This window comes from Centroberyx gerrardi, chromosome 6 (assembly GCF_048128805.1).
Source record: "Centroberyx gerrardi isolate f3 chromosome 6, fCenGer3.hap1.cur.20231027, whole genome shotgun sequence".
Classification (NCBI taxonomy): Eukaryota; Metazoa; Chordata; class Actinopteri; order Beryciformes; family Berycidae; genus Centroberyx; species Centroberyx gerrardi.
The window spans coordinates 11,271,590-11,415,768 of NC_136002.1; the positions used below are offsets into that span (position 1 = coordinate 11,271,590).

General features: G+C 42.5%; 1 protein-coding gene across 1 annotated transcript; it reads left to right on the forward strand.

The window, feature by feature from the left end:
* Positions 1-56,990: 56,990 nt before the first annotated feature.
* Positions 56,991-114,530, forward strand: kirrel3b (kirre like nephrin family adhesion molecule 3b). Its single transcript, XM_071917409.2, has 15 exons — positions 56,991-57,129; positions 62,435-62,584; positions 74,567-74,724; positions 81,364-81,514; positions 90,663-90,768; positions 96,854-97,002; positions 97,198-97,325; positions 97,957-98,083; positions 105,706-105,806; positions 107,716-107,914; positions 109,520-109,627; positions 110,189-110,272; positions 110,575-110,684; positions 111,442-111,528; positions 114,069-114,530. Exons 1-15 carry the CDS (start codon positions 56,991-56,993, stop codon positions 114,528-114,530), a joined length of 2,259 nt encoding a protein of 752 aa, XP_071773510.1.
* Positions 114,531-144,179: the final 29,649 nt, after the last annotated feature.

Consider the following 144,179-nt stretch of genomic DNA (forward strand, 5'->3'; position numbering starts at 1 on the left):
TTATCAACTCCTCCTGACAGTGTGACACAATTTATTTAAGACAATGAGGCTCTTGCAGTGGTAAGCATCTTGGCCTGTCTGGTGCGTTCGCCCGTTTCATGGGCTTTTTACACCGAGATGTTCACTTTAACGCCGTCGTGACTGCTCATAAATGACAAATTAAACTCACGACTTGAATATTCGTCATTCATCAGCCTCTGTGCTTAGTCTCATCTGCACTGCTTGCTATCAACCATACCCTGCACTATAACCTGAGACATTTGTAATATATGGAAGTCAATTTTGTTTTTGTTAATGTTATCCCCTTTTACATAAAGATGGGAGCTCCCGCTTTCTAGGCTCTCCTTGTAAATAAGAACCTGTTTCAACGTGACCTGCACAGGTAAAATAAAGATTAAATTAGCAAAATCATTTCTACTCCAACATTTAAGAACAGGAAGCCTTTTGTACTGGCTCCAAAGACACACTACGACTATACTGTACCTCAGCTCACTGTGCAGGCTAAGGTTCATGTAGCGGATATGTGGAGGAGGGGTAAATGTCATCAGAATGTGACAAGGTTAACAAATAGAGGTGTCATTATCTGACAGGTCTGGACCTCAAGGGAAGGCTAAGGAGGTGGATTCTTTTGAGAAGAGAGAGTTATTGATTTGAATAACTCTACCCTACACCTAATGGGGTGCGTCATTTGGCGCTACCCCTGCGGCACCCGCAATCCATCTCTAATCTGTCAAGTGTGGCACAGGGGCGCACACCATTGTTTGTGTGATTTATGAAGAATTTCATTGAAGGGGCAGTTTGTCATTCAGAAGCATCCAGGGTTTGGTATGTCGATAGCCCAATGGTATCTTAAAGAGGGGAGGAGGACTGATGGAGAAGGGGAGAACAGGAGCGAGGGGTGTTTGTCGAGAGAAAGTTCCAGGAAGCCAACAAGGAAGAGAAAATCAATACTTTTCAATGCCATCTGAGATGAAGGGCAAGTTAAAATGGCACTGTGTAATGATTTTAAGTTGGGCAGCCAATTGGGATCCAATCCACCTGACTTTTTTTTTTAATTACTCATAGCTCCCAGAAATCCACTTTTCTGCATTTGAATGACAAAAAGGCTTTATTTCCTTCTCTCTCTCCTATCACTCTCGTTCTCGGTTTCAGTGCGTGTCTAATAGACAATGTTGGCTGCAACCTAAGAAAAATAACCAACAAAAACACCCCACACATACTCTTCTCTCTCTCTCTCTCTCTCTCTCTCTCTCTCTCTCTCTCTCTCTCTCTCTCTCTCTCTCTCTCTCTCTCCCTCACAAACACACACACAGGCATAACAATAGAATTCTTTTAGATGAGTTTGACATGTGAAGGTCACTGCATGAATTGGAAATCACACACCGGTTTGCAGCTTTTGAGTGCTGCCAGTAACATGTTTGTTTGCTTTGCTTTATCCCCCGCAAAAACTTCCCGTGAATGCACGCACACACACACACACACACACACACTTTACATCTCAGATGTGGCAGGAGATTGTCAGGGTGTGTGGGCGTCACAAAGAAGCTGGTTGAACCAAGATGCTGTTCTCCCCAGCACCATTTACACCCATTCGTCTTGATTGAATCACAATCCACCACGATGGGGACGTCTCCCCTTGACACCAATAAGCCTGCTGGCATATGCTCAATCGGCACTAAAACACCTGTTGGCATACCTGGAGCAGACTTTGTTGACTTTAATATCTCTACTTCTCTAACTCACGTCCTCATTAAATGCAATGCTGTGACAGACCGTTTCCTCTCTGAGTGAATTCCACAGGATGCGGCATATAGTGGTAGATTAGCCAGTCAGTTTGCATTTGGCGTTTCAACACTATCCATCACTAAGCCCTCCTGTGGAGTTCATGTAACAATGTGTTTGGATACTGTAATAGTTATAACAATTAAGCATGCCAATTTGTATACTTTATATACTGTATCACCTGTATTACCTGTGTTAATCACACTTACAGTATATTTTTCTTAACAACCTGTTAGCGACTGGCAGACCTGGTAGTTTGAAACATCTCCAGCATGTTGATTTTCAAGTGACAGCTGACAGATGTAGTCCACTGGCCTATTTATCACTTCTTCTGAACAGCAGAGGCAGTCAAAGTGAGTGCTACATCATCGCTGGATTACTGTGAAGCTCCATGGTATAATGGCTCCCCAATTCAATAGGGGAGTGTAGGCAAGGCATTGTAGTGGATGGCTGTATTGTTGCCAACAACCTTGGGATTGATCAGTCACTGCTGCTGTGTGAGGATTTTCCTTTGAGGTTTCAATTCAGGCTAATGAGTCAAATGGGCTTACATGTTTACACTCAAACCGTCTCTGTGAATGCTCCCCTGTGTGTGCACTGCATCTGCAGACAATTGCATTCAAGAAACTGAAAGCCCCAAACAAACCTTATATAAGCACTTGATGTACTGAATAGGTCAGAAGTGTTTTAGCCATATCTGGGAATATAGTATTTACTGTATATGCACCTTCTACTACATGTTTTCATTAGGCTGTGGGGAGGCACGATTAAAATCTGTGTGTTGCAGTTGATCTGTTATCCACTAGATGGCCAGGTGAAATGGATGGACTAAAGTTATGCATTACACGCTCATTGTAAATTTCATGGGGATACTGCCAATACTGCTCATACAATATGCTCATGGATGATGCGCCATGCACCATCTATCCCATTGAACTATGTTTCAGATTAAAGTTGATTTCTGATTACAAAATGATAACACATTACAAATAATCATCAGATCATGGGCAACACCTGCTGATCAATGGGGAATTTTTTTTGGCATGTACATGTAAACATTTCAGACGCTTGAATAATTGCTGCGGGTCCTGCATGCTCTCAGGTGTCAAACAAAGTAATTGAATGTGATGTCATTTAATTCTAAATGAATGCCTCCTTCCTGGCGTTATTAATTTTCTCTGCCTTCAACCGCCTCTCCGTTTGCTCAAGGGCCCTACATTTGATTAACGCATGCCACCCAAATTATTTCTTAGCAAATAACTATTCTTTAGTGGCTGTGAACCAAGTCTTCTGAAGGGCCATTATCCCAGAAAAGCAGGATTTATTTCCCTGCCTTAAATGAACTGTCCACTGCCCGCCGATGTGAGACCGCTCCGTTCAATGACCAGCTGAAGAACTTTCAGGCTTGTCTTCAGTTCCATTTCACTCCCTTTTAATTCAAGGAGAGACATAGATTTCTGCATGTGACGCATGAGCTATAAATACTCTCACAGATTCACAGTGTGATCGTTTCTTAAGCATGGATCCTTTTGGGAATGTGCGTTGTATTTCGCTATTGTGAGGACAGCGATTTCTATTTTTACCTCATGTCAGCCATACAGTAGATCTTGCTGTTGTTCCTTTTTTGGGGTACAAGGTATGCAAGGCACAGCAGATGAGAGATCTGCAGCAGAATGAAGGATGAAAAATGGCAAACAAATCCCTCCGGAAGTCAGGAGGTTAATCTTTGTACACTCCTTGGGCTCTCTGCAGGCCAGTTCCCTGCAACCCTGGTGAAACTTCCATTAACATAGAGGCTGCTGATGACACTCTAGCCGGTGTACAGAGCAGAGGACCTGGTATTAATCTGAGGGGGATAAAAGATTGTCCCACGTATTATCGCTCTTTGCTTGTCCTTGACTAGACTTTCCTCTCTCTCTGGTTGCCTTGTGTTTTCATCAGGCCACATTTTTCATCACAGTAATTCAGCTGCATTTTCCCTCTGCGGTCAGCAACTAGCAGCACCTTGTTGGTGGAGCACGTACAACACATTACTTCCAGGGCTTCTAGAGTTTGGGCTTTGCTGTGTTTTGCTGCTATCTACAATATTTTTTTTTAACTCGGTCTAGGGAATTTGTGTGGAGTTGTAAGGTATAGGGCATTCAATTATGTTGCTTCTTAAACTCTAAAGCACTAGCGTCTGTATGGGCTAAACATATTTCTGCAGAACAGGATTTCAGAATTCTGTTGTGAGAATTCTGAGAATAAAGTTAGAATACTGATTTTAATTTAAATAATCTAAATAATTAGTCTAAGTAATTTTTTTCACGTGGCCCTTATCCTATTTCTTCCATATATACAGTATATATATATATGTCTTCCATATATATTGTAAATCTATAAAAAAAGTCACAATGAAAGTCACTAGAGAGCTTCAGTTTTAGCCCAAAGTTACAACATGGTTTGAGTGGTTGGATTTTTCTACAAAGGTTAGGCAAAGGTGACACGCTATTGATGCAGCGGTGGGATTAAATTGAATCCATTTGACCACAGTCAATACAAAATTGACTATAGTAAGTGAAAGAGTTACCAGGACTGTGTCACCATATCAACTTTGTTTGTCATGGCCAAGGACATAGCTGTGGGAAAACTGTGAGAATTGGAGACCAGAGCGATTTCCAGCATTTCTGTCCTTTTTCTCCTCCACACTCTTCTCCTGTGAACCTCTTCTCATCTCTCTCCATCTCTTGCTCACTTATTTGCCAGCCCTCGTTTATCTCGACAATCCAATAATTTATACTTAGAACCGGCTGGGCCAGGGGAAGCAGCGGAGGGCGAGCCAAAAGAGCTAGCGATAGCGGCTAATTAGCTACAGCTGCTGGTGGGACTGCTCCACGCCGGCTGCCAGAAGAGCCTTGACAAAATTGTTATCAAATGCAATCAAAAAAAGACGAGCCATTTTTCACCACATTAAGATCCTGGGCAAATTGGAGATAGGGGGTGGGGGGGTGGGAGAGGCATAGGATGACGGAAGGGTGTTATGTGAGACCAGATCTGCGCGCATGTGTGCATGTAGATGTGCATGTGCGTGCTGAGAAAGCAGGCTCATGATGCAAGCGTATAAATTAATGTTTTGAATCTACTTGACAATGAACAGAGAGAGAGAGAGAGAGAGAACATGGGACCTCTCTTTGTGTGTGCATGTGTATGTGAGCAGGTGAGCCATTTCTTACTAAATGAGGCTACCGTCTGGGGCGGCTACTAGCACCCAGGAGAACACTTTACAACTTTGCAGCCCTGCACTCTGGCTGCCTTTTTTACGTGTATCCTGCCATGCTCGCAACGTCTCCCAGAGTTACTACGGCAGATGGAGCATAATTCTATCTGTGTGTGTGTGTGGGTAGGGTCCTATGTGTCTCTGTATATATATATATATATATATATATATATATCCATAGGTTTTCTTGAAATATAAATTCCATGCTGCAGATATGCATTTCCATGCATGCCTGCCTTACCCAGTCTACTCATCCACACGTGGCTAGAGAGATATCGGGCTTGGCGAAGCCTTCCCACCATATTGCATCCACAGAACATCCAAATGGTCCAGTAGGTAGGGTAGCCTGGTGCTCAGCCAAGCACAGAACCATCACTGTCTCCAGCCAAAAAAAATAAATACATTTATATATAGAGAGAGTATAAGTCCACATAAGGGAGACATTGGGGGGCCAGTCCATTTTGTCCTGGGAGTTGGTTGTAATGAGGCCTTCTGTTGGCTCAGGCGGGAGAGGATGTGGCTACCTGCAGCAGGAGCAGGCTTTGTTGTGGCAGCTGATGATGGCTTATTGCTGAAACGCGTCCGTCGTTTGTGCTCTAGCTGCCCATTCAAATATATGATATAAGGACATTAAGAGTGCTGGCTTTTCTTTCTTCATGTATTAATCTTTGGCCGTGCACCTAAGGAGGATTTTCTTGACCGAGTTGTGCTCGCATTTGGCGGAGTTTGGACTTTGTTGTGGCAGCACACAACAATGCAAGAAGAGGACCGCTAACCTGTCTGCTTCAATGACAGCGGGGCTTCTTCCTCCTCAGACCCGGGTATAAATAAGCGCTCTGTCCCCTTGTTCAGCTTCAAAATGAACAGGGAAAATGGAAGTCATACACAGACAGTGAAGTAAAAATGTGCAGCACAGTGCTGTAGATAGTGGCACAAAGCAGCGTTTTACAGAACTGTTAGAAGAAGTTGCTACGCACATCAAAGCGTTACATGACAAAGTGCAAAATGCATTGAGTAATTTAGGCAACTGCAGACAGCAATAACACTAATTTGTGGCTTTTGTGGTCTCATTTTGTATCGACTGCGGTCAAATGGATTCAATTTGCTCCCACCTTTTGCATCAATGGCTTGTGACCTCTGTTATTTTGCAATCAAACTGAGGCTATTTGGTACAGCAAAGATCACACATAAAAGGTTATTTTCAGGAATGAGTGTCTGTGCCTGTGTGTGTGTGTGTGAGTGCGTGCGTGTGTGCGTGCGTGTGTGTCTGCTGTGCGTCTGTGTGGGTTTTGTGTGCGCGTGTGAGAGTGTGTATGGTGTCTTTCCCAGGTGTTTACCCTGGCTGTAGGTCTTGGTCTAGGGAGGCTTGCGAAGGCTGGGGTGCTGGCAGCGGCTGGAGAGTGGCAGCAGATGTGAATTGTCAAGCGTTCTGTTTGGTTCATTAGCTGCTCTTCCACTTGCACCAAACACAGCTGTTGCCTGGCCCACAGAGCAAAGGGGAATGTGTGTGTGTGTGTGTGTGTGTGTGTGTGTGTGAGGGAGAGCAGAGTGAGTATTTGTTTATATTCATGTATGTGCTTGTATGTGTACATGTGCTCATGCATCATGTGTGTGTACATCTGTGTGTGTGGTATTAGAGTGGTTATTATCATATTAGTCCATTCCCAGTCTGTCAAACATTGTTACCCAATATATTGATAAACAAATTCACAGTCCTGGTTCAACTTGTTCTCTTTCTCCCCTGTCAATCATCTCAATACTTAGCTACTGATGTATCTGTACTGACATCCACAATCAGGCTGTTCAGCCTGAATCAGAGATCTGATAAGCAGCTGTTCATACACCAAATACCCCTTTGCAATATGTATGTTGTTATGTCTAGTCTACCCTTCTGATACCACAGAGTTACCTTCTATCAAGATTGATTTGCAATAACTGCCTCTGGATGTTGCTCTCTTTGCCCATGCCCACTGTTTACCTATTGATAGTGTTCTCACTGCGGGTGCCTTTAGCAACCACCTAGGCTCCCCACACCGCCAAACCTAATACCTACCTCTGCCTTGCAGCAAAATGGCATGGGATCCCCGCTTTCCTCCTTGATACTGCTTTAATATTACCCCAGCAACTCTGCGGTGGGTCTGCCAGCTAAGCAGCAACAGTAACTACCTTGAAGTTTTCCATCACTCAGAGAAAACTTCTCCAATTCGACGGTGTGTGTGTTTGCAGTGTGATTCCTGTACAGTAGGTAGGTGGAGCGCACAGTCGACGTCACATTAATCCATATCATGAAGTTTTGTATCAAGTTTCCCTTTCTTCCTCCTGCTTGTCCTAGACGTTTTTAAGCCCTGTTTTATTCTATAGCCATCTGGTGCAGCGTAGAACCAACGCTGACCTTTGAATAAGAGACTTATTTGTGTTTTATTGAAGCTATTATTATTTGAGGGGTATTTTTACACAAAGCTGCAGCGGATTTAGTTTGGTGTGACACTGTCAACAACCCCGACGTTCTCAGCTATAGTGTTTCATCTCATACCAAAGCCTGTAAAGTCAGCAGGATTACTAAACCCTCCGACTAAGTCACTCATATGAAAATATTGACTCTGAAATAAACTGCGGCTGCTTTTGAATTTCGGTCCAAAATCCGCATTTGTCAAAAGCCCAGCTGTAATATTGCATTTTAGCTGCAGAAGGTTGAGCACCATATAGTCCATACATTTTTAGCATGGTTAACTTGGTGGGAATTAAAAGTAGTCGTACCATGCTGTGCCCACTGAGCTATGCAGGACAACTATTATTGTTATCATTATTTCTTATGTTATTCACTAGCTGCACATCAGACTTTTGCTTGGCTAGCCAGGGCTTGGTTATGTACACTGTGCATGCAGATTGCTGTACCCGCTGAATAAATATTTATTTAGAGTCAGGGTCTGTTGTAATTAACAGGAAAGAGGCTGGAGAAATTCTATTATCCTTCGTCCCGGAGGCACCAGCAGCCCTGCAGGACTCAGGTCAGCTGGTCGGTTATGGAGATGTCTCGTTCACACGTCTACACTTGTGCGTGCGTGTGTGTGCGTGTGTGTGTGTGTGTGTGTGTGTGTGTGAGTGAGTGAATGTGTACATGTGTGCATGTGCATATGTGTGTACTGTATATGCATGTGCGTAGGCGCGTGTGTGTATGGAAATGGTGGATGAAACTAGACTTGGAGCAAGCCAGTCAATGACTGTTATAATTCATTGAAGACTAGTATCTTTTCTGCCAGGAATCTAATTGGATGGTAATTTTTTTGCTGCTCATAATGCCGGAGACATGAATTCATTACAAACATAAAGTCTGGCAATGTAGGAATAGTTAATGTAGATGAATACAATGTGCCCAGTAAACATGGTATCTAAAGTAAATGTCACTGCTGCATCTAAGAAATTACCATATATTGCATTGATGAAAGCAAATAATAATAGGCTATACTGTAAATTCCCGAATCAGTGGCACATTCATAACTTGTTTTGAAAACTTTTCAGTACACTGGCCCCAATGGACCTCCAACCACAAACTCCTACTGCAACTTTGACATGTTACCAAGCAAGCAAGCAAGCACTTCTGACATAAGAAAATATAATAAATAAAGGAGGGAAGTGACACTCTTAAGTTCGAGAGCCGAGAAAGTGAGAGAGAGAGCGAGAGAGAAAGAGAGAAAGAGAGAGAGAGAGAGAGGGAGAGAGAAAGGAGTGGGGTTGTGGCTGGGAGGCAGTATAGCAGTAGGTTCTTCAGTATTGCCGATGCGAGTAGAAAGCCCCCCTTGTCTGTGTTTTAGTGAAATCCCTCCAGCCTAATTAGGTGAAAAAGCACAATATGTTTATGAAGCATTCTAGGCAGCCAATGACAGCCACTAAAGAGCCATCGACTGCAAAAACGGCGACAGGGTAGATCGACGTGCCCACAGAAGAATGTGCCACGGGGGTATTTACCCTGAACCTGCAGAGCTTGCACAGATGACATCTTAATAAGCTGAGCACTATGATACATTTTTAACAGAGCGAGTCGGTCTCTCTGGAGGACTCTGCACCAGTGCCCACATCTAATTGGTTTTTCCGTTCCTTCAGCATCATTGTAGCGTTACATTATTGCCGTATATAGTTGTATCCTTATTCCCAAGTAGTTTACTGAGGATTGTCCAGCCATGACACCTTTCTTTGTTTTTCTTTGTTTTTCTTTCTACGTGTCTTTTCATTGGTAATCTTTTCTCCCCAAGTTTAGATGACATCATTTACCAAGGGAGAAGTGAAAGCTCTCAGAATCTTCGCACTACTTCGCAATTATTTACTATCATGCACTATTTATGCATAGTAGTGAAACTATTATTCGCTATTTTCTTAACTGTCACTGAACGGTTCAGTGACCGTTTTGAACCGCTGAAGTGCGACCATCAGTTCACCTTTGCGTCTTCCACCTATATCATTTTGTGAAATGTTCAAAAAAAAAAGTGTTCAAAAAAAAAATAAAATGCAATGGAGACGGTTCTCAAATCTGAGGCACCCTCCATGTTTTATTAGTAACTCAAGTTGTTGAGAGCTATTTGTTTGCCCTTCAATGAAATGACAATGCATGTTCTGTTTCCTTGGTTGACACTGACATACACAAACAAGGAAACGTAGGAAATGAGATTTGCAACGATTTATCGGTTAGCACAGTCGACTGCCACACGTCTCCAGTGATGACCCTCGTCTTCACAATGTGTTAGGAAATATGTGAGTGGTGTATTGATCGCTGCACATTCAAACCCAGGCGGGAGCAGAGGCTGCCATGTTTTCCCTGCAAACAAAAATGTTGCAACCAGTAGTCAAGGGCCGCTACTTGAAAATATTTGTTCTTCACCAAGCAACAAGGCTGCCTCTTCATTCACGTACCCCTTGCGTAGGAGTCAGTGTGAGTTCATTAAAATGTCCTTATGCTAGCGTCTAATGAGGGGCTGGCCGGCGTCTGGGACTGTCAAAATAACTGCGTCCACCTGTAGAGACGGGCTCCATCGTTGTTAGAAGAAGGACAAAAAGTCACTTCAAACTGCCTCACCCGTCTCATTTCCTGAATACATGAGGTAAATTGAGGTTTTCAGCAAACGGAGGCATTATTGGTACTACTAGGCACCATGCGAGTGTTTCGGACATGTGCCAGGGCTGGTACTGCTGCCAATGCCTCTCACCCAGCGAGCCACAATGAGGAGGGACGCCGCTTTGACTGTGTTTACTCACACAGCTTTTGTTTACATGTTTACCGTTTCTGGCTGTGTACGTCACATCAAAAGACACTGCTGCGGCGCCGTGTTTCAAACACATCCTGGGTCACTTTTGAGACAGACCGCCGAGCCAAAGAAAAGTTGCAGTTTATTTTTTTTACTCCCAAGAGGCAAACCAGTGTAATTGTACCGCCCCCGCCCCCCCCACCACCACACACACAAATTACACACCTTACTAAGCAGTGGTGTGGGAGTTGGTTCTCTGGAGGCCTGGTGGTTTAGGCAGAGAGAGAGAGAGAGAGAACCCTGGCTCAGCCTGCATGTGCTGCCAGCGAATCTGTTAATTAAGCATGCTAATGGTTGTAATTGTAGCTGGTGGTGAACCCAGCTGCTGAGGTAAATGCTAGGTTTAGCCAACTGGTTGTCAGGGTTCAACTATCTCTGTGGAGTGTGTGTGTGTGAGTGAGTGTGTGTGTGTTGAGTGCATGCACATACATTTTTATGCATGTGGGAAAGAAAGAAATAGAGAGAAAGAGAGACTGGCCTGGCTGCTCTGTAGGTAAGAGGTGAGAGGCGAGGTGAGGTTAGGGGAGAAAAGAACATGGAGGAAGAAAGATGGATTTTTGGGGATTTTATTTTATTTTTTAACCTCACGACTTTGCTTCTGCCTCCCAGCATCGGGCATCGTTTCCGCAGCTGCTCCCAGCCACAAGCCCAACAGTTGTTTGCTCTGTGCCTCCTCTCCTTCCCGGGGATTAGGGGGTGAGGCCGGGGCTAATGTCAGGCTAATGCTGGTCTCACCCAAGGAGGCAGCAGGTGCACAGTGGCAGCTCCGCAGACCAGGTGCAGAGGTAGCCTGATATGTCAAACGTTCATTAAAAATGTCAAGCTGCTATGTGCTGAAGTTCGACAATTATTTCACTTTGTACCTTCCAGCGCATAGAGTATGGATAGTACCGTTGTAGAATTGCAGGATGTCGCTGAATGAAGGACACACAGTAGATCATTTATTTCCAAAATGAATGTCCTAAGTGCCTATACTAAGTTTAAAAGCACTTTGTGGCTACCGATTTTATAACACAGTGTTCAATATTCCATTTATCTTTGAAGTTTTGCAGAATGCCAGGAGACTTTGCACGCTTTTGGTGTCTGTTGGGGTGTATATTCACTAAAAGAGATATTTCAATAGCATCAGCAAGTGCAGACAGTTGTCTCTCGACAGAACAGTCCTCTTTCATAAAATATTCACAAAGGGTACTAAAGGACCATTTGACAGGGCAGAGAGTGCAACACTGTATGTATGAATCAGGTTTAGAAAAAAAAAAGAAAGAGGGAGAAAAAAAAAACAGTTTTGTATTTTATCTGTGCTTTCATGTAAGGAATGAATTGGATGAGAGCCTAGGCAATTCTGCATTCTATTTGAATGCATCAACAGCAGCCATTTTCATTCTCTAATGGGTTTAAATCCTTTGTAGAAGGGATAAGACTTGGCTTTTGTACACTGAAGCCAACTTTACACAAATCTCAGCCTTTTCTATCTCAACAATAACTTCTGTCACTCTTTAGGGACTTAGTTATTTAGTGATAAGGTATTTATTAAATTGTGTGCCCACAACATAGGACCAAAGGTGAGCCATTCCAAGATGGCATAAAGTAGCAAGCTCTGCTGTGCTTTTGCTGTTCTGTTCCCTGACTTTGAGTGATGACTTCGTAGATTTGTGATCATTTAAAATGGCCAGATCAAAGGTATGCTAAACAGCATTTAGTAGCATTTAGTAACATTTAATAGCTACTTTAATTAAAGCCACTTACAGTGACATATTTCAGAAAACCCTGTGCCACAAACATATCTAGTGTAGCGATCTTTGTTGTGAGTTCAGTGTAGATGATGGGGGGAATAAGCTTACCATTCAATTCTCCATATCTTCACCTCAGTGTCTCAGATTGAACCAATATAGCACATTTAACTGATAAACAAATCAAAATGAAATTATTTTCTTTAAACTCAAACCATTGAACATGACTTGACTTATACTTATCCAACATATATCAAATTAAATGACCTATTAAATGTATATTATTATATCAAAAGTAGTATCAAAATTGAAAATTACTTATGGAATTTTACATTTTCTTAAACAAATTTTTTTAACTCTTACACTAGCATCAGATTTGTCTGGGTGCTGCTGTGTTGCCCCTTGCACTCCTTAATATTGGCTGTTTGTAATTTTGATGATCTAGGTATAATCTAGACTTATTCCAATTCTACACTGTAAGATTGTAAGTTGCTTTGGATAACAGTGTCAGTTAAATGGCTAAAATCAAAATGTAAATGTACCCTGTGGTATTCACTGTCATAACAGTACTTGCCCTTATTGTTATTGCCATGCCATTGTGCGCAGTTATGTATATTGTGTATATGCAAAATAGCAAATAATGACATCAGGCAAGGGATAGTAAGCGCTGTCTTTCATTGCAATAACCTGCACATTGGCTGAAGCATAAACGTGTCAGACAGCTGTTGCATGGCGAGGCCTCAGGGGAATTAGACATTGATGTTATAAATAACCTTCTCTGTTCAAGTCAATAAGTAATTTTACGTTACTCCTCTATTGAGCGCAGTAATCACAGAGAAGAGTGATCGAGGCAGAAGAAGAGGAAAAGGCTGTGTGCTTGGTAATGAGATGGGGCTCCGTGCCTCGTGCATGTCTGTGTGTGCACATGTGTGCGAGAGAGAAAGACAGACAGACCATAATCTAGCAAGCATAGAGGGATAGAAAGAGAGAGAGACAGAGAGAGAGAGAAAGAGAGAGAGAGCGTGGTTCACACACACGCACACCCACAGACAGCTTGTCCTTCCTCTGTCCTGTCGTCTGCTGGCCTATAGGACCCTAATCCTTTTTATCTGTCTGCGGTGGGTTTTCAGGTCTTTGTGTTTGTTTGTGCATGCGTGTGTGTGTGTGTGTGTGTGTGTGTGTGTGTCTGTGTGCGCGTGACCGAGTGACCGCATGTGTGTGCGTGTGGCTGTTGGTGATGAAGATGTCAGAGGGAGCTGATTAGCCGCCTGTTACCTTCTCTCCCAGGAGATGGGGTCTTGCCAGGGGCAGAGAGTGACAGATGTGGACCCGTGTCATTACTGCAGAGCGGCGCACTGGGTGGAATTCCTTTTTCCGAGCCTTTCCGAGCTTTTTTGAAGATACATTTTCAAATTGCTGTTGGTTGTTTCTGTATGTGTGTGTGTGTGTTTATGTCTGTATTAATTATGTATGTGGTACAGTATGTGTGCGTGTGATCGGGGACATGCGCGCATATGTGTGTGAAGCTAGCAGGGGTCGATGCAGTATTCAGAAGTATTGTAATCCAAAATAAAAAAAATCCTGTTGGTCAAGTGTGTAGAACAAGACGTGCAAAATATCCACGTGAACTTGTGACCTTGAGAGCGCTATGAACTGAAGGTGGTTTATGCACTAGAGAGTCTCTGAGGTACTTAGGCTGCTGCAGAAAGCCGGAGGACACAGCAACAGTATGAGATCAGAATCTGCTTTCTTGGCTTCGGGATAGCTTCTGATATTGAGCTTGGAATTACTTTCATGTAATCCATTCATTCTCATAGCAGATTCCTGGAGGAACCTCATTCTGACGATTACTCTGGTAATCTCTTCCAAAGGCTTTGGTCAAGAGATCAGTCAGTGGTGTCCAGTCGTTTGCACATTTCTCAGTGAAAGTTAGCTGAAGGATCGAGGAACATAGATAACAACAGCACAGGCAGTAGGCCGATCCTTATTCAATCATTTATGTATAGCCAGTGGTTATTCGTTTAAGTTGCTATTCAATCAGCAGTGCAAATAGTATTCTTCAAGTCACCAGTCATTTAATCTTAAATCTTAAAATATGCCGATGAGGTGAGATTCCAATGCAACTAAAGCCGTTTTATGAATTAACTTGAATCGAGTGGCATCTTGAAACAAGTGCCGTGATCGTCCTTATTCCAAGATAATATCACTTTTGAAAAAATGAAACTGCATTGAAAAATAACTGAAATTATTTCACCCCACTCATAGATTTCTTTCAGTTGTGCTAAAATACGCTTTTAAGACTGGAGGGATCACATTTTTAAGATATTTTTGTAGTGTAGCAGTGCTCTAAATGAGACATTATCAATGAACCATTGATTGCTTGAAGAATGACTGCAAATTGTCAGAAATTAGCAGCAGCCAAACTAGCTTCTCCATTGCTTGTGCATTGTCCCTGCACATCCTTTGCCACCAATCTCTGATGCTATTACTCTTTTTGTCTCCTGGCTCCATGCGTTTGACACATAGACTGTAACAACAAGATGGCCTGCAGGCTGGACAAATAAGAGGAGGAAGAGGCGCAGCAGATACAAATGACCCCCCTCAGGCCATTCCCTTCATCCTGAAGAAGAGAGAAAAAAAAAAGAGAGAGAGAGAAAGGGGGTGGGAGAGAGAGGTTCAATAGGGCTATATCTTTGTATCTACACCATCTCTACCATGTGGAGACACTCTAGCGGAGGTGGCCATTGAGTCTTGATAAAGGAAATGGGATGTGCCTAACGCTCTAGCCTGATAATGACAGAGCTCGGGTGGAGAGAGAATGGTGTTTCACTGAGGGCTCCGCAAAGGGCTCCTACACAGGAATCTGATGATAATAGGGATATATCCGTGGGTAGCTGCTTTGTCAGTCCTTCTCAACGGCTTGTTCAGTTCTTTTAGTCTGGCACCTTGCTAATAGCGTTAGCACATAACCGCTCGCAGCACATTTCCCCTCTGAGGGAAAACATGAAAAGGCTGCTCTAGAAGTTGTGTCTCCATCCTTTTGACTCAGGCTACCATGTTTCAGAAAACAACAATGAGGCAACAGGATGTGTGAGAGCCCATTAGCGAGGAGGAAACAGTGCCTGGGAAAAGGAGGATTTACGTTGTTTTTTTTTAAGGTTGTTTACAGTGGCAGGCTGTAGCAGATTAAAGCACATTAATGACAAGGTTAACATACCTTGGGTCTTTTATGGGGAGCTGGATTTTCTCACCACAAGGCTGGTGATTGCCGTTAGCAGCCGCCGCCGAGTGAAACTAACCGGTGCTGAAAGCCTGATTGGAGAGGAACCTGAGCAGCAAGCCCAGGTGGCAGCAACAAGAGTGCCGGGCTTTCAAGTGGTGGGGCTATCATCATGGCACCTCCGTCCCTAAAAAAGGACTGAATGGCCAATCTGCTGCTTCTCTCCACCCACAAAAGGTCATTTGCAGAGAGGCAATGTTTGCAAATGAAATGTGGCAGGCTTTTCATTTTGATAGATGTGTGTGTGTGTGTGTGTGTGTGTGTGTGTGTGTGTGTGTGTGAAAGAGAGGTGAAGACGGGAAGCGTTTGTTAGCCTTAGTGGAAGTGCGGGGGCCTCTGCATAGGTAAGGTAGTTACCCTGCAATTCAGATTCCCCGGGTGTTTTGCATTTTCATATAGAGCCTGGTATGGAGGGGAGGCGTATAGCTTGCTACTAAAACACTCCCATGTCACTGCAGTCCAGCGGGAGAGGATGAGGAGACCGCGTGAGTGGGTGTGGAGAATTCATGTTTTGTTCTTCACAAATCATGGATGTGACGATGCCACAAGGGCACGCTGCAAATGGATAAACAAAAATGTTGACCTTACACAATGCAACTGGAGCTAGTTTCCCTCACAAAATGATGGATATTCAACCTCATATCTCATTTCTTCTTATTTCCGGTTTAGAAAATGGATCGTTAGGCACACCGGCAGTTGAATCAGAAACCACTGTGCAATTCACCTTGCTAGTCATAATTAACTTCCAAATGAAGTTATTGAAAAAGTTTCCATTACCCTCAGATCCGGCTGATAGCGTGTTATTGCCGAAGAAAGTTGGTATGATTATGGTGAGACAAAAGCATTCATTTGGAGTCGTTAGGCCACTCAGTAGGCTTTATGATGGCCATTAGTTGATATGTCAATTAAGCATTCATTAGCACACTCTGCTCCCTTTCGAGGGAAAGGCTACCCTCTATCTGCGTGTGAGAAACCTGGTAATTTTCTCTCACTGTTAGCCTATTAGATGGAGTATGTGACAGGTGTTCTAATTCTGATCTCTGCTATGCCTTTCATTAGAGTGGTTCATACAGACGCACTGTGGTGGGATGACTACATTAATCACCGGCCATCATGGTGACCTTTATGTGTGAGGAACATGACACGCACACACACACACACACACGCAGGCACACACACCACATTCCGCGGTGTGAGAACTAGGGGAGAAAGTGTATGAGGGTAGTGCTAGAAAATACATCTCTGGTGGTGAGCTATAGGCAGCTTTCCATGGGTGCAAATGCCTCAAAAATACATGAGGATGAGCAGGGCAGAGGATTTTTGTGGATAGCAAGGATGAGTGATTCAGAGAAAAACGGGGGCGTTTTTAATCCGGTATGTCGCCACTTAAATCCCAGTCACTTAATTTAACCTCCTTTTGTTTAATTAACCTCAGATTTCAGAGCTAATTAGGTTTAGGTATTAAAGACAGATTATTTTTTCTCACTCTACCTCCTGGCAGAAGTGTGGATGTGGTCTCGCGTCGCGTCGGATCAGATCTGATCCGGCGTCAGATTGAGACTCCAGGGAAGTTGGAATCCTCTGGCTAGTGTGTGTGTGCGTGTGTGTGTGTTGGCGCAAGGTGTGTGCGAGGGGGGTCAAGTGTTGTGACAGTTAAATCATGGTGAAATGCCAAGGTTTTTTTGTGTGTGCCTTAAACATAATTTACTACACCCCGAGATCCACTAGACAATGAACACTATCAAATTGCCGAACAATGATGAGCCAAACAGAACAAAAGCTTATTTTTCATGTGCAGAAAAACTAATTATAAGCACCAAGAAGGATCAAGGTTTTCTATTCTGTTTCTTTTCAATTCCTTTCTTTGTGACTTGCTGCCTGTAGATGCTTGAAAAGACGATTTCAAATTGAATTTGACAAGCTGTATTTCTCTTTGCACGACCACACCCACACACAAACACACCCGCACGCACACAATTCGTCTGCTTTCTCTCAAAACATATCTGCCTCTTGGTGTCGTGGGCCGGGCTCTAACTCGATACTCCCTTGTGTTCGGATGACACCGCGGCTTTTTACTTGAAGATAAACACTTAAATGCTTATCAGAACTTCAGGGAAATTTGACCCCTGTCCATAATAAGGCCCTAATGGAGGACTACAGCAGCGTGTATCGAGGGGAGATTGGCACCAGTGTGTGCTGTTCTCTGACAGAACATGCCAGGAGCAGGGTCCTCTGTTCACCCAATCACCGAGGCTGTCACGCTGTGCCTCATTAGCCTGATGGGAGATCCATGGCAAGCGGCTCCCGCACTAACCTCCCGCGGCCCACAAATCAATGCACTCACAGCGGGGGTGTGGGAGGGAGGGCCGACAACAGCGTCAGTCCTATCTGCCAGTCCGCCGCACTTGGGGTTAATAATCCTGGCGGTGATTGCAAATGGCCGAGCCACTTCTGTGAACAGAGCATAAACAACAGCAAACTGGAAACAGGTATTACACAACATTAGGCCTCCTGAAGGGCTTTGTCTGATTACAACAACCACCGCATGTGTCTCTGGGCAGGATAAGTGAGGTACATGAAGTGGTTTTAAAGCACAGGCCTGCACATGCATCCCTCCATCCATCCCTCCATCCATTGCTATTGCTTGATCCCCTACTGCCACTTATCCATATTTGAAATTACAAAAGCCTCTCTTATGGGTGGCTTATCACCAATGTAATGACAAAGTTCAAATGTGAATCCATCTGCACAGCTCAGAAAGCCATTGAAATCCTCTCTAAAGGGAGCTGGTGGCCACAACAACTCCTGTCCATTTACAAAGTGGCTGATGTTTGACAATGGATTCAACTTTTTGTGGTTGTAGATTGAAAAGTAAAGCAGTTCAGCACTCTTGCAGACAAGTGCCAAATCCATTTTATTCCATGTTTTTTATTTTTTTTTAGATGATGGACTAATTTTATTGTATTTTGTTTTATTTAACAGTTGCAGCACATTCAGTTAGCACAGCATTCTGTTCTGTAAAGGTGTCCTTGTTTTGCACCTTTCTTATATTGCCGGGTCATTCATCAAAGGTGGTTCGTATTGATTTCCACTTTCAGGCACACAACTAAGAGTTACAGGGGTGAACATGAAGAGCGCCATAATCAAGTCAAGTAACAGAAAATAGTTACAAAAGAGTCAGGCGGAGATAATTATGGGGTCATTGGACAAAACGCTCCTGGTAGTGCATAAACACACCTGAATAAGGAAGCGTGTAATGCCGGTATCCCACTCTTAAGCCTGCATTAATCTATATTCAGATGTGTAAACACTGAAAAGGAATTTAGGGCACTTCCACAGCTTGCCCAAATCTCATTTTATGCTTCTTTGATCCCTGCTCCAAATAAAGGGGGTATAATCATAAGTTTGTGTATATCAATATTCAGACAGAGGCGAGAGAAAACGCCAAAGCCTTTAAATCATTTAGTTTCTAGCTTGGTGCAGGTGACTATTACTTGAAAGGGCGTCTTTTGATTTCTCCGACTTTGCCTCCTCTCATCACAGCTTGTACCTAGCACTTCCCACATGCACACAAGGGCCTCAAACATTCCCTTACAGCCAAAGAAGAAAACAAATAGAAATCGGTGCATATTTTTGATCGGAGATGTTTATCTTTTCATGATGCAGTCTCCTTTCATGGCCCAAACCACAGACACACACACACACACACACACACACACACACACCACTGCATCTCCCTTACAGCCTGAACCCTCGAATAAATAAATCATTGGAATAGTCAAAAGCTTTGCATTTATCTTACCCACTGAAGAATATTTAACATTAGGTGATTCTCACTGTAGGACATTGCCATGGTATTGATGTTCCTTAGCTTGCCTGGCTGAGTAGAGAAAACACACATGCACACACACATGCACACACACACACACACACACACACACACATGCACCACAACACAACAACAAAAACACAATGAGGGGCCTCTCATCCAGGGCCTCGGTGTAATTAACTGGAGAGGCTGGTTTAGGGATTACTCCAGGAGGGGCGGCGAATTAAAGCTCAGCTAATGAGTTGAGGTTTCTTAATTTGTTCTCCCCCGTAATTCCAGAATGGATTAGCAGTAGCTTTAGTCGCCTCTTCCCGCCGATTAGCATGGTTCGCTCGGTTTAGCATTTAGGGGAGGAGAGAGGAGAGAGGAGAGGGGAGGCGTAGGGATGGCTACAGAGCTTATGAGTCAACTTGTTCAATGGTAAATACACAGCAGTGTTTAGCAGATAACGGCATTCACCTTTTCGGGAGTCACAGACAATGTAATGGGGTCCATTGTCCCAATTAATCAGCGTGATAAGGGGTAGGGGAATATTTGAAATAGTTAGCCTTGTCTGGCAGAGGTGTTACATTTTCCATGGAATAAAGCCCCGATAAAGCTGGGTAGTTATTCTCCCGATTTACATCAGAAATTATAATTTTAGTGTGTGTCATTGTGTCATCATTCATATTTAGCTTATTATAAAAGGCTAGTATAGTTTACACTGGCCAGAATTTCAGGCTACAGAGAATAAACATGCAAACAAAGCATATTACCTTAAAGTCACTCTCTTTCTCTCTGTTTCTCTCTCTCCCTGGCAGCTCCAGAATAGTGGACTTTAGACTGTCAATTAGGGTTAAAAGGCTGGAAGAGGGCGGCAGGGAGCAGCTGAGCATGACGGCTGGACCTGGCACGGCACCTGATGCCTAATAATGAAAATTGACAGGGCTTGTTTTTAATTCTCTTGCTACCTTGGGCCATACTGCTCTGGAGCACAACACAGCCAGAGGGCGGAAACCCACACCTTCAGGCAGGCTTCTCCATTAGCCTTACGCTGCCTCACATGCACATGGAGTGCAGTGTGTTAATAATATACAAGCCTTGAGTGCCAGCCAATGCCAACTTGTGGAAAACACCCTGCTTTGTTTTGTATGCAATCGGCAGCACAGCATTAGGCTATTTTTTCTTCTTTTCTCACTAATGAGGAATGGAGTCTGAGAATAGAATGAGATGTGATCTTGAATACTCCAAGTAAAAAAGCTATAAACAACATGCAATCACCTTGGAAGCACTGTTCCTCTTGAACTAATACAGGAACATCTGATCAAAGCTCTAGAGGATCTACGTTGCTATCCTTGAAAACCAGGGAATGTTGCCTGAACACTGCATTTGACAGGTGCAATACTTTCCATTGATGCCTGGATCCAGGAGACTAATAGCAAACAGTGTGAGAGACATGAGGTGTAGATGGCAGAGCGATTCTCGCTGTCTTGTTTGTTCAGACCTGCCAGGAGTACATATTCTCCTGCGCAGGCATGGCCTCCTCTCCGCTCTGCCTCTCAAACAAACACACACCACCAAAATGAACAAAAGTCCTATATATCATATGTCTAACACAGTTTGGAGATACCTTGTCATTACTGGAGAGATGCATGGGATGCTAACTGTCAAATTGTTAAAATCTCTCGCCACAATTAACAGTCGCTAAGTCACTTGTGGAATATTCAGGAGGTCTCAAGCTGTGACGAGGGTCTCTAAAAATTGTTGACATTTTGTGATGCCTGAACTTTCTCTGTGTATAAAAGACCACCTTTTTTTTCAATCATCGTGTTTCAGCATTAGAGAATGAAATGTGATTCAACAATAACATGAAAGACCTTGCGAGGCTGCTGGCGGTATCTGAGCTCTCACATTGTCAAAACACCTAATAAAGAAGGTGAGAAGGTCCTGTAGCCAATTAGGGAGCAGTAAAAGACTGAGGCTCAGGAGAGGTTTTATTGTGAAATTGCTTCTCTGCAACATCCTCAAATTATTTTTAGCCTCTGCCCCAGAGCAGAGGGTTGTGAAAGGTATGTGAATATGCCCTTGCCTGGGAAATGTCACACCCTCACCACTACATCCAGTGTTGAATGCCATCCTAGCTTGAGGTATAAAGTCAAAACCACTCTACAGTCTAGGGCTGAGCATGTGCGCTCTCATTAGGATCTCTTGTACGTGTACTGGGGAAAAAGTAAAGGAAAGGAGCAGATCCTAAAGCCCACGGCTGACAAATTAGTGGGCGGATGCTCCGCTGTAAGCATGAACAGGCTGTCTGACTGATTAGAGTGACGCGGGCATCTCATTGGTGGACAGCTTTTCATCAGGAAACACTATTGCCATAGCGACAGCCGCGTGACTCATGGTGGGAGCAGTGGGCGGGCTCTGTGACATACTGTGTCATACACAGAACTGGAAAGATTAGAATGGTCATTCCTAATCTAATCAGCACTCTTGAATGGTCATTTGACTGTTACACCCACAGATCTTGAATGGGTAGAAAGGACACGTCCTGGTGTATCATGGTAATTTCCTTTGGTACACCTAACATGGCTTCCACAGAATTTTGATTATGTTGCCATGCAAATAGGCATTGTTTCGTAATTGGACAGCACACCAGAAAGTTAGAATGTTTACCACAACTGCCACTGGAATGTTCATCCAAATGATGCCGTTGCCATGGTAACACATCACCTTTTAGTCTCATGCAGCAAATCAACAATGATTTCCATGACAACGTTATCAAACATTCTATGGCAGCCATTGTAAGTGTACCAGCCAAATGACCATTCAAGAGTGTAGATTTTAATGGGAATGACTGTTATATTAGTTCAAATTCTATGGGTACACCTCAAATGGTTGCCACAGAATGTTTGTTAATATTGTCATCAGTATTGGCTTGGTGCATGAGACTCAGCGAACATCATGTTACTACGGCCATGACATCGTTCGGATGGCATCCATGCTGAACATTCCAACTTGCTGTGCCTCATGCACTGTCCACAATGCTCATTTCCATGACTACAATATCAAAATTCTACGGCAGCCATCTTGACATGTACCATAGAACCCTGATCCATCAGGAAGTGGCTGTTCTATTGATTCTATTTCTTTGATGTCATATTTGCAGGCACTTGCGGCTTACGCAGGCACTTATATGCTGCTCCTGCTACTGTTTACGACAGCTCGTCACTGTTGCACCATGGATGGATTACTTCGTCTGAGTGAGTGGTAGTGAAGAGGAGAGCGGGTCATTTCAGTAGGGTGTGAGGGGCCTCAAGGCATTTGTGTTTCACTAATGAGCAGTTTGTTCGTTTATGAATTTTGTTTCGTGCAGAGCGTGTGAAAATACAAGAAATATTTCAGTCTAAACAACCAGTGTTTGTGTGTGTGTGTATTACAGATAGCGGGGTATTTAGAAACTTTGTATTTATGTGTGTGTAGGGGGTGTTATTGCACATGTGTGTATGTAAGCGAGAGCAAAAGAGAGCCCTCTGTTCCTGGCATTAAAAGAGGAGACTATGCTTTAGCCAGGGGGGTCCGAGTAACGCTGACCTCTGCCGTGACCACAGTCGTGTTGACAGCAGCCGCACTTCACAGCTGCTCCCCCAGGCCTGATATGTCCACTATCCTCAGAGATGAGGCCAGACTGTACAAAGGCCCGTACGGCGCTGCCTTGGCACTAAGACAACACCATGGAGTGCTGTATCACTCACTAACACAGACCCCGACTGGCAGAGTCTGACTTTCTCAAACACTTTTTCATCTCAGTTGGTTACCCCACCCCTGTCAGGAAAGATATGAAACCCGAGCAAACGCAGAAAAAAGCAAAACATCCGTGCATAGCATTGTAAGCCCATCCACTCCAATATTAACTTCAGGGGTTTTGCTCTGCCTTCATGTTTGTTCAGGATTTTGTCTCTGCTTTCCGTGGTTTTTTGGTGGGTAGGGAAGCAGCATGCGCTTGTTTCATATGCATTGCCAGTTTTGTTTTTTGTTTTTTTTCTGCCAAAGTGACATAATTAAATGGCCAATGTGTTGCTATAGTACTTCAGGCCTGGCTCGGGTGTGAAAATTGTCCCCATAGCCAGCCAGCCAGCCAGCCTGGCTCGAGCTATTTTTATTTATTTACAGATTTTTTTTTAGTATTATTTCAGCAGAACACTTTAACACTCACCCAGTTTATTTGGATATCATTTTAACTAATTGGAAAAGAAGAGCCAAATGTGCAAACATATAAACAAATACATTCAGAGTGCCATTTCTCTCAGATGCGTCAGCTAGATTTTTAGAATTCCACCTTTGCCCATGATTAATTCCTATATGGTAATTAAGCCTTGGGTAATCATACAGTATTCCTCATGGTACAGAGCAAAGGTTTCCCTCTGCTCACATTATGTCCATATTATGTAATAAATGTGGCAATTAATTTTATGGTAATCAAAGACCCATTTTCCCAAGGTTATTCACAAAGTCTCATCTTGGTACCTTTTTTGTCAGTGCCATTATGTTGAGTTGAAGTTGCTACCTGGGGTAATTGCCATTGTTCAATACAATAAAAACGACTGCAGGAATCCTCAGGTGAACTGATAATGGGGACAAAAGGGTATGTTCATTATGTGTCCAAGTCTGCTCTTTTATGGGGCGGGTGGGACATCGGATGACTCATTTGAACATGTGCGTGTGTGAGAAGAAAGGTCCTCCACAACTTTCATTATGCCATTCCATAATTCATCAAGCACACTGAATTTTTTAAGAGGGATCTGTCATCGGCTTAGAGATTTTTATCGACAATAGGCTGCCTTGTAGTTCACTGATTGGCTTCCAGACAGGCTGAGGGGGAGACAAGAACTGAACATGAAAAAGCGCTATTAGGATACCTGTCAAATCTGTCAATGCCCCAAACCTAGTGTGCATGGCCCTCCTTATGATTAATCAGGACGTTGAAAAAACCTCAGTGAACGATGGAAGAATAATGATATTGTCTTTAATCATTTTATGTAGGCTCGAGTCAGTAATTTGCGGTAAGTCATCCGAATTCAGCTGCAGAAACTCACTGTAAGCTGCAAGCCTATCAGGCCAAAGTTCTTCGAAATCCTCCACATCAACGAAACCACCAGTGAATTGCTGATATCCTGTGAGATTTGAGTTACAACTCTCCTGCTTTGTGCAGTCTCTCAGACCAGCTCAGACATCCGATCCTCACTGTGGACACACCATTATTATATCCATGATTGGACTCCCTGTGTGGGAACACTCGGCGCTCTCCCCTCTGACTGTGTGAGCTTAATGCTGTGTGGCAGGTCCGGCACTCCACTGTCCAAACACATCTGTCATGTTGTGTCATAGTGACACAGCAACCAGCCAACTCCCACCTCTGTGGCAGGGTATACTATGTCATATTGTAGATACATTGGTGTGCACGTACACACGCGTATGCAAGAGAGAGAGAAAGGGAGAGGGACAGAGAGAGAGATGAAGTGGAAGTAGTAATATTATTTTATTTATCATGCAGTGGTGAAATCTTCAAGCCAAGCAAAGTGATGCAATACATAGGACAAAGCACACACACACACGCACACACGCACACACTATCAAAAGCTCCTCACCTAGGAACGGACCATGTACCCACAGTTTTGAGAGCTCAAATCTGGCTTGTACCCTTTATCACATTCACTCCATCTTTCTCTCCCATTTCTCCTTTTATTCTCCACTGCACACTGTCTAATAAAGCAAAACTGCCTCAAGAATGAGATATAAGATATAAGAAAACAATACAAAACCTCATAGGTACTTTACAAGCCTCCATATAAAACTGTTCTTGTTTAATACTGTATGCAAACCTATTCTCCTTGATTTGTTTTCCCCTTAAGTCGCCCAGTCAGTATTGATGTCAGTGGGAATTGATTAGATCTGACCTAGAAAAACGAAAGAAGTCGGTAAAATATCTTCTGGCTAGCACAGCTTGGTATCCATTCACCTGGGCCTGTCTAAACCCTATAGCATCCAAAGTGCAAATTTGGCTTAGGCATTAACAGATAAACAAGTATCCAAGGAAAAGTTCATAGTTGTACAAGTGGAGTGCTGTTCTTCTCACAAGCCAAGCCTTTTGTTTTTGCTGTTGCCTTTGAATGCAATTCATTACATAAGACACATATCTGAACAATAACTCTGAGAGGGGAATGTGGAATCAATAACTTATGTAAACTAAATAACAAGAGCCCCAGGAAAATCAAGCTGCCCTTCTGAGTTTGAGAAAACAAAAGTTGACTCTATATTGTTATCTCTCTCTCTCTCTCTCTCTCTCTCTCTCTCTCTCTCTCTCTCTCTCTCTCTCTCTCTCTCTCTCTCTCTCTCTCTCTCTCTTGTACACACACACACACATCTTCTAGCTTTTTTTTCATACAGCACAAGTTCAAAGGCTTTGAAGATGCATGGAATAAAACAAGTGTGATTGGGTACAGACTTGGCATGGTAAAGCTCATTTCAGTGGAGCCTTTCTGGTATATTGTCGTGAGATACAAGACTCCTTTGTCTTCTGGGTTTCCTGCAGGGCGTGCAGTTGGTCTTTGATGGGCAGTACCCCCATGGATTATGTTGGCATGGTTAGAGTTAGTACCATATGAGGGCGGGACTCTCTCTGGAGGCAAAAAAAAGTTATTACTGGCTGTGGACATGAGCAACGTGCACACACACACGCACATGCACACACACAGTCCTAAGAGTTGCGTGGGGTGTGGGTGAGCAGCATGTCCAAATAAGCTGTGACTGAACTAGGCTAATTAACCCAGCATGGTGTGGCACATGCAGAAATGTGAATGGATCGAAATGTCTGAAGAAAAGACAGGATCATTGCGCTAAGTGCAAGGGTCATACTGGAAATGTCAGCAGTGAAATCTGAATGTGTTTCAGTGGCACCAGACAGCACATCATTATGTCACTGTGGGAATGTTATTTTCCCCTATGGAGAACAGAACAGGAGGACCGCATTTTCAGTCTGATTATATGGTTCTGATTACATTCATTAATTATTATTAGCCTAATGTATTCATTATTTGTGATCTCCAGTTTATTCTATTTCTGGTTTAGTGACCTTGTGATTTGAGCATCACAAGTAATTTTCAAACTAGTCCCTAAGTCAGGCAGTCTTAAGTATGAAATCAAAGAATACTCAAAATGTATCATTATTTGGGGAAAATATAAAGAACCAGGAATGTGTAACAAACAGGACTGCAGCACCCTTGCTGCTGCAAGCAAGAAACCTGTGGAATTGTTTGTAGAATATGCCAGTGGGCAAATGCATTGAAGTCCCATGGGTACTCTGGACTCCCCCTGCTTTTTTACAGTGGACTTAAAATAACCCATCTTGCAGAGAGGGAGAAGAGTAGTAATTTCAACGCCACTGTTCAAACCACATTAAACACTGTGCCTCGAAGCCAACCCAAGCCCGCAGGCAAATGCTCTTTTAATCATTGCATTATACATGAGGTTGTTTACTTACTGCACAGTAACTTGTGGGCAGCCCCCTTTAATGTTAGCCTTGCCATGGGGCTTCAGAGAAACACATTTGGGTAGATATAATTCTTCACTGTCAAAGCTAAGCACTTATAGAGACAACAAGCTAAGTTGAACCAGTGGTTCCCAGTGGCCAGGGAGAGTGAGTGACAGAGATGAAAGAATGAAAGCTACTGTCACTCAAGATTTTCTTGCCTGTCATCAGAAATGTGGTGCCTGTCACCACATCGTGCAGATGATGGGGCACAGGTGGAGCTAAAATTGGGAATGGCTATGGAGAGAGTTAACTGTGATTGACAGGAAGAACAGAGCAATTACAGTACCTGCCAAGGGTTTTGAGTTCACTAGAGGTGAGGACAATTGAGGGAGCAATACGTAACTCTCCTTTACATCTCTCTTTTTACATGTCTTTGTCCTCTCCTTCATTTTTTTCTTTGTGCCAGACATTCACTTGCCACTGATATTCTCACTGGCTCTACATCTTTAGTAAAAGGGGTCAATTATGCTCAGCAATTACAGAACAATGACTCTTAGTGTTCACTCAATTGCCTGTTACTAGGAGCATTGCCCATCTACATTGCCTGATATATCACCACCCTAAAATCATATCCCCTCACTGCCACAAATACCACCCCCAAACGGCATGGAATTAAACCAGATCAACAGAATTCTGCCCTAGGTTTTTCTCTGTGAAGGAAACCACCATTTGAAAAATTCCTCTTACTCTCTCGACTCAAAATCAAAAGAAATTCTGGAATTCCTTTAAGTATATTAAGTAATTAAAGCCCTCGGTTGCCAAAATGTTCACCCTTTTATAGACAATCTATATACCCTATCTATACATAAGATATTGAATGATGAGCTTTATGTACTTCAGGCACTGAACATCTGTAAGTTAAGAGAATCCAAGGGTCATGGTCAGAGCAAAGGGCCTCTCCTAGTATATGGGCCGTCTCTGTGGCCTGTCTAAACAGCAGGAGGCAAACATGGCCCCTCTCCAGGAACACAAGATGGCAGAGGCAGATGGCCAATTAGATCCCATAATGCCTAATTGTAAATGATGAGGCAGGTGTCAAATTAGACCCTACCTGCAAATGAATGGGAATTCATAACGCAGTACCCAGACAGAATATGTTCTATAATCTAGGAGAGAAATTGAAACAAAGGGAATTTAATTTATCAAAATAGCCAAAGGTAAGAAGAAATACCACAAATGTTACTTCGGTTTAATTGAACGACATGTGGCCAAATGAGATTAATGTCATATTTAAAAGGTCTGATGGGCATGATGGTATTGCACGTGTGGTGCTGAGTGACAGTTAGTGACAGTTTGTTATGTTTATTTCTGTACACATTACTATAAGAATGGGTTTTGTACCTGAGTCCATGTGCTTTTTAGCATATAAAGAGAGAAGACCAGGATGTTCGGGATAGAGTAGCAAAGACACCGTTCACCTTCATTTTGAACTTTTAAACTTTCAGTAATGCTATTCTTTCCAGTGGAAGTAGTCAGGAGTAAGACGGCGTTCACATGGGACATTTGGCATCCGTCACATTCAAGAATGCGTTGAAACCACCTATAGGTTGCGTTGTTGTGGACATGTCTTGAAACAGTCTTTTGTCTTTTGAAGCAGTCTGTACAAATTTCATTGGCTGATTTTCCATCAGTGGATGATGTTTACCTGCACTCAGTCAAACTAGTTCAACTTTTTTGACAGATCGCGTGATATTTTCATGCACTCTTTCAATCCATGTCATCCCTCAACGCATAGGTCTCATCGAAATACATGGGATATATGTTTTTTGATGTATCACACATGCTTATGTGAACACCGCCTAAAGATCCCAAATTTTAGTTTGTGTCCTCTGGTGTTCTTTTCCCGGGCTACAGACATATAATATACACTTACAAAGGTTAATCCATTATCCATTCTATTAAGTAGAATGTGTACAGTAGTCTGCACAAAACAACAGGTAGAAAGATAGTGGTTCTGCAGTGGAGATGTTTGCAAATCAATGAGTCACCCAAGGCCATTGCTCCAGGGTCTTATCATGAGGGCACTTTGATTGTCTCAGTCAGTTAGCCATGTCTGCATTTTCAAAGGAACACTTGCTTTCTCCTTGTCTCTGTTTCTTCATTTCTCTCCCCTCACGGGTCACGGCGTCCCCATTCCCCTTCTTGTCCTCTCAAACCTGATTATTGCCTCTCCATTCAGACACGGTCACTCCTGTTAATTAGAACAAACCTTTTAGTCATCGAGCATACGTCTCCTCTGCTCAGACCGGTCAAGACCGGACCAGACTCGCCACAGACGATCATTAAGTTAAAGTGTACACCCTTGCTGTCTTCCCTCAACCCTTGCCATCTCTCAGCTGTGGCAGCACAGCTCCTTTCCAAAAGCATAGAACTGCTAAATGGCCACAACCAACCGTCTGGAACGACCTGGCAGTGAATATTAAAAATCCATCAGGCAGCAAATCAACAAGCCAGTACATGGCAAACACTATTATTTTCATATGGCGTTATTGTCACCCTTGGCCCCCCATTAAAGCAGCGGTGTTATAAAGAAAGTGATTCAGCGCCATTATCGCGTCCGAGAACCAACAACCTATTAGGGGCTTTTGACCCGCTGGTTCAACAATCTGTCACAGCTGTGTGACGACAACCATGCTTAGAGAGACAGAGAGAGAGAGAGAGACACACAGAGAGAGAGAGAGAGAGAGAGTAATCAACTAACTTTGGAAGGACACCCACTGCTGAGGGGAAAAAACAGAGGCATGTTGAGAGCTTTGGAAAAAGGTAAGATGTTGATTGCATGTACTCATAGCCAAAGGTTGTCCCTATAAAAGCTTGCCCTTTCGTGAGCAGCCTGGCCCTTTTTTCTGTGGAGCACACTCATATGCTTTTAACGATGCTCTTTACCATCACTCTGCTCAGCCTTCACCCCAGGAAGACATTGTTCCATTATTTTCCCCTGAGTAACACACAAACACATTTGATGAAGCTGTATAGCGTGTAGAATGGCAGTTCTTCTGCTCCATTGCAAGGATTGGGGCATTCTCAGTCAGGCCTTAGGCTAACAGGTGCTGGGTGGGGTTACAGAGACGCAGCACTGGAAACTTAGGGGAAAGAGTGCAAAGCGACAAGAAGCTGCGAAAGACGCAAAGCCGTGGCTGTTTGAAGATCCCGGCTTCTGAATGCACTGCATGAGAATCGGGAGAGAAAAAGAGGGAAAGGGAGCGAGAGAGAGAGAGAGAGAGAGAGGCGGAGATTAAAGAAATATGTATTTACATATGCTCTAGAGCCATTGTCGGTTGTCGTGGTGATGGTGGTGGTAGTGGGGGGTGATTGGGAGCACATGGGCACATCAGTGGTTGTCATGTCTCCTCACTTGGGTCACAATGTAAGTGGCTTCCCTCCCCAGTGTTGTCTTGCAGCAGGGAGGGAGATGTAGAAGAGATAGGAAACAATCACAGTTTCAGGCAGGCTTTAGACAGAGAATTTAAAAAACATGGCAAAACTGTCCTTCAACATTGTGGAGTGATTAGCGGAGCCAGAGGCCAAATTACACAAGAAGGTCCAAATCAAAGGCTACAGCAACTGGATTGAAGGGAACAACCATGATGCGGAAGATAGGACCTGCCCACACCAGTGGTTCACTTATCCATATTATTTGTGAATGTTAGCAGTGAACTACTTCATATTGTTAATCCTCCAAACCAACCAGGTGTAATTCTTTTTAACTAATAGCATTTGCAGTCTTGAGCTTTATCTTTAGAAGTAGTAATATCCTAAAATTATGGGTATTCTTGCATTATCTGTGCTTCTTTGACAGTAAAAATGTTTATGCTATCTATGTCTGCTAGCTAGCACCAGGTAACTAATACTGCTAAAACTAGTTATAGGCTAGAACTTACACAATGAACGTTCAGGCTCAAACAGCTCCCTCAGTGATGGGTGCGTAGTGTAAAATATGGCGGAGGAGCAGCCAGTTGTAATACTGAAAAACCCTGGTATATGCCTCTTAAATTGCCTTTGATAGAGCAAGGTCAAAAACAGCAATAGGCCTAAACATTGGTATTGCTATTGAAAGATGGAGGAACCTGAGAGAGGATGAAACTTGTTTTTGTCCTAGACAGGTAAGCGCAATTTACGTTATCTAATGTTTGTTATCTAGACTATTGCAAACTATTGACAATAGCCTAGCCCTACTAACTAGATCTGATACCTCATTTTCATTACTGATAACCTCGTCTTTTGCTATGCTGCACCGCTAGCAGCAGGATGCTACTAATGTCATAAGCTGTTCTTCTGTTATCCTACTGGTGGCTACGTTTAGTCAACCGACTCGCTAAGAAATTATGAATCGTCAACTAAGATGTAGCGTAGTTTTATGTTGTCATCTGTATTCTGTTCTGTAAATAGAGCATGTACAGGTATACAGACCAGAGTAGTCAAATATGTATGAATTCAAATTACCTTTTGGTCGGGAACTCATCAAACAAATTGTGCCAAAAGACCATAAATAACACTAGTGTGGGTTTGGAATGGGCCACAGTTCCACTAACATCTTGTTCAACTCTGAGGTAGCTTGTTGAACTGGACTGAGACAGGCTGACCTCTTAGGCTGTTCGTCAGCTGTGGCTACTGCCACCTACTGACCCAGCCAAAAAACGGGATCACTTATTAACATTATCTATCTGTCTTTATATATTCTCTAAATGCTAGTGTTGTGTAGAAGGCATTACTTATGCTACCTAAAGCCAATTTATTAATATTTTCTCAAGTTTTTCCCTGTGATTATTATGATCATGATTTCTGTGGGTGTTTTGGCAAGGCCAAATGTGTGTCATTTTGTTGGTTTATTTGCAGTAAATGGACAAAAAATGATAGTCGAGGGTTTGCCTGCACTGATGTGAATTTCACTATTGCATGTATTTATAGACAACTACTTATTTTACACAAAAAAAAAAAAAAAAAAAAAAAGTTAAAACCTGTGATCCCTATTACAAAATGACTAATTTCTGAAGAGGCAGTTTTTAATACCTTTAAACACCAAGGACATTTTGTGTGTGATAAACTTGTATCAGTATGTGAGACAGCTTGAAAACTGGCTGTAAAACATTTGCATGAAAAAAAAAAGAACTAGGCTTGTGTTTTACACAATTTTACTCGACTTAATTAACACATGTTCACCTCTGTCAGGCATATTCAGATAATATTAAATAGTATTAAGTATAACATAAGTATAAAACAACTTTTACCACTGCTGCTGCCACCACAGTGCCTCATTACCTCTGAGACTTACTTCTGCGACCATGTTGTGGCTCTCTAATATTTCTCTCCACTGTTTGCTTGATGTGGACTTGAATACGCTGCCAGCATACTCTGAATGCCATACACAACAAAGAAGCTGAAAGTCCCCGGGCAGCTAGCCTTGGGCAGAGGACTCTATACCCCCTGACCCACTCCACAAGGCCAGCTGAGTGTCCCACATTGCCTGTCCACTCCACAGCATATGGAGGCAAAGTGCTGCCAACAGGGCAAATGGTGGTTGAGACCCATCTGAGCCCAACTGTCACATGGTGGCACCTGGGGCATGTGTCTCTTTAAACTAAACTCTACTACAATCAGGCCGTGGGTGAGCTGAAGAGAAACTGCTGCAATATAAGCTTTCTCCTCCTTCCAGCCAACTTGATAAGTATTTCATCTCTCCCAATCTCCAAACCCATTTGCACAGACATCTATAAAAAAGTGAAATAATAACACCAAATCGTGTGTAAGAGCCGGTGTTATTGTTGATATACACTCCCAAGTCTCATAACGGGACTAAATTGGATTTTGAAATTATTACCGTATATGTTTTTTGACATGGTGTGCTTTTTTTCTTTTTTCTTATGCTAATAAATGAACAGCGGTCCCTGTCTGTGATTCCCCTTCTCCCTCTGCCACAGGGCAGGCATTAGTGTCACACTCTCTTCAGTAGAGGCATGTCATAAAAGACACATCAATAACCGGAGACGTCTCGCTGTTCTCCATTATTATTATTCTTTAATGCTAGCAGTGCCATGATTTAATGCCTTACACATTTTTCTCCTGCCTGCCGTTGCTTATCTGTGGAGTTTCATTAGCATACAAAGCCATGTTTTAGTGGTGGGGGGTGTGCGGTAGATAGCAGCCAGCCAGTTAGCTCAGCTTACTAACCCCCCCTTTGTGTGCGTTTCTTGCCGCCAGGGCTAAAGATGATGACTTTGTGGCACGTTTGGGAGGCTCTGTCACATTAAGGCTACCCACACACCGCTCTAAACCCAGCGGCGCACAATCCCACTGTGAGTTGCTCAGATGGCCCCAGATACTGTCTTATTTTGGAAGGCAAGAGGGACGAAGACAAACAGCATCTGGCAAGGGAATAAGGAAGTTGGGCAAAGGTAAAAAGTCACTCAGGCATCTGTGCTTACTCAGCTGGGCGTGTGTGTGAGAGAGAGGGAAAGAGACAGAGAGAGAGAGGGAAGGAGAGAGAGATGCAGCAAGAATATAAACTCTGCTTAGATGGGCGGTTTTATTTTTGGGAAGTCATTCCACGCCTTTCGTAACAGGACTCATAAGGCATCTCCTCCTATTCCATCTGGGAGATCGTGTTGGCTTTTTTTGTATGCCACGCCTGTCATGCGTTTGGGGGCTGCAGTGTAAACGTGCTGCCAAGCTTGGCCTGAAAAACGCATCTCTATGCAGGGAGCTGCCGCCTTCAGCAACATGGCTGTTGTCTGCCCTCATCGTCCCAAGTATCTCCAGCATCTTCAAGCCCTTGCAGCTTTCTGTTACCTAAATAGGAAGCATCCGTAATGTCAGGGTGAGAGAGGAGCCGCAGACACCCAGTCAACAAACTATTCATTTTCCCTCAGCCTCGCCTCCCTAACCGTGACAAGTTCTTTCACACTAACAGAGGCAAGAGAGCACGCACACACACACACACACACACACACACACACACACACACAATTATGACGGGCCAAAAAAGATGGCAGAATTTCTGAGCTGCAGACTGGAGGCCCTCCAAAGTGTAGAAAGGGAAATTTAATTTATCATTCACAAGTCTGACTTCATTTATTTCTGCCTGACTCTGAGCCTTCCTGCTTAGTCCTCATGCCAAATGAACAAGTCTAGCCGATGAAGTGGAACTCGCAGGGATACTGTTTTGCTCTTATTCCTGCAGGTAACACTTTTCCACGCCAGACAGCTGCACCAGTAACCTGCCACCATGGGAGTGAATTGGCTTGACTCTAATTTGCCCAGATATTACCTGGTATGATACTGCCATGCACTTACAATGTCAGCTTGCACCAGGTGCTGTGATGGTAGGGGGTGGTGCGTCTGGGTGTGTGTGCGTCTGGGTGGGTGTGTGTGTGTGTGTGCGTCTGTGTGTGTGCGTGTGTGTGTGTGAAGGTAGCGATTGTATATGTTGAAGGGTGCAGTGGGAATAAAAAGGCATTCATTATAATGTGTTACCTAGCTCAGAGGAAGAAACTACATGAGGTGTATAATGACATTTAGCGCTAGCACAGAACACTGGGAATATATCTAATTACCAGGCAAATCATCGAGGAGCGTGCGGGCTGCTTTAAAAAGCATTGACAAACACAGCAAAAGACAGAGGTCACTGAAAATCCCCAGAATATTTCAGCTGCGTGCAACATCTGACTACGTCAACATCGGATGTTTATGTCACTGCTGTGCGTTCTCATTCCCCTCACATCCCCATGCAAACAAATGCATACATAGGTTCCCCGTGGCTAATGTGGCTGTTTGGTTAAATAACTTGCATTACAGTAAGCACATCCCTAGAGGGCATTGTTCCAGTGATGGGCTCTAGCGCTTCCATCTCCCCAGGTCACAGCACCCCATCGTTCACAGTGGCAAGCTGACACTTGGACGGAGAGTGAATCTAGGACACTGCGCGCTCATGTTCGATCTTATCGCACTTGTGTAAATTTCCTCCAACGCTGTAAAGTGAGGCTTCTGCCGGCTTAGGGCAGGGAGGTGGGTCTGCTGAAGTAGCGGCTGCGTGGAATGTGTGTACTTGTGTGTGTGTGTGTGTGTGTGTGTTCTGGAACTTTGCAGGGAATCTGACAGGCCAGTGTGCCTGCGGATTAGAGGGCCTCTGTTTGGGTGGCTGCATAATTAGGCCAACTCTGTTGACAGCGCTGCAAAGTGGCCTGCTTTTCCAACACCCCAGTTTCTCCCTCTCTCCTTCTCCTCCTCCGTCCAGTCCCTCTACTCTATTGGGTCCTCCCCATAGGACAGAGGCCAGGCTTTTAGCCCGAAACTACCTGAAGGGAGGTAGGGAGGCGAGGGCGGCTGGAAAGTGATATAAAGATTCTGCTCCGAGTGCGGGGAAGTGCAGGGAGGCAAGACTGAGGCAAATGAATTTAAATGAGCTCTAGCATTCCGATACTGAATGGCCAGAAAGTTAAAAAGATTCACTGCTGGATAGAGACTACGTGGCAAAATGATATATGCATGTGAACGAAGACAGGGGATGGTGATTTTTTGCCATTTTTTAACACAAGCTAAAATATTCCTGCCCTTCAGGGAGCCCAGCATTTCCATTTTCACCTCTCCGTGTCTGAGTCAGGCTTTTGCTTTCATCAAAGTTTCCAGAGAGGGGGATTCAGGCACAAAGCGAGCATCAAAAATATCTCTCCAATCCTAGTTTCTTTTCCCTTTTACATTCTCTCTTTGTGTTTTTTTTTCCCTCTACCCCCCTCGCGCACACACACACACTCTTCTCTTGCACTTTATTCCATCCGTGTGCTCTTTCTGAGGTCCGCAGCAGTGAGCTCCGTTTCCGCAGGGGACAGATGTCACACCTACTGTAAACTACAACAAATATCTCTAATTGAGCCGTGCAGCTCAGTGCAACCATATTGCCAAAATCAGTCAAGAACTGTTGACTTCAACTTGGAGGGGAATACTGTGTGGGTGTGTGCATGCATGGGTGTGTACGTGCATGTAGACCATGCTGTGAGTGTGTGTGTGTGTGTGTGTGTGTGTGTTTAAGGGAAGGGGAGGGGATCCTAGCTGTGCTGGAATGCTCTGTGGCGAGGCCTGTCGGCTTGTTGTGCTCCAGGTAATAGCTGACATTTCTTCATTTGTGCACCTAATTGCTGATTTACACTGCCTCTAATGGCATGTGAAGTCAGATCCAGACTCCGTAATGGGCAAGGGAATCTAGCCAGAGGTGTCCAAATGGTTCACTCTCTCTCCATCTCTCTCTCTCTCTCTCTCTTTCTGTCTCTTCCGCTCTTCTGTGGCTGGCTGACATCTTCTCTGCATCCTTTATTTATGCACTCTTTCATCAGTACTGCGTTCTCCTGGCAAAATGCCAAGTCAAATTGTCACTTAAGATCAGAGATGAGTTTATCTCTCTCTCACTCACTCACTTTCTCTTTTTCGCTGTCTTCCCATCCTTCCAATCCCCTGGTGGAGTGACTCTTGCAGTCCCTGAACGCAGAGGCTAACAAACGGTTTAGAGATCAGTTGGCTGGAAAGAATGGAAGGCAGGCTGGCGGAAAGAGAGTCAATGGCTCGGCTTAAACTGACACTAAGCAGAATCACATTGTACACCATTTTTCCCCATACATTTAGTATGGCTTATGAGTTCCTGAAATAGGCCACAATATGTAGTGTTTATCATTAGGAAAGCAATGCAATACAAAATGAATATGTTGTATATGAAATGTGTGGCAATCAGTAACATAATAAAGTTATGACATTACTGCACACCCCCCCATCTTCCTATATTCTATGTGGTTATGAAGCGGAGAGAAGGGAGAGATCAACCATTTATCATAGCATAAGGCCTAAGTCATTTCCTGGAAATGAACACACACTGGGGTGTGATATATGGGATCCCCTCTTCCATGTAACGGCAATCTAAGTGTCCTTTATGATTTCATTCAAAATCCCTCGTCCTTGTGTGGAGCAACTAAACACATTAAGGCAACATGACGGATGGCCCCTGCGAGTGTAAGGAAAGCGGGTGGGGGGTGCTATATGTGTGTGTATGTATGTAAAGGGGGTGGGCAGGGGGGTGGGGAATGGGGAGACAGCGCTCCGATTAATTATGGCGAAAGGAGTTCGCTCCGCTCCGTGTTGTTAAAGCCCACTGGATGAACACTGGAGGATGGGCATGGTTGTATGCGTGTGCGTGTGTGTGTGTCTGTGCGATGGCTCAACTGTTCTACTGTGGCATGCTAGTGTTAGACTAACCGGAGCTGACTTTAATAGTTGCCTTAATGAAATGCCCAGGCCCTAATTAAGCCCTCTACACATCGGTGGGGACAAGCTAGATTCCGTCTTTCTCTCCGAGTTCCCCGAGGGCCTGTTCCATCTCTTCCTTCAGGATGTGTTGCCTTGACGTCCAAAAGCTTCTTTCTAATGACTAAATTGTGTCTGGCATGTATGTTTGTCTGTGCAAACATATGCTCGTGCAGCAGAGCTTGATAACACAAAATCTACTGTCAGCTTCTTTCTTCTGGCATCACATTAGTGCTGGACCAGTACAAGTTTCAGCGTTTTTGTTCATTAGCAACCTGTCTGAATGGAGAATGCCACTGTTTGGGGTAACATTAGATTTTAGATTTTGTTATCTTTTTTTGCTGGACACGCTCAGCAGTAAGTCTTCTTTAAAATAACAGACCGATAGAACCTTTTTCCCTAATCCTGTTTGTGAGTTTATTTATTGACGTGGTGATGTGTCTGTCTTTGACTCATGAGATCAACCTTTTGATAAGGGAATAACTTTCCTAATATGGGACGCATGTAGAGTGAATTGACCTTCTGAATGTTCTCTAGCAATGTGACACAGTGTGGTGACATCCAGACAAAGTGACTTCTTGAGACATCAAGGTTTTGGACACACGGGCGTGTACCTAGCAGTGATTGATGGTGTGTTAAGCTGTGGACTTTTGTAGAATCGCCCTTGTTGAGCTAACGGTTGTTTTGTGCAAAGACACTCCACAAACACAGCTAAACCATCTCTTTGTCTACCTGAAAGGCATACAGGAACACTCTCAAACTCGCTCTCACACGTACAAACACCGCACTGATAGCATAATTAATAGCATAAATACTATAATGAAGGTTTGACTCGTGTCTGGGTAAATCTTCAGTAAAGTTTCTTTACGAAATCATGAAAAAAAGCAGGTTCTGTTTGCTTTTTTCTGTTTAATTGGCAGCGGTGACCTTCAGCTGTGTAGAACCGCACAGCAAACATTTGATCAAATCAGTCCACGTATCTAAACATCTCTGTATAGGCGGCACTTTTTCTTCTCTTCTCCCTTCTATTTCATTTGGCTTGCTTTAATCATGTTTCTCTGCTAGATGCCACAAGTAAATAATGAGTAAGCTCAAGATGTCTTTGATTTGCTAGGGCTTAGCCGGGTCACAGCTCAATTGGCAGAGACACGGAAAAAAAACTTCAGTCCGTTTGCTGAGATACAGAGGGCTCATTAGGAGCCATGCCGGGGTGACTGGATGTTATGGAGTCTTTTCATTGGAAACCCTTGATCCTGGAGATCATGAAAATATGCTCCGCCATGATGGCTAGAGAGATGGGAACAATTTCTCCAGATAACAAATTGTACTCTTCGGGCGTAGAGAAAGAGAGAGAAAGGGGGAGAAAACATAATCTATGCCTGTGTGATTCCAATGCCTGCAGATGAAAAGTCGCATCATGTCAGGCCCAGAGTTTGAAGCATGCTGCTCACAGATGAGGCAGCTGGAAGATATAGGTAATAGGAGAGATCTCTGGAGGGACACACCATCAATATGCATGTCCAATAGTATCCCCTATGGATAAGAATGCAAATAAATCATTTGTATGTCTCTGTTAGCCAACTGTGAGGATAAATACAAACAGTCATTAGCAAAGCAGAAGAGTCTGTCCTTGTCCCTGTTTCTTCAAGAGCCACAGCTAGGCACTGGCTAATGGTTGTAAACCTCACATCTGCTCTTCCTGTTCACCTGCCAACCATCATGCAAATGCTAGACGCTACATGCCCTGTGCTCTTTTATATTGTAGCTGGAATCCTACCGCTCATTAAGTTAGCATGGTTACTGTCAAACACAGGCTTCAAATGACCATGGCTGCACCGTGATTCTCAGTCTGGACTCCCTATGCTAATCTGATTCTCATGGGCCCTCAACTCATCTCCACTTCTCAAGGTTTCTCTGTCTGCCTTTGTACACAGCAGACAACCTCCGAATCTCCCTGTGCACACATACACATACACACACATTCACACGGTCTGTCAAAAGACTGAGCTGGAGATGCCAGAAAGTGTGTGTGTGTGTGTGTGTGTGTGTGTGCACGTGAAACATAGGCTTACAGGATTAATACTTATCAATGAATGCATCTGCAACAGGGCCTTAATACTGGAAACATGATGGTATTTGGTGCATCATTAGGCGCATCCTTCTCACAGTTGTAGAAGAAATCAAGCTGTGCCGGCTCGCCCAAAAGAAACACATTTTCATACAATAGGTCGCTGTGGTCACTTTACTGGGCTACTCGTATTGACTCATTCTGCCATGTGTTTGGATACTCAAGACGACGATGTATTCTCACGGGTGCAAATGCTCACTAGACTCAGAAATAAGGGATGTTTTCAATCAAATGAGCCGGAAATTATTGGAGGAATGAATGAAGGGCATGGATCATAATCAGATATCTCCACTTTCTCAAGTTATCACCCTCTCCACAGACCAGTTTATGCCCTGTGGCCTCAGCCCCCATTGTTGTGGCACATCATAACCCTCTCATGGCTATTCTCTGCACTTCATTACATTGGAGCAGCAGAGAAACTGGCAACAATAATTAATGAAATAAAAAAAAAAATGCACCTGTACATTGGTGGAGGAGGCATTATGCATACCGCTCCATCCCTGTAATGTACTGTATTTGACAGTATTTTTAACACAGGGTAATACCACCACACAGGTTAGGACCTGCAACCCATTATTCATATTCAGTGTTTTTTTCAACCAAGGTTAAAGAGGGATTTTAAGAGAACAAAGTGGTAATAAGGGTGCCACTACAAGGGATATATGTTAATGCACACTGCACTCATTTCTGTTAGAATCCCCATCCACGTACTTGAGAATTTTCCATCAGGCAAACACTCAGTGAGCCTTTTGTCTGGTTTATAATCCGTTTTTGTGTTATTTACTGGGGCTTTAGCATGCTCCCGAGATGCCTGACTTGTACTGTAAATCAGGACCTCACTATCTGCAATTCTATAACAAAATGTCCAATTTAGGCAGTGCTTAGACGCATCAATGCAGCATCAATGATTTTTCACACTTTTATCATATGTATGTAAACAATCCCTTCTAAGGATATGTTAATTTGTATTCTGCACACTACTAAATGTAGGATATTACATGCAGAGTGAAACGTGGTTTGATAGAATTCCAAAGGCAACTCCTCCCGTCTGCGTTACCTTTTGCAAAAAGCAGTCACCTCCTCTTCGTCTAAAGGAGCAGAAGAAGAAGTAAACCTCTCTCACTTGCTGCACCTCATTCACACTTGTAACACACGTGGATGGCCGCTGCGTTTTCCTGCACACCCTGCACTCTTGGCTCTGGTTGACCAAGGGTATGCTCTGTTAAATGAGAGCAGTTATGACACCTCCTGTCAACCGCCGCAGAATTGGCTGGGTTACTCAATCAGCTGTGGGGGGTGGTGCGTGTCTGTGTGTGGCTCTCTGTGTGTGTGTGTGTGTGTGTGATAGTGGTGGTGGGAGGGAGGGGTTGTGTGTGTGTGTGTGTGTGTGTGTGTGGGTGGGGGGGGGCGTGATAGTTAGTGGATAGGTAGTGTTACAGATGAGAAAGAGAAAAATGAGAGAGAGAGAGAGAGAAATTGAGATACAGAGAGCCCGACAGAGACAGAGGAAGCTCAGGACAGAGGGCTTAGGTTGTGACATTTTAATTGCTCCTCTGCAGCCAGGTGTGGGAGAGAGTTGTCATCCTGCGGGGTGCGAAACTGCCTGGGAGTCATAGCTCTACTCGCTCTCATTCTCACCTGCACCGGGGCACTGACACAAACAAACACGCATGCACGCGCGCGCATGTGCGCCGCCCGCGGTAGCATGACAGAGGTGAGTCTGATGCTAACACATCCCGAGGGGCATCACATCACCAGTCCAACTCACTCCAATTGGTTGCAACAAACTCGCTAACTGAGAAATACTTCTACTCGCAGCCTCGGCCCTGCGTGCCGCTGTCTGTTCAGGTTAGCTTTAAAAGGAGCGCATGCATACAAGCCTCTGAGCTGTGCAAGTAAAGCAAAGGCACAGAGATGTTTGCAAGGCAACAGGAGATATGTCACACTGAGAGTTTCCCGTGAGGATTAGCTTGCTAAAGGTCAGTTTGTCAGTGCAGGGCAGCCGCTCTAATCTCCCCCGACCTGACCTTCTATAAAGCAACATTATCTCCATTAGCGGCTACAACGGCTGCACTGCGCTCCTGTGTGCGCGCACGTACATTTGTATATATGTGTATGGTTGTGTGTGCACGGATACTGTATGTACATGCTTCTGTGTGTGTGTGTGTGTGTGTGTGTGTGTGTGTGTGCGTGCGTTTGTGTGCCATGCAGAGTTTGCCCACTTACAGCTGCGATAGCTGGCGTTATGCCCAGCAGTGGGACAATAGCTCCGACAACCTAGGCAATGGCAGCCAAGGGTAATAGCCTCCAACTCCATGAGTGTCGGACTCACGATATCAGTTCAGTGACCAGGCAAAAAGCAGCTGCAGGAGAGCCTGTAAGTGGCCAGTAAAAACAGCTCCGGACCACGTCTGCGTCTTGTTAAGAGGGCCTCTAATTGGTTTAGAACCCATGTCATCACCACTTAGAGTGTTTTAAGATATGCCTCCACACCCCAATAGACATGCACACTAAGTGGAGAGGTGGTGAGGACCTACCCCGGATCGTGAACAGGTTTAAATGGAAGCTCATTTTCATATAATGAGGTACTGTATAGCCGGTCTCTGGAGAAGACTGTACTGTAGATGGCACAGGTTTTATGACTGCTTTTCATGCTTGGCATTCTGGCTCTAACGGTCTATATTCCCAATGAGCTCTCATTAGGGCAAAGCCATTCCGGGATGTTTCCCCACTCTAAAACTCGTGCTGGTCGTTCACTCGCTGGCCTTCCCTCTCTCTCTCTTTCTTTCTCCCTCTCTCTCTCTCTCTCTCTCTCTCTCTCTCTCTCTCTCTCTCTCTCTCTCTCTCTCTCTCTGTCTTTCTCTCTCCCCTAATCAGCCCCTAGTAGAGCTAAATTGTGTGAGTAAGAGGCATTGGCAGGAACCTGACTTTTTCTCCAGTGTTAATGAGATAGGAAATGTGGAAGGAACTATTCCGTCACACAGACTTTAAGCCCATTGTTCAGCAGCACACGTGTCAGCATCACTTGTTGAGCCAGAGGGAGCCAGTTAGCGATTTTCCGTTGGTTTGAAAATAGCGTCCTAAAAAAGGTCTGACCTTCATCCTCTAACAGCCCAGCTATCTCTGCCAACACCTCATAGGAGGAGCAGCATTGGAGGAGGCAAAGTTGTGAGGAGTGAAGGCGCTCTGTTGATTTTTTTTTTTTTTTTTTTTTTTTTTGCACTTAGTTTTTGATACAAAAGACTCAAATGGGCTTCTCCAGGTGGTTTCAAAAAAAGAGAATTGGCAGGAGCAAAGCACACATTAAATTAGAAAAAAAACGGGGGAAAGCGTAAAAGGCAGAGGCGGGGCAGGGGAGGGGTTGGGGTAGCGCCGGGAGGGTGTGGGGGGTTCAAAGCTCTTCGACTATCGGGAGCCGAATTACGGCCCCGGGCATCGCCGTCGGCAACAGAAAGTTCAAGAGGTGTGGAAAAAAGGGAGAGGAACAACGTTGAAAAAGGCTTTCTCGGGGCTTCACACTCTGGTAACCAAGATGTTGAGTTGGATGTGGCGGAGCGCCCCGGGGGAGGCCAGGAGCACAGAGGGAGAGTAACCTGAGATGAGAGGTACCTGAGCCCCGGCATCAAACCCCTCCTGTGATCCACTAAAGACTGTGCGCGCTGCGTTCGCAACAATGGCCTGCCTACGAATGCTCCTTGGAGTCCGCTCAGGCCGGTCCCTCGGGCCGTGATAGACACCAGTCAAGCAGTGAGCTGTTCTGAAACAGCAAGGGGGATTTAGATTTAGGGTTACAAGTAGAGTTTCTCAGTTGAAGTGTTGTAAAAGTAACAGAAGCGCCTTTGGAATAAAAATGTTTTAAAAAAAGTCCTAGTTGTCTTTGAAAACTTCGAATTTTTCTGGTTTTAGGATTAAGGATGTTCTTTTTTTTATTTGCCAAGATGAAGATTTATCTGTTCAAGGCAAGCCTTTTCATGATAAATGTCTTTGACTAAGGTGAAGTGCCTTCATCTTGAAAAATTGTAACTTTCGCCTAGGAGTCTGCAGTTGAGGAAGGTGTATTTATTTCCATTTAAGCAAAGTAGTTTGATAAACAGCTCTTTAAAGATATGGATCTAGTTAGAATCTTATGTGTAGCCTATCTAAAGTAAAAAATGCTAAAAGTTAAGGTGGAGCATTTTCAATTAATTTTTAGGCTGTTTGCCCACAGAATTTCTGGCAAACCTTTTTCTATCATTACCCTCCCATTTATATTACTGCCTTAAGTCCCCTAAATCCTATGACTACAGAATCTAGCACAGCTGTGCACTTTTATGGCATTTGCTAATGTACTGTAAATGACATAAAATATGGCCGGCTTCGTTTTCTGCCAGCTCCCTCTTTTATGTAATCTTTTTACACCAATTTGAATTCCCATTTATTTATTTGAAGGCAGATGTGATTTTATGTCCTCACCATAGCTGTAAAGTGCTACTTTGAAATGCAAATGAAGTTTTGATTGAGAGATTTTCATGGAAATGGTGTTATGTACAAGGTGGCAGTGTGAAAACATGTCCAAAGGGAGATGTTTTGTGGTCCCATTTGGAGCTTGGTGATGTACTGCTGGAAAACTCCATAGACTGGCAGAGGACACTCTGGGACATGCATTAGAGCTCCCAGCTCTTTTGAAGTCCCCTCCATGACATGCAAACCTTGCTATTGACAATCACCTCATCTGGTTCTCTAACTTTTTGGAATCACACTCCTGGCACAAGCTGAATTCACATTCTGAACACACACTGCAGCTTTCTATCTTGTTTCATTGCCTACAACTTTCTGGAAAATAATGTTTTGTCCATATAAGGGAAGATTTCAAAGAAAGGCTTAGAGAGTCCAAATGAAATTACAGGATAGAGTGCCTGCTTATTGCCTTATATGCACTTAAAGGTAGAGTGTATACTTGAAAGGTAATGGCTTTCCCCAGTCAAGTATTATGGTGGCTCCCACACTGAAATGGATCTCTTTATTCCTGCCTTGACAGAGTCCTCTTAGTGAAGGTGTGGCATAATGTGGTTCCGACTCGGGCCTCTTATCTCATGTCAGTGGTCTCCTGCACACCTTGATAAAACCTCCTTTCCTCCCTTGTCTTGTAACAACATTCCACTCTGTCTGACAGGTAGCTAGCGGGAGCCTGCCTCTCATCTCTACACACACACACACACACACACACACACACACACGTACACACACTCCAAAAGGCTTTCTTCACTAATGTAAAAGATAGGGGTTGAAGAGATGGGCATGCAGTTGGTTAAATCCAAAGTGCATTACACTCATCCTCATCACCTGTGTTCTTATATAGAGCTGCTGACATCTTACAACCTGCTAACCAGATGGGGGTTAAGTTAAGCACTCTCTAATGGAACAACAGATCATGGTGAAGCTGTCATCAGGACCCTGTTATTGTCACTGCGACTGACCTAGCTCCATCGGTTAGATGTGTCTTAATCAGCGGGGCGGGGTCCGTTTCCATTAAGCAGCACACGACACAAATGCATCAGGACTAGATGTGAGCGTATCATTTGCATTAAGAGTCTGGATGCCTGTGGCAGCACAACCATGGCAACACACCATCTCCTAAGATGACACCATGTAATGCGGCCCATTTAGCGATTTGTAGTGAAAGCCAGGCAACTTGGAACTCTGTATAATGCCACAAAATACCACACTTACAAGACAAAAGAAATTAAAAGATGAGGCAGTCTGAGCACATAAGTGACACAACACATACAAGACGCACACAAATACACACGTACAAATACACAAACTCTCATAAAAACAGCGTAATTTCCTTTCCTAACACAACAAAAAATTCTAATTGCAGCATACATGACAATAAACAAGGCAGGGATCATTATTGCAGCATTTATGGCAATGGCAGAATGCCTGCGTCTCCTGTAATGGCCATGGCTGAGCCACTGACGTTGTGATTTAACCTGGCACTTTGGCAGTGGCGAGCCGCTCCTCCAAATCAAGGCTAAGTGGCGGATTCATCAGTGCCTTGTCGAGACGGAACGCTCGCCCGGCGGTGACACAGAGATGAGGCCCTGATTGGGACAAATACGTCTCCCTCTGGTGTCAGCTCTCATTCACCGGTCTGAGCGCAGGCTGAAAGAAAGACAAATGTTTTGATTAGGGGTCTCTCTCAATGTCACAGTGGCCAGCGGAGAAGAATGAGATGAGGCTGTCTCCAAGGGAAGCGCGAATAGCTGTAGACGATGAGAGGAAAATGGATGTCTCCGCCGTCTGGAGGGTGTCGAATGGGGATTTTATGAGTCAGAGAAAGCTCAGTGCTAGCATCTTTTTTTAATGAGTCCACATTCCTTTTTCTGGAAGACCATTTCAATTTCTGGCTGGTGATTTTTTTTTTACGTTTCAGGATGTAATGAAATGAATGTTGCATAATGGTCATGGTGACATAGGTTCTGTTAGTTATTCCTAAAGTGACAGAGGGTTCCTGCACCCCATTCCATCTTTTGTCACGGCTGGGTCGACGCTGCAATCAGAGGACGTTTTCAAAGACAGCACATCCGTGATTGTGATGAACTTCTCTGTGCAACCGTCAGTAGGCATTCTAAATTGCTCATTGTGTTTGTGATTGATGTCTTTCATAGCAGAGAACTTACCTTTATGGAGATGTGTGACTCCCCATGCATCGCTCATTCTTGGAATTCCATTCCATCTGAAGCAACCTGAGCATTAGCCGCCTTATCGTCTGATAGATGTTCGCAGCCGTGCTTCAGTCTAGTTTAATCCATTGGAGTCACCTGGAAACATAATTCCTAACGTGCTTTCATGGAAATGAACTTGAGGCTGTTGAATTATGCTGAGCAGATGTGTTATGTTGAGCCATCTCAGAGGGGGCTTTGCTCTCCTTAAAGAAAGATCTATCTATCCATCTATCTATCTATCTATCTATCTATCTATCTATCTATCTATCTATCTATCTATCTATCTATCTGTAACTGGCTGGAGGCCTTGGGCGGTGCATGTCTCATAGTCTTTTGTACTTGCAGCATGCGAATCAGTTGAAGAAATCAAAGTCGCTGAGCCTACATTTCTCTCCCCATCTCACACACTTATGCTGTACTCTTATTCAGTTTGCCAGAGACTATGCAGACTTAACCCACCGTCTGATATAGCAGAATATTGTCTCATAAAGAACAGAATGTTGAAGTCGATGTTCCGCGGCTTACAATGAATAGAGGAGGAGAAAACATACAAGATCGCTTTGCAAGAGAAACCTTGACAGATATGACACATACATTTCAGTGGGATGCTGTAAACAGTAAACAGCTCAAAGTGTCATAACACTGTTGAGAAACCCTCATCTTGGACAAACAAAAAAAGTGGCACATTTATAGTATTCCCTGCCTACCTTTTCATGTCTTGCCCACTATTTTAATGAAGCTGGCAAATAATTGCTCTTATGCATGTTAAATATCTGTGATAAAATTTACAAACATGTCTTTTTGTTTACAGTGATGCTGTGGAAATCAGGGCACAGAAAACATTGATCATCTTTTAAGAGGAAAATGGACATTAACAGAAAAAAGAACAAAAAGTGACATTATACTTCAGCAGTCAATATGGTTAACACATTATGCTGAGGTCGGGTTTTTTCCCTGATTCTGGAATGACACCTTTTGTGGGCTGAATAAATACCACCACAGATATTTCAGAGCATGACAATTTGTTAACAAGTCCTTTGACTTATTAAAACCTGAATATGAATTGAACACTTTCTCTAACCTTTCCTGACACAGATGCATGCCTTTGGGCTTTATTTTCCAAGGGCTTTGATCTATCTCTTGATTTAATCATAGTCAAAGAGCAAAAAAAAGGTCTTGAAAGTCAAGGTACACTTTTATCTTGTCAGCCCTACAAAATATGAGTTATAGCTGGACAAAAGGCAGCTTAATGTGGCTCTCTACGCCTGTGACATATCGTGTAATAGAAAAATGGGACTCTCCCTCAAAATATATGACATGCCTATTGGACTAAGGCCCTCTCCACATCGCATCCATCAAATCAGCCACCTGAGTCTGTTTCAAACGCTCATCATTCCTTAATGAACATGATCAATCCCAATGAAAGCTCACTTTGAACACCCTTCAAGGTCCCTCCCCTGCACACAGATCCCCTTTGCAAAGCATCAGGTGTCTTGACATCCATACACTGAGTAAACACTCAAGTGTTCATGTGTCAGCAATGAGACAATTGCACGGCCGGCCTTGAAGGCTGATCACTTCGATGTTCAAACAAACACTTTTGTGACAGAGAGCACTGAAGAGCCAGGAGGAGATGAAGTGGTGAAAGTTGACAAAGAAAGGATGTAACAACGGGAGTGGAGAGACAGAAGGGGCCCTTCCTATTCAATCAGGCCCCATCTGAACTCCCCAACTCCTTCTCCTTTCCATCTCCCTAGCTCATTTGCATCTCTTTTATGTCCTTACTTTCCATTATGCAAAAAAGTGTAAGCTAAAAAAGTAGTCCAGTTTGCAAAGTGAGTCTCTCCATCTCCCCGCAGTTTTTTAATCAATACCAGCCAGGAGAGGGAGGTTATGCGGTGTTCAGTCGCATTTATACTAACTAAAATATTAGAACTGTTCTCTTTGAACTGTAGTTACCTTGGAAACCAGCCCACAGTAGTTGCAGCTTCATAACAGTAATTATAATCACTGGTCAGACTGGGTCTCTTGTTTACAGAATAAAGTTCACATACTGTATGTACAATGAGTTGACCACTTTATGTGTAATTGTTACAATGTGTAATTGTCAACACTTAAAGACTGACAATGATCTCAGACTTGTATGTGCTCATTACAGCACACTCTCCCTCTATCCATCATAAAAGATGTAGAAACTGATTTTTTTTTTCTCTGTTTGGCATTTAGGAAGGAAGATAACTTAAGAATCTATTCCATGGCCCATGAAGCCTTAATGCACTTTGGACCTAATTGCATGAAAACTGCCAGAAAAGATGCAGGCTAGAGAGATCTAATAAAAGGCTTCTGGCCTTTGATACTCCAGCGTCCGATGTCCATGAAAACTCACTTCCTCTGGCCGTGTGGCTGATGATAAAGCGTGCGCCTGCAAGGCCTTCCTGCTGTTGCCATTTGTAATTTTTAGAAGTGATCATCGGAGGCGATCCGTCTTGATTGTGCCTTGGCAACTGTCGTGCTCCGCTAATGCGCAGCGCGAGAGAGGGCATAAATACAACGTCTTCCGGCAGCACTGATGTTTATCTTCCCTGCTGCACGTATTTGCATTCCCACAGACAAATTTTACTTATAATGGCAGCCATCTCAGCACAGATAGGCTTGGTGTATTATGTGTCAGCTTATTTGTTTTACCAGTGGACAGGCAGGCAAAATGTGTTTTGAACATTCTGATGAGGGTGATAAAATGAAAGCAACGCATGCCTCATCTAATGGATTTGATAGAGCTTCTATGAAATATTCATTATTGGTAACTATTGTTGTAACTTTGCCAGCTGTAGCTGAGGGATTAAATGTTTTATATTAACAAAATAGCCCATCTAGCAGAAGCCTAGGTACAATGGAAAATAAAATACAGCATTGTTCTATATCACAATTTGTCTTGCAGTTCTGAAGATGGTTTGAAGCTTTTGAATTCCTGTAGGGAAAAAATAAAAAAAAACTTACAAAATTATTATCTTTATTCACCATGGTTTCTGGAGAGAGAGAACGCCAACAGTAAATACCATAACAAATGTGTGAGGCCTCGACATCCTCTCTCTTAGCAATTTCCGTCTTGTTCCTTCCTTCTGTAAAGGTAAACGTTTGTTCTTTGTCACATGTAATTTCCACTTTTCAGTTCACATTGAAGGCAATTTTGGTCAGAATGACTTGAGTTTCTAAGAGATTGCTGTACCTAAACCATTTCCTGTGCATTGGCCGTAGGCGTATAACTCCTTTCTATGTTACTGCATGTTACACTTTCCATGGAGGTAAGTTATTTTCAGGAAGGTGAGCCAAGCTATTCATTTGTCCATTTTCAGTAGCTTTCATCTGGAGCCTTAGTGTCAGCCTGCCCCCGTACTTTTATAGCGAGCTTAGTGTGCTGTGACTTATTGTGTCTACTCTCATGTGTGCATGTGTGTGTGTCTGTGTATTTGTGTATGTGTTAAGTTGTGTGTGTATCATGCATCATTGTGTACATAAGCATGCATTATAAAAAAAATAAATAAAAAAAAGCCAGGTTATGGTTTTAACAAGTTTAGTTGACCAAACATCAGGAGAATGACCCTCTAATTGCCCTATTAAACTCTTATAAGCAGGAAATCAATCACAGCTAATCAGAGGTAGTGGGTGACTGATGTGGTGACCCATGACTTCTTGATTTAAAGTCATTACATTTATATTGTGAATAAATTAGGCTGTAATGCACAGTTGATCGAAGCATGACTTTCAATATATTATGGCTGGTAATTAGCTGCTATCACAGTCCTGTTGCAGTGTTGCTTTAACACCTGCACAATCGGAGAAATATCATTCAATCTGCTTCCTATAACAAAGTTGTCAAGATGCGTTTTCAGACATTTTAGAGGTTGGATGTATTATCAATCCCAATAAAGCAAGCTGGCTTGTGCAAAAATGGATGGGAGTCTTATTACCTCAGGCGAGGTGGAAGTCCTCCTTTTGTGGTTTACGTCCTCTAAATGAATTGATGTATCTCACAGCAGCATGCCTCACTGGCGATGTCAAATTAATGATTGCGCTGCAGATAATTAAGTGCGCCAATCATGGCCATCAGACTTATGGTGAGAATGAGAGATTGCATGCTGGAGTAGTGGGCGTATGACTAATCAGCGCCTGGTGATGAAGGGCAAGAACATGCGTCTCTGTCTCTGCCGAGGAGAAGGACGTCTGGTGAAGAGATGGAGAGGGTGTGCTTTGTATAAATGTCCCCTGTCAATCCCTAACCTGCCATTCTGTTTGAGAAGTCGGGCGACAAGGCAAAATTAGTTGAATTGATGGGAACAAAGCTATTGATATTACAAACAATTAAGAGCTTTTTTGTGCTTTTCAAGGCGTCTTCAGTGACATTTAGACAGTTAATGGATGCAATGATGTACTCTGAAATAAAAAAGAACGATGCAGAGTGCTCTACACACACACACACACACACACACACAGTAGTTATTTACGATTCCCTCATTTTTTAAGGATATTACATGCCTACACAATAATTCCATCTAGGTAAACCAACCAATCTTACAATGCCAGTGATGTCAGTGACATCATAACCCAGGTTATTGGCTATCATTATCATGGGTATGGGACTGCATTTTTCTGTTTTGCCTTGGGTGGCATACTAGAACGGACTTTTACTTTTAATAGATTGCATTTAGATTACGTGGTTGTACTAAGAGTCAATGATTTTTTCTTATCTCAATCATTTGCTGCTTCATACTTTTTTCTGTGCAGTGACGACTGAGAATCTCCATTCTGTTACATAGTGTTAGCCGTCCCTCTGTTTTCTCCATGCGTTTGCATTGGGCTCGGGTGAGTAGAACTGATGAGCTAAACTGATTTGGTAAATAAGATCTAAGGATGAGCTGCAGATAAACATTTGGATATGGAACTACAGGCAGAGAGATGTTAGGCTCAGATTGATCTGCCAATCAGGTGAGGCCCAATAGGCAAGTTTCAATTAGGAGAGAGATAGATTTAGATAGCATAATCCATATTGCAGGCAACTTGTGTTTACTTTGGTCCTCAGGCCTGGATTAAATGAACCACTGGAGTTTTTTAGCCATTGTTTTGTTCTCAAATAATTCAGAGCCTTGCCACAGGTAATATATAAAAAAAAAAAATCCTGTCACTGTGCTGTTTCCGGTGGGGTGCGTTTCATTTTTGGGGTGAAAATGAATTGACGAGTAGCGGCCCCTGCAGGGTGAGTGGATAATATTTTTCACTTGACTCCGGTTCCGATGGTCACTGCAACAGAATGTACAATACTGACAGGATTTAGTCACTACTTTCACACTTTTATCAAAGATGGCCGGTACCTGTCAGCTATGGCAACTGCAACGAGTGGATGAGAAGGTAAAAATAAACCTACCTCCTCCCCCTGTTTCTCTCCCCCATGCCTCAGCTCACACACCGCCGTAGACTATCTACTACAGCAGAAATGTCATATAAAAGAAACCATGCATGGTCACATGGTCACTAAAACGCAACACACACAACTGACTCACCCTATCCTGAAGGCCTCCCGCCCCTCCTCTAAGTGGCTGGTAGAAAATGCTCAGGCCAGAGGGGTAATAGTTTTTGATAATGATCCCGGGCTAAGCTTTGGTGCTGTGTGGCCACATGCTGCACAGACAGCATGCTGATTAGTTCTCTGAAGTGGCCTGGATGTGTGTCCGTAACGGTAATTTCCAGGCCTGATTGGCAAAGAGCGGTGAGACCGGGGGCAGTTAGCGGTGGGGGGAAAATAACGCTGGAGTGTGTGGAAATGCAGCAGCCGTCCAATGGTAAACAAATTATCTGAAGTGAAATGACAACATTAGGCCAGGCAAAGTGCTCGTCCACATTATGAAGGACGCTCTGTGCACAGCCTTTAGCTGCCTGTTTTTTGATTTCCCTTTGAAATACTAAGTCTCAGTAAAGCTCTCTGGCCTCCCCTTTCTGAATGACCCAGGGCATTCAATCAAAACCAGCATGAATGCTATGATTTGATGATAAAGAACGGATTCACCAGTGCGTAATGCTTAGAAATTTGTAGACCAAAGGGAGTCACCCTTGTAAATTACTAATCCGAATGATCTTGATACAACATATAAAAGAGATATAAAATATAGAACATACAAAGAGATATCAAACATAGAAAGGATGGGGGTCTTTTATGGTTTTTTTCTATGCTCAGAACTGGAGAAATTTATTGATGGCCTTAGAGAAAATCCTCTCTTTTCTGTTCAATAGCTGGAACTTTTTCGGTATTTTCATCAGCACTGCAGTATATTTTGTTGTTGGCTGTTCGTTTTATGATGACTGTCATGTTCTGTATCCATCGGGATTTCACTGTGCCTCCATTAGAGAGAGAGTAGAGTTTGCACACTGGTGAGCGATACATGCATTATAACCACATGCTGAGCAATGTAGATCTTCAGATGTGGTTGAAGAATCCCCTCTAATCCTTCAAGATACAATCTGCAATTGCAGGATGGCAATTACAACAGGGCACTCCCTGCTGAAACACTGTTGCTCCACATTATATTGTATTTATTGGATTGAAGTTAAGTTATAATGAGTTGAAAAGGTCACCAAAACTTTATTTTCCATGTAACAATCAAACCAGATATGTGAAAAGCACGACAATATGATCTATTTCAGTCATACCTATTTATTTAGCAAATGCAAAGTCAAGTATTCCCCTGTTACTGTCACTAATCTTCCCAGACAGTATATGACGACAAACTAAGTATACGCATCAGTTCTATTCAATGTTGTATTCATAGTTCCGATTTGGCTACTTCCTAACCTGTTTCTCCATTGCCGTGAGGAGCTGTTGCTAAGTGAGAAAGCCACCCGCAAGACTGTCTGTTGTCTCTAGCGACAGACACCAGGTATCTGTTTCTCACGTTGTTAATGCCCACACATTTACACAACCTGACCCCTCTAATCAGGACCCATTTGTCTCGCGGCACATTGGTGTTTCCAGGCTGTTTTTTTTTCCACTAGGCTCCCTCTCATCCGCCCCATTAGGATGCTTAATAAAGCGTTATTAACGTGGATCTCCAGTTCTGCCGCCACCTGAGCCTCTGCAGGATCATCCCCAGCTGTCACTGTCAGTGGTGAAAGCCTATGTGAGGGGATTGATTCTTAACTGGGACACCTAGCCTTTGAAAATGTTTAATAAGTGAGCGTGTTTTCTTTAGCGGTTTGCAATAACCTTTTAAAGACTAACTCGGTTTAGTTTGAGAAAAAAAAAATCATACACGCAAATATTTGTGACGCAAACACTAAAACAATTAAACTGTACGTTCGTTAAAAAAACTCCCTAAGCAGCTGTAACTGCTGCACACACACTTCCTTCATGTGAACAGAGACACTCTGCCTCTGCAGGTCTTCCCACAGGTTTGTGGTGCTGATTGGTCGGCAAAAACTTCTCTTCACGCCAAAGAAGACGCTTTGATGAACATGAAGCTGAGTGTTGAAGAAATATATCCAAAGTAATTAGTAAATAGCTATTTTATCTTCACAAAAGCAATACAAGCATTTCTTTCCCCCTTATTTCTTCATTGAACAATAACAGAGAAAATCAAATAGTACTTTGAAAATTTAGAAAAGGAGGAGCCACGTTTTGGAGGATGAATCTGGCAGATGTGACGGAGCTTCGTTTAGGGCAAAGGAGATGAATGAATAGATCCACCTTGATGTGAACCCCCCCCCCCCCCCCCCCCCCCCCCCCCCCCCGCCACTACCACCCCCCAAAACTCCTCAAACGCACCGCCCCGCTCCCCTATTGCGGTGCTCTTCTGTGGCGTGACTCAGCCTGGGCTTTCAAGTGAATGAAGGAGATCTCTGTTTGACTGGTCAAGTGGCATGTGAAAGGCGGTGCCTGCTCAGTCTTTGATTCTCTCCGCCACTCAGGTATTTTAATAGCCCTTCTAGGTCAGCCATCTGGGAAAGGCACAGTGCTTTACCCTCTACTATGATCATATTCAAGTCTGTATGAATACCTCACCTATTCAAGAGCGGTTTTGAAACATGTGGGTGATGAGGTTAGAATGGCTGAAGAAATGTATCATGTAGCCATTCACAGCTGAGATGAAATCAGCTGAAATGTGTGTGTGTGTGTGTGTGAGAGAGAGAGAGAAATCACAACAGAAAGCTCAGCAGCAACTTGAACAGAAAGAGCAAGTGCATATACATTTTTGTGTGCACTAGTAAGTGCCACTTATGATTCAAAGGAGTGCAGGATGAGCATGTAGTGCCACCGTACAGTGTGTGCCAAAATCTGCTTTTTTTGTAGTGTTAAAACAACACCGTCGGACGCATAAAACCGCTAAGAAAAATGTTTCCTTTGATTGAAGGCTACAATCAAGCTGATTATCGTGTATCCTGTGTGTAATATAGTTTTGTCTGGTGAGAAATAGATCTGTCACACAGGGTAGCAGCATGATGGGTATCTGCAAAAATCATCCAATCTGTCTACTTTTTATTTTTTATTTATTTATTTTTTTGTTCAGTAACAGATGAGGTGAGGAAACCAGAGGGGGGGACGGGAGGAGTGAGGAGGGAGGGAGAGAGGGATGGAGGGAGGGAGGGAGGGAGGGAGGGTCTGTTGTAAGGAAGTACGCGGGCATTAGCGCTGCCAACAGAGAGATCCCACCGACATTAAATCAATTACAGCACAGGTTGAACTGTTTGATAATAGCATTCCTGACTGGGCAGATATATAAGGAGCGGAAGAAAAGGCAGGATTCCCCGGCGTTTAGAGCTGGGGGTTTTTTTTCTGACACATGCCAACCGATCTGTCGAGTGTCTGCCTGCGCTCGCGAGCCTCGCCCGCGCGCCGACCGGTTAGAGATAAGCTCCTCACGTGGGAACACGCAGTCCTGATCAAGGCGGTCTGGAGGGCAACGCGTATGGTGAGACGCAGTTGACGTCTCACCTAGCAGCCAGCGTCTCCTATAGCTCTAAATATACACACACACTCACACACACACACCTACACACACGCCAAATCATTTACCAAGGGCTGACAAAACAGAAATGTTAGTCAGGGAAATTCGAGAAGCTGTCGAGTCTCCAGATGATGAAGAGCCCATTATATGCTTTGAGATACATTAACAGGGTGCATTTTTTTTCCTGATGATGGTTTACTAATGGAGGTGCATTCAAATGAGGCAGTGTACAGGATTGTGTATTTTTGAGTGTGTGTGTGTGTGTGTGTGTGTGTGTGTGTGTGTGTGTGTGTGTGTGTGTGTGTGTGTGTGTGGTGCGGTACGTGGGCATGTGTGCCTGTGAGAGTGCATGAATCAATATGAAAACTTCTGCTTACCTCCTTAACTAGCTATCCATCACACGGAGCTCAGTTCTAGACTGAAAAATGACATGTGGATTCTAATGGCATATTTCACCTAAATTAAAATCATTTTCTAGTATGACCACAATCTTTCCTCTTATGTGGCTTGAAGTCATACAACAAAGCTAATCAATTTCCTGGTCTGTAATAGGATGAGTAATTGCCCTCGAATATAGAACTAAACACAGAAAGAAACACAGTCGATGATGATCTTGATACACAGATGCTGGAAGACGAAGACATAATCTAATGTGTCGTTTTTGCTGTGGCTCTTAATTCTAGAAGTGTGTGTGTGTGTGTGTGTGTGTGTGTGTGTGTGTGTGTGTGCGTGCGCACGTGCACGTGCACATGCGGATGTATATTTAAGCATAACAGGAGTGTGTGTATGTCTGCCTGTGTCGGTGCCACCACACATAACCAGAACAGAGAGGGATACTGAGTTATAGAGCAAGGTGGGTCCATATTATCCTTGGCTTTCCGGGCAATTGGACTTGAAAGTATCGAAAATGAAGAGAAGAAATAAAGAATGAACTGAACTCAGCAAAGTGAGGGACAACAAGTGTCACTTGTTAACCTCAGAGTGCATGTGTGAGTATGGATTCGTGTGTGTGTGTCTGTTTGTGTTGGCTTTAGACGATAGACAGCTTCAGAGCCTGCCAGTGTTTCTCTCTACACATCAGTAGTGTGCCCCCTCAACTCTACCCCCCCCACCCCCCACCCCCACCCCCCCTCCGTCCGTCCAACCCTCTTCCCCTCTTCCTCTAATGGAGTTCATTGCACACCACTTTCCGCCTGAGCACACGGCAGCGGAGTGCGGCTAATAACAGTCACACAGTTGGAGTACATGGGTGTGAGCCTGAGTTAATGGCTGCCACTAACACGGTGTTGGCAGACAGGATAGTGTTACAGTAGCCAATGTGGTGTGTATGGGACCAGCCCATCCGTATGTTGAAATTCCTACATAAATGAACCCAGCTGAGCTGTGACGGCTGTCTCTTAGCCTGCGCTGCAGTCCTGGTGTTGCGCTAACGCCTCTGATGCGCACACAGCATCTCGGCTGAGTGTCATGAATACTAAAAAATGTGTATTCCGTCGTTTAGGCTTCTTTCAACATGAGTTTGACAAGGAGTTTGACTGAAATTGGTGGGAATGGGTATATGGTGTACTTTCCCTTATATTTGTGTGTCATTCTGCGCCCGACACATAGAAAGCGGATGTGTTTAAGATAGGGATGGGACGATATATTGAAATTCAATATATCGCTATACAAAAAAATGACAATACGCATCGTGGGGCAGAATAATGAATGACGATATTAGATATGTATAGTAATGACAAATGAGATGACTTTCCTGTCGCAATTGCACAAGCTCTCCATCCAAATTATATTATTTGGACTCTGTAATGACATTTTTAAATTGTTGTTTACATTCTAGCAAGCCAACGCCATTGCTAGAAAGATTTGTGCCTCAGAAATCAACATAATTCTGCACAGTCAGACTTTGCTGTCACTGAACTTTCATTTATTACATCGTGTCATGGTTGTATTGAATCTTGAATTGAACCCCATATCACGTATCACATCGTATCGTGAGATAAGCATATCGTCCCATCCCTAGTATAAGACGTCACCGGTTCCATTCTTTGACCTTGAGTTTTTGTTTTTTGCTTTGTCCACTCTTCCCGAATATATCATAAACATTTCCCCCCTTTTTCCTTTTTGTCCTCAAGGGGTGGAGGCCATGTTTTCCCAGCAGCCCCAGGACCTGGTGGTGGTGGCGGGCCAGCCGGTGACCTTACCCTGCTCCCTCCCCGGTTACCACGGCGTCGTCCTGTGGATCAAAGATGGCCTCGCGCTGGGGGTCGGCAGAGACCTTTCAGGTAAGGAACAGCATTCATCACCCGGGTCGTGTCACCCCTCCTCCATCATGCGCCTGTTTCCACCCTTCTCCATCTCCTTCAACCCCCTCTGCTACATGCACTCTGTCATCTAGCTGTCACATTCAAATTTCTCCCAGCGCTGCTTTTTGTCATTTGAAGACCCTCACTTGTCAACATCCTACCCTCTCCCAAATATATCACTCAGCTGATATATAGAGAAAAGAGATGCCATAATGGTCTTTGGGTTGCTCACTTCAAAACATTTAATGAGTTAAAAAGTGCACAACAAATCAAGTCAATGAACACAAATAAGTGTTCGAGAGAGAGAGACACTCAATAATTGTATTACTCAAAAAATCATTTCTCTCTCGGTGTTAAAGCTACACCTAATTCTGTGATACTTTGTGTTTGGCAGAGAAGCACAGAAACCCAAATGAAATGTGAAATCAATAATGCCACTGGTCCTTTTCTGGTACTTCAGGCCGGTAAATGGCTTTTTGAAGAGTAGCTCACGTCCTCTAATTACACTGCACCTCTTGTATAATTGCCTTAATTGTTTAATTTGGAGTAAAAGTGACTGGCTGCACCGTCATTTAGTGGCCTGTTGTTACACCACTTGAGGCTTTATGTATATTCATGACCTTGATGGATATCAGCGGAACACATAACGCCTCCGAATAAATATTTACAACCTTTTTAAGCATTTATATCGAATGAGCAAATCCATAAAAAGCGTGGGATACCGGCGTCGTTATTGAAATGATCATTCATTTCCCACCTGAAACGGAGATCCACGTGAATCCATGCGCGGCCCTCTGTGCCCTTACAGAGCAATGCAGAATATCAGTCTTTATTATAGAGCTATTGGATTTTCCTCACACACCGCCTCGCCACAACCACTGAAGAATCTATAGCTTGTGTCTAAGAGTAATTGCAATTCAAGGCACGGTGGTGCAATATCCAACCGGGGTCGTTTTTAAAACACAAAAGTCTCTTATGATGGGGAACGATTAAATATGTATTCCACTTGAGATCGGGGGTCCGCTACCCTCTGACCTTCAGCGAGTGCTCTAGTAAGCCTGTCCTGTCACCGATAGTGGTCCATAATTAAACCTCAGTGGCTGACGGAGCCCCAATAAAGCCATCCCATTCCCTGGCCAGGTCCTTATCAGGCCCAGGGGAGGCTGAGAGCTTGCAGTAAACAATGGTCCAGCAGTCATAGAGTCTCCTTTGGAGGAAGAGGAGGGAGGAAGGGGAAAGGCTTACAATGGCCAGATACAGTACAGTAGATTGGTAGAGAGAGAGAGAGAGAGAGAGAGAGAGTGGGTCACAGTCAGAGTGGAGCAGAGATTTAGAGTTTATTTTATCTTATTCTATTTTTATTTGTTTAACCAGACAGGTAGATCAAGAACTAATCTCATTTCTGCAGTGGCCGAGACAGAGAAATGAAGAGACCAGAGAGACAGGAGAGGAGGCAGAGGGGCGCGGGAGTCAGGGGAACAAGCTCGACCCTTAACGACACATCAGTGAATAGTTTAACAGTCATGGACAGGAGGCAGTGATCCTGACCTTAGCCCGCCCCCACTACCAGTCTTTTCTCTTTATATGGATCAGTGAGCAGACCTAAGATGTAGACGCTTGGAGTGAATCTAAATGCGTGTCTTCCTCTCTTAAGTCTATAAAGAAAAAAAGAAATCACAGTGTTTTGTATGAGGGGGAATGTAGTTGCCTGCCTGGAGAAGATAGGTCCCTAAAAAGCAACAGTATGATACGGACAGGGGCTGAGTGCCTTCTATTGAGACGGATGACACTTCTTTGAAATAAAGTGCTCCGCAGCTGTCCTTTTTATCACTCCTGCCTACATAAACAAGCAGTGCAGTCGGCAGTAAAAGACTGATGGTACATCCACTGCAAGATGCACACAATGAAAGGAAAAGTGGCAGCTGTATACATAAAAAGTGCGCAGCATCAAATGTTGCGTGGAGCATTTCAATAATATAGGTCTGCTCTGCTATTCATAGAAAGAAGCTGCGTCGGCAACAGCGTGCTCCGCCTGGGACCTGTTTCCATTCAGAGGAGCAGTGATTAAACTGAGAGAACTCTTTCACCATTCAGTGCAAGAAATCAGAGCACAAAAGCCAATGATTCCTATCTGTCCCTGAATTTCCTATTCGTTCCCTTTTGTGCCCCGCTTTTCTACTCTAATTAAAGAGAAGTACAGTAGCCCCCAAAGCGGCTCAGATACATACCAATCAATGGCATGAATATGCATGACAGACCGCGAATGTATCTGCCGCGCATGATGATGGCGATTATAGACAAAGCACCTACTAGAATTGATTCTAGTAGTAGTGGAATGAATTCTCCAGGAGTGCACACAGTGAATGATTAAAAAATCGAATTGTTAGCATATACTCCTGTACTATGTAGGCAGAATACAGGAGACTCACAGGAGGAACTCTTAGACGCTGGCAATTACAGTAGCTGGCAAGCACGTGTCGCTCTTGCCTTGTCTCCTGATAACAAATTGAATGCTGGTCACCTGTTCTCAGCTGTGGCTAACCTATTTCTATCCCCTAGTGGTTACACTGTGTGAAACATGTTCTATAGGTGAATGCTATAAATCACCAGGCCACACCTCTGCGTGTTGTATGCACACACACACACACACACACACACACATGCACGTACACACACACACGCCATTGATCCAGCCCAGAGACAAATCCATTCCTCCCCTGATGGATTCATTACTCCTTAATGGGCCTATTTTACATTGTTTGCTTTGGGTAACACGTTGTGTCTTTGAAATTCACTGAGATCAATGGTCGTTCACAGACACGCATCACATGCACAGAGGTGATCAGTCTTCACCTGTTCCGGCACAAATTTTGTCATATTGAAAAAATAAGGTGGTTATAAGGCAAAAAACACATTAGTGTTCTTTGACATTAAGTAAATCATATAATAATACACTACCGTTCAGAAGCCACCGCAGCTGCAATTTACTTTTCGGGTGGCTCCCGCTATGAAGCAAGAGAAGCACAGAGATGAAACTTCACTGTAACGGAGCCAAATCCCAACACAGCAAAATTATTCTTAGTTGGCCAGAGGCAAAGATGAGGTAATTGACCAGATCAGCTATTTATGTAACAGAAATGTACATGGCTTGTACCTTTCTACGATGAAGAAACAACAACACAAAAGTGCAGTCGTAGTAAATGGTGCTCCTGCGGTACATAAGCACTCACTGGAAATTAGCTAGACAAAGGTCAGCTCAAGGTCACACCATGCAAAATGCGCAATGATCATTATCCTAGTGATCCTCAATGGCATCATTGCTTCGAATCTCAATCTCAGTGAATATAAAATTGAAGTGAAATGGCTCTCTGGGTGACCTTGTGCACATAATGGCAGGTCCTCTATTTTAGGGCATTATTCTGAGCACGAAAAAGGAGAAAGCTCCTTTTCGTTCAATGGTTATTAATATTATTAATGGGAGCTTTTAGTTGTAATCAGGTCTCTATTAACCTTGTTACATTTACAACCTGCTTTTACAGTAGCTCAGCTACCACTCAGTGAATGACATATTGTAGCAAGTAATGAAAAATGCAAATTTTTTACCTGTTTTTAGCCCTAACCCTTTCCATAAAACATCCGCTGGTGCATTCTACATCTCTTCCCATTGTTTTTTTTTTGTTTGTTTGTTTGCTTGTTTGTTTGCTCGCCACATATTTTATGCTTCTCTGTTTATATTCTCCCTAGCTTTTATGTTTATGTTTAGACGTTCTTTTGTCCTTCGCCCTCCCACTGTATAGACCCTTAAGATTAAAGGCTACACGTAGGAGGATGAAATGCAGAGAGTGGCTTAATCGGCTGTAACTCACCCCACCAGCATAAAATGAGGCCCACTTCATGCTCTATTAAAGGCAATGGGATTCAATGAAGCAGCCGTCAGTAATTGGACTTTCGGCACACGATGGGTTTTGCAAGTAGACGAACTCAAGGACTTACAAGCCGTTAGAGGGCTGCCCAGTCTGTTATGTTCCTTTTGGGTGCTAAAACATATAACCTGCCTGTAAAACCTCTATAGTGAAATACTGAAGTGTTTGGGAATCTCTGAAGTGAACATGAGTCATAGCCTGGCCGTTGCTGGGAAATCGATATTTTACCCCCACCCCGACATTCTCTGGCAATGATCCAACAGTCGGGTTGGCGCTGATAGACTTTTTGGGTGCTAAGTGAAGAGTGTGGGAGTCAGATGTGTGAAGTTCCTTTTTACAAACCTCAAAGTTGGAGAGAAGCTTTTTTAAGAGTCCAGTCTTGTTCTGCTGTAAAATCCTCCCAATCCTATCAACTACTTTCATCGTCGATCAATTACTAAAGGACCTCGGGAGGAAAAAGCAATCTTTAGCCGGAAATTCTCAACATTTTGTTGAGTGGAATTTTTATGAACAGACTTTCTCATTTCATCTCACATATCCACAATAATTAGAACGAGTGAGGGAGAGTAAAAGAGAGAGGCATCTTCAGAGACGAGCAATTCCAAAAGCATGAGAAATATCCCATAAAGCTTCCCAGTCAAACACATTCTTCTCCGTGATTATTTGCCCCAGCGGAGGAATGCACTCCACAACACACTCTCAATGCATATTTGGATAACAGTTGTGGGGATATCTTTAAAACCACCTGACTTGACTTGTGTAAAATGGCCAGGTCTCTTGGATATTGCTCTGCTTTCTTGCATTATTAAACTATAAATCATTCCGCAGAGCAGTGCTGAAACATCTCAATCTCTAGCTGTTCCTGTTTACAGATGCAGTAAAATATCATTTCTCCACAAGGCGGGAACCTCCACAGCCACTCATTAACATTGCCAGGAGTGTTGTAAAAATATGTATTTTAAATTTACTGTGCTTGCCTTGTATTAAAGTGCTACGTGGTTAAAATCGCACATGTGTTTTCACGGGCCAAATTACTCACCCGCCAACTAATCTATTCTGATGATGCAGCTTAAGTAAATTTAACACACTGAAGCTAATGTTATTTTTTCAACAAAGACACATTTGTTTTTGCGTTCACCAATTACAATTAGTAATTTGACACTAAATTGTATTACGTTATTAGTAAGAAACATGTGAACATGTAGCCCACGGATGTTTTTCTTTCCTGTTTGTCTTTTTGTTGTCATTATGAAAAGCTTACACCAAAATCTCAATGCTGAATTTCATTTCTCGCATTTGGCAAGCAAACAGGATACTGATTCTGAAGGTGTTTACAATGAACGAATGTGTTTGTGCTGCAGGCTATCCTCGTTACACAGTGATTGGGGACCACAGTTCAGGAGAGCATCACTTGCGAATCCAGCGTGTCGAGCTGACGGATGACGCCGTGTTTGAGTGCCAGGCTATCCAGGCTGCCTTGAGGTCCCGCCCTGCCCGCCTGACTGTGCTGGGTGAGTGTAGATTAAACACACACACACACACACACACACACACACACACACACACATTTTGCATACCTCCCTATTGTACTAGTGCCATCCGCTTCCACTCACTGACTTTTCACTCTCTAATCACACAGCATTAGCAGCAAATGCACACAAACCAAACACACAAAGACACAAACAGATGCAACACACACACACACACACACACACACATTCACACACATGCAAGAATGCATACAATATGACAAAATATTCACAGCCTTGTTCAATCTTTCAAAGAGAAAAGCGAGAACCAACAACATATTTTGCGAGAAAAGCATCAAAAAGCAATTGTCTCAACAATTAGCGTTTCCCATCTGGCAGACAGTGCAGAGCATCACTAAACTTTTTCAGACCCTTACGTTCCCACTTTAATTTCCTTCCTCCGCACGTAGCCTCCATTTTCATTATTAAGCCTGAGAGGTTACTGGTTCTTAATTAAACTTTATTGGGTTATCATTCAGTGTTGCCAGTTCTGCCTTATTGGGCAGCATTAGTACAATCACTGGCTCACTTCTCTTTTGTGGGCCCTTCCAGCTTCCTGCTGCTTCTCTTTTCCCCTTCCTCTCACCACCTCCCACACTGGTGGATGGGCAATCGCAGGAAAGACAGCAGGAGTCAATGACAGAGCCAGAGAGAACAAGGGAAAAGGAAAGAGGAGAGAGGGAGGGAGGGAGAGAAGGGTGTCTGCCACGCAGTATCCTCGCCACGAGCGACTGATCCGCCTTATTGATCCAGCCTAATGAAAAGTGAAACTAACGATTTGTAGGGGAGAAGGCAGCAGGAGAAAAGGAGAGAGGGGAAGACAAATTGCGGCCTAACGTCTCTCCGGCTGCCAAGCCCCCTGCAAATGGATATGAATGAATAATTATGAATACTTCTACAGAGGGCTAAAAATGGGGTCTGTGGCGGCTGCACTTTCCACCTTCCCCTGCCATCTCCCTCTCTCTCCACCCGTTCCGCCCCTTCAAAGTTTACCTACTCTGAATCATCGGTGTTGTACGCAGTAACTTGGTCGTTTGATCACAGCATCAAGGACAGGGGGAGGAGAAGAGTCACCGATAATTCAGGATGCACATCCATACACTGTGCTTACCAAGGTCACTGTCGATTGGATTTGATCAATTCAGGCATTAAACTACTTTTACTCTCGGGCTTTTTAGGTATCAAAATGAATGTCAACCAAATGTCATGATTAACGGTGTAATCTTTAGCCTGCTTAGTATACTTGGGAGATTTCAGAAGTCCGAAAAGAGTGAGGACAGCTGCCATACCTGGGTCAAAAAGAGTAAATACCGCACAGAATTCGTATTGTCCCGAAGCTGCAAACCCCCACCCACCTGCTACTCAAAGTAATTAAAAAAAACACAAATAATTTGCAAATGCCTGAGTCTGGACTGCGAGCTGCGTAGCGGGAAGTACAGTAGTTTCCTATTCAAGGTCCTAACAAAATGAGTCATCGACAATGAGAAAGCGGAACCATTTATTCCAGCTCCTATTTGGCTGATTGAGGGTGAGAGAGTTTATCATTCCTCCCCATAAGCCTCCGATAGAAGACGTTTGTTTAATCCCCCGCCGAGCCGGCTGACTCCTGAATGCGCTGCCAGGGAGAACCCTAGGCTGACACACACGCAAGGTAATGGGAGAAATATATGCAAGGCCTGTGTCACTGCAAACTCCAAGCTGTCAATTACCTGCCAGTGGTGACAGAGTGTGTCTATCGACTTGGAAGACAGCTACGGCCCCACACACCTACGCACGCACGCACACACACGCATAGACACACGCGCCATATGCTTACGTACACACCAACACCCCCCCCACACACACACACACACATACACACGCAGTCTTCCTTCTCCTACTTGACAGCAGAATAAATCTAAAACTCTCCCCTTCATCTTTCATAACTCAATATCGGCCCAAGCTCCTCTCTGCGCCATATCAGAGGAACTTTTCTCCTCTTGACTTTGATAAGCACAGAAAACCCACAACACAGACACTGAGTAACACTTAGGGAAAGACCTTCTCCACTAGCAAAAAAAAAATAAAAAAATAAAAAAATGAACCTTTTCCATGCACATCTTTCTTCTTTTCTCCTTGATCTGCTAAGTTTGTCCTTGAAACGCTCATAGTTCACCGGAGCCAAATATGTAAAGTCTCTCCGCTGACCTTAATTAGCCTGCGCATTTGCGAGAATAAAATGTCCAATCAGGAGGAAAGTCCCTTATTGAAGACAGAATCATGCTCAGCAAGTACATCAAGTAACGAGGGAAATGAAAGTGGAAAACAATGAACACATCAACATTCATCCTCAGAAAAAGAAGTTCCTGGATCAAAAGGCTCCGGCTGGTGAGCGTCCCCCATCTGAGAGCATGCATGGCTTGCAGGCTTACCCCCAGATGCCTAAGGAGAATCAAGGTCTTGTGAATTAGTCATGAAGGTGGAGAATGGAGGGTTTCTGGTCCAAAAAAGACCCCCGAGGCTAATTATATCCCCCGCAGCAAGTTGGCACTGCTCCAAACCTTTGCTCTAATGTGTTCACCTTGGTCTGGGACCACTAGAACGAAGGGAAGGGAGATCACCACTGTTTGATTAAGGTCTTTAGCTCGGAATCGGTCCAAGGAGCTTGTTCATTTTTTTCACGAAGGAAAATGTGTTGCGTTCATTGTCATGATGGAATGTGGCGCCATTTATTGACTCACTGCTGACATTTTAATATCATCTTTCTGTCTTAAACACTTTTTGTTTCTCTGTCTCCATCTCTCTGTCTCTCTCACTCTCTCTCTCTCGGTCTATCTCACCCTCTGAATCATTACTAGTTAATGCAGAGCCATGGATTTCTCTGATTACTGAATTTGCTCTCCAATATGAAAAACTACATTAAAGGGATGCACAGTAATGTGCAAAGTAATGCCGACAGGCTTTGTACATCCATAAGTAATCTCTGTTAATTGAAGTTCTGAAATTGCCCATCAGGAGATATTTACTTTGCCAAAGATTAACTCCAAAGAAAACAGAGTTGCCTAGACGAGTCCTCAATATTACATTCGTTCTCAAGCAAATCATTAATTAGAGTTGAACTGCTACGGGTGTAGTCTGTTTCTTTAGTAATAATTACAGGTTTTCTCGCATCACAAGCTCCTTGACAGTCCTCTAACCTTTGTTTGTCACTTTATCTTGAGGCTCACAGCTCTCAGATTATTAATTTATAATTACAAGAGAGCAAGGGATGTGAAAAAACATTGCCTTCCAAAAGTATACTAAGGGCAAGCAAGGGTGATCGGCTTGGTTTATTTTCAGACAGGCGTTTGACAAACTTTTTATAATGATTTACTTTACTTCTGGCTCTGCCCAGTGAAGGGTCATGAAATATATCAGAGCATGCTATTGAGATCAAATAGAGGCTTTTAATGCTTTTAATAGATCACTTAACTGAAAACAGACAAAATGTAGTTTACAAAGCTTTATAATACATTAAGAGCAAACATCTCTCTTTACTTAAGGCAAACAAAAACACATAATAGGCAGTCATAAAGCTCTATCATTGTGCCTAGGTGTGTATTCATAAAAGCACTTATGAACCATTGTTGGTGCATATACAGTAGATATTGTCAAGAGACATTATAAAGGTTTCAATAGGTTTAAAATGATCATCAAATTATGTTATGTTAACAGTTAATTATAACTACAATCATAATGTAGTTAATGCATGTACTTCATCGAAAGCATTACCTAATTTCCAAATGTTTGTTAAGAGCGATTGCCAATCACGAGCAAGCATGCTGTATTGATTTTAAAATAGTCTAAACGTTCTGGCACTCATTATGTTTGCCAATGTGACAAACCGCATCCATCTGGTACCCGGGTTAAAAAAAATACTGAGAATTATTTGCAGATATTAATTTACCCAGCCTGAGAGTGAGTGCGTAGAAATAGCTTGTCTCCCTGTGTCCTGTATATGTTTTATAATGCCGACCTCATGTCTGCACCTACTCTCACTCTGCTGGGAGATGACTGACTGTCTCATCAGCATGGCGTTTTGTAGCTTTTTACATTTGGACCTAGCCCATGGATCCGGTTCGTCCTCTTGTAAAATTGAGTTGTACAGCTGAGGCGGGCGGTGGGTGAAACCTCAAAGATCATGAATGCAAGTCATTCTTCAAAATTACTTGCATTCATGAGCACAGCATGGCGCCGGTCTTCTTACAAAAAGAATTTAGAGCATGCCATTTCAATGAGCCATTGTGTTGATATTTGAATTTCTTTTCCTGCATTGTCAATGTTTTGGACACAGCATTTTCGCAACAATATTCATGTAGACAAAAGCCCAAGGGTATCTTTTTTGTTGTCGTTTCAAATTGCAAAAGCTGAATCAGCCTTTTTGTGTGGATAAATCTGAATTCATTATTTCTCAAGGATCACAATGTCATCCCCTCAGTAATAGAGGTGAACTTTCAGGAAAAAAATGAAACACCAAGCAACTAAAAGATTTTATGCTGCAAACAAGGCACAACAACTGTTCCACACAGTTCAATTGTTCATTGTTTGTTTATTTCTTTCATGGTATTGGGAAGTGTATGTTTGTGTGTGTGCATATGTGTGTATGTGTCTGAGTGCATGTGTGTGTGTGTGTGTGTGATGTCTGTCTGTGAACATTTATTCTCTTTATTTCATCATTTAAACTAATTGATGAGAATCACTCTCTCTCTCTCTCTCTCTCTCTCTCCCCCCCCCCTCTCTCTCTCTCTTTCTTTTTCTCTCTCTCTCTCTCTCTCTCTCTCTCTGACTGATGCTCTAGGACTGGCGTGTGTGCCAAAATCTGAGATACTCAAATGAAAACTTTGCAACACTCCATTTAGCAGTTCACAAAGAAAAAAAAAAGAAACTATCTTTTGTGCCTCCTGTGTATGTAACCAATTTGTCTCTTACAAAAGTCAATTTAGGTCTAGCCAAGCATCTCTGCTGAAGTGAAAAGAGATAAGGTGTCCTAATCGGCAGTCATTTTGGGGAGGAAATGTGGCTGTAACATTTATATTACTCTGCCTTTTCCGCCATTTCGTCTGAAATACGAGATGGGATGATAACTACATCTATGATATCAGAGAGGCTGTGAACAGGTGCATGATTATGGTAGACAGACTGTATGTAGGATGGGTTTTTTTTTTCCCAAGTGTTTTAACAGAAGGAGGAGAAGTGACACGAATACATCTGTGCTTTGCAGAACAACAGCACCAACTGTGTGCAGTTGTTGGGCTGATTTTGATTCACACTATAAAGCACATAAGTTTGCCGCTGCTAATTGTAATTGTCCTTCCCCAACTAATGATTGACGTGAAGAAAAATGTAAAACCGTCGGCAATGATTGGCAGATCCTTGAAGGAGAAGCATTTTTTTGTACTTGCCAGAAAGAGATATTTAAGTAACTGTGCTTTTGGAATTCAAAGACCACCAGCACTAAACACACACACACACACACACACACATATACCGCAATATAGCACTACACAGCCGGGTGGTGAGCAGCAATGTCAGTACCCTCCCAATCTGTGGAGAGCAGCTTTTGGGGCTGCACATGGCTGCGCTGTGACGGAGCAGGCTCTGCATGCCTCTGACAGCTCTGGCATCTCCCCACCCCTCATCTTCCTTATCCGCATCATCCTCATCCTCATCCTCCCTTCCCCCCGCTCCTCTATACGGCCCTGCTCAATTGGTAGATCATGGCTCTAGCACTACCACGGTTAAAGGATTGAATCTCACTGAGGTCATTCATGATAAAAAAAAATAATAATTTGCGCTCATGGTACTGTAAGAAAAAAAGTGCATAAACAATAAATAATAGCATATACTGTACTTCCCACTCCATCCCCTCCTCCTTTTCCCTTTCATTCCCATTCCATCTTCCTCTCCCTCCACCTCAACAGTATATCTTTTCCTTCATCTATCCCACATATGCACCTTTTCCCACTATCTGCCTCTTTACCCCTCAGTAAGTGGCCAACATACACTTCCTGATCCCCGCACTCAACAGTCCTCTGCTGCTTGTTCATGTCTTGTACACATGTAGCAGTGTCTGCCATGCTGATTCTGATAGCCATCACTACTTGCTGGTGGTTGAAAATTGAGAATCCATGGAAGAGAGCTGGGTGAAATGTGCTCATCTCTGTCTATCTCTCTCACTCTTTGTTTCCCATTCATTCACTGTTCCTTTTCTCTCCGTGTCTGGTGTGTGTGTGTGTGTGTGTGTGTGTGTGTGTGTGTGCGCGCACATACACACATGGCTCAGGATCTTGTGGCTTTCAAACAGGTGTACAATGACAGCACTTGAAGAAGGCCGGTGATTTGGGCCAGTGAGCCACGTATGTCTCCTGTATCCACCTGCGCTGGGTATTCCTCTCCTCTCCCTTTTGTCTTCTTTTTTCCTGATCTATCTATCACAAACTCCGCAAGCTGTCGCGACGGGGTGACAGGCGGCCCGCGCGAGCATTCTTCCGAAATAGACGGGCAAGTCGGGATCCTCATTGTTGTTCAGGACACGTCTGCCGAAGCACAGCACTACAGCAAGCTACATTGCCAGCCTCCCCTCCCCTACATCATCCCGCTCCTTGTGAGGAGAGCGCTCTCATTCATTCGCCGCCAAATTGCTTTTTCTCCCTTGCTCACGCTCCTGGAAAGCCGGGGTGCACGTAGGATTTCATTGGCTGGTTTGGGGAATGTTCCCCAGCATCGGTTTGGCCACTAATCACCCAGCAGGTTCACCATCGGCAAAGCCAGTTGTTACCAGACCAAAAGTGGACTTCTCGGCCAATTACAATGCGTGCCATCAGCTTCCCCTCAGACCAATTTAAGGTTTTACGGAGGTGTTTGGACAATTGATATGTATCGCGGGACAAAAGGCAGCTTTATGACCCCCAGTTTTATCCAGGCCCCCCCTTGGAGGCGACAGACTTACTGCCTTGCGCTGTTGGGTTAATTACACATCGATATACTTCAGTCTCATTTATGGATATCTTTGATTATGCACTAAAAGTAAATGATCTCACTGAAATCCAGTCTTTCTGACTTCACTTTTTCTTTCTCCGATTGAGGCATCCAAGGTAGGGTTTATGGTCAGACATGTCTTGGAGCAGTAGACTGGGAGGAATACATGAAATGAACCCCAAGTCTTATCTCAGACTGGATGAGATGATGCAATTCCATTAAATTCTAGCGGTGTTAAAATGAAACAGTGGCATCACCTATCTGACGGATAGGGATATATAGGCTAATGTGAGTTGTGACAGACAGGCCAATGGAGTTTCTCCTTCAACCTCTGGAAATGATTGCTTAGAGCATAAACATGTGAAATTACCTGGCATAACCACTAACAAGGAGCCTTGGGTCAAAGTAACCGCACAAAATCCTTTAAAATGATGAAAGTTATAAACTCGCTAAATTTGGCTGTATCTTAGACCTGTTTTAAATTCTTGCTCTTCTGCTGATACCAGATGTCTTGGCTGTTTGATCAGTGTGGACGAGCAAAAACCACAAAATCTTTTCTTAATTGATCTCCTATTAATTAATCTGTATCAAAAGCTGTAATCACTCGTGTTTGTGTGTGTGTGCTTGTCCATGTGTACAGAATGCATGCAAGAGCGAGTGTACGTTTTGTGAAAGTGTTGAATGGGATTACATTATCCCCATGTTAAAAGTGGTGAGTGGAGCAGGGTTTGCAGCAAGTCAGCCCTGTAATTAAAGGGGAGCGATCAATCCGAACCGCTGACCGTACTACTTATGCCAAATCCATCGAATGGCCGCAGTAAAGTGCTAATTTAGAACCATTAGGGACTGCCGAGTTTGCAAACAGCCCAGTAATGATGATGGCTGATTCAAGTTCAAGGCCTGGCCTTTGTATAACTGTCAGACCTGGCGGTCATAGGAAGCAGGCTCATTGGAAGATCTCAGCTGAAGAGAAAGAGCTTAATATCTACTCAAATCTATTTGTCCAGGTCATTCATTTATATTCAGGGGATGTTGGGCTGCTAGGAAAAAAAGCACAAAAGTTTGCTCCTTTACCTGACTATTGTGTAATCATGCATAACTTACCTATCTGCCTCTTTTGCTTTGGTGAGGAGGATTGGCCCTACTTTCTAGAGTGCAGAAACCCCAAACAGATGCCTAAGGAGAACAAATCAAAAGCCCCGCACCTGTGTCACAAACCAATTAACAATTTCAATCTGGGCCCGTCACGAATGTCTCCACATTGGCAGTAACCACTAAAGACCTCAGACTCACGGAGGACATGAAGAGACACAGGTATGGGTGCATGGCGGAGGCAGCAAAGCGTGTCCTTCTCCTCCTTGTCTGTTTGCCATTCACCCTCAGTGCCGGCAGGCAGCCCTCCAGAGGACACGACCCGAAAGTGTAGCAGCGCTCTGTTTGATCTGCCAATGACCTCCCCGCTTATGGAGCTCCACTGTGCATTAAATCACAACCTCTCTTGCACAATACACTAAAAATGTATCCATAAAAATAGGCAATTAAGAGTATTGCAGGTCAAGAGGAAGCCATATCGTGAATTGTTGAAACGGTCTTTGAAGGTATAACCCTGCTGAATATCTATTGGCTGTTTCTCATGATCATGTTGCATCCATTTAGAGACCTTGATAGTGTTTGTACATGTGAAAAGAAGGGAGGACCATTTACCTTGAGAGAGGGTTAAAAGCCTCTAATCTCTCTTTCTGTATGTTTGAGAAGACATTGTCACATGTTAGCAATAACAGGAAAACAAAATCCACTCACTCTGTTGTGTGGTGAGTATTCAAGTCTGTGCCATGTCAATCATATACTGTTGAGTTCTCTTTTCCAATTTGTCCCATCAAAAAATTGCCAATTTTGCATGTGCCTTATATGCTTGACATTCAATTAATGTTTCAGCAGTGTGTGTGTGAGTGAGCACTGACAGAATGCCAATAACACTGGATCTTTGCAATCAATTGTCACCATGCCATCACTGAGCATCACATTTTGTTCTTTTTTTTTTTACCAACAAATGGAAGAGCTCTCTCAAGAGGCCCAGCTCATAATGCTTTTCACATGCTCCCAGTCTCATTTGCATACCGTGCAGTAGTTCTATTCTTAGGATAAGGATAAACTAAAACGATCTTCTTGACCTTGTTTCCAATCGCTGCTAAAGGACCAGAAGGTGACCATATTCTCACAAAGATTCTTTCTTACTTGCCTAGATCAGCATACTCCGTTGTCTGATCTGCTAGTGCTGACCTGAGATTCCTCTGCCTCTTCCATCCCTTTGCATATTAATGAAGACCACATGAAAGGGTGTTGGAACAACCGACCAGAATAAACACTGCATTTCAAACTCAAACACTCTACTCTCTGAATAGGGAGCCATGAGTGGGTATTGTCTTTAAATCCTACCGACTGGGCTACCCGCAGACCCCAGAGGTATACTTTTTGTCATATCTCACAGGTGCTTTATTCTATCATTCCAATTTATCATGACTTTGTCAATCAATTTGTTCCTAATGACTTCATATCATTGTTTTCTGTTTCTGTTTTAATTAGTGCTTTTTAAAAATACCAATGTATTGGGGTCCTGGGGGACCCCATTCAAAAGCACCCAATTCCGCCTATGCAGTTGTAATAGATGGAACTATTTATTGAGTTCATGTTTGCCATGGGTCCTAATTTAAAGTATCACACACTATCGGGGGGTAGGGGCACTCTGTCAGTCATTTTGAAGGAGACAGACACAGATGCAGCAGACAGATTTCCTCATGTGCTCTGTCGACGACCCTAAATACTGCTCTTCCTAAGGTAAGATGATGTTCAAAGTCAGAAATACAATACATCATTTAATTAACTGTAACTTTCCTAAAATAATAATAATCTGTTGGGTTTTTTTTTTCAGATGACATTAATTACATAACTAATAATGTTTTGAGAAGAAATAAGTTAACATTTTGCTATGATGGTTGTTTCTTACAGTAGTTTATTCTTGAGGTCCCCAGGGACCCCAGTCGGTAGTCCTTGTATGTTAAATATGTTGGTAGGATGAGGGTTAAGATACATAGCTTACAGTTACTTGGGAGGTTAACTAAGATAGGGTAGTCAGATCAATCTAGTGTTTTCTTACTCAGACTCAACTGGTGAAAAGTTGAGACTTTACTGTTCCCACACTGCTCTTATTCATACTTAGTCATTCAAAGTGTGTGGTACTGATGTCTAGGACATCTAATAACTTGGGGAGGCACAGATTTTCCATGTTTGTTGGGCAATCATTTTATGTAATGGAAAGACATTAGTCATAAGAGCAAAAGATCAAAACACCTCCATGTGCTAATCAACTGAGGCACTTGAAGACTGAAGATGAGCTGGTTTTTGACAGGGAACCGGAGTCAGCGATTGCTGTGCAGGTCTAATTGCAATGTCCCTCTCCAAATGGTCCTTATATTAAAAATCATATCATATTAATTATCATATTATCAAGTGACAACAAACAAACTTGACAATTTGCTAAACAAACTAGCTCTACATTCCAAAGTAAATGTGATATGTTTACGCTTTAAAACTCATGGGATCTATTTATCACCAAAAATGCACTTACAACTTACAACTAAAACTGAGCTAAATAACAAAGTGTTGACAATGTATAATTAACTTCCAAGAAAAGTGTGAAAGTATATGCACACCTTTCTGACTCCATGCTCTCATTAATGTCTTTTCTATAACAGCCCTTTTATACTTACCGTCATTAAATGTACAATACAGTATGCCTAATTCCCTTTTCTCTTTTCACTCGTCTCAATGCTGTTTGACAGCATAGATCTAACCCTTACTAACCTTCCTTCCAATCATGACGCTCTTGCAAGGGAATATGGCAGCTGCCTGCAGCCTTTGATTTCATCTTGCCCCAGATCTGCATTGTAATGAGCACTCAGGTCAATCAATAATTCACTGCAGTTTGACTGAAAAAAAAAAAAAACGGTGATCAGTTCATGGGTAAAATAGGAAGAGGAGTTTGATCAGTGCCATTTAGAAGCAAGTGCGCCACTGTTATGTGATGCTGTCTTTCCTCTGTTTGTCTATTTGAATGTGTGTGTGTGTCTGCGTGTGTGGGGGTGGTGAATTCATAAGACTGAATTGCTTTAATTGCTATCATCTATACTGTAGAAGTCACATCTGCTTTGAATAAGATGGCAGAGTTGATAGTTATTTACAGTGTTACATTGTGTCTTGTGCAAGGCTTTGCCGTGCCTTGTGCGATCCACTGTTAGTTTTGCATTATGCACAAGGTAAATAGATGTCTCTCTGAGATATGATTGCCTTCACTGAATGAGTGACCATGAATCACTGAGACTTCAATTTTGCAATGCAAATTCCCCATGTTTGTTGGTCGATAGTTTTATGTAATGGAGAGGCATTAGAAACCCAAAAAGATAGTTTGTATACAATAAACTTAAGCATTTCCCTATTCAGCATTTTAAGTACTCTCATTTCATGGGAATTAACCGTCTGAGGTGGTTATGTTCCGTGCAGTTAAACCCTTGCAGGTGCCATTTGTAATTAGCTTTGTCTTATCAAGTTCATCATATCTTTTCAATGTCACAGTGCACTGCAGATGCAATATCCCAGACAAATAAGACAGATGAATATAAAAATAAAATTACAGAAGACATTACACGCCGTCGCATTTTTTATTCCATTATAACATTATTCTGCACCCACCAAAACCAAAACATATTACATAGCACATAATAACTCATCTTTATTAAATGTCTACATATATTGCCAACCGTTCACATTATCTCTTCCCCATGAATTACACAATGTTCTATTGATTTGTTAATAATTAATATGAATACATGGATTATTATATTATTTTAACACAAATATTTGTAGTTAACACATCCTCTCTCTCTCCCTCTCTCTCTCTCTCTGTCTTGCTAGTTCCCCCTGAGGACCCAGTGATCAGTGGGGGGCCGGTGGTGAGCCTAAGGGCCGGTGACCCGCTCAATCTGACCTGCCATGCCGACAACGCCAAACCAGCGGCCTCGATCATCTGGATCCGCAACGGAGAGGTCCTCAACGGGGCCATGTACTCCAAGGTAAGCATAGAGGTGTGTGTCATACAAGGTTTTCAGACAGGCTGGGGATGGGGTGGGGGTGGGGGTGGAATGACAGGTGGTATTGCGGCTGTGCATTTATTGGCTTCCACAGACAACCTAAGACGGATAATGAAAGGGAAAAAAAACTGTTAATTTATCATCTTGCATTTCTTGTTTTGCTGTGAAGAACCACTGCGAGAGCGCTAAGCGATGTGTCAGAGTGATTGCCTGAGCCACGCTTAGGCGTTTGCCTCGGCATCCAGACTGCGTTGTATTGAAATGAAATCTCTTGAAAATCCAGGTTGTGTTTGGGATTACAAAAGATGGTTGTCCTTTTTGCCCAGTAAACAAATCAACTCAGACAAGCAGATGGTGAGATCATTGAGAGTATCACTGACTTTGCATTTCGCAGACTGTCTCTGGTGTTTTTCCTCTCCTCCTTTCGTTCTATTTATCTCTCCGAGTCTTTCCAACCTGTTACGAAATCTGCTATGTCACTTCCTGTGCTGGGAATCTGTCTGAACCTTTTTTTTTTTTTTTGGCACAATTTGATAGTCAATGACAGATCATGTTCCCGCTTTTGTTGCCACGGTACACAATAGCCACTGTTCACACCAGTCTGGTGTCATGGTCATCTGACCCCACAGACTCTTGAGTGACATTAACCCTGCAGGCTAATCATGCAATCAACACCGCCATGTTCTATTTCCATTTAAACAAGGGACATAAAGAGACCAGGCACTTTAGAGTACTAACACCTCCCCCGCTTTCCCTCACTCCCTACGCTGTCTCATCCCATTATCGGCTTTTTTCAAAGAGCAGATAAATGCCATTGATTGGGCTGGGATACGGCACCAAGCCGATTTGAATAAAGTGATTGCCGGAGGTGCCGCGCGCTAATGGTGGGCGGAGAATGTGCTTCCTGCCTTCACTTCCTCTCTGGAGTGAAGGCAGATATAAGGATATTCTGTGCTGGAGCTGGCTGATGGATGGCACATGCCTGCGCTGAGCCCGACGACGTCCCTCTCCCCTCTTATCTCGATTGCCTACCATTAAAAAGCAATGGGTTCGATTAAAAGAAGATGACTCTTTTTGGGTCTGAAGAGGGGCGGAGGGACATTTTGTAAGCATAATCATCTGCTCTGATGGTCCTCTCACACCCCACAAACGAAGAGGACTAATGTGAGCAGATGTGGTGGGGGAGTCGGAGCAATGGGCTTCCTGATGGTGTCATATTTGATGATAGCTCTGACCCACATCTAATTCTCAGCAAAGGCCTCCACAATCTCATCTCTACCTGACCTATTATAAGCTATTTAACCAGTGGTTAAAGTGGATCTGTATGGTTAGATTCAGCAAAAAGACTTGTTTTAGTCTCTTGATTTAGAGTTGAAGTATGGTATATCATGGCAGTGGTAACCCAAAGAATTAACAAGGTGGATGGTTCAAATCCCAAGACTAGTGAGAATGTGAAAATGTGGGCAGGGGAAATGAATAAGTGATGCTTTTTTTCCCCTCAAACGCTCAACCCACAGCTGCTCCAGTGGAGCTGCTCAGTGCCACCAAGGACTGTGCAGCTTGCAGGTCTGAACTGTGGTTTGGAGTTGTGAACATTCACAGTAAGATACTTTTGCACAGGAATGGTAGAGCAAATCATTTCAAAAACATGATATTTTCCCATCCCTGAAAGGCTTTATCCTCAGTGTGCAACATATTTTTGGGGAAGATTGGGCAATGTTAGAAGGTTAAAAAAATAATAATCAAAAAATGTGAAAATTTTTATTAGCTGTTGTTACTGCAAGTAGATGCTCTTTATTGTATAGCCTCTTAGAAATCAGTTTTGCATTAAAAATAATGTGCATTTTAAGGCCGGGTATAAGGGCAATTTTGTGCCCATAAAGTTGAAATGAAGCCCATTCTGCTAACGGATATCATTTTCAGCAGAGCAACAGCATCGGGAAACATTCAAATGTATAACACACCTAAACTTCAGAAGATAAATTTCAGTTTATCTTCTTCCCATCCACAGATAAGGTTCATCCTCCTATTTTACACCCCACTTCCCCACAAATGTTCAAAGCTGTTGCTTTATCTGCCTCTCAATTTAATTATTTTTCTCCCAACCTTCATCGTGACAAAGTTTTCTGTGTAATTAGAGCAATTTCATTTTAATAGTAATGCTCACCAAGTGATGGGGGTGGGGAAAATACTTCTGAATAAAATAACTAATTACATTTTGAGTGCATATTAGGCATGTCAATTTTTTTTTTTGTTCCTGTGTGGGAGACAGGTGTAGTGTTCCCAGTAGTTGAGTAGCATATTAAATCAAAGCGCCCTTTATTTTCAACACTAATATTATTCATTGCGCCTGTTTCAATAGATCTAAAAAAGATTTTGTCAAGCTAATTAACCTCACAGTTATTCTGCATTAAAATTAAGGGTATGATCAGAATTGAAGATCACTTCAATTTATTGCTTTGGAGAACTTTAGAAATGATCTTAATTGGAGGTCTGTAGTTGAGCTAAGTTAATCAAAAGAAATCTATTTAACCTCAGTGACCAGAAAAAAGTGTATTTTCACTTTTGCAGCAGTAGATAGTACAATGTTGAAGCGATTTCTTGTTTTTTGAGTGAAATTAATATCTATTAACTATTTTAGTAAATGTGCCCTTGTGTGGTCCAGAATTAAAAATGGCTGACTGAATGTAACCCAGAGACACATTTGATATTTGGGCATATCAAAGGCTTGTTGGATGATCAGCAGAATATTAATGACATAAATGATTAGGTTTTGCTTTGTTGGTAAATTCAAAGTCACCCCTTGGAGGCTTCATTCCTCTACATTCCCTATCACTAACCCAAATCACGACTTTCCCTGCATGCCTGCCAGGTCTCAGCAGGTCATATTCATTTCAAACTTTATTTCCTATTTATTTTCTCTGTTTCCAGTGATTAGCAAGCCTAAATGAAGTAAAAGATGGTTAACAAGTGCCTCTTACATGTTTTCCATGGTCATTCAAACCATACCAAGACACTTCACGTATTAAAGGTAAATCAGAGACTCGTATATGGCATTACAATAAGGCCACAACAGAATTCATTTAAAAAAACAAGCCTTCAAGTGTCCAGTGATACCAAATATTACATCTCAAGCATAGATTTGAGTCATTAAGACATCGCCTCACCGCTGACTTTGTTTACAGAGTGATTTATTGGACTGAAGACATTTTTTTCAGTCTGAAATTAGACTGACAGTATGTGAGACATGTATTTAGCTGTAAAAGTTTGTTTGCATTTCTAATATTTGTCAAATTGGACTAAAACAGTTGTACATTTTGAATTATTATAAGTTAAGAATGTTACAAAAATTTAACTTTTCCATCTTCAAGAACATATGTGAATATACACAAAATTAAAAGGTGAAACAAATTCAAGATTGTATCTTACATTTGCATGAATACCACAAGAGGTTTGTCAGACAATAGGCCCTTAAAGCTGCACTTTGGTAAAGGCACCACTGATTTATCACAGTTGAAATAGAAAAATTACTTGCAACTCAAACATCAGTGTTAAACGCTGCCAACTAAGCATGCACTTTAGGTTAATCCAGGATCATTTAGGATCGACTCACAAATTGTGACTACTATCTGAATTTAATAAGAATGATTCTTCTTATTGTTTGCTCTCTTTAAAACTCTTAAGTAGCCCTCACTGTGTGGTCTGAAGGTCCACTCATGGTTTCTCAGCAGGGAGCCTCCCCTGATCTCATACCTGGAAAAGCAGCCCTCCCGTTTCAACCTTGTTACTCTTGCCATTCCTCTCTTAGCATAGGCAAAAGTATTCTCCTCACATGCTCCAGGCAGTGATATGAAAATTTATCAATTTGTAATGTGGCACGGTGTTGAATTCAATGCAGCAGCCAGCTAACCCCCTCTAAGATTAATGACTTCAGACAGGTCCAGAGCGATGAGGGAAACAATCCTGATTGTGTCAGAAAGGATATTACATTGACACATCCCACGTCTGACAGCTAATGCGTTCTGCTTTAGAGGTGAGCGCCAAGACTCACTATGAATCTCATCACATGGTTCTTCACATACAAATGGACTTCACAGAAACATGGAATATATCTACAATGTCCTTATACTGTAACATGTTTTATAATGTAGTATTATATAGCCTAATTAAATTAGTCTTATCACCATTCCAATATACAGATATATTTTTGAATGTGACATGCCACCTAAGAGGTACTTGAGCAGAAAAGCAGTAAGATAAGAAAGGCAAAGATTTCTGTTTAAATGTCTTGGCACTCCTATATAATGACAAGTTCTTTGACATTTTAATTATATTATTCAGAATGTGGCATGCGTAGGTGAGAAGGATGGCACATGGTTACATTACAATTTTATATTGAAATAAAAGAACCCTTGTATTAAAGTAGAGAAATGAGGAGATAATTACTGCTATTAGTCTGTACATTGTCAATAAGCTGCAGTTTCACACCACTAATGATTAATTATTAGTGATTATGGCAGCTAAAATATGCTGGTTAGCTTTCTTGAACTTTGTGAAGTTATTGTAATGCAAGGTAACTGGCTAGGTTTCATAAATAACCTTTCATAACCCCAAAAATCAAACATTTACAAATATCCCAAGAGTATCTGTGTTAGCAAATTTAAAGAGATGGCATGGAAATCTTCAGTATAGATTACAATTAACTATAGAATGCTTCTTTTATATTTGAATCTAGATGGAAATGCTGTAGTATTTTAGAAGATAAAAATGCATTGGTTTCAACACAAACTTTATATTTGTTAATATTTTTACTTCTTATACAGTGAGAATCCAAGCAAAGAAAATATTATCCATGAAGCAACCCATCTGTTTGTGAGGCTAATCCAAAGGTACCAGTGCAGTAAAGCAAAGCTCCTGTGAGCCGCCGCTGGTCAACTGAATATACACCTACACTCCTTCTGTTTCCATGTTGAGAAAATATTTGATGTGTTTTACTGTTGCTGTTCCTTTCTTCCTTAACATTACAGTCAAAAACACAGTGCAGCAGTGAGCCTCCTTTAAAGAGGTGGCAGGCAAATGCATCTTGACTTTGTGGTTGACCACACTGTGCCCTGTTGCCCAGCCAATTTGTTCTAGTCAGTGACTTTGCGCTGTCCCGCACTGGTTAGCATAGACTCCCAGAGCCCTCCCCTGAGCGTCTGAGGGAGAGTGAGAGCTACTGCTCTACCGAGCGATTCCAGATGGCTCCCACAATGTAGGGCTCAGAGGATGAGCACTGAAAAGAAGATTGATTTCCTTTGTGGGGTATGACAAGCCATGCACTGGAGCACAGCTCTCCAGACACACAAAAGAGGCTCAAAAAACATATTTCTACTTTTTTTTTTTTTTTTTTTTTCTCATATCAATCAGCCTTGGAGCAAAACTACAGGCAAGAGTGTTCCAGGGGTTTGTCTCTGGCTCCCCAAGGGACACGGTGTGTATATGCATGAATTTGCTGCTGTTTTCGCAATTTGACACCTTCACCACGAAAGTGTCTGGTGAAATCTTCATTCCACCTTCTGTCTCTGTTTGTATGGAAAAATTTTAAATGTTTAGAATTCTGATTTGAAGGTGCATTCCAGTATTTATTTGACCACATACATTTTGAGTGTACAGTATTCACATGTATTCACAAGAGTTTGACTCATAAATTCAAAACAAGTCAAACTGTGACATTCTGTTTATTGACTAGTAGGTTCAGAAATGTCAAGTGAAGAGGTAACATCCCATTGCAAACTGTTATAGCCTAAATGTTTAGAACATCTCACAGAGCAAGTTAAGTAAAAGATGGAATCAATAGCGATGCCATGCTATTGGCTAACCAAAGGTTTAGCAGCTCAAGCTGTAGCTAACCCTTTAGCCACTAGCAACAGGCTGTATATCTAGCTAGCATATTGCTAGATAGATATTTATTTATGCGCAGCAATCTGTGGCAAGCTAACATTTTCTATGTTGCATCAACAAGAAAGGTTAGCTAGCTAGCTTGTGTGGCTAATGTTAGCTACATCATAGGTGGCTTACTGCCCAACAAATGTTAGGCCAATGCTGCACTGGTGTTCACTCAGGTTTTACAGCGAGCTTTGTAATTGGCCTTTTTGGCTTTAGAAGGAAGCTTTTTAGGTGTCTTGCATATCCAATCGTTTGGTGGCTGTACGTTTTTCCATGGTTGTGCAAATTAAACTGAAAGAAGTTCTGAAAGCAAGGGGGGTATAAGGGGGTGGAGCTTGGGCGTATATTGAAGTGCCTGGGGGTGTGGAGCATTTCCACCAAAACAGAGAGGATGAACTGGACTGCTTGTTTAGAAAGTTTGAAATCTCACCAGCCATTGAGGTAACAGTGGAGTGATCAACAACACAAAACTCCCGCTGATATATTATGGTCATTTTGTGCAACAAAACTGATTGTTCCTTTAGAACTAACAATTGATGCACAGACAGAGAGTTGCAAGCACTATACAAAATGTGTAAAATGTTTTCTCTTTCCGTGTTTGCCCCCTGATCTGATATTAGATACTAGAGAGCCCGTAAATCAGTCACAACTGTTACTTTCGGCTTTACTCGTTCAATCTTTTATTCTTTGCAGACCTTGCTTCGGGATGGCAGGAGAGAAAGCACGGTGAGCACTCTCTACCTATCGCCTTCCAACATCGAGACAGGCCAGCAGATCATCTGTAAGGCCTCCAACAAGGCAGTCCCCAATGGCAAGGAGACCAGCGTCACAATCGACATCCAACGTAAGTATACCACTTCTTCATCTCTGCCTCTCCTCTCTTTATGGCTTTCTCCCTGTGTCTATCTCCCCCATCTCCGTCTCAGGTGAATTATTTTGTTTACCTGTTATAGTTTCCCACTGTTCCTCAGTTAGTGATCAGTGCAGATGAAGAATATTCCACTTCTCACCACTATCACTCACTCATTTGAGGTACTTTCCACATGTAGAGGCCTGAAACTGTCAGACAGGCATACGTGACTAACGCTCTGTAAACATCTAGGATTCATTTTAAGCTCTGATGGATATTTATAATTGGTTTCCATTTTGCTTTCATACCATGTGGGTGGATGGATGGATGGGTGATGCATCACTTTTTTTTGTTCCCTATGATAAAATATCAAAGGAGCCGTCCATCTAAAATGAATGGGATTTTCTTTTTGGTCCAACTACCTCTCTGCCGTGGCACTATGCACACTATCCCCACCTCTTTTATTTCCTCGCCTGCGCCATCAATCTTTTTGATGAGAGCATGCACAATTCCCCTCCAAAATAGGCAAAGTAAGCCCAGCGTGTAAAACACATTGAGCCTCAATTGTCAGGGAATCTTTTTTCGATCAAGAACCGTTCACAGTAAAAGAGGGGCTCTGAACAAAGGGATTTTGCATCACTCACAGCCCCCTTCAACACCATTAAGTATGACTAATAAAGCAGAAAATGCTATTTAGAGAGCCATTATGACTGACGGCTCCATTCTTTTCATTATGTACACCACACGAGGCAAGCACGGCAAGAGCGGGCCCGGCACGATCGGGCTAACTCAGGCACGGGTGTAAAAATGATTAACAGATGTTGGTGTTTGCAACCCTTGCAGTTTGTCCCCATCATTTTTTGTCAAGCAGTCAGAGAGGGAAGTCTGCCCACATGTAAAATGGTTTGCCACCGCGTATAATGATGCATCTGTGATGGATGCTCACTATCATAGCATCATCCTCACTTCGGAATGTACGATTTAACCCAGAAAAATGAGTGTAGTGGATCTCTAATTAGCATTCCGAAATGTGCTCTTTATACAATTAAAGCTCCCGAAAACATTTTTCACAGTGTGCGAGAGATCAGAATGAGTGACAGTAGAAACGAATTGTTGAGATTTCAAATTGTGCCCCACTCCATGTGCCAACTTTTTAGCCCCCCCCTCCCCCCTCCCAGTTGCTCTCCACCCCCGTCCTCAGCCTTGACAGGTAAAGTGCATCCGCTCAGCACAGACTTCGGTGCTAAGACCCACCTCCTAATTAAGCTGCTCCAGAAATGAAACGTACGGTAATTGAACTTTGATTTATTCGCGCTGGGTATCAATTTGATAACTTCCAATGCTGACTAATTTAATTACAAGGTTCTTGCCTCAGCAGTAGGATATGAAACACTCATATCCAGCAGCTATCTCGTTTTAAATAGAGAATACCAAAATATAAGCTTTAATGCAGATGCACACACACCATCTCTGCCCCTTGAGCACAGCGCTGAACACCAAACTGCTCCAGTGGCGCTGCGCTGCAGGTGACCCTGTGCTCTGAGCTCGCTGAACACACGCATATATGTTGGGGGCTGTGTGTGTGTAATTTCAATTGCCTTGTGTAAATTGACAATACAGTAATCTAAATTAAAGTGTGCAGTATTGAGTTGCCTGTGATTACTCACGCACAAATCTATTTGTACCCGATAGTTTGATGGAGTAATAAAATCACATTCATTGTGATAATACCACTGTGAGTATGGAGTGTTGAGTGGTTGGAAGTCTGGAAGCCACTTGAATGTGAATGCGCTGTGAATTGTAAAGGAGGTGAACGGAGAGTAGTACCCAGCCACGCTGCTCTCGGTCCCTATTGTTACAAGCAAAACAGGTGTTGAATAAATAAATGATGGAGCGCTGGCAAGGTGGACGGCAGCAGAGATAGGTTCCCCTCCCTCTCTGGCAGGACCAGCCACCACAGAGGTCTGGCCTGTGCGGTTACTCCTCCACAGGGGGCAGTGTGGAAGGACAACGCAGTGGTAAATATTGATGAGAAGCAGCTGTTGTCATACAGAAGAGGGGCACACATACTGTAATGAGCTGAGCGGTAGAGTGTCAGCCAGATCAGATCTCCCCACTGGACACACCACAGACAGACTCGGAGACGGCCACAAAGGACCGCATGCTTGCACAGGACAACACGCACCCCCCCCCACACACACACACACACACACACACACACACACACACACACAGATGACAGAGAGGAATTAATGGATGCATGCGCATGTAAAAGCACACAGAGAGATATGGTTGAGACAGAGGGAGGGAGAGAGAAAGAGAGTCAAATTGTCTCAAATAGCTTTTCCATCCTTGTCCCTCTTATCCCAACTTGCTAGCCAGTGCATGGCTAAGCATTTAAGCGGATATTGTGTACAACCATGCCTCCTTCAAAAGGGCACTTAAAGGAAAAATCCACCCTAAAACACTTTAACACTGTTAAAAAAACAGCTATAGGAAATGTACCCTGCATTCCTGGGTCCATTGCATTATTTGGTAGTGTGTTTTTGTTAGGTTGGGGGAAAGTGGAAAGCGGTTCATCACAAAACTCAGTGGAAGAGTGTCTGAAGATGGCACTTTCCTTTAAACCTTCCTCAACCCAATATCCCATTGTCCTCATAGCCCCACACAAGATCCAGGAATGACTGGCCAATATAATAGTAGAGTTGCTCTTACCCTGGTGTCATTTCTCCTGATTTTCTCCCATATTTTGATGAAATTTCAAATTACAACAAAATTACAATTACAAAACAAAAATGTAGTCTCTATGGTTACGTTATCTGTTCAGTGGTTGGAGCCAAAATTAAATTGCAAAAGTGTAAATAGTGAAATGTAATTTAAATTTAAATAAAATAACTTTTTACAAGAAGTTAAAAGATGCAGATGCAGGTTTTATACTATATTTTCATCGTTATTTTATTCAGAAAAAGTCACCAGAATGCAGGCAATAAGGTCTTTGAATCTTTTAATTTCTGGATTCACACGGTTGGCAAGTATGGAATTGCTGTGCAGCCCAGACAACATGAAAGCCCTTCAATAACATACATTGTAGTTTTTATACATATAGTACATGTCCATTCCCTTTGCCTTTGCATGCTTTGGTCTCAGGTGTTTTATAAAGTGGTGGCACAATGTGCCTTGGTCTAGTTACAAAGATGAAGGGATCAATGGCAGTCTCTAAGGCTCTGGTGAATGGCTGCTATTAGTCCAAGAAGGACCCAGTTGAGAGCTGGATACAGTATAAGCCATTGAGGCTGTGCTGAACTATAGAACCACTTCTGTCCTTCCAAGCTCTGTTTGAGATGCATTATTTCTTTGCTGACATGAAAGTGCCTCTGGATCTCTATTGGGCACTGCTGGGTCTGACCTGATAGATTTGAGTAGAAGACAGAAGATAATAGACCGGGGTGATTGGCCTTTGCAGACATTTGACTGAGAATCAGACACTCCATGTGTGTATGTGTGGCGATTTAATGAATACCTGCTTCAATTTATTCATTGTAATGTGCTGTTATCCACTGGATTGTTCAAATCTAGTAGTCTAGTAATGTGATTGCGTTATATTGCCTCAAAAATCCACAGATTATGAATTTAATCTGACATTTTTCCCCAAAGACTGAAATTTGAATTTTCATCAGCAGCTAGTTGTTGTCAAAATGTGAGATGATGTTCATTGGGCATCTAAATGTGCACACCTATGTATATATTGTCTATTGCACATCTCCTTTTGTGTATGTCCCAGTATCAACATTATTAATTCACATTTCTTTTTGATGAGTCTTTTTCTACTCAGAGTTATCAAATTGACCGTGGTCTAGTGGTTTAGTGAGATAATGTCAGTGGCAACAAAAGTAATTAAAATGTTCCCAGACTTAATGCCCTTTGTAACATTCCTTATTCCACTCACCTATGAGCTTAGCAGCTCAGCCTCATCCTCAGGGCAGTCCAAATGAGAGTAATCTAAATATTACCCGGCACATTGCTTTACAGCTTAAACCAGTCCAAAATCCAATGCATTTCACAACAGTATTTTCCTTTATCATCACTTTAATGCTCATGATTTACATCCACCTCAGCATTTTCATCCCCACAGAAGTTCATACAGAGTTATCTGACCTGGGGTTAGACAAATTAGCATCTAAATACAGCATGTACTGGTGGTGTTGCCAAAATGAGAGGGATTTAAAGCCAACAGAGGTGATTCAGAACCCTGGATAGACTGCTGACTTCAGTTGTCCAAACCAGTCCATTAGCTGACTGTAATTATTTGATAGCAGGGGGATGCCTACCTCCTGATGTTGTGTTCTCCAGCAGCATGACTTTGGACTTAACTTACATTATGCCCTTTGGACTTTTAAGCAGAGTAAACATCCCAACATGAAACCGCTGCAGAGAAATATGATTCTCATGCCATAGTTGCATGTCCCGCTGTTTCCCCACTCATCACACAACTTCACATATTCCCAGTCCAGCTGCACGTCTGCGTAGCTTTGCCCCACATTAGTAACATCCTTTCACACACGCATGGGGAAAATGAGAGCACAGGGGACGAGAGGAGCGAAGGTTCCTCATGTGTTTGCATTGCAAACAAGCTGAGCCATGTGGGGGGAAAATGAATGCCATTTGTTGAGACTAATTAATAAAGAACATGCAGATGTGCAATTGGGGAGGATTTGTTTTTGGTAGCTGGCTCAGCTACATGCTCTTCTTGCTTAATCAAGCAGATAATGGCAAATTCATCTGAGAGAGAACTGGGAAGTGAGAGAGAAAGGGAAAGGGGGGGAGTGGGAAAAGAAATAAAGGGCTTAACATTTTGTGTACCCCAGATAAAGGTTTAATGACGCTGTGATGAAGAATTATCTCATGTGATGTTCTATGTTTGGCTGTGTGAAGACAGGTGCTCTACAGATCACACACAAGATGCTCTAAACTAAGCTTTGACTACTATCCTGTGATTATCTTGCATAAAACTTTGATGCTCTTGAACACATTTAGACGATCACAGGTGTTCTGTGAGGAATAAAGCCCTCCATACCACAACCTGCAGTATGATCAGCAAAACATCTGCCTGCATTGAATTGACGGAGTACATTTTGTGCACTCCATGGTTGAATATCTCATAATCAAGATGTTGCACCTGAGGTTGTCTGTCCCTCTGTGCCTCCCTCAAGTAATCCACTCAGCCAACCAGACGACAGTGTGCCCATATTGCTAAGGCTACAAGCCGCATGCTGATGGCCCACAAACAGCTTCCCCATCTTTCAGAGGCAGCCGCCGCTCCTAGAGTTTGAGGCTGGTCCTACTGGAGAACAGCTGTCTACAATGACCCGGAGAGATTGGAAATTGAGCTTTAAGAAAGGGGGAAAAAAAGCAATTTATGTTGGCACTATCTCCAGGAAACAGAAAGAAGTTGGAGGATTGTTCCAAAAACACCATCTGGTCTACACTTTGAACTAACCGATCAAAAGCTGTCGGCCAGCTATAACACCCCCCCCTCCATTCATCCTGTTGTTTTCACCAGAGCCTCCATCAATCCCGCTATCCCCCCCTTCCCTCTATCCATCCATCCCTCCCCCTTCTGCCTCCCTTGCTACCACTCTCTTGACGAATCAGAGGAATTAATAGGCCTGCATATTGATGTGCTGTCGCACGTCGCCTCAAATGGGTTCGCTCAGCAACTCATGCATTTATACATCAAAGCGACAAACAGACTTCTTTATTAAGTAGATATCTGTCATCTCTGAAGGGTTGAAGGTTAGATAAGTGACAGTCCCTGATCCACTCCCAGAGCCCCTGTTGGCAGACTTTTGACAGCTGTTGCTCCCCTGACCCTCTTTGCTTGCGGTACTCCAGGGAGTTGGATCTATGCAGCAAATTGCTCATCTGACTTCGAAAAGGATGTTAAGTCATCATGCCACTACTGTCCTGCGGGGAGGGAGGCACTGAGGTCTCTTTTCGGGAGGGTCAGTTGTTACACCTCGATCATCCTAAAAGAACCCTAATTAGTAGTAGAATTGACAGTAATGAGCATTGGTGTCCTTAGAAGTCTCTTGGCAGCTCCACAAGAGGAAGAAGTTTGGCATGGCTGAAAAGTACAGTAGAGGAGCGCTTTTGGCAGAAGGGCCTGCGAATTAACTTCCACATTACTGCGTCTATTACCAGCGCCACCACCTCCAGATCTCTCTCTCTCTCTCTCTCTTTCTCTCTCTCTCTCTCTCTCTCTCTCTCTCTCTCTCTCTCTCTCTCTCTCTCTCCCCCTCTCTCTCTCTCTCTCATCTCTGTCTCTCTCCTCCCTCTCCAGCTTCTCGGTGGATTTTTATTACCACCTCCACCACTGGCACATCTGTCATTTTGCCCCTGAGGTCCCTTCTGCCCACCTTTTTGTCCACCAAATTAACCATGGCCAGGGCTAAAAACACCTACCTCACACTGCTGCTCACAGCTTGGAGCTTGGTCTTTGTTATGACACACACCCACGTGCACTTCCATAAGCACAAACGCTCCCTCCAACATGTGCCTATACACATGCAGGCACAGCCACGCAGACAAGCATGTGCACACACACACACACACACACGCACACACACACACACACACTCCTGGCTGCTCTCTAGCTGGAGAGACCCGCTGGTTCATTGTGGCCTTGAGTCTTCCAGCATCTACCACGTTGTTGTTTTCTTTACTGGCACAGGAAGACCTGGCACAGGTGGGGCTTGTGGATTTGAAGGTGGGAGAGTGGCTGGTGGGGATGGGGGGCTCTCTTCTGAAAGAAAGAAAAAAAAAAAAAAAAAAACTGTGCTGATGGGGAAGATGAGGTGTGTGTGTGTGTGTGTAGAGGAATATGGCACCTGGACCACCCCCTCTCTGGGGCTTTGTGGCAGCTGAGCCAGCCCAGAGCATCTGCACAGCCACAGGGTAAAAAGCAGTTTTCCTCCACTTCATGCCCACACACACACAGAACTACTCTCCATAACTATACACAATGTTGTTTGGCTGCATAACAGCAGTGTTGGTGCGCCTCTGTAGTTCTCTGTGGATCCGCGTGCCCACAACCACATCCAAACACAGTCCCTGATTACCACATTAGTATTATTGAACACAGAGCACATAGAGTGAGTACACCTTTCAAACAGATTGCTGGACCTACATCAAACCCAGATCCAGCTCCTTCTCCTCATGACAAATCTACTTCTATCCCTGCTACATTACCAGTGTGCCACTGGTGCCACAAATAGCATAGGCAATGGCAGAAATGTGATTATACTGTTTGAGTCTCCGAAGCAGTCTCAGAAAATTGTTACCTATTAAGGCGTCCCTAGGCTTTGTAATGTTAAATCTTTTTTTTTTTTTTTTTTTTCCCAGTAGAAGCATCTTTTGCTCTGTTTCTGTAGGCAGCAGGTCACAGATCAATGGAAACAACATCCTCTGCAACAATGTCAGTCAAAATGTATTTTTAATTAGCCAAGTTTTATTGATGCACTCAGAAATCACACATGGCCTGATCTAATGGATCCTCATTGACAGGTTTGGGCAAATTAAGACATAACTAAGAGGTGTTTCAGATGAAGAGCTCTGTTTGTTGCCACTGGGAGGGCTAAACTGAAGTTCATTTTGAATCATTTGAGAGGATAATTTGCTTTTATGACAGCACAGATTTGCAACTGTTAATTTTGAAAAGTGAGTATCTCACTTTGCAACAGTGGTGAGGATTTCCAACAAGAAATATATATATATTTTTCTATTCAAATTGGTAAAATAACTAGCATTCACACAATGGCAGACTTCAATGTGTGCTTCCACTTTCTTCTGACTAACTTTTGATCATTCGGGTTTGTTTTAGACTACTTAGATGATGGTTGGAACATTCAGCAGGAGAATGCAGTGAGTCCCAGATGTTTTCCTTGATCGATAACTCACCGGAGACTGTCTGAATTGTCCTGATGAGATATACTCCACCCATCTGCTGCTCCATACAGATTAGAAGATACACAAAAACAAACAAAAGATTATTTCCAACTAATATTGGACACAGGTCTGCTTTTGACTTGCCTTGCTGCATTTGAAGCCTCAACTAAATATATTTAGCATTCCTTTCAAAGCTAGCAGCCCTGACAAATAGCTTCACCTACTTGAAATTCATTCTTTGAGTCTGAGGGGTAAATAATACAGTAGGTAAAACTGTTTGTTTCTCAAGGGACAGGGTTGATATGGGAATTAAAATGTATCTTCAAAAAGCATTCCACCTTTGTCAATTAGGATAAATTAAGTTGTTTGTTAAATTTGCATAATCTGTGTGCTTGTTATTTTAGGAATTGGTTTAATTGTATCTATCACTGTGGTTGTTTATTATTTTAATTGTAATGGATTGCATTGTAGGCTATTCACTGTTTGCAAATTGCCAATTACTGAAAAACTCATTATCAAGTCAAGTTTCCCTTTGATTTGCCGTGTTCTTGCCTTTGAATGTTGCTAATGAATATATGAGGAAACAACAGTGAGGTAGCATCTTCTCTCCCACACCTGTGAAATATACACATACTCCGTTGTTATTCAGCAACTGGGTGTGGAGGAAGTGGCAGGAAGACTAAAATGGATCCTCAAATTATTCAGGAGTAATTGCCTATTATTCTGGAGGAAAAGCTAATGAGTATGTTGTTTAAACCTTTGTAAGTGCTGCCAATGCATTGTAAGATAAGCTGAATAAAAGACTTTGAGCTAGTGGTTTTAAATGGACTAGATTTACTCACGTATGGTAGATCTACATAGGAGGCTGCCAAATCAGTGCCAGTTTTGGGTCACAAGAAAAAACAAATTGCAAATGTAGGCCCCCTGAGAAAAAGTGGGACTATATTGTGTGTGTGTGTGTGTGTGTGTGTGTGTATATCTTTTTCATTTGAGGTCACATGATTTCTAAACTATTTATAAGGTTTCTTTTTTGTCTCCCCTGCAAAATGTGCAATGTTTTTTTTCTCTCTTGAGACTTATTCAGTCCAAGAAAATGTCAACAACAGAGTACTGGTCTCGGGTTTACAGCTCACTACGCGGCGTTTGAGGAGGCTGCCTGTACTGTAACTGGTTGTCTTTGTGTGTCTATGCGTTTCAGATCTTCCGCTTGTCAATCTGTCAGTGGAGCCTCAGCCTATTCTGGAGGGCAGCCTTGTGAAATTCCACTGCTCCGCAAAGGCCAACCCTCCGGTCACACTCTACAGGTGAGATCATGAGCAGAGATTTAGGGATATTTCAGGAATATTTATCTCTGGAATATGCTAAAAATGACCATATCCATCCATTTGCCTGACAGTTGGTCCATCTATCCATCCATCCATTTCCCCACTCTTTCCATTTCTTTATCTCTCTCTCTCTCTCTCTCTCTCTCTCTCTCTCTCTCTCTCTCTCTCTCTCTCTCTCTCTCCCCCACTCTGTCTCTGGAGAACCGTTTTGTGTTGTTTGATTGAGATGTTATAACAAATATTTGTGTGGGTTTTCTGGCATAATCCATCATGAGCTGCCCTGCAATGTAAAAGAAACAAAAAAGAAAAGAAAAAAGAAATGTTGGAATTAACTTCAAATGATATACAAAGGTCTTCTCTGATGGATGCTGCTTGTGGATAATACATTTTCACATTAAGTCAAATGTGGCACTTCATTATTGATAGCATTAATCATTGCCAGACACCTTTTATGATGCCATGACACCATTATATCTGCCCACACTTTGAAATGCAAAGAAGAAGGAAAAAAAAACAAAACAATGAAACACTGTCACTGAGAGCCACACTGAAAAATTTAATGAAAATACATCTCGCAAAATTAATTCGGGATGCCAATGTCATGTTCCAGTGGGCTGCAGCAAAGGAATACAATGATTTGTTGCCTAGCTGTTTGCTTTGTTGTCGTATTGTCTCCCTTGAACATTAGATGTCCATCATTGTGTAGGAGGAAAGCTGGAAATAGGATGTGCACAACATGCGATGAACCTCATCGCATGGCGTGCACATCATATTTCCAAGGTTACAGCTGTGCTGAAATCAGGTTGTTCCAAAGTGTAATAAGCCAGGTTTTCCCCCAGCGGCTTCACAGGGGGTTGAAGTGTGTGTTGTACTGCATTGTGCTAGAAATGTTGCTTGATTGCAAGTGCGTGAGTTTGAATTTAAAGGAATGGTTCACCTAAAAATGAAAATGTTGTCATACTTACCCGCATGTCAGCCGAAACACCGATGAAGTTTGTATGTTTTCTTGATTTCCATGTAAATTTCTCAGTAGCCAATATGTGGACAAGTGCTTGGCTACACTTGACATTTTAGACATTTAAAAATAATTAAATTAAATATTTTTTTCCCCTTTACTAGCTGAGGGCATTGTGATAAAACAGCAAAATGAGTATTAATTATTCTCATAAAATCTTTGCGTGGCCTCGGAGAAGTGCAATGCCGAAGTGATTTGTCAAGAGATGGTTTTCTGTGTGGGAGGTTTTAAAAACTGAGCGAAGTATAAGTGGAATGAAATCGATAACAAAGGGAATTGGCCAGCTCTGAATCTTGTAATGGTTCTGGGAAATGAAATGGATGTACAACACACTCACAGGTGGCAAAACAGAGATGTTGCTTTTTTGATGGATTCTGCCCTTTTGAAAAAGAAAAGGTGGGGGGGGGGGGGGGTTATGATATTGTGGAAAACAAGGTTTGTATTTGATTGTGTAGGTGCACACCAAAGGCAGGTCTTCTATTGCACTCGCAATGGGATTTCGCCGCTATTGTTATGAGACTGGATCAATGCTAGAATCAGACAACTCCCCTGGGTATCGAGAGCTAAGAAGCAATGGCAGCTGAGATGACTTTTCCCTTTGGTTTGACAAACTACAGAATAGAATAAGGTAGGAGGCGGAGGCTAAAAGTGGCTAAAAACAGCCACTTTCCTACTCTCCATATTTTTTTATTTCTTCCTCTTCTCTCTCCTTCTCTTCTGGCCTTCCGTCATTGACACAGCCCACTGTCGGATTCGATCATATCCAAATACTTAGAAGACAGAGTAATGGAGAAATGACTTTTGATACTACAAGACTATGCTCTTAACCAATTCCCCAGTTTCTTATTTTTTCCAATTTTGATTTATTTGATATTTATTCAAGCATTTATTTTGCTCGGGGCTCCCATGCATCACTGGAGCTCCGGGGCCTCATCATGGCTGCCTGGGAGGCTTCGGCTAGGGAGACCCCCCCACCCACCACCACCACCACCACCCTCTCCCCCTAACCTCCTCCCTCTGGAGACAAATATCGCAGAGGAGAGCAGGGAGCCGGTCGAGCAGTATGGGGCCGTTATTCAGCACTAATACACTCTGTCTAGCACAGATCAGATACGGCACAAGGACAGAGTAGTTCTTAGACGGATGGCCTCTTTGCCAACCCCCGGAGTGCCATCCATCCCCGGCGTGCACCGCGCCACTCTGCCATCCTCCAATTGGATGGACACTTGAGACACAGACCCAAGATAGCGGGGGCACCAGTCACAAGCATGGCGCTTTCTACCGCCCACAACCCCCTGTGATTGCCACTCCGGTGCAATAAATCCGACTTTAAAGGGGCAAATGGAAATAAGATATGTTTCTACAGATACCTGAACCTGAGCCAGCTCACTTAAAGCTCAAGGGGAGAGTAAAGAGAGAAGAAGTCAGGGAATCGGAGAGGACGTGGTGTGGAGGCGGAGGAGAGGAGGGGTGGGGGGGTTGGTGGAAGAGAGGAAGAAAGTGCTGAAAAGTTAATATGCTGTTGAAAGCGGGAATGAAGTGAGAGTAATGGGCATGCGTTTCAGTCAGCACTCAAGTGTGCTGCGTGAATCAACGCCTTCTGAGAGGGAAAGAGGAGGGCTTCTGAACGTCTTCATTACCTGTTGATAATGGTGGGAGGGGTGACCGGCGTACATCACAATCACGCACAAACACCCCGCTGATGAAGACGCAAAGGCTTCTCCCGGATCCAAACAAGAGCTCACCAGAGAGATGCGAGAGAAAGGGGAGAATAACAAACAAGGCAAATCAGGTCCCTTGTCTGCACGTTCAACCATGCACCAAGCGACAACAAAACCAGCTCTTTTACATGGCACCGCAGCAAACAACATCCCAATCCGCTCCGCACTTAAATATTTCCGATGTTGTTGTTGGTGCCGGATTGTTTGTTGTCTTTTTGTTTGTCTGACTCTACCATCTCAACCCTCTCCCTTCTTTTTACGCATCTCGGAGGTAAAGCTAATGAATTGTGCAGCCGTGCCACTCTCCGTCATTCCGTTTTTGGACACGAAAAGCGGAACTCTCTTTATGCCTCCCAGTGCATCCCGCCATGAGCCGCAGCCACAAATATTTAAAGTGCGAGAGAGAAAATCATGCGTTAACAATAAAGTGTTTTACTGCCCCTGTAAAAAATAATACAAATAAAGGGAAGTGTTTTAATACAGCAAATTAAATTCATGTCACTTGCTACACCGGCAGTTGGTGGTGAACTGGTGATTTGGTTTTGACTAGTGTGCTCTTTATGTTTAATGCCACAGGTGTAATGCTACACGAACACGGCACTCCCCTTTTCTTTGAACAAAAAGACACCGAAGTGACAGCCTCCGTTGCACATCTTCAGCCCCATGTCAAAAAAATGAATGCTTTTCACGATGTATCTGAAGAAAATACATATAACATTATGTTTTTCTCTTTCCAATATTAGGCCTCTTGTCACATTGTGTCAAAGCAGCAACCATCTCTGTTGTGTTTTCATTTGTTTCTTTCTGTAGCGACAGATCACAATTTGATGTCCATGTCAAAACGACAGCATGTTATTACAAGATCGTAGGGGTTTTTTTTTTTATATTCCACTGGTATTTTGACAGTCATCATTATGAATATGCATATAAGGGGAGAATAGAACTGCACTCTAGTGTGCTTAACCATGCTGACAATTGTGCGGCTTGATTTACTATGCTGATGGCATAGATACCTATTTAATTTAATTGAATTGTCACTGTTCAGCAAATAGTAAATTCTCTTTCCCTTCCATACCTCCATCATCCTCTGTTTTCATTAATGGCAGACTTGTTTATCTGTATTATAACAGCGTCAGCGTACACACATGCACATATTGTACACATAAAAACGCACGCAAACACTCAAGTGCACCTGATTCACACCCCTTTGTCTGAGCTAAATCCCTGAATAGGATAAACCAGTGTAAAGTGAGTCAGCTATTGAGTAAGCATGCACTGGCCCCTCTAACCTCCCAATGGGAATGCAGGTGTTTGTGTTACCCTGGGCCAGCTATGTTTAGACATGAGTCTTGGACAGCGGCCAGCACACCAACAGTGCTCCCATACTCCCTGCAGAAGACGGCATTCTGTCTCCGCTCCCTCTAACGCTGTCTAGGCCTCCCAATCCTGGCAGCCTCAACCTCCATTTGGGAGCAACCTGCTGCCCGAACATCTGTGCTTACCTCATTACGGCTCCTGCGGTATCAGCTAGTAAAACCTATGTGCAAACCACGCTGCATACAGACAGCGAAATACAGAGAATATGTGCAATTGTGGTCAGTTATCGTTGTTGTCATCGTCATCATTGTCATCATCATCGTTGTCATCATCGTGATCATCTCAATCGTCATCAGCATAATTTTCATCGTCATTATCATCGGCATCAACATCATTGTCGTCATTGGCATCATCATCATCGTTCCCATCATCATGATCATCTCAATTGTGATGAGCGTAATTATCATCATCATCATTTTTTATTATCGCCATCATCATCATTGTCATCAACATTGTCATTGCCATCATCATCATCATCATCATCATCGTCATCGTCATCATCGTCATCATCAGCATTGTCATCATCTTCAGAAACAGCAACAGAGACATCTTCAACCATTCTTCTTCATATTCGTAGACACACTGGTTGAGTGATGCGATGAACATCAACAATCATCATCATCATCATTACCATAGTGATTATCGCAATCTTTCATTCAAAACATAGCATACACACTTGCTTTTCTTTTCCCTGTGCCGATACTTAAGGGATACTTGAGTAGCTGCTCGAAGAATTAGGTTGTGGATGTATAAACTGCATATAGATTCTCTCCCTAGACTCCCCAACAGAGTATGCATCTGATATATAGTTACTTGCCCACACACACACACACACACACACACACACAAACACGAGTATGCCCTACGCTAGAATACTACTATTGGATCAGTTATATAAGAGGCTAAACGGGCCAAAAACACCCGTCTGCCCTAATTTCAATATTTTTGGCAACACAGGTGTCGCTGCGCTCTCAACTGCATCCTTGTCACACAGTAAGAAGAACACAACTTTGGAAAAGTCTGCTGCCGGGGGAAAAAAAAAAGAAAAACATGCAAAAAAGCCTGTGAAGCCCAATTAGAATTCTGCTTCACTTCACTTACTGATTGAATGAGGTAATCTGTTCTCATTTAAATGATAGCATTTCAGTCAAGCATGGGGCCAGCTTAGTCATGGGAAACAAATGAGTTCCCTATCCCGTGAAAACTGCTCTCAGTACTGGCAGGAATAGAAAATGGAGACAGGCACCGGTTCTGTTGTCATTGTTTTCATTCACCACATCAGCATGCAGCCACGTCTCTATTGTGGAAGGTGGCAGCGTTTAGATGCATGATGCATTGAAGGTCCCAAAACACCATGTAAATTTTCCAAAGAGACCCGAGACATCCGCAGATGCCTCGGCTCCGGTTTTATAAATGGGCCTTGTCTCTCGCAGCAGCGGAGAGCCGTCCACGCCACGCAGAGCGAGACGGCACTGCCCGTGACATCATAAAAGTGTTACCTAAACACGTAGGGAGTGTCTGTATCCCCATCACAGAAGCCATCGTTCACAAACACAAACAGATGTTCTTTATGTGATCCCGTGTCAATTTATTAACGTCAGCTGTTGTCTGCAATACAGTATGTGTCAACCGACGTCTTCAAAGGTGGGGGAGCTACCCATTTGTCATTTTGTGATTTGTTTTTCTTAGCTGGCACTCTGCGCTGTGCTCTCTGCTTGGCGTAATGAGGAACGTGCTGTCTGCTCTGAGTCGCCAGGGAGCTTGTCACAGCATGGAGGGCTGCCACAAAAATATGCTGAAGCCAGCACAGAAACCTGCCCCAGAATGATGATTTATTCACACAAAAGAACGCTATTGACACAAGGAGGGGTGAAAACCTGCCTTAATGCCTCTTCCCTTTCCCTTCATTTTTCCATCTGTCTGTCTCTCTCCCTTCTACTGTTCTCATCAGGTGGGCCAAAGGAGGAAGCATAATCAAGGAGGTCTCCGGAGACACCTATGAGGTGATTGTGGACCACTCCTTTTTTACAGAGCCCGTGTCCTGTGAGGTCACCAACCCCCTCGGCAGCACCAACATCAGCCGCAATGTCGACGTCTACTGTGAGTGGCTCCTTAGGCAATTCTGTATGCCTTTTCATAGTGCTGTTCAGTAATGCCAATGACGTGATGGTGCATCATTATAGATTTTTTGCTGTGTCTTAAATTTTGATACTGAGCTCCAAGTGTTGGTGCCACCACAGTTTATGCCTGATTATGGATGAATTGTGACCAGTTTGATTGTGTTTATTTCAACAGTTGGTCCTCGCATGGCTGCGGAGCCCCAGTCCTTACAGGTGGACCTGGGATCTGACGCTGTGTTCAACTGTGCCTGGACAGGAAACCCCTCCCTTACCATAGTCTGGATGAAGAGGGGCTCAGGAGTGGTGAGCTTTTACACTGATATCCATTGCTTTTGACCTTTGTTTCAGTGTCTGGTACATTCAATGGTTTACAATAAATTCAAAGCTGTATTTCTCTGATAAAGCCTATGATCTGGACTTTGATCCACTGTATAATATACAGGGAAGGATGGTATGGATAAAGATGGTGCCAGCTATATGCAACATTTACTATTCAATGGCATACTATGTTTTCTGGGCTTCCATGCCTTATAAGAAGTATTTAGAGTAGGTAGCTGACCTCATAGCTAAAACCAGATGTTTGGAAATGACCGTTAATCCTAAGATTTTGAGGCAGTTGGAGTCCCAGCCTGTTTACGTCTCTGCTCTCTGACACTTGGCTTGAGATGCGTTGGTTTGATCCAAGAAGCAGACTCATTCCACCTTTCCCTTTGTCAACGTCAAAGGGCAAAGCCAACCCCCTTACTCCACTGAGCTCAGCCCCTAAATTGGATTTTAATAATTGAGGAGAGGTGCCCTTTAAGGCATTAAACGGTCCATGTGCTGCCTTGCTTTTTTTTTTCCCGCAGAGCTGCCTTGTTGCTGTCTCAAATGTGAAGGTGCCTTTGCTGTCATTGCTCATTTGGTGATCTTTGACTTTACTTTTTTGCTGCAGGTTCTGAGCAATGAGAACATCCTGACGCTGAAAGCGGTGAGACAGGAGGATGCTGGGAAATATGTTTGCCGTGCTGTGGTCCCGCGAGTCGGGGCCGGGGAGAAGGAGGTTTCACTCACTGTCAATGGTAGGCTATAAGACATTATTGATATGTCTGCACACAAACTGCCACAGATGCACACACACACAGTTATCAAATACATACACACACATACGCGTACACACACAAGTGTGAATCTTGAGGTCTGGGGTCACTGCCGCCAAGAAGAAAACAATTTGTCACTGCAGTCTGTATTCTGCTTCCTCGGTGGTTTACAAAAGGAATGAAAAATATAAATCAACCTTCAATCTGTGGAACTTCCAACAGATTAAGCTCTACCGTTTAATTTCTGTTCACCAGTCTTTTCTTCAGTAAATCACTATTTTGGAGCCAAGGTTAATTTGCTTAGACAAGTATAGAAATAAAACAGCAGCCATCACACACACACAGCCCAAGGATGTGACACGTAGCATAACCATGCAAATGAATTTTCATGACAAAGGTAATGTGATAAAACAGAACTGTTTCATCAAGTGTCATCATTGTGGAGTCTTATATATAAAGCAATAAATATAGAGACCGACTGTGCTCTCTTTTCAAGATATGGTTGCGCATTTTATAAACAGAGGAAATGTACTTAAATGCTGATTATATTCTGCAGGAGTCGCGGGGAAGCTGCCTTTTCTGAGGCAGTGACTGACTAATGAATACGAGCCTTGGTGGGAGACCTGGCAACTCTCAAACAAATGACTTCATTATCAGTGCTTGATATTCACAGAGCGTGCTTCGGTGTGGCAGAGGCTCTTGGTTGTGGGATTTACATGTCTCTTAGAGAGTCTTTTCTCCCCATGTCCATCTGAAAGCAACCTGGGCCAAAACAAGAAATTGAGCGAGGGTTTTAAGATGTTGGCAAGATGTTGTTGACTGGATCGCTGGCAGTGTTTCAGAGAACATTTCAAAAACAAACAACACAGAGTTTGCCTGTAAGCAACGTTGGTGCTGATTTGGGGATGAAGATACATCATGTAGCAAACAGTACTGTATGTGTAAAGATTTTCTTTTCAAAACCCAGACAGTAGTTGAGCATATCAGAGTGAATGGGATACCAGCACCCCCTCCAGCACAAGATCAGAACCATGAGCTTCTATGAACTGCAATGAGCTCCCTCCTCAATCAGTAGTTCAGTCAAAGTCAAGGCAGAACAGGTGTAAAACAAAATCATGACTAATTCAGTCGTCTCCCATTCTGTTGTTAGCAACTCACACTGGCATCCCTTCTGCAGCCTGAATATGTAAACAAAATACATAATATCCAATTTGCCGGTTTGTTTTGATGCATCTCTTTCTTGCTCATGTAACTATGGTGATTGTGTTGTTTTTGAAAACAATGCCATAAGAGAAAGAAGATGGATTGTTTTAATAAAGATTATAACACAGCAGATCTCAGAGCACATTGGAAAACATACAACAAAGCTGAAATGGCATGTTTACTTGGTCTCCGCAGACTTCATTCAAGCATTATCCAAGTTCTTTGGATGTCTTCGAGTCTCTTTTATTTGTTTATACTCTTCCTCTCTTCTTCTTCTGCGTCTCGCGCCTCCCGGCCCGAATTTATATTTGACATTCAAAAGCTGCCTTCCTTTTTACCCTTCTGAATAATTGAAATTCATCTCTTTTCTCCAAACCACATGAGGAGTCCTGAGTCATATTTTTTTTTCTTCCCCAGTCCTTGAGGCAAATCAGATTGTCAAGCCTGTGAAAGTACAAACGGTGCGGTTGAAGTGGTTGCACGTGGGGAGCTCTCTCCTGTGGTCGGTTCATTGATTGTCCTATGCCACTGTCTCAACTGAGGATGAATGTGTGCACTCCTCACCTCTCATCAGCCCCAGCCCAACATCTTTGACAGTCGGCGGGACTCAATTGATTCTGACAGTGAATGAGTAGCATAACGAATGACCGCGCTTCTCTGGAGGACTGCTTTGATCACATCTCAGGCAATGAGCAGACAGGAATGCAGCGCATGTTTAGACTGTTCACGATGTGAGGGCGTCTTCTGCATGTGTGAATGTTTTTGATATTTGTTTTCCCCGCAGTTATCCCCCGCTTCTTTTATGCCATCAATTAAAATACATGTTTAGAATTTGTCATTTTCCTTTCCTTTCCTCTCTCTCTCTCTCTCTCTCTCTCTCTCTCTCTCTCTCTCTCTCTCTCTCTCTCTCTCTCTCTCCCTCCCTTCTGCCGTTGTGTGTCACTGGCTCCCACTGTGGCGTACCACACAGACATGAGGAACCCTGCTTTCCCCTGGGAAGAATGTAATTTAATTATAATCAAACAGCTAGCAGGGGAGGCAGTTTGTGTTTAAATCACTAATGGATACATATTGCTTACTCTAGTTGAACATTTTCACAACGGAAAGCACCTCAGCATTTGTTTGAAGCCATGTTTGAGTGTAATTATTCTATAGGGTGCATGTGTGAAATAGTTAAGTTGGCTACATGTATGAAGAAGGGGCGTACACATCCATGCGTGTGATTATTTATACAGTACACAATATGTATGCATGGGTTTTTCCACCACCCTGAATGAGTTGGAATTGATTGAATTCAACTGACATGCTTGAGAAGATTTAGCCTGCATACACTTAAGGTCCGTATGTTCATGGAATACAGACTAATTTATATGTATGCACAGGTGTGAGTCTGTACATCTGTCCAGCGGTGTGTTTGTGTGTGTGTAGGTGTGTGTGTGTGTGTGTGTGTGTGGGCAGGCCAGTATGTATAATCATACTCTGTTGGGCAGCCTAGGGAGAGAAAGCCTATTACCACATTAAGGGAGAAACAGGGCTGGAGGATCCCCCAATATCCCACAGAGCACTAGGTTGTTATAAATCTTTTTTTCTGTCTTTCCTCCTTCTAGACGCAGCCTTTATATGCCTTGTAAATTAACATTTCAGCCTTCCTCAAACTGGCAATGACACCGTCTGAGAACAGTGCAAATTAATGACAGAGAAAACTGCTTTTAAGATACAGTACAATTTATCTGACCAGTTCAATTTAAGTATAGTAAGAGATCCTTTGGAGGACTTTGTAGTTGTTAAATAAGATACTTGCAACTTACTTTTCCCATTATATGTACCTGTCACATGTACTTATAAAAAGCTCAGATACTAAATTTCAGCGTGAAAAAACATCTTCAATCCAATAACTCACCATATAAAAAAGCTAGTTGCGGGGCAAGTTGTTTCTGCAGGAGGTGCCATGCAGCAGTTCCGGCTTGTATCTACAGGCTTATAAGAAGTGCCTGAGATTGTTATGGAGCACAACAGCTCCCTGGTCAACAGCTCCAAGGTGCCTTCTGCGTGTCCAGGGATGGTATAATGGTCAAGAAATCTGCCTCTGGATGTACACCCAATGAACTGGAAAGGAAGCCTAGAAACGAACAGAAAACCCGGCACACTAGAACTCAGTTTCCACATGCCAAGCTGTAGATGGAATACTGAGATGGAACCGACCCAGGGCTGGAAACGGGCCGGAACACGCGTTCCAAATCAGATGGAATTTGTTTTTTCAACTAATGACTATGGATCTTTCTCAATATGTGTTCTTGTGTCCTCCATGATGTGTTTGACGTAATATTTACTGGCCAAATTATGGTTCCAAAACAAAAGAACGCAGAGAATGGAGCATGGATAAAGATCTCGGAAGTTTACTTGCCAACCGAGGATGCATCAGATTGTGACTTGGGTCGGTGAGAACGAATAGGAAACCCCAAGATGCATTGTGAGAATGACACATCACGTCCAAACAGCGCAGTCTATAGTACACAGCCGTATAAACTGTGGAAATGAACGCCTAACAACATCAAGCACGCAGCCCATCTCAAGCTGTAAAGACGTGATCTCTCCTCTTGTGCTCTTGAGACGTTCGTTCCCTCCAAGACAACTTGGGAAGAATGTTCTCCAAAGACACAAGTATCAACTTGCCATTCTTAGATTTAATAATCACCTTAAGATTAACATTTCTATTCAAAATGGATAGTTGTATGCATTGCACACCGAGCAGCACCCTCTTCAGTGTCAGCAGCCATGCGAGCGCATTGAACAAGGAACACTCTCCTATAAAGCTCATTTGGGCATAAAAATAGAAACACCCTCCTGTTCATTGTCTCTGAGGCAGTTCCAGACTTTTCATGTTTTCTGGCATTAGGAGATATAGGAGGATAACATGAGTTCATGAATTTAGTGCTATTATCACCAATTAAAAAATGTAAATATCGCCAAAGTGCTAATTGTTTGTGGAGGATAAATTGATTTGTGTCTGGCTTGTGCCATCTACTCTGACTTATCGCTGTAAATGTACTGTGTATATATATAGTCTCCTGTGGTATTTGAAGGGAAGACAATATGGATCACACAGCATGCAGGAAAACAGAGAGGGAGAAAAAGCAATCTGGTCCCGGTTGTAAAGATGTATTGAGACGAAATAGGGAAAGATGGTGAAGTTGACTGTGAGAGCACTCGAGGGGTTCTGGAGGTAAGTGTTCCAGTTCAGAACGGATGACTGCTATAAAGAACAAAGTTCATGTGGGCAAAAATCCTTAAACATTCTGGGGGTCTACAAGATCCCTGTCCCGTTTATCCAACTCCAAATGTGACATGTTGATGATTTCTGGCTTTAGGGGATAGATTACATTAAATAAAAAATGCGAATATAGCTATAGTGCCAATAGTGGGTGGAGGAGGATGACATTATTTGATTCTGGCTTGTGCAATCCACACTGATGTGGTGTGTTGTGCTGTCTACAGTATATTTGAAATAAATCATGCAAAAAAGCAGGATTAATATTAACAGTAATTAATCTTTCTCACCCTCTCTCACACACACACACACACACACACACATATACTGTATACACACACATATCAAATAACTAATTTAACAAAATTGTTAACTTATATTAAGGCATAAGTATGGACTGAAAGAAATCTTCTCTGATTAAATCAACTGAAAACTCTCAAGAATAAATACATATACACAGGACCTCCACATAAAAAGACAAATCTGGCAACCACTGACCCCACTAGACCTTTTTCTTCTGTATCCCCCTCTTCACCCTGTGCTCTCTCCGTCAAAAAAGAAAAGAGAGAAATCACAAGAGCCGCTGTGAAGTAGCATGGAAATGTCAAACTGTTGTTCAAAGCTGATGCCCCACAGTGTCTTCAATTTAGGAAGGAAATATAGAGTAGAGAGTAAACTTTATTGTCCCCGAGGGGAAATTTGTCTTGGGCACAGTGCTACGGTCCGTTGCTTCACATAAAAAACATCACAAAAACATCACAAAACATGAGAAGCATTTGACACGATAAGGCCCGGCCTTTGACTCTCGCTCCGATATCACGTAATCAGATGGCAGTGCCCACTCCAGAGTTGACACCTCCTCTCTTGGATGAATAAAACATGTCACGCAACATTTGGACTTCCTCCCCTGACACTAACCCTGGTGTAGCAGTGCCACCCACCTCCACCCACCAACTTGTTCATTCTCCGATCACACAGAGTGAGTAGCGAACACACACAAACACACACACATACAAAAACTCCTTAGGAACCATTCCAAACAACCACACACACACACACACACACACACACACACGTGCGCGCACACTTTCCACTCAGGCAGTCTGAGCCAGGGAGATAAAGCTATCTAATTATATTCCTCATTTACAGCTCTGATCCATAGAATAGATCCTCCCCAGCCACTACCGCACGCCTTGGGCAGCCTGCAAACAATTGATCTCGCTGTGTGTTTACCATAGGAGCCCATACGAACCACATACACACATTTCACACGTACATGCACACATCCACACATACAGATGTCCTTATATCAAAAGTAACACGTAGATACAGTACGGATACAGTGAACAGTCTAACAGTCATCCCGTGTCGGCAAACCAATGTAAGGAAGGGACCAGTTTTCAATACAGTGTGTGTGTGTTTGTGTGTTTGTGTGTTTGTGTGTTTGTGGGGGGTTGGAGGAGGGGGTTTGGGTTGTTTGCTACAATCATTCCACAGCAGTAGCAGCAGTAGCAGCCTTCCAGCATCCTCCAGTAGCATACCAAGACACCATCTGGCAGAGTCTCATTAAAATGCTAATTCATTTTAATAAGAGACAGGTAATAAACTGCAATTATGTATCGTCAGAGAGATGCCAGAGAGCGGGAGTTTGAGGGAAGTTGGCGGGGAAGCGAGTTGTCTTACTAATCAAGAAGCTGCCTCTCCAGCCACCCCCTCAAACACACACTCTTAACCCTAGCCATCACAAGAGATGTGTTTAACATTTGATTCTGCCAGCCATTTAAAGGCCTATTTACCAATTCACAGGATAAGATGTAACTTTCCCTTTGCGCTATTTTCGGGGGAGCGCCGACACAGAAACTGCATGTCAGAGGAAGTGGAGGTGGGTGAGAGCGAAAGAGCAGTGGAGTTTTCAAGTGGGCACCTCCCATCCGTTTATTTGAATTAGCGCTTCCACAAGACTCATCAGGAAGTTCTGGCGTCCCACAGCCCCAACCACTCTCAACACTGATCAGTATTTTATCTGATCTACATTACAGCGCACCTATACTTAGGCTTTCATCAAAACCACAGCATTACATCCAAGGATTTCTACCCTCATCATTGGTTTCAACTATAGGCTAATGGAGCGTCTTGAACGGCCTGCTCAGCAGTTCGGAAATGGAATGGCAACAACAATCATCACTAAAAGGACAGCTGACCCACTGTTGAAGCCTATACTTGCAGCCCCTGTTGAGAGACTGGCCCCACAACTGGCTTTGTTTACATAGTGATTAATTGCATTAAAAGGCTTTTTCATTCACTCTTTAGCTTACTGTTGAGCTTTTCTTAAAAGCATCAATGTTATGTGACAGCTAAACACAGGTTTTACATATTTTAGAGGCTCTTAAGGTTTGTGTACAGTTGTAATATTTATGAACAGTGGAGTAAAACAGACCTGTGTTTTGAGTTATAATGGGTTTTATTCCAGAAGGCATATGTAGGACATGTAGGAACACACCAAAATACATTTTGGGTTGGATGCTTGAGGAGAAAGAGGTTTCCATGTGAGTAGAGTGGCTACTAGCGGCTCAGTCACTTGCTAACCTAGTGTTGGGTGAAGGGTCGAATCTCCTGTGAGTAAATTGAATGAGGAGAAACACTGTGGCAAGTGTGTTATCTTTCCACCGCGGCATTTTTCTCTTTCCATCTCCGTAGTCCTGATTACGCTCCAAAGAAATGCCTCAGCACTCTCCACTGTGACCCTTATCTCAGTGGGGGAAATCAAGCTAGCCATAAATCAACTATTTCTCCATCCAGAATGAGGTCTGGGCCCACACTCATGCCCTTCATTCAGTCCTGGCCTGTCCTTGGTTAGATTGCGCCGAGGGTTGAGGCATGTTCATATCGAACCACAATACAATCTTCCCCAGGAGTCCCAAATTACTGTACACTTCAGGTATTCCTAGTTGGAATTGGAGAGCAAATTTTCTCCGGGGAGAAGAGGACAGCTAAAAATCAATTACAATACAACGTGTCACAAGAACTTGATTAAGCAGAATTGTCACATGACCTCAAACTGAAAATGAATTTGATGATTCATTTTTCACTGCCATCTGACTCACCTTCAAACTTTTATGATTATTCCAAACAGGGCCTCCTACCATCTCCAGTACCCAGACTCAGCAAGCGCTACATGGGGAAAAGGGACAGATCAAATGCTTCATTCGAAGTACGCCACCTCCAGACCGCATCGTAAGTATTTGGACTATTTTATCTTAAATGTCATTGCTTGATTTATGTTATTTTAGAACAAGCACACAGCTAACATAACCATAAAGAGGTATTTAATGGATCTGCGGCACCCGAACAATGCAAATCACATGTAAAGTATAATGACCCCTTTCTCATGACAATATTTGATTGATATATCCATTCATGGGAGAAATCAAACCATTGTATAAAGTATAATGCCCTGACAGCTCTATTGCTCTATTGATTAAACTATCTTAAAACATGGGCAGTGCAAGCAAGCAAATTAATGTTATAGTATTTCTCGATCATTTGTTTTTGTATGAATAGGGGGGCATGAAGCATAGCGAGCTTAGGCCCTTAATTTCTCATTTAATGCATACTTATACTCTGTTAGCACAGATCCCATTAAGATTTATGGACCTTAGATAAACAGCCTACTCTCTGAGCCCCCCTTTGTGCTATTATTAATTTCTGTGTGTGTGTGTGTGTGTGTGTGTGTGTGTGCGTGTGGGTGGGCGTGCGCGTGTTTAATTGCGATGCACTGTCATCTAATGTGTGTTTTGTATATTGATGCCCAGCATTAACCAGCCACATAATTAATATCCAGTTTATTTGATGGGTGAGCCTGTAGAGGCAGTGGCTACTAGGTCTTGAATAATAATCCTGGATTTCAAACTATTTATTCTTCACATTATGAAAGTGTCATTACAGAGGCCCTGTTTTTCTTGCCATATGTCAACAGAAAAACAAAAACAAATGAGACAACAATTGTGAAACTATACACCACCTACTGTCTTTTTTTCTGGTTAAAATTTGTGAGTCAGAAAAAAAACACTTTGCTTAGTTATTTCAGAAAAAGAACATGACGTAGTGTGCATTTCATTCTCTAACCTGGACGTCAATGAAAACAGTATTTTTACTTCAGAAATGCTTGAACCAAGGCTAAATTTGTAATACTTAATCTGCATCTCATCACTCTATTCAGCCACCAGACGATTTTTTCAAACTTGAATATGTTGTCTAGAATGAAGTCTTGAATGTGTTGTTTATCCTTGAATTTTGATTCAGCTCTACCCGTCTTTATCCAGTAAAATCTATGTCCCCATTCTGTAGTTGAACTGCCAGTTAAAAATACTTAACACTGCAAAAATTAAGCATGCGATTCACACTGTGGCCACCCAAAACGAATGTACTCGGTATTTTGAAGTGCCTTGAATAAAAACAGCCACTAAATGGCATATGTTAAATTACCACAACACTGCATAAATCCTTAATCCGGTGAGAAAATATTATTTTTTTCCCACAATGTCACCACAGCGCCATGAGCATCAAGAGGCAAATTCAGATCAGTCTGTCAGGCGTCAGGCACATCACTCTATACCTATGATAGATAGATCAACTTTATTGGGTTGGTCATGTGCGCATAGGAAAAACAGATCCCACCGCAGACATAGAAGACAGATCACACAGTCCATAAAACACATAGAAAAAACAATACATTACACAAGAAGACATAAATATTGCTCAGGAACCAGCCAGAGCCGATAAAAAAGAAACAATAGTAAAAATCCATTGTGATACCAATACAATGCAATTCCAATACATACGGCAAGATATAGGCTTTTACAGTACAGCCAGTACAGCAATACGAAGCCTAGTCCTACACATAAAAACAAGGCCAGTGAATACCCAATACATAGTCTACAATATAGATAATATACACTATAACATGGAGAAAATCATTTTCTACAAACAGTGTCTGCTGTTTTTTGTGTTTTGAAAACATTTTAGCTAGCTAGCTGTAGCTTGCAAAACCAGTGCGACTGCCATGGGACTGTACAAACTCTGTACTTGTTTTGGTGTATTAATTTGAACACATACCATCTCTTTTCCTTCCCTCTCATGTCAGGCCTGGTCCTGGAAGGAGACGGTGTTAGAGTCCGGGACGTCGGGCCGCTACACGGTGGAGACGGTCAGCACGGAGGAAGGAGTCATCTCCACACTGACCATGAGTAACATCGTCCCCGCTGACTTCCAGACCATCTACAACTGTACAGCGTGGAACAGCTTTGGCTCCGACACCGAGATCATACGCCTCAAGGAACAAGGTGGGAGCCAAGGTTCGACAGGTTCCACCTTCCTCTTCTTCAAATCACGTGGCCGTGGTTCCCTGGTGTAGAGTAGAGCTGAAGTCATACAGCTGTGGTGTTGTGTGTGCGTCTGTGTGGTTGTGGCAGTCTTGTTGTGAGTGTGTGTTTATGACTGCACATATTTGCATGTATGCCTGTGTGTATGTGTGTGTGTGTGTGTGTGAGATGGGATTTGATAGCTAATTGGTCATCTATGGCTTGGATTTGAATGGATGATGTTGACGCACAAGATGCTTCATAGATGTATATAATCAAATGACACATTCAGTATTACAGCACAAGTATACAACTATATGATTACATTGATATATGACTTACATATAGAAGAATTTGTTTTTTCCAAATCCTATCAGAAGTAAGTTGTTGACAGAAGAATGTCTAACACTAGCAGATGTCAAAATGTGGCATTCTACCAATTTAGACCTGCAAGATGGAATAAATAGTACATGGCAAGAATTCAGAAACTTTTGATGAAAATGTAATGACACTGATACATTTCTTGCAAATTAATTTTCCGTGTTAACGTGTTAAAGTGCAACTCACGAGTGTAGTCATATCAATCGGTGGCCCTGAACACATTCTGCATCCTGAATATACAATATACTGTGCAGCACACAACACAGCAGACACAGCTCTCTGCTTTCCGCTTTCTTTGAGCAAAAGCTTCATTAAAGCATCCTCTATTTGTTTTGCAGTGCTTCATAAATGAGTACTTTTCATTTGTTGACCTTCTTCCCTTTCCAATCGGGGAAGCTGTGTTTTCTATCCACTTATCCCAAATGATAAATTATAAGCTGCTTATGTGAAAGTGACATTGATCAATGAAGACATTAAATAGGCTTTAATGGCGTAGGAAGAGCACTCAGTTGTTTTGCATTTGTTTAAAGTGCGAGAAGGTCATTAATGTGGGTTGGTAACTCAGGTCCTCATTATAGTGCACTTTGTAGCAGGATCAGCATATATATATATATATATATATATATATATATATGATATATATGTATATACGTATATGCCTGCAGGTTTTATCTCTTGCCTAGTCGCAAACACACTTACACAGATACACACATGCCTGCACAGACCCACAAACACACTCACACTAATGCACACACTCTTACACTCTGTTTAGTACTCAATGAAAATAAAAGCCCTCAGCCAAATACCTTTATTAGCTTAAATGAGTGTAAATTAAAAGTTATTAGACAGTAGGATAATGAGATATCTGTTTACCCTTGCTGATACACAAAAGGTTTACTAATTAGTTTTCCTTTGAGTTTGCTGTTGGTTGAGTATACAGGCCAATAATTCATTTCATGCCATTGTGCCCATGGGATAATGTCAAAGTATCTTAAAGGGATAAAGTATAGCATATCTTCCCTTCGTTTGTGTGTGTTGAAGAGGCAAATGTGTGTGTGTGTGTGTGTGTGTGTATGTCTGAGAGAGATGGCCTCTATGTCTTTGTACTGTATTCTACTGTTCTATACCATACATATCGAATGAAATGTATGGGTTGGAAATCTTTACAATGTGTTATTGTAGAAGGACATGTTCTTTTGGTTTCAGAATCTCTTCCCGTGGCGGTGATCATCGGCGTGGCCGTGGGAGCCTTTGTCGCCTTTATCGTCCTCATGGGCACCATCGGCGCATTCTGTTGCACCCGCTCCCAGAGAAGTATGTCTCCTCTTCCCTGCTGCACCCACCGAAGCATGCATGCCACAGCCAAAGTAGAAGACATGGTCCTCAGGCGCCACCGCCAAATGTCCATCTATTCAAATATGTTGGCAAGAAAAGTCATTTCATCTCATGTTAAGTCTGCGAATCTTATTAGTGAAAAAATCTGCCAGTATTTGACTTGGCTCAACAATTTTGACATTTGTAAAGTGGAGTGGCATACCTGACTTCAAGATGATGCCGCTTTCTTCAAGAAATATTCTGACTCAAGATAAATTGCATTGGAACTTGGTGCCAGACTTAACACAAGATCAAATCACTTGTTAAGATGGACAATTTTGGTGCAGAGATAGCCAGAACGTGTTAAGGGCTCATGTCATGCAATCTCAGTCTGAATGCACTCCCATTTGAAGCTACTTCCATCCTGTGTTATGTTCACTGCCACCCATCCATGTACCAAGTGACTCAGGTTAGAGACAGTCAGCCACTGCCACTGCCGCTTTCCAAGAACCAAACTGTGCTACTGGTCCCCTCAGCATGTCTATTGTCTGTATACTACAGAGGACGCGCACCTGGTTATGCCCTCACTGCCCGTCTCCATCTGTGCTCACCAGAGAGAACTTGCAAGCAAAATTAAGACAGAAAGTAAGACTTTGTTATATGACAGTATCATCAGCATTGTCCCAAACAGAATGAGCCGCCGTGGAAGGCTGTGTGAGATTGCATATGTATGCAGAAAAAGATAATCTTGTGTTGGCAGGAAACAAATGATTCATAATGCTTTGTATTGTTTTTCGGGAAATGGGGGAGCTCTCGCAAACCAAACCCAGGGATCCTGCTAAATTCCATAGTATTGTAAAATGCACTGGGGGAAATTATAGTATCAACAAATACAGAAGGGTGTTTATCCAGCTTATTGAGATACATGTCTCATCTGTTTCTGCCAGATCTAAAAGGAGTCGTGTCGGCGAAAAATGACATCCGGGTGGAGATTGTACATAAAGACCACAATGCAGCACGAGAAAATGAAGAGCACGCCTCCATGAAACAACTCATGGTGAGTGTGAGTGTCGCGCCATACTACTTTTCACTTCTTGTTCCTGTTTTCTCACAAAGTAAACACTCGACAGAATGCATACTTTTATTCTGTACAGCCTGTTGATACTCACAGCAAGATAATGAATGCCTTTTATCTTCAGGATAGCTTTAATAGTAACAGCAGTTTCCTGCAGAATAAGCCGCTTTATGAATAATGGAAAACAGAAAGCTATGTAGATAGTATATGCTCTGTGGTAAGGACACAGTGCCTATATTTAGCAATATTACACCACCACTCCTGTAAGCAGAATAGGCCCCTGAACAGTGTAGCTATGGAAATGTTAACGCTCATATTGGGTAATCTTACAGTTGGTTTACTACTGTATCTGCATGCCCTCTAGACACACAGAAAACCCCTGCCTCTTTGGTACTGCACGAGTGTTGTGGTTTCTATGCAGTATGCCCCAGGGCTGCACTAGCTACAGTGAGAGGTCTTGGATTACATCTTCCTCTAAAATACTTAATAGGTACTTAGTGTTACTGTAGGGGAAACAGCTTGGATACCTTACACATCTGCATTTTGTAAGATAAAAAAAAGGTTCATGGATACATTATTTATGCTCCTTGCTAACCCTGAGTGAAGGTGAAACATGCCTGAATGATTTAAGAGTTGACAAAAAGTGAAATCCTTCCATCTCAGCATGTCTTGACTATGGATGGAAGTTGAGAAACTACATCCGACTCACGTGTCGCATTTCTCCTTGATTTCTTCGCAGGTCGAGCGAGGAGAGTTCCAGCAGGAATCTGTTCTGAAGCAGCTGGAGGTATTACAGGAGGAAGAGAAGGAATATCAGCACATTAAGGTACGAATGAGGATCAATGAGAGCGTGAAGGAGGGAGGGAGGGAGTAAGAGGAGGAGAGAGAGCGGGTACAGGGGGAGAGAGTGGTTATTGAAGGCATTATGCCCTCGGTCTTCAACTCGGGGACCAAGATGGCTGAAATGCATTAATCCCTCTCCTGCCACCCGTGCTTTAGCAATGATGAAGCCAGGGGCAAAATGAATCCAATTAGAGGTCTAATTTAATTAATTAGGCCATCATCAAAGGTGGTACAAGGAATCAAAGGCCATCTGGCCCTGAAGCTCCAGAAGGCAAGAGCCAGTGATGTCCAATATATATGTGTATACAGTATGTAATATCAAACATTTAGTTAGTCCGTCATGTTTACCACTAAAACGCAGCAGCAGCATCACACTCAGTCGTTGAGTTGTGTGGGTAGAATAGGCTAGAAACACAAAGCATAGTTCTACCATAAATCATCCCAAAGTGTTGCACAACTTTACCATAAATATTTACAGAATATTTTATGTGTGGACGTTGATGTTTTAGAAATGAAAAACTGAAAGACATTAAACCACAGAGTAGATGGAATCTGTTTTGATTGTGAAAGACAACAGGTAATGAAATGGTTGTTAAAAAGAGGTATCAAATGCATATTTTATATGCACTCTATATTATCACAATATAGAGTGCATCTCTTAATGTTTTTATATCTTAATCTTAATATCAGGAAAAATGTACAATGTACTGTATATTCTAACCATGTGTGTATGTACTGTGGCATGTGGTCAGCACTTTGGATGGATAGTTTAGAAAAGATAAATGACTAATATAATCTCTCAGCAGATACAGAATTAGATCATATATTTTGATTTCCATCAGTCATGCTCCAGCTATCCCAGTCATTGTTGCATTTTTATAATAAGAGCTTACCATTTTCAAAATCAAATTATGAGAGAAGTGAAAACGAAATAGCCTAAACAAATAATTTCCCATTCACTACAATAGTTTCCACATGCAGGATTTGGGCTGCATCAACAGAATACTTACCATGGCTCGCATTAAGCAAACGCTCAGGGGATAGAAACAGAAATAGTCTCCGCTCTGTCAACAATGTGAGAAAGGTCCCACTATATCTTGTGAAGTTGCATTGAAACAGTCACCCTGCAATTTTTTTTTCCATATTCTGTTCTTATATGATACAAATTCCCATTATTTAAATATAAACAAATTCAGAAGGCATTTGAAAAAGGTATTAAAATATGGTGGTGAAGGTGGTTACTATCCCTTATGAAGAACCCCGTTGGTTCTTTTTCATGCAAATACATAAATGCAAAGTCAAGTGCAGCGGTTTATCTTACCAGGTGGGCGCAGTTTATTCCACCTCCAACTTGGCATTCTTGTCAGTAAGATTGAAGATGAAATCTCACACCCCCCATTTATATTCAACAAATAGATGTTATCATCATTACGACCCTTTACGAGTAATTAGACGTAGATGATGTCTATTCACACTCTCCGTGGCATGCCAGAGTAAATCCGTGCCCCTGCAACAAATCTTGTCCCATTGATTTATCCCTTTGTCCAACCGAATGTTAGCGCTGGCACCCTGGAGTGTACTGCTGTTGTCTGTCTGCATACCTGCTCCCACTGGGGCCGGCTTTTTTTGATCCTAGTTAATGAGAGCGTGCATGGGACCGGAGCGCAGGGGGACTGAACAAGAGATAAAGGCCAGACGCAAACAGCCTCCCTGTCCGCCGTCTGATAATGACGAGCATAACGAGGATCCTCTCAGGTTGTCTCAGTCATTTCCCCGTGATTAGCATTTTTCTTTGGGGATTTGGCATTGTGCTCATCCTGGCTTGACATTCATTCACGTCCATTCACACGCAGACACGCAGACATGAAAACACACACACACGCGCGTGCGCGCACACACACGCGCGCCCTAACTGAACCCTTAGCAACAGCGTAGTGCCTGGAGCCCAGCAGACAGACAACAAGCAGGGCAGCTGTGGCCTCAGAACCCGTTTCTGTGCATACATGGAATTACAGACACTACAATCGGTTTAGGTCCAATTACAGCTGGTATACGGGTGAACTTTGCAGTGACATGTTGGATCCAAAATGTGATTCATCAAGGCCCGCTTAATTAGCGAGAAACATGATTTTAAGGTTAGCATGGGGGTTGACTAAATCATAACACTAAGCCTTGCCACAGTTTTTTGTTGCTTCTTTTCGGATGTGATGTACACAGCAGCCTGTTTCCTTATTTATTCGCCAATTTGAATGGTAATTAATGCCAGTTTGACCTTGACTCTTGTTAAGCTTTGAGAAGAATAAATGCATATAAACGAGGGGACGGTTTTATTTTTCATTCTGCCCTCCAGAGATGTGCAATTTTTTTTAGATTCGCTGTTACTAAGAGTAAAAAAAATTAATAATTATAATAAATGATTAAATAAATAAATAAATAAAGCCGTTGCATGCATTGTCATACTGCATATTCTGTGATAATTAGGAAAGTTAGAGCTCATTTCAAACTTTCCTGTGCTTTCAACAGGACCCGACAAATGGCTACTACAGTGTCAACACCTTTAAGGAGCACCACACCCCTACCATGGCAGGGAACCCGTCCACCGAGGTGAGGAACCCCACCAACACTGGGACTCTGGGCAAGCAGCGGGTACCAACAGGCATGTCCTTCACCAACATCTACTCCACCCTGGGCGCGGGTCCCAACCGCCTGTACGACTACAGCCAACGCTTTGTGCTGGGCATGGGCAGCAGCTCCATCGAGCTGTGCGAGCGGGAGTTCCAGCGGGGCTCGCTCAGCGACTCCAGCTCCTTCATCGACACGCAGTGCGACAGCAGCGTCAGCAGCTACAGCAAGCAGGACGGCTACGTGCAGTTCGACAAAGACAGCAAGGCGTCGGCCTCCTCCTCCTCCCACTATTCTCAGTCCTCCTCTCAGAACTCAGACCTCACCCGGCCCCTCCAGAAGCGCATGCAGACCCACGTCTGACCACCAGGGCGGGGCGGGGTGTTTGGTAAGGAACAGCCAGCCGCGATCGTTTCGAGAACTGTGAGAGAATCGGCTCCCGGGAGGCCAAACGTCGGACGCACTGCTTAACCGTTTTAATGTTTCTTCCGGAAGCCTGGAGATGCAGGAGAAGGAGCTGGTCGGCTTTAATTCAACATTTGACTTGTTCAGACTTCTCGATCAAGAAGCCTTATATTTCCCTCGTGATTAACTCATCAACCACCTCCTTTTTTTTTTTAACCCATAATCAGAATTGTGCCACAGAGAGGTTATTTGCCAACACAGAGACAACACAAGCTTGGAATTTGAACATTCCACTACTTAGTTGCTGCATTGGGGTTATTAGAGGATCAGAGGGCAGGAATATCACAAGACCATGTGTGACAATCAGCTCCTCTGGCAAAGACCTTTTTTGCCTTTTGTAGATTGTCATTCAAAAAAAACAAACAAACTGAGATTGTTGTTATGAGTGTTGAGCTACTCGTAACAGCACGAGTACGAGTGCGAGCCAATATCCTGCTGCTCTCTTGTAGTTTCAAGCACAAAAATGAATGTGCACGTGTGTTAGTTATCAAAGCTGTCCCTCTTCCCTCTCCCCCCTCCTCCCTTGTCCTCACACACACACACTGTGTGTTAAGCTTGGCTTATCGAACCTCGTCTCCTGTGTAGGTGGGATTAAACTTTCTACATGTGCCCACAGACTTCCGGAACAATTTTAAAGGACGCCTGTTTTCCTCTCCGCGGCAGCATCTGGGCCACAGAGCTGAGCAGATAAGACGGGCTGAGATCTCATCTTAAAGCCCTGAGTCAGTATTTGACAGTTTGTCAGTCTGAGATAAAAGAATATCAGTGTACATTATGCATATATAATTTCTTTTCTAGCATCCTAATTTTTGACTTTGATTTCACTCATTTTGAGGACTCCAAATGAGAAATGAGCGCCTCATCTTTTCCCACACCCCCATCTCCTTTGCCTTGAGGGTCTATTTGAACTGCGTCAATACTAACTTTGACTAAGAGAGATAGACATACAGTATGCGCTCTTCTTTTGACGGGGAGCTGCAGCCTCCATGGTGCTGCTGTATAAGAGGGCACTGGGTTAGGAAAGCCCACAAACTCCAACATGTGTTGTACTTGTGAGATTCTCCTGCTATAACGCCACATATCATCAGCCATATTCTTGGGGGTACTCACTGAATGAAATGTTATATTTTAGCCGAGCTTCTCATTGTGTGGCTCCCCCATCGCTGTCTTCAATATAACTGTTGACACTGGAGCTTAGTGCACACTGACTGTATACCTAACTGTGATCGTGCTGCTCATCAAGGGACGTGAGAAGCAAATATGAAAATGTATTTTGTTTTGGTTTGCCGTCTGCTGTTCATTTGGCTACTGTAGAGCTGATGGTGGCTCCACGCTGACTCCTCTCAGCGAGCGTCGTTTTTTTTAATTTTGTTTTGTTTTGTACTGTACGTGACATATATGAAATTTGATTTATTATTTAATCACTAACACTGTATTTGTTTGAGTTGAGAGTAGAGGCACAGAAACGAGTAATTGAATTCGAAGCTACACAAACGCTCATATGTTACATAAAGTTTCAAAGTGAGCCTGCTGTCAAGACTCTCTCAGTCATGCACAGTGCATGTTTTGTGGTTAAACACAAACACAAAGTAACGCTATGATAGTCCAAGTGCAGTTTTGTTGCGAATGGCCTAATTAAGTGCATAGTGCAGATAAAGCAAAAAAAAGTGGGAGAAATACCATTGGATCTATACTTTTGCCAGGATGCTACTACATGCTATTTCAAGGTAAATTTGGATATACCCCCAAATAAAATATAAGATGTAAGCTAAACTAAATTATAGTAGAACCTTTTAATCAGAGCCTGATGTTTCCTGAAGCTGTGAAGAAGCAGGCTGGGATTGATAAGGGCTAACCCTTTAAGCATCTATCATCTCTGTAATGTGTCCACAATCCAGTGACAACTACATCACATGTTACATCGCAGTGGTTTTAGCCATCAAGAGCCTATAAAAGCCATTCAGATGTCTGTGGGCTTTCAAGGGCAGCACCAATCATGCTTTATAGAATCAGCCTGATCTGTATTTGATCAACTCTTTAAAGGGTAAAGAGTAGTTCCCGGAAAAAATGCAACATGGCAGCATGTTACCGTAAAGCACTACTGACAAAGTGGCTCACAGTGATGATATCGCTTCTAATTTGTCAAATCAAAAACACAACAGAACTATCATCTGTTACTTGATAGCTCATCAGATTAGCTTGTTTTTCAATATCTTAGGTAGTACAGCAGTCAAACGGGATGACGTGAGCCTGAAACTTTCTGAAACAATATGCCTCTCAGCCCATGAAAAACCAAGCACGGCATTTTCAACAAAAGCAAGTTGTTGCTGTAAGCACTTTACATATGATTATATTCAAGGCATTTGAATGGGGTTTTCCACTTGAGTGGCAGTGGTTTGGACTCTAATTTTACAAATGGATTGGCGCCCATTGTACAGCTTAAGACAAAAAGCTCTGTTTCAACGCTGATAATCCAGCTTGGCACTTAGCACACTGTATATAAATCTCTAATGCTGTCTTTTTCTGTATATAATTTTTGCCGGCTTTTCTTTCTTTCTCAGTCAGTTTTCACTATATTAGAGCTAAACAAATCCCTGTGGCATCAATATTGTACAGACAGACAATCATTTTCTTTCTTTTTGTCTCTCCAAAATTTTCATCAACTTATCCCAACCAAGCTTGTCTTTTGCAAATGAGTGGTTTGTGTGAGCAGTTTTCTCTTCCTCTAGATCCCGCAGACAAAAGTGTCTCACTCTATAGACTGGGCACACAGCAGGCTGTAGGATGAGAAGTGGAGTGTAGGTGTGACAGCTCTGAAGTGAGATGCAGAAAGACCCTGCTCAGAGACACACAGCAAAATAGCTTATTTTTTTGATTGTTGTCAAACTATCATTTTGTGGCAGCTTACTGCCATTAGCATGTGGACACAGGTGCTCATATGACGCATAGTGACTGCAAGCTACTATGGAATTAAACATTTCAGTTTGCTAATGGCCATTCAAATTGTTAGCAATGCTAGCTACCTTAAAAGGCTATATTTCTGGTTAATTTGCAGTTGGTATTATGATGACAGCCAAGTATGTTTGTGCCACCATGGTAAAAGGATGACAAAAAAGATATTTAGCATTTTTATTTAATTTTCCTCAGCATCCACGAGTGGGGTATAGAAGTCTAACCAATTTCCACAATTTTCCTGCTTAGCACTGCCCCGCCACAGTATTCATACCAGTCAATTACAGTATGAACCAATTTGCATGGGACAAAATAGTTTTTCATATGCATAACAGTTATAGCATAACACAGTCCACAGTGTCATAACTCAAGTATGTCCACTATTCGAAAATGCCAAAATACACACTGTCACATATCTTTCCCTGAAAACAAATCAGACAAATTTGCTTTCCTTTCCAAAGACCCTTGGGTCCAATATAACTTATCTGATGCAACTCCTGCACTGATCCAAACATAATGCATTTCCCCAGTCTGGAGAATGTGCACACTGCACAGCAAACAGATAAATATTTGATGTGCTAGCCTTCTGCTCCAACCCCCCCACATGACAACTGCTACAGCGGGCATGTGTGTACGGCAGGGTGCTAGTGCCATGTCAGTCACATAGGGCTTACTTTAGGAATCAAAGCCCATGTGGGGACCAGTCTGCCCTGCTCACCTGTGGACGCCTCTCAGCTGGCACCAGCTGCTCCTGTTTGCCTGGCTACAAGCACAGCGCTGCTGCCAGGGCCAAACAGATGAATAAACACAAAGACCCTGAACAATTACAAGGGGGTTGCTGCCCTTCCCTGATAAAACAAAGCAACCTTTTCAGAGTGGTGGAGGCAGGATAGTCTATTATTCAGCAATGCTAAAGACTGGCCCTTAATACACTGGGTTAGGGCATTTCTGGAGTGAGAAAAATAGGTAAGACTGGTTGGTAGTTGTTTGTAGTAGTTTCTGTGCCCACTGGCTATATTACATTTGTTTGATACCCAAAACTTTGTTCTTGGTCTGAATAAATTGAAAAAAAAAAAAATGGATGAAGAAATAATCTAACATGCCAAACATTAGCACTGTCAATATCTTGCTCATGCCTGCAATGGGTGGTTTACATAAGGCTATCTGAAGTCTCCCTCACTGTATGATAGGTTTTACTGTCAATGATGGAATACATCGGAGAAGGTGCCATTTGAAACATTAATAGGAATCAATCACAATAACCCTTTGATTACTGTGTAAATGCTTTCAACCACTCTCTCTCTCTTTTCTACCAATCAATATCTCGTTAGTACTTTAATAACACGCTACTGTAGGAAAAAAAAAAAACAGACCTTGATTAAATAGTATTTGCAAATAATTCTTAGCATTTCTTTTAACCTGCTAGCAGTACCAGAAAGCAGTGGGGTGTGCTACATAAAACAACGCAATGAGTCATAGAAAATTAAAAGAATCACAGCAAAGCATTTGAAAGTCAATTTAGTATACGTTTCTGTGATTGTCAGTTTACCAGACTATCTGAATTGTTCTGATGCAGTAGGTTCAAATAAACAGAATCATTTGCAAGTACTACATGACCCAGGTCTGAAAAAAGTACATAACTTACATGGACATTTCAAAAGTTGGTATAAATAGTGAACCATAAGCATAACTGTAATGTAAAGACAAAATGTAAATTCTCCTGGGTAAACCACTATTTTCAGGCAGTGGCCCTCTGTATCTAAGAAAAAAAAAAGGAAAAAAAGTTGTATTTTACCTGTATTGGTCTGTGAATCTATGATGCTTTTGCTCTGTATATTTGGAGAATAAAAAATGATGTTTGAGTTTGTGTTTATTTTGCATTACTGTCTGCCTGTCAGTGAGAATGAATGGGTAAACTGGAGTGTGAGATTGCCATGGGTGAAGAACGGGTGCTTCTTCCACCACATGAATGGCATCATTTGCCCAGAAGTCGGATCTTTGTGAAGAATAAAAGGCTACGTTCACATCGCAGGCCTTCACGCTCAATTCTGAATTGTGGCTCATATCTTATTCTTTTGGATGACTGTTCATGTCTATTCTAAGATGTAACCCATATCTGATACCAATATGAACTGACAACGATGTCAAAAAGGCACGAGCGTGCAGAGTAAGAGCAACAAAAGACGTCACATCTGTTTAAGTACCTCCGCTTCTCCCGCCTGGTTGTAACACATTTTGATTACAATATGTGCCTTTGAGTTTTGACCGAATTGAGCTGTCTCCCCAAATACCAATCAAGTCAGCTATTTCGCTTTCTTTCTATTTTTGTGTCTCGTTCTCCATGCTAATTCAGGATAGAATAGAATGCATCAGTTCTGTGTCAGGGGGAAAAAATCTGAATTGGAACGCTTTCAGGTGCAGTGTGAACGTAGCCGACGGGAGAGGAAGAGGGAGAAACTGAGAGGGACCCAATAAAGAAGAGAGGGTGCCTTCCAAAGAATCTTCCCTTGTAACCGTTACTTAACCATGCAAAAAGACTAACAACACTATCTTGTTTACAGCAACAGCCTGGGGGAGCAGTTGCAGGGGGAGGGAGAGTTACACGCATTCACACAGTCTCATGCAAGATCTGCCCAGCGCTAACACAGTTGGCCACTGATCAGCTCCACCGGAGCAGTTGACAATTAAGTGCCTGGCTCAAGGGCACTTTGATGGCATTCGTGACGGGCGGGGAGGGGAGGGGAGGGGAGAGGAGGGGATGGAGTTATTCATTCACTCCCCCCTCACAGATTTCCCCAGCCAATCTCAGCCTAGATTCACACCATTACATTTACATGCAGCATTTTAATCCATTAATAGGACCAACGCGGTCTTATTCCAAATGAAATGACCTCACATAAACACCTTAGCCTGCTTCCAATCCAACTGAAATTTCAAAGTGATTTGGATTTTCTCATGCATAAAGTCAATACAAAGCAAAGGTCCTATTGCTCCTTAGCTGAATTAGGTAGATAATCCAGTTGCATGTGGCCTGCATGTTAACGTGGCATTCTTCAAGTCCTGCATCAGAAGCAATTCTCTTGAGTTGTTAGCGCCGCGTGGCTCAGAGAGAGAAAAAAGTAAGCTACTGCACATCAAACCAAGTACCCAGACAGACAAAGGACTTGCTGTGCCTACATAAAGCTACCTACAACCAGTACTCTAGTCCTCATATTTAGAATCCATCTGCCAACGACATGATTTCCCTGGAAAAGCTTCCTTGCTGAATACAAAATGCTTGTGTTTTGCAAACATTATACAAATAGAGCCATTTGTGATGGATTTGACTAATCATCGAGATCCAACTCATTACTAAACAGATCTAGGCCAGACATTTGCTTACTGTATTACTTTAAACACTCTCCTTGGAACCTGTTATTGGAAAGCACTAATCATTCATTTCTACCATTCCTGACAAAGTAGAAAGCTTGCCGAGCTCCCCATAGGCCTCACCTCTTCCAAGAGACGCAGTATTGTTCCAAAATGACTCATAAATGACTCTGCATCCTTTCAAATGAGCAGTTACAGCGGGCTATTCTGTCATGAATTACCTTGGCAGATAATTGCATTTGAAATCCAATTTAACAAAGGCACAAATTCAGAGCGGATGGCAGAGTAAGCGTTCGGTGCGCCGACGCACTCTATTACAAAATTATCTACAGGCAGCTATTTACATGGCATGAGAGAGGAAGCGAGAGAAGGGGTAGGAAGGATGTATAAAGTGAACAATGGACGCAAAATTACTGAAACCCGCTCTGTAAAATCGTCCTGCCTAACCCGTCCTTATTGATGCCATTATACAGCGTGCACGCATGTTGTGTGAGTGTGTTGCTTGTGTACTTTATGTGTACTCGCAGACTAAAATTGCCCAAAGCTCGCTAGTTTGAGAGTCACTCGTCAGTCGAACTTGTTTGGAGTCTCTGTACTGTAAACCATATGGTCTAATAGCAGGCTGGAAAAGAGTTGAGTGACACGCTGATACAAAACCCCACACTGCTGCTTCGTTAATGCGATTGCCTATGAAATGCCTCCTTTATAGTCATTTGTTTATTAAGGACAGCTGTTTCGGTGGAAAGCTCACTCAACCAGCATCTGTCTTGTAGCAAAACACGGAATCTTGAAAGGCGCTCTATTATAGGAATCTAAATTTCCATCCATATAGGTAGGCGATGCGGAATGTTTAATGAGGACACTGTCAAGATTTATGGTGAGCGGTTTGATTTAAAGTTAGCGCATTTTCAAACACCTAGCGATCTTAACAGGCGGGTTCTGATTTGCACCAGTTACCGCATCACACCTGGACTTGGTTTTGATTGGTAAACATCCCTAAACAACTGCTTAAATTCTTCAGAGCGGGCATGTTTACAGCATCTGAACTGACATACCCTCTGGAATGCCTCCACTCAGCAGGGTTGCATTATTTAAATCAGGGGAGGAGGTAGTGCTCCGCAAATCAGGCACCCAGCATTGTGCAGCACTGCTCTACCTGTTAACTAAATTAAATTTATTTGAAAACATTGCAAAGTATGTTCTTTTCCAGAGACATCTGATTAAAATAAATAAATACATAAGTCATGAAAATTGAAAGATATGGGTGTTATGTCTGAAAGCCGACCCTTCATCCAGCTCCAGACGGAAACCCCTTATTATATTTACAGCTCTAACAGAGTGAAATTGGGTTACATGTCTTCACAGAGACAACTTGCAGATGTGCAGTGCCAACTTAAAATGATTTTCTCACAGTATATACACTCCTTTCTATCTTTGGACTTCCTTCCTTATCCTTAGATTTTCTGTGCTCTTTCTTTTTTTTTTTTTCTTGCTACAATGTTTCATTAATGGATGTTCAGTCCACAGTTCAAGTAGTTTTATAGATCTGGTCCATGCCAGCTCCTGGGGGGGGGAGAAAAGAAAGAAAATCTTTTGGCCTTGTGAGGGCACTGAAAATCGACTGAGATGGCACAACAATGTTTTTTTTTACCTTAGGAATGTGGATTTAAAGTTGGTTAAGATAAATAAATCTCCTCTCCTGATTACAAGGCGACTGCAGAGCCAATCCCGGGGAGCATCTTAAATGAATTATTGATCCCATGACCTTTCCCTGTGTTAAGGTTTGCTCTTATTTGTTCCAGCTCTGTTGACTTGACTCACACTACGGACAATCTGGATTGATCAAACATTAGCTTTCCATATTAGACTGTTAATTATTCTGGCTATATTTGCACACTATTTAAACAGGTGACGCATGTGGCTGTGTTCTTGCACATGCCTATGCGTGTGTGTGTGTGTGTGTGTGTGTGTGTGGTTGTGTGTGTGTGTGTGAGGGAGGGAGACTGGGGGTGGTTGATGGAGGACTCCATGTGGCTTTCTCTGTTCTGTTAAGGTGGCACGATGAAATGAATGTTTCTGTAGGTTAGAGGAATGCGGCACTGTACTCATCTGATTCTCACTGCATGATTTATGGTCAAATTGATTGAAAGGACATTTTCAACAACATAATAGCACATTGACATCTTAGATTAGAAAACAAAATCAATACACTCTTTTGGAGGCTCGTTTGAAAAGAACAAACAAAAAAACCCCACACAATTTCAGATGCATGGCAGATATCCGACTTAATTACATTCTCCATCATGCGCTGTGTGTTTGACAGGGCTTGTTGACAAAGAATAGGCTGGATCAGGTCCTATTGTGTATTTAGTGGGAAGAAATGTCGACCAGTTAATCATTTGCCTGTATTGATGTGACAGATGCATCTTCTTGACAGAGACTTGCTTTAATTTAATCTCTGGACGTATTGACATTTTGCAAATGTAGACATGCTGAACTGAATACATTGCATGAGGGAGGTATCAAAAAAGAGCCTTGGCCAATTGTAAAGCAAACTGAGTGCGTGCACAGTGCAATCATCATTTTCCTAATTAAGTTTTGGTTTGCACTTCAGTGGCGAGGGCTCTTTCTAATGGTTGGAGCTCTTAAATTGCTTTTCATTTGGAGTGCATTCAAAACAAATGGAACAGCCTGCAGACGTGACATTTGGAGTGCAACCCTCTTCTATCGCAAGTCCATTTGTTAGACTTATCTAGTTGAGTTGGAGGCATTCAAGAAAATGTTAGTGTATATGAATATTAATGATGCATAGACAGTGGACACAGGGTTTCACAGAGAATGATATGAGGAATTTGAGCAGCTTGGGTTTCAATGTTTGAAACCCAACCTGATGAAACATCACCTATTGCAGTTTGGCCTTTTTTCCCTCCAGTGAATCAAGTCTGTATTTCTCAACCGAAGCTATAAGGCAGAAAAACCAAGACCTTAATCTTGATGTTGTCAAGGGGAAAAGCCTGGAGTTGTTCCAATGATAATGAATGGAGGAATGAGCTTTGGTTCTCCAGTTCATCAGCTTTGGAGAGAATTGTTTGCATTCACAAACACTGATTCAACTCAACTATAACATCCATAAAATATGGGATGGTTTAGGTTTGTTTTGTTTTTTCTTTTTGGAGCTAACAAATGTTGAACTCAGTGTAATCACATGAACTGCTCTCACAACTTTGACAGACGATGCAGACATCACATTTAAAACAATGCATTCAATGGGAGACGCACTGGCAGATGAAATCCTCACATGAAACACTCAATTAAAGTTTATACAAAGCCTATTTTCCTTTGGAGGCTGACAGAGACACCGCAAGGGTCTCTTTTGTGAGTGAAAAGAAAAACACTTGAGAGTGACAAGGCCAGAGCACAAACAACCAAACAACAACATCATATACAGCAACATGGGCTCATCTGCCTCTCACAAATGTCTATGGAAAGCACAGCAACCACAATACAGTTATGCAATGTATAACAATTGCATCCCAATGGCAGAGAAGAGAAAAAGATGTAAAAGTGGATTCATCCTGTATGTAGGGGAAAGAGACAGTAGATGGGAGATGGACGAAGGTAAATATCAGCAGACACACAGCTCACAAGCTGAAGTGTGCAGTGCAGCCTACCCTGATGTCACAGATTATCACAGTTGAGGTGACAGCCTAAGATGACTGGCAGTGGCCAGATGGCTTCCTTCATGCAGAGCTAAGGGTGGAGAAGGGTAAAAGAAAGGGACAGAGGAGAGGCGGTGGGGATGGCGGGAGTATTGGGGGCACATTGGGCCATGCACCCCCCTCCAAACACACACACACACACACACACCCCTACCACCCATAACCACGCGCAGCCCCCCCTTCCCCACACTGCTTGGCCGAATGAGCAGTGCCCCACATGGCGCCCATCGCACAGCTGTTGGCACTGACGTGACTCACGATGGCTGGATGGGGACGATGGAGAGGGTGTAAGTGTGCGCACAAACATGTATGTGTGCGTGTGCAAGAAAGAAAGAGAGTGTGTGTTTGTGTTTAAGGAGGACGCACTGGGAGGGGGTGGGGGGGTGGGGGTGGGGGGGTATAAAATGGGTCAGAGATGAGAGTAGCCAGAGCTTCACAGTGGGCTGGGATGGAAATGGGGGTCGAGCCAGGCCCCTTCTGCCCCCACACTTCAGCCTGGAGCATGAGGTCCAGCGGAGGGTGTAATAATGCCTTAATTGTGCCACGGATGGGAGTTATTGAGTTATTCACACAAGGGTGGAAGGAGGGGGTTAGACCCAGGGGTTGTGGCCAAGCCTGCAGTCAAGAAAGCAATGGAGTAAGGATGGAAAACAATGAGTCATCTCTCTAATGAGCATAACATCCCCTTTAAGTGTGCTCTTGGTCAGTCAGATGTGAACCATTCACATTACAGAACATCCACTTTGATGACATTATGTGAGCCGAAAGTGGCTACTAATTAGGAACATAACAGTATAAGCCGATCCTATAAAGATTTGTGATGCAAGATATTAGTGATTATTAACACAATATTTGGATTATCTCCCTTTTGAAGATGATCTTAGTGTTTCTAGCAAACACAGATTGTTCTAGATGTGTACATACAGCAGATCAAAATGACAGCAGGTGCCAAGAGACTATTGGCAGATTGAAAACCATGGCATAGATCAAACAACGAAGATCAAAGATCAAACATACAAGACTTCCAAGACATTCTGTTTAGAAAGACTAAATGCTGATCATTAACATGGGGGGTGTCACCCAGGGCATTGTGATTCCATACTGCCCCCCTGTGTTCAAAACATATGACAACATTTCTGTTAGTGCAAATAGCAACAATCTATCAGCGCATGGTGTGTTCTCTGAGCAGTTGTTTGAGCTGCAGATTGAAGGTAATGGCGGCACTATGAAAGCTCAAAACACATTGTTGTTCTTTGAAAATATATTTTACACAGGAATGCCCTTCATTTGCCAATGCTCAGCCATTGTTGGATGAAAGACATAGTTCTGAACAAAACTCCATTCTGTAAGCTTGTCATTGCCTGCCCTTTTGCTACCTTTCTAATCAGAAATCATGACTGAATCATAAATGTGTTGTCGTATACGATGAGTCATTTGTTGCAAATGTTTGTCCCGGAGTCTTCACTGCATGACATCTTATTTGCATAATGGAGAACATTTTAACTGATTTACACGTATAGAGAAAATTTATGTCAATCGTCAAATGTCAAGCCTAATCAGTGGGGAAAATTAACTGATTGAAGAACACCTCCAACTGTGATAATAATTAGACGTCTATGGATAGAAGGAGATGCTGAATGGATCTGGAAGTCAGTAGAATCTTTTCAGGTGTTTTCATTTACTTCATCCACGTGAGGCAATTTTCACCTAAGAAGCCATTTGTTTAATGATCTCTCATTTCATTAACCTTTCACTCTGCAAGTGTATCATTTATCATGCACATCACCCCATTTATCAAGTGAAAGAAATGTCTATGGTGAGGGAGGTGTATCACTGTCTCCCAAGAGTTAATTATTTGTGTGGAGCTGTAGTTCTCCTGCCTCTACAAGCCACGTAATTTGTGAGGACAACTTGTTAAAAGACATAGGAGGAAAGAAAACAGGTCACATAACATCTAGAATTGTATTAACATTAATTTCCCCTTATTGTTAAGATATGCCATTCTGTTATCTCAAAATTTAATGGAGAGTACAAATGGGGCGAAACAGAGAGAAATCTATTTGATAAACAGAGAGAGAGTAAGAGAGAGAGAGAGAGAGAGAGAGAGAGAGAGAGAGAAGATAAGTAGTCTATTAGCATATTCAGATGAGAGTGGATTTGAATGGTGTTGATGAGTGATCAGCAGACTCACGGTAAGCAAGGCTCCAGTCATCTGCCTTTGGTTTTACATTGTCATCTTCTGTGTTCAAAGTCAAAGGCAAAAACTGTGTCATGCTCATCCAGAAATATATTGCTACACAAATGGCATAATTGTAGGAACAAGTAGGAAGTATATGTTCAATATTAAATTAAAGTGATCTCATGGGGGCCGAGGCTTACAAGACAAGACAAGACAAGCCTACACTAGACTACACTAGACTACAGTAAATCGATCTGTGGGGAAATTTGGGCCATCGCAGCAGCAAAAGAATACAGCAAAGAAAAATCTGGTATAAATGGGTATTATTATTAGGATTATTATGGAAACATAGTCAACCGACAATTTCAATACTAGAACATATTAAGTACATATATATGGATGTTAGTGTGAAAATGTATAAAAAGTATTACATTAAGCTGTTGGGCAAAATAGTGGCCGTAGTACCAGTAGATGAGAGCAAATGAGAGGAATATGGAAATCGGAAGAAAATCAATCTATGAAAATCACAATATGCAAACATCATGTATATAGGCTGTATATACATTATATTGCGCATCATATTGTCTACAGAGGGCCATACATATGTGCATAAAGTGACGGAAAGCTATACAATTATATTCCCTTTACAGATATTGATAACATATACAGGATGTACAAAGTTTGATAATGACATTTCTGGCTGTCCAATGTATACAAAATACTGCAGAGAGGTGCCATGGGTGCAGAAAAAGTGTCCAGAGATATGTACCAACTTCTATGCAGAGTACCAACATATGCACACTGTAACATGTATATTGTTATATAATGTACATATATATTGAAAGACATTAAGGTGAAAGTAAATGCCGTGTAGGTCAGTCCAGGGTGAATCTGAAGTTAGTCCAAGACAGAAATAATTCTAAAAATGGGAGCGAGCATTACATCATAATTATTGGTTTCATTGATTAAGTAATTTAATTAAATGCTAAATTGATTGCTCCTATGAGGCCTCTTTGGACCTTCTTTTTCAAAACTCAGCATTATTCATCTCTGCAGCCTTTAAGTCCCAAGGCTTCCGTAAAGAAAAGAAAGATTATACAGGCCTGTAAATATATCCTGCTTTCATCATACTACCAATTCAGCCTGGTCTCTTGAAATTTTGTGAAATGAGTACAATGTCTTCAAATGCAAATACATGAAAAGTGAGAGAAATACGTTTTCACAAAATTGTATGAGATTGTTACCCCATTAGATCTGTATTTCTCCTCACCCAGGTCACACGAGTCAGTAAGAAAATGTGGGTAAACCTTCTCATAAATCTTCTAGGCAAGTAAGATTTTTTTGAGGGAGATCAATGCAGCCTGTAGAAGAGAAAGAAGAGAAGAAAAAGCTGCAGTGTACTTAAGCCGGCAAGCTCCGGGACTGTTGTATGGACGAACAAACTTTACCCGATTTTCAACTGGCATGGGAGTGAGTAGATAATGACTGAATTTTCATTTTTGGGTGAACTATTCCTTTAACCCTAACCTCAACCAAAACTGTTTGGCTTCAGAACACTTGCATTATGCTACACAAGCTGTTTAGAGTAATTTTATGGTCAATTTTGCCCTTTTTGGAACTCCAAAGAACGAATCATGAGCCACTTCAGTTGTTTTTGAGAGGGCTGACATGGAGCTGCGCTAGCTAACTTTGTGTGTTACGTGGACATACAAACTTTTGTTTCGGCTGACATATGGGTGAACTATTCCTTTAAGTCATTGAGAAGTCAATCCCGTCTTGCTTCTTTTCTGAACATTTCTTACCCTCCTGGCCTTTCAGCAATGAGTAGCCTATGTTTTGTAGTCTTGACAAGCAATTCTGTAGCCCTGCAAGATGTAGTGGGGGAGTTATGTCACTAGAAGCAAGGTTACACTCCTCATTTAAACCACACAAAGGGCACAAGAGGTGAAAACAGCCAGCGGACTCTATAGCTGTTGTATTTACTTGTTAACTGAAGAGAGCAGGCAAATTGGATGATGATCAAAAACAACATTATTGACTGGATTCCTGCATGGGGCAAGAGCCTCATTTTATAAGCACATAGTCATGTTGAGCAATATTATGGTGAACTTTACCATTACACACACACACACACACACACACACATACACACACTCGCTGCCCTAAGGCAATTCACCATTATATGTTAGATGTAAGATGTAGAGTTTGAAGGAGAAAATCCAATATCTAAGAGGGGACAGTATCAGACCTGAAAAACGTCAACTAATTCAAACTCAAGAACAGTGGGTGCTAGTTAAAGGCAAGCCACCTGAGAGTGATACCTGTCGAGCCCAAAGCCCAAAAACTCAATACTGCCAGAGGACTTCTTGTGATCCTATAAAAAAGAATTAAGGGCTGTAGGAGGGCTAGAAGAAGGAGGGATAAAATAGAACCAGGGTGTGAGTGACTAAAAAGTCTGCAGTACAGTACTTCAGATTAAATTGAAATTCATTTCAGAAAGAAAGGAGTGGAGAGAGAGAGAAACAGAAAGAAAGAGAGAAAGAGAGAGAGAGAGAGAGAGAAAGAGAGAGAGAGAGAGAGAGAGAGACTCGATATGTTTGTTTCTCTAGCAGATGCATTCTCTAATAAGATTTTCCCAAATCAAGTGAAAAATACCTAGCCCTGCAGAGAAAGTGGCATCTAACATATTGGATAAATAATACAGCCTTGGTATTTAGGAGTGGGCATATTTAATTCGAGGGCATCGTGTCTCCAAGACTGTCACATCTTGCCTCGGCTTGGGGAGCAGTAATTTGCGTTGACCTTCTTGCTTTGTATTAGCACCTGGCAAAGGCACTCTATTTCCTCTTTTCTCCTCAACCACCCACCATCTCACTTGCCAAATGAAGAAAAATAATACTGCTTCCTCCTTAAGAATCACCTTCACAAAGTCTTGAGCTTTTTCACACCAAAGCTAGCATCTAATCAGTACCTTTGTCTGGCTGACTGGGTGTGCATGTGTGTGTGTGTGTGTGGGTGTGTGTGTATGTTTATGTAATTATTATTTAATTGCAAGAGTTGATTATTTAAGATTATGAATGTGTCAGACATGGGCACATATTAGATAGACATGCATTTTTTCTCTGACATAGCTTCTCTACTAGCACCTAGACTATCTCTCGTTGCAAATCAAAATTGGCAAAATCAATGAGAAGTAAATCCATCCACTAACAATCAGGAGGTGACCTGAATTCAAAAGACATCAGTATAATGAGCCAGCTAATTCACCATCAAAATTGATTAACTTGGAATAAAGCCAAACATGTCAGATGGACCTTCTGGGGCTTCTTCCACAGTGTTTTTCATGCATTGGGGCTAAATTTGCTGTATTTTAATTCGCTACAAAGTTACATTTTTCTGTCCCAGAAAAATATATTTTCCTTTAGCATTTTTGGCAATGGTAGGCTACCTGCATGATGCTAATTGGTCAAACAGTGTTAGTGTGCTAGCTTGTTCAGTTAGCTGTAGTTGCTGTCACTGATGACAAGCTAATCTCGCTTCAAGTAGCCAGCTACCATGTATGATAACCTATTAGCTATCAGTTCACCAGTGAAACAGCTCAAAATCCATTTTCAAAAATAAACCCTAATCCTAACCCTAACCCAAAAATAAACTCAACACTTAGCTGTTCAAAAGGTACATTTAGACCACAATTGAGCCATAATTGAATTAATCTTCAGTGATGGCAGGAGTGTTTCTGTAGGGTGCTTGTGGTTCTTTGTGACACAAATGGTCACCTTGAGAAGAAAAGAGGAAATTTCATCTCTTTAGTGTGTCAAGATGCTCCGAGGGTGAACATTTTCATTACATCCTCTACTCATATTACTTCTACTCTCATTACTTTTTCAACTCTTAGTTACATTTAAAGTTGCACTAGACAATTTCACACATTGGTGGCCCCAAACGACAGGTAACTGAGGTAACCATTTGAATTTTGAGGGCATCAATAGCCTGAAATCAACTAATGTGACTTCATTTCTTCTTCTTAGTGGCTGGTGGAGACGGTGAAGACGATGTTTTTGCCGCAGGTTCAGCCATCATTGGAGAGTCCACCTTTCTCTCGATAGAGCGCTTGCTCGCTGCTTTTTAGGAGCAAGTTTTATATTTCGCTCGTAAATTTAGATATGTCACTGCCTATGCGCAGAGAAGATTGGCTTTATTGCAAAATCTGTGGCGTCTCATTTGGGGAGATGGGACGCTCTTCTTTGCTGCAGCCCCACTTTGTGATTTAGGCTGAGAAGCCAGCTGTATTTTTACATAAAAATGTTGCCTGATGCCGCTTTAAGTCTTTGTATAAAGGATATATGCCAGCTATTTGTATATTGACACTACAGCAAGCCTGTACAAGTTGTATACAGTATGTAAATGTATATGTAAAAGCCTGTATTTATAGGCACAGAGCTGACAAGACAGATAACAAACTAGGCACCAGAGCAATAAAACAAAAAGACAAAAAAACTAAAAGGGTAAAAGGCAAATACAGCCTAAAATCACTGAGCAAAAAATTACTATAATATTTCTATTGTATTACTATAGGGACTTGTGGTACTCTATATTGAGTGAGTGGGTGTCATCATGCCGGATCAAAAATAAGTCTGGTTGACACTGGCTGTAAACCTAGGATCTCTGGCATTGTAAACCTATGCTTTACCAACCGTGCTAAACTCAAACTGACACAGCAGAGTCTTTATAGCTGTGTTCTCAATGGCACATGTGCAGTAAAGTTTCTTAACATTTTTGGGACCAACCAACTGACCGAGTGACTACTACTGCCTGAAGGTCACGGCTAAAAATAGACATCTGTGCTTTTTTCTGTGTCACCATAAGATCGAAATCTTCAGTTTAGTGGCCTGTTAGTGTAACTATAAGTGTGAATGTTTGAAGGAGCATGTAGGCTTCTGTAACACAATGATCACATAGTTCAAGTTGACAACTGTCGCATTACCAATTAGACACATAATAATATTCCTGCACAAAAAAGAGATTTTTGAGATGCAAAAATCTGGTTAATTCTATGTAACAAAATCTTTTTTTTTTTTTCATTATGTAAATTAATCACCTACATGTTTTGAAACTGAAGAGCCTTTTGATAGTGTGCAGGCCCTTTCTCAATCTCTTTATTCTTTATTTTTGTTGAGTTTGGTAGGGTTCCTCATGGGACCTATAAGATATTTCTCAACTTCAATTTGAGGAGCCCTTACAGGTTCCTTAAAAGAGCTTTTCTTTTTTATTGTGCACATTATGTTTCCATACAAAACACTGGACTAGAAAACTCAAAATGTATAAGACATGTTTGCTTCTTTAATATCAAGAAATAACAACATTATATTAGTATAGAAATGGCATAAAATTACGGTAAGATCACACAAATGTAAAAGTTTTGTTTCCCACAGGCTGTTCTCCCTGCTACATTTTGAAAAGGAGCTGGAAACATGTGAGATGCAACATTCAATTCAATTCAATTCAATACTTTATTGCCATGTCAACACAGTTGATAGTAGTCTGTAGTTTGCGAGATAATTATGGGTATAATTGGATAAAAATGTCAATCAAAAGCTGAGGTGTGAAAAGTCAACCGTGTTGTTTGTGTAAAATTCAAAGTGAGTGACATTCACAAAGGCATTCATATATTGACTATGGACATATTGAAATATGCAGCACAGCCTTGGTCTCAGCAGCACTCCAGCATTGAGATACTAGCAAGCTGATCTACTTGGCTCCCTTCTCTGAGCTAGAAGAAGGCTATGGAAACAGAGAGAAAATAGAATTTATTTACACCAAACTGTGACTGCAAAGGTACAAATGCTGGCTCACTCTATGCTGCCACACATCTATTTTCCCTAGGTACTATGTGAAGATAACACAAACTACTTTTTGAGGGTGGACTGCCCTCATTTCAAGAAAAAAAAAAGGAAATAAGAGGGACAGTCTGCCACTTTGAGCCATGGCCTGCCTAACAGTGATGGTGTTAGTTGAGTGGACTGAAGGGCGCTGAGAGAGATGTGAAACTGATGTTGCCATAAGCAGACAGGGAGAAGAGGAGGGGAGGAGAAGGCAACGTGTGCGAGGGTGAAGACAAGTGAGCACGCTCCCTGGGTGCTTGTAATTAAAAGCCGGGGAGTCGTGTAGACTGGCAGATATATTGTCCACCTATCTGCAGCCGCCCAGCGTGGCACCGTCAATGTGTTTCAACAGCAGAGCTCCAAGGTTAATTAAAAGAGCCACCGTCTCCCGGCCGGCTCTGCCAGACTCCAATGAGGGGACCCATAATTAAAGTGACACCTGTTCATTCCCATTTGTGGGCCCTTCACCGTGAGAGTCCTGGGCCGGTGTACAGAGGTTCCGCGGTGGCAGGGAACATACAACTGTACTGCCAGGTAGAGCATGAGTGGGATCATTTTTAATGCTCGGCGGCATCTGCGAGCACACCACCACAGGATTAGGCCAAGTGGAGTGGAAGTACAAGTGCTGCAGGGAGTCGAATGGAGAGAGGGGCTACGAGTTGTATACTTGGATGGACACCAAGACACATCTGTCCTCATTTAGGCGCTGTTTGGCCTCTTTTTTTGTGAATTATGGAAATCAGAAATTGCTGCATAAACCAGATTTTATTACAAACACGCATTCTGTTTCTCAATAGATGTAGATGCTTCACGTCGATCCGCGGCTCTACTCCCAAAAGACTGTCAGCAATGATGTTCGTCTTATTATTGTCACGTAACCTCAAGAGCGTCAGTGATTGATAGAACATGGTGAGCACATAGTTCACATAGCAATGGGAAGTCTCAAGTGGGAACACACTGACGCAAGCGTCCACTGGTTTGTAAATCTGTCATATCTCTCCTGTATAGTTTTTCCATTTTTTTTCTCTCTTCCTCCTCTTCTTGGCTGATGATTCTGACACCTGACATCACAAAGTGTCAGCCATAATCTCTATGGTGTCAACCAACAGTCTCCACTCAGTGCTTATTGTCAAAGAGAAGAGCGGGATATTTTCCATTGTGTGGTCACACAACCTTCGAGAGATGTCTTTCTGCGTCCCTCTTGACCTTTTCTGCAATGCTTTAACCTTTTCTCGACAAAACAGATTGTGCTTTGGAAGACATCTCACTATTAAGCACAGATTGTCAAGATATTTCTGAAAATATATCTCCCACATGTTAGCTCCCACATCCTCTCCTCCACCCCATGAAATCATACCTATTACTGTCATGTCATTTTCTACATGATGGCGCTCCCACAGCACCAGAAATTGTCTGCCGCTGATAAAGAGAAGCTGGGATTCGTGCTGTGTTGTCACGTCTCACCAGTCCCCAGTGTGCGATACTCCACTGTACTGTGTACAAATTCAGTGACCCAGTCTGACAAAGAGAGGCACAGTGGGAGCCCATGCTCTACTCACTGTGTAACAGGTAATTATCACCACATCACCCAATGAGTGGTGTATTCAAATGAGGAAAATTGATATGTAGATTAGGTGCTGTGTCTGTCACTACCCCATGCATGCACCGATTTGCCACTTGCATAAAGATGTATAGGCAAGCACACACACACACACACACACACACACAACTCAACACATTCTTGTCGAGTAAATGCATCTGCCTAGAGAAACACACACACACAGAACTATGAACACACATAATAGCCTCTCTACTTTAAAGACCTTTCTCATCCAGTGTGACACCAGCGGATTAGGATGCGGAGGGTGTCTTGCAGCGCTTTTTGTTAACGTATGCCATCACGCCGGGGGGTCAGCGTTGCTTAGCAGAGCATCACCGGCACTGTAAAAATGATTTATCAAATCAACACTGCCTCCTTCAGCTCCCATTACTTCCAGCTCTGCCATTCTGCCGGTTCCCACTCGACACAACAGGGACAGCAGTTTAGCAGGAGACGTCTCACTCAGAGTAGCGTCTAACCGTTCTGTCAAACCTGACAGGGTGATGCAACTTTACCTTGCATACAGCATAGCTCAGTGATACAGCGCCGTTCTCACCGTCTGCTCAAGCTGTAAAGCCTGGAATTTGACATCATTTTCATCTGGAAGTTAATTACAAATGTAACCCTAACCTTAAATTAACAGATTGTGAAGCTATCCCTCATGTTAAACCTAATCTTGATCTTATGTCTAACCCTAAACCCTAGACTTCAATAAGTTTCAGAGATATACCAAATTTTTGAATTTGCAGCTTGGCTAGAAAGCGAAAACCGATACAGCAAAGCTCAGGTGGTGCTAATACCTCATATGAGATTATATAAAGTTTATATTGAACTTCTCAGAATCTTTCTGACAGTTTCACACAATATGCTGCGAGGTAGGGTTGGAGTTGTAGAGATAGCTTTTTTGTCCCGTGACTGTCTTCAAGACCAAAAATTCTCGATCTCAGACCTAATTTGTCTTGTCTTGCTCCTCTACATTGACCTCAAATTTACACCCAAGGATGTATTGACTTTGATTAATGAGCCAAATTATTTTTTTTGCTGCATTGAGGATATATAATGAATAGAAAATGAATGTAGGCCTGTTCTATCGCTGTATATTATTAATAGAGCAATTTTGAAAGATTTACACCCCATTCTATTCTCGGTCTGAGAAAAGACTCCACTTGCTATTGCTCTCAGGCCAGATTCATTCTTAACTTGATTTGTCTTAGTCTTGATTTCAGCTGAGGTGGGGATATATTCACATTTCAGTGATCTGATAGAAACATCTAGGTCAAAACTACTGCTCCTCTCCACCACAGCCATCGCCACCCTTACTAATATGTTACATGTGTTTCCCTTTGCTGCAGCTTGTATCCTGCTTATTAAGATTGCTCGTCTGTTTGATCCCCGCAGAAAAATCCCACCCGGTCACTTTAAGTGGTCGTCACAGTTACACGCGTCTGTGGCGGCTGACCACAAATCCCAGGACAGCAAGTGGTCCAGAACACATTCATGAACTAGTGAAGAAAACTTCTTTGATCATCTGTTTCATCCCCCATGTTTCCTCCAACCCACATATACATCCTTCTGTTTGGAGAATATAGGGAACATTTGGGGGTTGGTGAGCGTGTGTCTGGGTGTGCGTTTGTGTGTGTGTGTGTGTGTGTTGGGGCGGAGAGGGGTGGTGTCTTCAAACAGCTTGTCATCCCATACAACAAGCACTGAGGATGGAAGCTGGTGGATGCCGCTGCAGGCCTAAGTGTCTGGCCAACAACAAGCCTAATAAGGGCTACAGAGACTTGTTAGTGAGACACTAGTGACGGTCCAACTATGGACCTAATGGATGTCCTGTGGTCCATGCCAAAGCTTCCCAGGAAGAGGTACAGTATCCTGCGCCTCATATTTCCTGAATGAATTTGTTGTCAGAGCTCATGTTATGGTCATGGAGTTCCAAAAAATATCCTGTTGCTGCAAAGAGTTTTAAAAAGATGCTCAAATGCAGGCAGGATGTTGAGCGTTTAAAAAAAAGATTACATTGTATGGATCATCAGTCATTGACTATGACTGTGGACTATGTGTTGTGGACACAAATTATGTGAACATTACGTTCCTCCACCACGAACTGGATTATGTGACAATATCACAAATACACACAGCATTTCGTCCCTTGAAAAGGTTAGGTAACAGCAAAAGTAAAACAACTTAAGTTAAGGGGTATGCCAAGGGTTAAGGTTAAGGTTACGCAACTACAGCAATTCTTCTAAGGTTAGGTGAGGTTTTGTTCATAGCAAAATAGGAAACACTTTGGCTAAAAATGTAAACTTCACTCACAATAGAAAACTTTTCAGCAGAGTTGGAAATCAAACCAAGTCACCAGAGTTCAAGGTAAATGTACAGCCATCCACCTCCACAACCACTATTTTGATGTCAGACACATTTTTCACTTTTTGTGCATGAAGCACATATTCAAATTAATTGAAGAGTTGTTTTGACATACGGTATATATATATCCTCATGAGTCTGTCCATTGGAGTTTTAATAAGCTTTTCTCGCTCAACACACCTTCATTGTGCCCACTAGGGATGCTCCCGAAGCCAAATACCATATTCGTCAAAGCACAAGTATTGCGTTTGACACAAATATTTCTTTCTTCGCAAGTTTTTCAGTATTATTTGGTTTGTTTTAATTGTTTGCCTATAATCGCAGACAAATCACTTTTTGCTCTCAGCTTTTAATTTTTCTTTATTTTGGGCAGGTTGTGAGGTTCATAGCATCAGATAGTTCATAATGAAGACGCTTATAATTGACTGTTCAGTGTCTCATGGTGGGGTTCATCCAGTTTCATCGAGAAGTTCAGAGTGAGACTGAATTCTATTTTGATTCAGAAAGACATATTTTTTGACTGTTTAGTCTCCCCCAGTGTTCATGTAGTTCATACTAACATACAGTAAGTTCAAGGTGGAGATTTCTTTCCTGTTTACAATTGTTTATGGTTATAGTTATTTATGGCTGTGTTTATAAAAGCCTATGTTTATGGTAAGCAAATCTGTTTTCATACTACATCATTATTGATATGTCCTTGCAAAACCAAGAGTTTAATACTTAAGCATTTCAACAATAGCAATGGCAATGATTCCTAGGGAAAAAAAAAACATTATTTGAGTTTTTATTTTCAACATTTCAGTCTCAAGGGCAATTCTGGTTTAAACCACGCCCATCTCCGAATTGATCTGAATATGAATATAATAATTTGGCTGCATCTCCACACACCCTAATGTCATTTACTACATCTCAATTATGGTGAAAGAAATATATGTCAGTATGTGTCTTTGTTGGCATTATCATATGAGAATCATTAAAATATACTTTAAAATGTTGCCAAAAGTAAAGTTAGTATAGCCACCTACTGTAAAACAGCTGGATTGAAGACGTCTCCATGGAGACCCTATTGACCGCGTTCCCTCTCCTCTCCTTGTCACTGGCAGGCAGAAAAGTAATTAATGCAACTTCCCTCTGGAGCACGTTTTGGCTAATAAGTTGCCCATAGCCCTTTTGACATTTGAGCATGTGTGTGTGTGTGTGTGTGCGTGCGCGTGAGTGCGTGCGTGTGTGTCACGCATCGTCTCATAAATAGCCACAGTGTGAGGTTCGTCTGTCAAAGAGTCACAAAGATCAAAGGAACAGAGACAGAGAGAGCAGAAGTTTTATTACGAATGGAACCAAAGGACATCGTGGGTGAAGGAAGGGTGATGGAGTCTAAATAAACAAAGTGCTACTTGATAGCCATTCATTATACGATACTAATAGACCACACCGCAACAGATTAAACTGTTTCCAGAGACTCGGAATGAGCTATAGAATGAACAACAATGTTTTGATAATCGAAATAGGACCGGAGAAATAAATAAATATAAGTCTGAGAAGAGAATGATGGGGTTACTGTGTCACTGGCAAATCTCCTTAAGAGATTCCTGCAGGGAAATAAAGTGGTTAGAAAGACAGGTAGGGGAGGGGTATGTGGTGCATGAGGTGAAACAGACAGAAGACTGAGTGTAGTGAAATATTAACTTCAATTTGATTTCTGCTTTAGAAACTAATACATCAGACTAAACAGAAAGAAAACCTCCGGCATTAGGTCAGTTGATCAGAGAATCACTGCACTTTCAAACTATGAATATTTCACACATTGGAAAGAAAGATGGTTTTTAGAAGCTTTTATCATTATCCATACAGAACTGCTTTTCTATAAAAGGAGCAAAAAAAAAGAACTTAGATATGCGCAATTTTGTACACCCACAAGTTATTATTCTATTTCCATCCTTCCCTCTCCCCGACACACTAAAGCACAAACAGACAGACAAGAATGAATGCAGCAACACATAGGTTTCCAAACTGCAGTCACACGCATGCATCATTAGCAGTGAGGCAGATACTGGTGGGTGGTAGCAACTGTGGAGTGTAGCTTGTTGTCTTCACTTAGGTCCATCACCAAAGAGCGTGGAAAACATCCAGACACTGTCTGCAGAGTCCAGCTCTCAGATCACTTAGATTTCTCCCCTAGAGAATAAAAAAACAGTTTGAGTCAAACAGGACTAAATTGTTTTTGCCTTGTCAAGAACTCAAAGTTTTCACCTTTCTCTTTCACAAACAACTTGTCAAAATCAGAAAAAAAGAGCTGTTTTTACAGTTGTTGTTTTTTTCATAGATGTAAGAACTTTGAATGGCTTGAATTGATACATTTTATACAGATTGAAAGTGAAAGGATTTACACTATCGAGAAAAAATAAGAAAATCTCAAAGGAGAGTAAAAGCAAACCTAAAATAATGACTGGTATAAATCAAGGAAAAGTAAATATATGGGGAGAGAACAGAATGACTGCAAAAAATGCCCCACTACTCCACAGTATGTCAGTCTGTGACCACATTTATTAGTTAATGATGCTTCACCCAATTAACACACCAATCTTCATGCAACAAATAATTCATGCTGTAAACACTTCAATCTAATTATGTTATTATTTCAATTAATTAGGATATTTACTTTAATATACTATTTCTTTCCATGTTGTGAAATAGTTTGCAAGACTGATTATGTGTGTAATTAGTATTAGTATTTTGCAATATTGAATTTGTGTTTGGATGTGTATAAACAGAATCCAAGAAAGCCTGCCCATTGTTTTTTTACGACCTTTCCAGCCTTCCAACACTTGCCCAACATACCTTCAAAATAATGAGTTGTTCAAGTTTAGGCATACTGATATAATTTCTAATTCATTTAAAAATGATTGCTTGAGACTTATAGAAGAGAAGGCAATAATGGCAATATCCGAGATTGCATGAAAACAGGAATTTCAAGGTGACATTCCTCTTCCATTGCACTGGCAAAACACCTTAATTGAATTCTCTTCATAATCAGAATGAGGGCAAGAATTAGACAATTAGTGTACAAGTAAACACAGTCATCGTCTCGGTGCGAGCTGGCAGCCTCTCCCGACGCCCTCTCGGTTACACAGAGGTGGGCGTCGATCGCCCCGAGCTGTCAAAACATCAGGTGTAGCCGGCTCATCTGAAGGTGATGGCTCGTCCCTCTGCTCTGGCTCGCGCCCCTCCAGCGCCGTCCCCACAGGAGCTCCCGCAGACTTCACAGTTCAGCGGTCAGGGCTTGTACATCGACTCGTGTCCCCTGCCATGCTGACACAAACTGGAGGCACAGAGGCTGTCGTGAGATGTCACATGGTGCTGTGTTTCAGAGCTGGTGAGTCAGGCAGCAGGGGAGCAACGCACAGAGATCCTTACTGCAGCAACTGGAAGGGGAGGGGGGGGGGGGGGGGGGGGGTTGAGAATTAGAACCCAGCCCACCCCTCTCGAAAAAAAAGTGGGTGTACGAAGAGGATTTGCGTACCTGTTCTGAGTTCAAAATCTGAGAGATGGCTCCCTGACCTCTGTATCCCTTGGCAACTGCCATAAAGAGAGAGAGAGAGAGGGAGAGAGAGAGAGAGAGAAAGAGAGCGAGAACTAATCTGAGAGATTCACCGTGTCGCCAGAGAATAGCCAGGAAAGCCAAGCCACCAAACCTCAACTACCGCTTGATGGATGGTGCCCCGAGAGTCCAGTTTTTATATCCCCCCCCCCAGGGAACGCACTGACCCCTTGGTGGGTTTCTCTCTGTGACCTTTTCCAGATCCTTTGTGACATGATGTGCCTTCGAGTGGAGAGGCTACGTGATGTGAAGGCAGCGTTACTGGACTTACACTGGGACTAAAGGACAAGTTGTTCAACTGGACAGGTTGCCTATCCCACAGTATAGTGTGCACCCCTGTTTTCAGGAATGATAACACTATTAACATTTGCAAATATTACACTGTAGGGAAGATAATGACATCAAAACATGGTGCACACAATCCTATCACACACTATGATACACACTATCCTTTTATATGTCAATATATATGTATTGTCAAGATCCCTTACTAAGTAGTGCAAGTTTCCCATAGAGCCCCATCCACAGCAGAAGAGAAGGCATCAATACAGCCTTCCAAAAATCATATGACACATAAAGAGCAGCAACACATCCTGAAGAGAGAACATTGAACAAATCTCAGTGGCACATCGAATGTGTCTCCGGTTTAAGTGACACATCCACCGCCATGTCTTCTGAAACCCTCACCAGCACATACACACATGCAAACGCAGGCTCACACACAACTGCAAATACACACACCAACTTAGCTATGTAAAATGTTTTTTCTGTTTTTTTCTGTCCTTGAAAAATGTTGATGTCTGGTCATCCTAGTGTACAGAATATGAGGAAACAACATCTCTCCTGAAGCTAATAACATTCCATTTGCCCTATTGTCAAGTGAAAACCTTGCAATTGCAACCAGTGTTGGTGATTTTTGTGTTTTGTATGTGAATTGGTGGATAGGTTGAGAAAATGTCATGACCCTTGGGCTTATGAAGCCCTTTCAAAACATTTAAAGAATGTGCATTTGTGTGACTAAAATAAAATAAAACAATTTACTTCATTCCTCTGAAGTTGACATTTGCAGCAATTTGGCTTCAAAGCAAGTTTCAGTAATTATTATTATTATTATTGTTATTTATTTATTTAGTTATTTTTTGCACACTGAAACAGAAAAGAATACAACAAATGAAAGCCAGTTGTGCAGGTGAGATTAAAAATCCCAAGGGGTTTATGGTGTATCGCACCTAAATAAGCAATATATACAATGTTAGTAACAAAACAAAGAAATTCAAAAATAGATGCCAATAAATAAAATAAGGACATAATGGACATAAAATAAAAATACACATTAAACAGACCAAACTAAAGATTTTAGATGTGTCTAATCAGTATTAAATCAGTATTAAATGTGATGAGTGCATGAATATGTGTGAATGAGAGTGTGTGTGCACATTATGACTGGCGGATTAGAGTGGACCTTAGCTTATATTTGACGTTTGGAGTGATGATGCTGATTTTAAATTGGTCATGTACTTATTCCAAAACTGTGCTCCTCTGTACCGAATTGAAAACTGGCAGTGAGACTCACATAATATCGACGTGTCTAGTGCTGCATGTGTGAACGTGGGAATGAAGGCAGAATAGATCTTGGGAAGGTTTAGGAAGGAGTTCAGGGTGATGTATATATTTGTAGATGAATGAGCATGTTACATATATGTTGTATATAATTCATACTGTACATCAAGGCAGCGTCGGTAGGCAGCATCAGTAGATTATATGAGAGGATACAGCGCAAAGAAGACTTATGCGCTGCATATAGAATGTTAATGTTTATGTCTTGGATTTTGTAAGAGACTTGACCTACTCATCACCTAAAGTGAAGTTTTAGAACCTTATTAAACCAGGCAAGATGATGAAGAGCACATTCTTTTTACAGCCACAACCTGAGGGTGCAGTTTCAGTTTGAGGGAGGTTTATGTACACATACACATTCACACCAGGGAGCTGTCCAGTTCCACAGTTTTCTACTGCTGGCCACCAAAAAGCTCCACTTGAGCTGTTGGTGGTGAAGTTCTTTTCTATAGGGAGCAGTGCTGAGGTACAGTGTGTGTCTTTCACTTCCTTACCTATATTTTCCCAGACAGTCAGGGGATTTGAACTTGTGATGAACTTGCCTCTTTATTTATAAGGCTGCCACTGCCCTCTGTGAAAAAGCACAAACAAAAGAATAACTTTTAAAACTTTAAAAACGACTTTAAAAATAACTTAAAAAAAAAAAAAAGTATTATAATAGAATATACTTGTTTTGGCATCAGTTCTTACTTCTAACCAAGAAAATAAACAAAAACAAAAAATATATATATATATATACATATATATTTGGAATTATTGATAAAAACGAGTCCTGAAGAAGAAGGTTGAATTTTCATACTGAATACACATTCTAGGAGTAGCGTCAGAAGATATCATGTAATAGTCATGTTGCTGTGAGTGTGGTGGAATGTGAGAATTTTCTACCAAAACATATTCACTAATTTACAGTTGGGAGGTTTTTGTGTGGAAGAGTTAAAAGCAAACAAATACAGGGGGAAAAACCACAAACACCCCCACTCTCTCATCAAGACAAGACAGCGAATGGAAGATAGCCAGACAGAAATCCCACATGGCCTCAGAGAACTCATTAGGACCCACGGAATCAATAGCAGGATTGTAAGATGGAAGCAAGAATGAACGCTGGACAAGGCCAGTCTGCCGTCTTACTTTGGATCAGCGCTGCGAGCCAGTTTTGACTTCCAGCACCTTTCACCAGCATCACACCTTCTAGTCCATCCCCCGCTTTCTTCCACCTCTGCCCATCCATCCGCGTGACTGGCCAGCTCCGTGGTTTGGACTGCGTCTCTTGTTACACTACCTGAGCACAGGAGAGGAAAGCATCCATGTGCAGAGGACGTTTTTATCCACATTCGCCCCTGCCAATTCCCGTTGCCCTGAGACATCTTTAATATGAACCCATTGCACCTTCAAATGTGAAAATACAAAGTATATGGTTGTGTGATGAACTGTCCAGTAAAATTCCCATAACTCCAATTTTAGGGAGGATTTTACTGGAACTGGAAGCTTACATAGTGCTTTAAAGGCAGAGTTTCATCACCAAAGGAAACCAATTCAAAGCCCATGATAAAATTTCCAAAATGCATGGTCATCAATCTGAAAACAAGGCTGCCTTTTTGCATTTCTGAAAATCTGAATTTTTGAAGATATAAGCAGTAAGAAATAAATGGGCTGCAGACAAGAGCCATTCAAAAACACGGCTGAACAGCAGCATTGCCTGTGTTTGCATTATGTTTCTTCATCGCCTGGTGGCTGTACGGATGCCGGTTACCTCAGCCTCAGGCTAGATGCTGTTTCAAGGTGGACAGCTCATCAAGATGAGTGACAAGTGTTGGGGCATGAACTCGACCAACTGATGGGGAGGAGGGCGGGACTAACACTTCCTGCTTCAAGGTGATAAGTTGCAGATTTTACCTTTAAGATATGTTGCAATAAACCCATAATTTTTCCTGTCTTAGAAAGTCATTAAAAATCTTTCAGTTTCCCCTGCAATGCACAAATGACTTGTTCTTTAGTGAATGAGAAAATGTCTGTGTTAACATCTCTCAGATGGAAGACACCATATTTTCACCTGCTGGGGGTCAGATTGCTTCAAGTTTCATCATGTCTTGCCGTTCACCTTGGCTGGGTCTCTTATGGGAACTGTAAAATGGTTGTCTTCTGCAGTTAATCACCTGTAATAAGTGCAGAACTTGTCCATCACCCATATGCCTGTTTGATGGCCTGTGTTTCTGTCTGTTTGTCTGTCTCTCTATCTGCCAGATCTGTCTATCAGTTTTGTTTAC

Excerpts from the sequence above, each read along its gene's own strand:
- kirrel3b (XM_071917409.2), top strand. The coding sequence starts at position 56,991 with ATGTTTTCCCAGCAGCCCCAGGACCTGGTGGTGGTGGCGGGCCAGCCG. Across the intron at positions 62,585-74,566 it reads TGCCCGCCTGACTGTGCTGG|TTCCCCCTGAGGACCCAGTG; the intron begins GTGAGTGTAGAT and ends CTGTCTTGCTAG. Across the intron at positions 97,326-97,956 it reads TGAAGAGGGGCTCAGGAGTG|GTTCTGAGCAATGAGAACAT; the intron begins GTGAGCTTTTAC and ends TTTTTGCTGCAG.